This window comes from Lichenostomus cassidix, chromosome 14, assembly GCF_008360975.1.
Source record: "Lichenostomus cassidix isolate B80296 chromosome 14, HeHo_3.0, whole genome shotgun sequence".
Classification (NCBI taxonomy): domain Eukaryota; kingdom Metazoa; phylum Chordata; class Aves; order Passeriformes; family Meliphagidae; genus Lichenostomus; species Lichenostomus cassidix.
The window spans coordinates 5,710,755-5,854,933 of record NC_139495.1 but is presented as its reverse complement, the minus strand read 5'-3'; the positions used below and the strand labels follow the sequence as shown (position 1 = coordinate 5,854,933).

Below are 144,179 nucleotides of genomic sequence, written 5' to 3'. Positions count from 1 at the left end.
TTAGACAGCTCCAAGACTCCCAAGTTTTATGTGGAAACCTCAACTCTTTGGCATTTCCACACACTAAGCCCCAAAGCACAGAGTTTGGACTGGCACTGGTAGGCAGTCACTGGTTTGCTGCTAATTACAACCTCGAGGTGTCTGGGAAGATCACTCTAGCTTGTGGTATTCATGGGATGTGCAGAGTGAGAAATATGCAGGCTGAAGGGAACATTTTCTTCTGACCTTTACAAATTGAAATGGGGATGTGGTGGTCACAGCGACAGTCAATTTGTTTTGGGGATCCTTTCTTCATTTTTACTGCTTCCTGATGCTGTAAGGCTAACTGGTGTAGAAGTTAATGGCAAAAAACTCTCCTAAGCTGCAGTTAAGTATGACATAATGAGGACATCAATTAACTTAGGGCAAGCATTTATGATTAACTATGAAAATCAGTAGCATTCAGTGGTGCATAACAGCAGAGGGAAGACAGTCTTCCAGACCATTATTCCACTACAAGGTCATAATGTCACAGCAATTTCTTAAGTGTTCTGACTGAGAAAATATAAATTTTCAGTGGAGCTTTTATTTTGGGTGTTACTGCACTCATAATGTCAGAAAAGGCAATTAACTTTTCATATAACTCAATAGATGTGACTCTGCCTTCTCAGCCTTTATTGAAGCAGCAGATAAAGACCATGACTGCCAGCTGACATTATTACCTAGTCTGGAGGTAAATATGCACTTTATTCTGATATTTACCAAGAGGAGTGGAAAATTATCTACGGATTCATGTATCTATAAACCATCTCAGAGTCTCAGAAAGGGAGTCAGGGAGAAATCTTGATAGGAAGAAGAGATTTATGGATGTTTAACCCTGGCTAAGAATGTGCAAGGTGATGAGGTAGCAGAAAAGGGATGTTGAGGGATGTTTTCCTTCAGAGAGACTTTGTGGGCACAAAGCAGAGGAAGCCAGGCTGTTAGAGTGATCTGGGCTCACCTGGCCAGGTAGAGGCTGGCAGACCTTCAGTATCCAGCCCAGACTGTGTTCTGGGTGCCTAATGGTGACAAAGACAGTGACAAACTGAGGGGGGCTCAGCAGAGAGCAGCAAAAAGTATTGCAAGGTGAGAGGAATTGAATTATAGGGAGGGATTATAGCAAAAATGAAATATTGCTCCAGACCAGGTCTGTGCCTAGAGCAAAGCTTTGCAAATATAGAGTTGAATTGATTTATATTAGCAAATGTTTAACTTCTAATGTCCTCATTCACTTTGCAGGGAACATTTTGGTCCTTGGATGATCATAAGGAAATCAAAGGGAAGGTTTTGCCTCTTATCAGAACAGGTTCTTCATGGATTATCAGCAAGAGGAAGTCAGTTTGTTTCTCATAGTGCAAAAACTGTATCTAGAAGCAGAGATTTCTGCAGAAATTGAGAAGGGAAAAAAAACTGACATGCAAAGTGTCAGTTAAGGTCTCAAACACAGGGATTTAATTAAGGCCAAAAATCAAGGAATGTTGTTTGTCTACCAAAAGGTTCACTAAATGAGAGCTGGCCATGCCAAAGGCTGAGCAATGTCTCCCAGTTACACCTAATTAGTGCAATATAGGAGTCAACCCAGCAGCAGAAACACAGCTAAATACCTTGATAATGATAAAAGCAAGGAAAACCACAACAGAATAGAAAAGGATATCAAAGAGAGAGGGAAAATGAGGTCTGCAGCACTCACAGGTACAGATACTCCTAGCTCCCCCTCCAACCCTGAGCAGACAAGGTGTTGTGGGGCAAACAGGTCACTGGACATTGTATAAAAACAGCTTATCTCTGTCACCCACTGCTCAAAGACAGCTCACACAGTGCTAAGTAACCATCTCAGAGCTCATTTCTAAACCAGGCTGTTTCATAAATGGAGGTGTACCACAATACACCATTGCAGGTGTCTCAGCTGCTCTGAAAAAAAACTTCCACCATGAAGGAAACAAGTGTAGCTCAGCATCTAAATATCCCAGACAAGCAGTAACAGCCAGAAAAATGCATAAAATTCCACTTGCAGCAGCTGCCAAAAAAATAAAATAAATAAAAGCAGGCTTACTTCACCCATTAAATCCATCAACCCCTGGGAGACCCATTAAAAAACCTACTCTCAACACCCCAAGGGTCCCACTCCCCAGGATGCTATGCACTGTGGCCACAACTGCTCTACCCAGGGAGCATGCAGAGCTGCCTCCTCTTCCTCTTTCTGTGGGAACGGAGTCTCTTCACCCTGACCTTTTTCTTTTTCCCTCTCTGTACTCTGGCCAAACGTCCTGCAGGCTGCATCTTCTCCCCACACTTCATCAGAGGGGGAGGTGGCCGTGGCAGTGTCACCCCTCCCTGTGCACTCACATCCAGACCCTGCGAGCTGGGGGCTGCAGCTGGAGGTGTCAGACCTGGCGGGGAGCAGGGCTGGCAGCCTGCTCTGCTCCTCTTGGCTCGCAGGAGAGAAAAGCTCCGTGGGTTTGGAGCCCTTTTACAGGAATCCTGCAGGCTGCAGCCCCCAGGAGACAGGAGTGTTAGGAGTACCTGGGAAACGAGTCCCGTGCTGCCCGGTGGGAAGGGTGTAGATCTTGCTGTGAACATGATTTTCCACAGTTCTGGGACGTTTTGGGGTAGGATAACCTTTAATGAGCTGATGCTGACACACCAGGTGCCAGACACCCTTGCACCCAGGCGAAGTCACCATCCTTCACTATTCAAGGACTGTCATGTGTGACTTCTCCAGCCTGAGGTGACACCACTGCCAGCTGAGATTCCTCAAGCCTGGGCCATGGATTGGTCTCCAGTTCCTGGACAATATCTTCTCTTTGTGCACAAAAACTCCTGTGCTTATCCAAATAGGCACTGCAGGGCATGGGGAAGTGGTTATGAGCCTGACTCCTGATGTTTTCATTATGTTCTGTATAATAATGGTGGATTCCTGGTTGCTATGATATTTTCATTAGGTACCTAGAGATACACACATAAATCACAGCAATGTCTCCCATGGTACCGGCAAATCAAACCAGCAATTATTTTCCCGTTTCATTTTAAACCACTGAACTGCTGTTTTATCTCCAGATAATGATGAATGTGGTTCTGACACCAGAGGTCCACACGCTCCTGCTCTATTTCTGCACCACGCAGCACAAATAAGTTACTTGTTAATATATGAACTGTCATGTAAGAAGCCACAATTATGCATGATTCACCCCTACAAGCTATGTAAATCTGTGGTGTGTATATATGATAACAAATGAGTGTTACTTGATGGGAAAACACAGGTGCCAAGAGCTAGGACTCTCTGTACTGCAGATGTCAGATATGGCATCGGTGTTAACACCTCCACTAACCCTCACCTTCAGGTAGACTCTTTTCCAAAGGCTTATCAAGCATCCTCTATCACTCCAGTCTGTCAGAGCTCTGGCAGAGAGCCAGAGGAGATCCCAACCACGCAGCATCCAGTGGGGAGTGAGGAGAGCAGACACAGCCCGTGCCTCCTTCCAGAGTGCAAAAACTGCACCTCATCCAGCCCCACTGCTCTCTGTTTCATGTGGTCCAAATTTGTCCCCAAGCCTGTTCTTCCCATAGCATGAAATGGTGGTGATAAGCCATAAAGGACTGTCACTGCAAACCTGTGGGGGAGCAGGTCTGTGAGCCTTGCTGGAGACAGCCTGGGCAGGGAAGGTTGGAAACAGAGCCCAGAGATCTCCAACCCAGCACACTGCCCAGTGGAGCTCTGAGGAAAATTTTGGGATGCTGTTTCCCCTGTGGAGGGCATCTGCATGGATGTCAGGTGAAGGCACATGTTGGGGAATAATTATTTTTTCTTAACACTTCCACCAGCATACAAATAGGTCATTGCACCTTTCAGTGTTTTCCTCTCCCCTTGTTCATTTTCAGCAGAAATTATCATCCAAGTTGCCTCACTGATTCTGTCTTTGGCTAAGGAAACTGAGGGGTGGAAGTCTCCTCTATCCCCTTCCATTCCAACCAATCCTCACATTCCATGCCAGGCAAGTCCTCAAGCACATTTTCAGCATCACTCTGCAGCCCTGGGAGAAGTTAACAGGTTCATGCCTTGAGCATTTCCCTTCCCACAAGTGCCCAGCCTGCTTTTGGTCTCACCATGCCACTGAGAGGCCACATAGGTGAGTCTGAGTTATGGACAGGGCAAGAATACAAAATTACATGTTTCATTCCAGAGGATAAATATACAAACCCACCAGTTTCAGGACACATCCTGACCACTTCAAAGTGGAATTAAAGGTCACAGCGGTGGAGAGCTTCATATCAGCACAATTTTTCACATTTCAGATCCTGGATGAAGCAACTATTAAAAAGAGCGTTTTGTACTATTTGGCTCTGATTTATTAAAGTTATAAATTACAGTGTAGACTACCCTGTAATCAAGTGCTTGTGAACCTTGTGTGTAACACCTTGAAAATTAGCAAGTTGGTAGGTAACAGACAGTTTCCTTCTTTAGATAAAAAAGTAGACACTCAAAACACAAACCTGAGCAGTCCAAGGGTCGGAGTGAGAAACCCACTTGTGCTCACAGGTTTTGAATGCATTCTGTTAGTTATGCTATTGGATAACATCTTTGGTGTTTTCTTAGCCCCCAGTGGACAACAAACCCAAGCCCCAGACACAACTGGAATAATAAGTGTGACTGGGGAACAAAGGGCTCCATTGGGTCACTGTCCACAAGTGTCAGCAGGAAAGGGCAGAGTGCCACTCGAGCAGGGGAGATGTTCTGATTTGTGCCCTCAATTCTCACCCACACAAAATGAAAAAGAACATTTTTCCTGCTCCTTGCTACAATGCTTCATGCTGTGAAGGAATAAAAAAAAAAAATTAAAAATCACAGATTTCTTTCCTTTGAAAAAGGAATAAAATGATCCTAATTGGTGCTCCCTGCAGGGAAAGAAACTGGTGGGCAGTGGGAGTGAAGCACTGATTAGGATGACAGTGCAAAGACAGAGAGAGGAACTGGGGATAATTATGCCAGACACATCGTGTTCATTGTAAGGTACTTCTCACAGGAATCCTTATCTTCTGAAAACTTAGTCTGAAAATGATTTAGGAGTTGGAGTGCATGCAGGTGATACCTTGACAGGTCTGGTACCTCTCAGGTATTTCTGTATTGTCAACCACTGTGCTGTGCAGACACCATAACTTGCCATAACTCACCTTGATCACCTTTTTTTCCCTTTCTCCCTCTCACCCTGCATGACCAGCTGTGCTAAAGCAGCTCTCCTTCTGACTGCTCCTGGTGCACTTCCTTGGTACTTGATTTAGGGATGAAAGATGAATATATAAGGCCAGGTTCACCAAAAGGAAAGCAGATTTTTACTTTTTTTGTGCAGGGCAATCTCTTGTCAATCACACTCCATTCCTTTTCATGTCCCTGAGGTGCAGTTTTGATGCAGGGAAACACAATGTACTTTGCTCCATACCCTGGGGAACAGCATGTGCATCAACTATCTCTCCATCTCTGTACTCACAGTGCCTCCACTTACAGTTTCAGATTTGCTCACAAATTCTTTTAAGCTGCTTCTCCCAGCAGTACATGCTTAGTTATTAACAACATCTCAGATTTACAGATTTGCGACTAAGGCTCAAAAAATGGAGTTCCAAGGGTGTCCAGCTTTCTACACTGCATTATCTAAGTCACTTTTGAAAACACTGCAGACCCAGATCCCAGTGAGCTGCCTGAGGTCACACTAGGAGTCAGAGGTGGAGCTGAGACCTGAATTGGAAATTCTGAAAAATCTGGAGGGGAGGACAGTCAATCCTTCCACAATGTGTACATGAGATGTCCAACCAAATAGGCTGAGGAACCCCCAGCTCTCCAGACTGCAGAAAACAGAGCACCAAGGGCCAGGTAAACCCTTCCCAAAGTGGCTTTAGAGAGTCCCTCCACTGGTTGGCACACGTGTGCTGTATGTTTGCTCCTCTACAGCATGTTCCTTTAATAATGTCTGTCTTTTTCCAACAGTTTTGGATTATTTTAGAAGTCTTTTCCAGTCTTAATATTCTAGGATCTCCAGGGGGAAAAAAAAAAAAAAACAAAAAAACAAAAAAACTGGTAGAAACACAGAGACCTTCTAGAGATACAAAGTCCTGATCTCCTTTCTGAGATGAATACATCTGATGAAGATGTATTTCTATATATTTGTCATGGTGAGGTGGAAGCATGGTAGAAAATTTCCTGGGTTAATACTTCTTCCTTGCCTGTTTTTCCTCTCAAGGCTGGATTAATGTTTTTGTTTGTAGGCCTTGCTAAGAAGCTCAGGTTTTCATCTCAGTAGGTTTGCTAATAGTACAGGACATTCCCCTGGATTTGTGATTTCAATGCAGGGTTTTCTTTAGAGAGCGAGGAATTTTTTTTATTAGAACCAGCCAGTCTAGAGAACTGAACTGCACCTAAAAATAGAAGGGATTGCTTTTTTTAACAAGTTAAAAATAGAAATGTGTAGAAAGGGTCATGTATAGCCTGATTTTTACAAGAAGACAGAGGTGCTCTGAATGGAAATATTAGATATGAGCCATCTAGTGAAGAAATGTCACTTTTATAGTTCCATGAGCTGCTGCTTGTGAAGCATAAAGAATTACAGAGTGAGCCTGGATGGTCTGAAAATGGAATGATACCATGCTGAAATACACACATGTTTCCAGGGAAAAAATGAGACTCTTGGTCTTGTGAAGCATAAACACATAGAGCACTTCAAAGCTGGGGAGGTGCAGTGGGATGGATGAAGCTAAATCCTCCCATGTTGCCATTGAGCTTGTCTGATTCTCCTCCTGGGGGAACCTACCTCAGCCCTTGCTCCAAGCACTGTGGAAAGGTGGATTCCTTCCAGTCCTGCTGGAAAAAAAAAAAACCCAAATCCCCTTTTTAACCCTGCAAAATCCCTCAGTGTCCACCCATGAGACACAGGCCAAGCACTGAGCAGAAAACACAGGTTATAATGGGGAGAAAGACACCTAGGGTGCTTTCAAAGGCAATCAAATCTCACATTGATTTAGAAAGTCACATCCTCAGCTAGGGCCTATTTTTTGGGTGATATTGTGGGGTGGGAATCACATAAAAACAGGTGAATTTTGTTTTCTATGCTCTTCTTATTCTCACAGTTAAATCATGGCCATATTAATCTGCCTTATTATAGACAAGATAGTCAAAGCTGTTAAAGCAATTTGGATAGAAAGTTACCAATAACTGGAATTGGAATTTGGCATTTAAATCTGTTAAAAGGGAAAAAAATCTCAGCCTTTAGAACTATATTTAATTTGAAAACTGTGGCATTCCTGGTTCTGTTAGAGAGCAATACATTATTTCAGATTCAAATCAAAACCCCACCTTTGTTTTAAATGGGTATTTTCCCCAGTTAACTGCCCCATGAAGACTCAAGGTGGGTTTCACATGACATGGCTCAGACAGCACAAAACACTGTCATGTGCCACTCCAACTCATCTAAATGAGTGGCTGCTTGTTCTATTTTTTCCCCCTGAACATTCATTACAAATGGCTCACCAAGTTCTTGAGATGCACTGACCACCACCTCCCCACCAGCACAGAAATCCCACCCTGGAGAGCCAGCTGTGCCTCCACAATCTCAGGTCAAGCACTCATGGCATTTTACAAGACGCCAGCGCCATGTGTGTCAAATTCAGCCCTCGATTGCCTCCAGTTTAGAGACACTCAGATTTCCACCAAAGGATCTGATACTCCTTGATTTAATGGCTGGGGTGTAAAGTTTTTATTGCCGTGTAGAAGTCCTTTCAGCTACAGTTGTGTGAAGCATCCACGGCTCAGATCAGTCCTTTCTGACACCAGGAAAAGAAAGTGGCCAACAGCAGCTTGATGTCAGTGGTCTTGTGGAGCTCAGTGTGCTCCTTGACCTCCTGGTCCATGAGGAATAAGTTGCAGAATTAGTTCCCTTCCAAGAGAGAGCAGAAAAAGAGCTTACAAAAGCACCATGGGATTTAGAAAACAGGGAATTCCTTATATCTGGTTGGAGTCTTTTCCGTTGCAAGACTATTCCCTGTAGAGATAAAAGGAGGGATAGATGTACAAATGAAGAAAATAGACTTGGATTGAAGAAACAGCCAAATGTAGCAGTTATTCATGTGCTCATCAATTATTCAGAGGAAAGATTTTCACTAGGACCTCTGAGAAGTTAAGTCAGCACAGGTCCCAGGAGCTGGGCAGAGCAGCTTTGGGTGGATTTTCTGGAGCAGGAGGTCCCATCGCTTGGGTTACTACTCCCATAACTAAATTTTAGCTGTTTTAGCAGTCGTGCCAAAATGCACGTCTGAACAAGCGCTTGTTGTGTCTATGCTATGTGGAGCTAAAGTCCTCTTGCTATTTTGAAGTCAAATGTAAAACTGGAAATGTTGACTTCCAGGTGAAAAAATAGTTGGTTACACTGTTTATGCGTAGATGTGCCATGTTTTTATAGCCTCATATATGCTCCACAAGAAAAGCTGAGGTTTTAAAGAACCAGAGATAGATTTGGTAGTGAATCATTACATTGATGATGTTCTTTTTGAAATGTCAGTGGTGCTCTGAGCAGAGAAAACAAAACCATTCTAAACAACACTTTCATAGAGAAAAGTTGCCACTGAATGAGCAGAAGGTCATCAGTAGACAGAGAATGAAGCACTGCAAGAGGGGAGATGGGAGCTCTGAGTCTGAGCCCTCTGACAAAAAGTGCTTGCCTCTGAAAACTTAAAAGTGGAAGGAGAAGCTTCCCCTGTCCCCTAAAGAGTCCCTTTGTTTCTACCACTTGCATAATTGATTGTAAGCAAACCATCCATGCCAAACTCAAAGCTGCTTCATACACACAACCACATGAGAGGAGCTGCAGACCATGGGAAGACCAGAGCTGATTTAGTCATCAATTATGGATGAGAAACTTCTTCAGTATAAATAAACTTGCTGGTTCACCACTGTGCACAGAAACCTCTGAATAAAATAATTGATTATTCAGAGGCAGAATTCTTTCAGTTTGTCTCAAGGACGTATTTTCTGTTTGAGTAAATTCATGCACTCGTGTGACCATGAACACACTTGGTGAAACTCCCAAACCTCAACCCAACAGAAACCAGACCTTAATCTACTGATAGACTCCTCTTTCTTGGGCAGCTCTGGTGCAGGAAAGCACTTCCTCTGGGGTCCCTCCCTTCCCTGGCTTCACCCTCCTGCCATATTTACAACCCTGGATGTCCCACTTAATCCCTCCAGAGATTTTCATGGCAAAACTGGAGTTTTGCCTTGAATGTAGCTATTCCACTCTCTTGCTCGACTTGAGGGCATATCCACACACAGATGTGTGCATAAACACATAGCTTTGAAGGTGACCTATTTTCCAGCTGCAAAACACTGTCACTATCAGAGGGTTTTGCCAGCTAGGGAAGGATATGAACCAGAGAGGTGCAGAGGGAACTGCTGTGTCTGCATTATTTAGAGGCTCAGCATGCCAGGTTCACAGGTGTTCAAAATACCCAGGAAACATTTGGCCCACTGTTATGGAAAACATGATTTTAGAGATTGAAATCAGCCAGCAAGAAAAGGTGTTTGACCAACTGGCTACTGCAGGACAAAGCAAAACCTCAAGGTTTTCTTAAACTTTCTTTTTATTGGTTTTGTTATGTTTTTCTCCCCAGCACCTGCAATACTGCTTGCCTGACATCCTTGGGAACTGCTGGCGCTGGAGGAGTTTATTAGCTAGAAAATTCCCAAAGTATCCATAGGAATTATTCACAGTTGCACCATTGCAGACGGAAAAGAACTTGCAGGAGAGGAAGGGATGAAAAATCAAGTTCTGAGTCTCCATTCTGTATGGAGACACATGTAAATAACACAGCACAGAACGTTTTATCTGTGCAGCTTTGCCAAGGCAGCCCCAGCCCAGGATTGCTGGGGCAGGAGAAAACAGGCAGAAGGTCTTGTTCCTTTCCAATCCCCTGCTTGAAAACTGTGCATCAGATTGCTGGAGTGGCAGCATCTGCTCAAAACATGTTTTCCAGCATTTTTCCAGGCTGGACTGGGTGTAGGGGGAGAGAAGAACAATCCTTCAGCAGAGACTGAAGGACACAGAGCATCAGATCACAGCAAGATCACACCTGGGTGACCAGAGAATCTGCAAGGACCAAGCAGAATTTCTTGCCCAAAGCCATGGGACCTGTCTGACCTGCCTGGGAGGCACCAGGACTGTTCAAACCCAACACTCTCTGCCTCCATCACTGCTTCCCAGCAGCTAAAAATAAAGAGGTGGCTCTCCTGAGTTAGATGTCAGAGCCACCGTGCAAAACTGCACTCAGCTACCTCTTTCTGCCCTTACAAGTCTATTATTATCAAGCAGAAAGAGAAATATTATTGTAAATATCTTTCTGATTATGCAGAGGCATCTAAAAAAATCTCTCCTCGCTCTCTGTTCCTTCAGTTCCGACTCACTGCTAAATATACACCAGAAGTATAGGACAAAAGTGCATAAAATTGCCTCACTGGCTGAACTCAAAATCCAATTTCTAAAGGATTTTAGGACCTGGATGACAATGAAATTTAGGTACCTGAAGCTGCAGTTAAGAAAATTCCCAAATATTCAGACATTTTCAAGTCAGAATCCACTGATTTAAAAAGACTTCAGGCTCCTCAATCACCTTTGAGAATTGCAAGTCTGTTTCTGCATTACTTAGACATTGGAAAATACAACCATATATTTTTGCCCACAGGTCCTGCTTCGCAGAAACCAAGTTATTTTCTTTCCTCTAAATATATATTTATAAATACATATGCGCGCACTGTAGTTCTGCACTAATTGGTATTTGCAATGTAAGCATTGGCCTTTCCTTCCTTTTCCTCAATGAAAGTAAACATGATCAAAGTCTGGCAGGATTTAATGATGAAAATGTACCGTGTCTCTACAGTCTTAATGTCATTGAAATGAACTTGGAGATAGGTTTACAACAAAAATAAATTAAAAAGGTTTTCATAACAAATTCAGAGAGGAGGAAAAAAAAGCACTGTATTTAGCTTTTCTTTCCTTAGCATTTTTATTTTGTCTGAGGGGAAGAAGGAATAAACAAAGATGTTTTCAAACGACCTGTGAGGGGCAAAATAAATGCATGGAGATTTAATGCAGCACTTCTAAGGATCTTGGAAGTGCTACAACTACACTGTAGTTCCTTTGTTACAGCTCTGTACACATTTATACAAAAGAAAGATGAAAGGGGGGAGAGAGTGGTTGATATGGGTTGTGAGAAGTTGGTGGAATTAGATGGCAAGGGGTCAGGTTACAGACAATGTAAGCTAAAATGCATCAAAGGATATGAAGCAAAGGACTAGATCAAAGTCTAAGAAGTCAAGTACAAGAATAAAAGAGTGATAATTGTAGGCAGCGAGAGAAAGCACTGGAATAGAAATGTGATAATGGTATGACCTCATGACTCAGTCTCCTTTTTTTTTTCCCCAAGTCACCAGTTCCCCTGCACAAGGCACATGGGCTGGAGAGGGCAGGAGTGTGTGTGGCAGGAGGGAGCAGCAAGGGGATACAAGGGAGAGGAATTCTGGGGCTGATAACCTTCCTGGGCTGAAAGGAAAAATTCAATTTGTTTTTTGTGATGTGTTTCATTGATAGGTTTTCCACAGGACCACAGGTCTGTGCTCACAGGCACTGGTGTGAAACAGGGAGCCTGGAAGGCTGAAAAGCTGGAGAGCACATCCTGCTTTCCTGCAGCCCAGCAGAACACAGCAGACACTTGTGGGAGTTGGTCTATTTTTAAATCCCAAAAATTAGGGGAAAAAAATCTCAAAATCCCAAAAATTGGGCCCTATTTTAGAGAAATTATTGGCTACTGATGCCTCTCTGCTCTGTGGCTGAGACATCATGGCTGGGACAGCTGCCACCATCCAGAGAGGTCCCAAATTATACTCATCTTCAGCTGCAGGTTTGTTCTGAGGAAGACTTTGCATTAGATACCCACTTTTTCAGGAACCAAACGCATTTTATTGCCAAGGAGAAGTTTCCCTTTCACATCTAACAAGGTCCCTCAGTCCTCACTGTTGTGTGGCACAGAGTACAAATCCCTGTACATCTGAAGGAGTCCAGCAGATCAGGGAATTTCTCACCCTGGCTTCCTGGAGTGATGCTGCAGAATCTCCTCAGCCTCCCCATGCCCCAGTGAGAATCACTGACATCACCTCAGGTGATCACTGCATCAGTCCATGGGATTTGCTCCATGATCCCTGACACAGGTTTTAATTTGGGACAGGGCAATGGCCTTCATCATCCCTCCTGACCAGCCCAGTGTTTCCTGGTGTCTTTGAAGGTTGGGGCCAAGGCTGCACAGGGTGAAAGCTCTTCTTGTGAACATCTCTGCACTTTGCTCCATGGCTGATCTTTGGGAGGTGATGGCAAACGGGGACAGACATCACAGGTAAATCTCCTTCTGCAGTCCAAAGGACTGAATTGGTGCCAAAGCCCTCCCCTGCTCCAGCAGCTTTGGAAAATCAAACACTTGATGCCAGAGAATAGCAGCTTCTCTGCTGCCTCCTCAGCAATGCAGACACCTATTTCTGTTTTATCTGGAATGCAAAGGAATGCAACACCACTGTCTTGCCTCCCTCCAGCCTTTTTTCCTTGCAGGCTGCCTGCCCTTCTCCAGTGAAGCCTCAAGACATCCATTCTCTCTTAAGTGGGTGAACAAATCAAAGGAAACCACTTACTGGTCTCTCAGACATCCATTTGTTGCTTGAGAGGTGTGCACCATTTATCTCTTCACCTCCTTCCCTGCTCAGAGTCGCTGGGTGATGTGTTTATTTTTCAGATTTAGTGGTTCAGCTCCATCTCTGGACAATGTTATGGGGTGGAGGAATCTATCAGAGAGCCCTGGAATAGATTCTGAAGAAGCAGAAAATCCTCAGGAAATTCAGTGTATGTGAAAGTCTTTCCTTGCTGGGCCACAGGTTCATGTTCAAGCCTTTCTTCCTTGAAAAATAAACTATTGAGAAATAAGAGGCAAAAAGGCAGACAACTCTTTCTCTGCCTCACTGCACTGTCTCTGTGCCAGTGTGGACTCTTTATCCCATTTTTGTGTACAATTGCTGTGCTGATGAGTGCTCAGGTAAAACCACCAGCTATTCATTGAATTGTCTGCATCAGTCATATGGACATGCTTGACCAGAATCATTCCGGACCTGCTGAGCTGTGCTTTAGTTTATACCTGAGTGAAAGAGTTTGCCAGACCTTCCAAACACCTCTACACAAAAATCTTTGTCTGCCCTGGGCTGGACTCTTGAGACACTGATGGCCATTAGTGTGTTGACTGACCTGAACCAGAAATGCCCTCACTGTCCAGAGTAATTTTGCTTCTCTCTGTGTTCCATTTCTTGCATTTTCAGCTTACATCGAATACAAACATCGAGAGACACTTCTGTGAGCTGTTGCTTTAGAGCTCAGATGCCCACCAGTATTTCCAGTGTTTAAAGGCCCTGGCACACTATCCCCAGGAGCTGGGCTGGCAGAATTACTGGAGGGAAAACTCAGGAGTTTTAAGGACAAGGGAGGGGGTGGGAGAACAGATAGGAGTGTGACAGTCTCAGATGGGATGTGTTTGTCACAAAGCATATGAGAAATTTCCAGGAGAGTGGGAATTCTCAGTGTTGCATCTTCTCTGGCTCCCTGCAGGCTTTGCTGCTCAGGTGGGCAGCTGATGCTCCCGGACAGCAGGTCCTGTTTGGAGCTGGTTTGGCCATTTCTTGGCCCCAGCACACCTGTGGAGCAGCAGCAGCAGGTTTTCAGGCAGAGCTGCAGTGGCTGGAGCTGCTGAGTGGCGCTGTGGCTGCATGCCAAGCTGCCTTGCAGATCTGCTGACGCTGACAAGGACCAGAGGGAGCTGTGAAGTGTGGTTATGTGCTGCTCTCTGCCCTCACTAAACCCTCCTGCCCTGAGCTGATAAAACAGCTCAGAGAACGTTGCCAGGTCTGATCATGGTTCAGCTGTGCCAGGCCTGGTACAACTCCTGTGAGTCATGGAAGATAAAGAGAGTAAACATGTAGGAACTTTTGCCTTGAAACTTGCTTAATGCCATCAACTGCTCAGAAATGACTGCAGAGGAGCTGCAATGACAAGGTCTAAAATGTCTTCTAAAGCTCGGAAGGGACACTGGCCACTGCTCTACCCACTCTTGGGTAGCCACATTGGCATCATCAATATCCAGATCTGCCAAAAAATCATCCCATGGTGAGTGAACCACTTATGGTCCCACTCAGAAGCCTCAGGGCCATGCAAGAGTCTGGAGGAAGCCACAGAGAGGTTAGAAGGAAGCGTGGCCTGTATGGTGATATGGAAATTGTCTTTCACATCAAGACAACCAGCCAGCAGGAAGAACAGAGTAAAACCCATTTTTATTGTTTTTAATTTAGGTCAATTCATGCTGTGAATTCTGACCCTTCCAGATATATTAGAAACACAGAACTTCTTTCCCAATGATCATCATAAGCCATTATTTTGACACCATGTATGTGACCCAAAGGGTGTAGAGGGATTAAGGAATGTTTGAAGAACTCTGAAGGTATGCACCAGAAGGTTGTCTGAAAGGTTCCATTTTATTGGGCAACAATTTGTTTTTAGACACCTGTAGAGTTCCTGAACCCAAAGTTGATGTCATACAGTGTCTTGTGGTTGTCTGCTCCGGAAATGTGAGTAAAAGAAACTTCCCCAGAACCAGTTCCTGTTTTTCTTCTCCATTTCCATTCTTCTTAGAGTTCTGCAAAACATGTGACTTTCATTGACTCACATCATGATGAAACAGCAAATATAGACATGCATTTCCCAGAGTGCTGCTAATTTCACTCACTTGGCTGGGTTTGGCCATATCAATTACATTCCAAAATATCAATAGTTATCAATCCCTGACCCTAGGGGACAATAGGGGAGCACAGGATGACCCAGCAGCCACTGTGCAACCACCACCCTACACGTGGCCAAGGAACATGACACACAAAAACTGTGACACTCCTTATTACTCAGAAAGAGAAGACAACAAACTCATAGCTCTAAGAGTGAGGTCAAGAGGACAAGGAAGCCTTATGGTCTTTGTGGTCTTTGACACAAGAGCCATGGGCTTTCCAAAGAAGAGGAAGGGGAAGGTTCCTCTGACCCAAACCAGCCTGGACAGTTTCCTCAACCAGGAAGTCCCTATGTGTTGTTGCATCCCACAGTTTTGATGTAAATCTGGAAATTCTGTACTTCTTTTTGCCCAGTTGTTTCCCATTGACACATTTGGGCACATATGAGAAACCTCAAAGGGAGGAGGGCAGTCAGGAATGGGTGTTGGGTGTGCACAGGGGTGTGAAGCATTTTTAAGGTCTTCCAAAGTCAGCCAAAGTCTTCAATAAAATCTCTGCTGTGAGAAAACTGCCAGGTAGTTATGATCAATCCAAAAAGACAAATCAGACAGTGATGGGGAAAGTTTCCTCGACTGAATAAAGCTGGAAGGTCAAACTGCTCCTTAAATTCCTGCTTGTCAAAGCTGATTTCTTTTCTTTATATTTTCAGTTCGTTTAGTAATTTTATGGTTTGATTATTGCTTCAGTGTTTTTGTTAATTTGAATTTTTCGACCCTAGTTAGAAAGCAGAACCATATTTACCTGGTTTTGACATCACTGTATCCCTCTCAGCACCAAGACTGTCAAGGTCAGGTCTGCAGAGTTTCCTCCCAGGCATTTTGTGAGTCCCACACAGATTTTGGGAGCCCAGCAATAAATGATTTATCTCACAATATATCCTCGAAATACTCTAAGCCCTCTTAAAACAAGGCATTTTCTTCAATTGACAAAAATCAGCAGAAATGGTCGTCTCTCCTGCAATTCCATTGAGTTAAAGATAATTCAGAGTGATGGGGAAAATTGATAAAATCAGGAAAGACTCAGATGTTTTAATCCCATTGACCTCTGTTAAAGGACGTTACTGCTCCCTTTAAAACTGCAAAGTTTTGTTGGTGATTTTTGGAGACTTATACAACAGTTTTAGCCCAGAATAAAAATCTGCAGCCCACAGCTGGTTCAGATTTTTTACTGCAAGAGGAAAGGCAAGCCAGGGAGGGCACCTGCTGTGGGGACAATCCTAGAAAGGAGCTGGCAGGTGGTGAGAGATGAGATAAAAATATTTCCTGGGAAGCCTTTGGAGGGGGATGTGAGCAAACTCCTGACAGCCCCAGACAGCCACCAGCAACGCCTTGGGGTCTGTGACCCAGAGTTTTGTATCCTTCTTTTTCACACATTCTTCCTTTCTGTTGCATCTGCCATGGGGACACATCCCCTGTGCTCAGAGACATCCTCTCTTCCCCACCAGCAGCTGTGCTTCCCTCACACACCCTGGACAGCTTTCCAGTTGTCACTCTCATTTTAGGGTTTCCTCCCTCCCCACTCACTCCCCTTTGCACCTGAGCATCCCCTTCAGCTCAGAATCCCCTCCCAGGAGAGAGACCCCAACTGGGAATCAGCAATCACTAACTTTGCTGATTGATTCAAGGTGTTCTTAACCTCACCCTCCTCCTTTCTCCCTTTCTCTTTCAGAATCTCTGGGGAGATTCATTCCCCTGCAAGCTGGTTTGCTGTCACACCCTCCTCTCCCACTCCAGCAGCAATATTGGCTCACCCTGGTGACACTGAGTTTCAGACTTGAGCTTAGTCCAAGGTCACAATTCCTACCATTTTGCAAAATGGTAGGAAGCACAAATTCCATCATGGCTTGTGACTCTGAGTTAAGTTCAACACAGCTGGCAGCTTCTCTCAGGCAGATCTGCAGCAGAACTGACCTCAGTGACTGAATGAATCACTTGTCCCCCAGGGGCAGGAATGCTTCTTCCAGGACAGGATTGAAGCTGCTTTCTTACAAAGGCACTATCAGTCCCAAGCAGGGAGTTGGAAGCTGCCTGAGCCACACACCTGTCTTGTAGATAGTTCCTAGGCCTGCCAGGCATTTACCATTCAAAAAATACACATTCTTCATCAACTTGAGCTGAACTTTGGTGAAGGGTGTAGGGGGGAGAAAGGAGAGGAAAGGAGGAGGGGAGGGACTCAAGGGGTTCAACTGGAAGTTTTTGTTCAATCCTTGGCAGAAATAAATAGCCAAAACTGTCTGGTTTGGCTCTAGTGCATTTGTTAAATGTGCCAAATTGTTATCCCATACCAGTTTTCCAATAATTGGATTAAAAAATAATAATTGGGTTTTTATTAATCAGAGCATAACAGCAGCTTCACATGGAAGAAGTACCTTGAAGGGAGAAAAAAGTGACATGAACCAGCATGGTCCCAAAAGCAGGTAGTCACCATCCTGTCCCAAATTGTCCTGTGGGTGCCACAGAGGAGAACCTGTATTTGCAGTGGGGCACAAGCCACCATCATCCCAGAATGATTTGCCCACTACATCCTGTCAGGAGTACTCAGGGAGTGAGCTGAGCATTCAGAACAAGCAGCAAAGCAAACATGCATGGGACACAGTATATTCAATATATTGACCTGTTAATGGCCAAGGCTACCCTCCAAAGTGAGGGTAAAACTGGAAACTCCCAGCCTGGCACTGGACACATCAGAGCAGACACATGGTGGGGCCCTTGGTCTGTGCTGATCACCACAACATCCCTGGGCTTGGGCTGGAGGAGAACATGGAGAGGTGAGAGCTGGGAGAGCTCGGTGCATCCCAGCACTGCAGCATGTTTGTGCTGCAGACATTTAAAGGAACTCTTCATGGATTTCTAGATGGGAATGGGTTTCATTTAGATATTTATGCCTTAATTATGCTGAATAAAAACATAAAGAAGAGCCACCTCTTTCTGTGGCTATGGCTAAGAGATGCTGCATCCAAGACTAAAATATTTTTGCATGCCTGATCCATACCTCCCGTGTGCTAAGAAGCCTTTAAGCTCTTTTTAGCTGATGAGACATGAGCAGGTGGTCCAATTGTGAACAAAATGTCAGAATCCCTTCCCAGGTACAAAACCCCACTTAGAGAGACAGTCAAGCTATGCTGATAAACGTCAACTAGCCTCAGGCACCACCAACCCCCAAATCTCTGCTTTCAGTGCTAACATTAACTCTAATTATGTTCATCCTAAATCTGCTTCCAGTCTGTTTTCATTACCTTCATTCACGTTACTTTGCTATCACTTGTCCCTGCTTGCTGGCCTGATCTGTGATCAGATCTATTAGCAGATCTGGTGCAGTGGGTTTTGTGCTCCTCACCAGCCTGCAAGTGGCATTTCTTGCTTTCCTCGACCTGCAGTGTGGCTGGTGAACTGTGGGTGCAAATTTCTCACACTGGACAACAGCTCCATGACAGCTTTTTGGGGTGTCACCAAGAGCCTCTTCCTCTTTCACTGAGGTCAGCAATCAGAATCAACACAAACCCTGATGTGGCACAGTGGGAAGCTGTTCTTTACACAAGGGGCACATGTGTTAGACTAGGCATGAAAATAAAGTATTCTGTTGGACTTCCAGCAGCCCTGATGGCTTGGCTGCAAAACAAACAGCCAAACAAACTGTTTTTTCCCAGGATGCTCTCCCTCCAACAAACTGACCTGGCAGCCAGAGAAAGCACTGATGTGAACATGCTGTGGAGGGTAACTTTCTGTACTGTGGTCACATACAAAGGGGTGGGATAGCCTGGAGAAGAGAACATTCCAGGAAGACCTTCTAGCACCTTCCAGAGCTTAAAGGGGCTCCAGACCAGAGTCTGGAGTGCCAGGACAAGGGGGAATGGCTTAAAACTGACAGAGGGCAGGGTTAGATTGGATATTAGGAAGAAATTCTTCCCTGTGAGGGTGAGGAGATCCTGGTACCGATTGCCCAGAGAAGTTGTGGCTGCCCCTGGATCCCTGAAAGTGTCCAAGGCCAGTTGGATGGAGCTTGGAGCAGCCTGGGATAGTGGAAGGTGTCCCTGCCCACAGCAGGGCTTTTAGAATGAGATGATCTCCAAGGCCATTTCCAGCTCAAACCATGCTGTGATTCCATGCTAACAAAGCTCTTTTCCAATTTCCCTGTTTCAGCTGTTGTATTCTGGAAGGTAGTGCTGTCTGCAGGTTACCTCAGGGAATATTGCATCCCAAGGGCCTGGATTTTCAGATGTGCTGAGCATCCAAGGCTCCAGCTGTTCACCGTGGGATGTGTAGGTGCTCCGTGTTTCTGAAAACCGCATTTACAATTTATATCAACATTTTATAGCTGCATGAATAAAATCCCAGGAGATTATCTCAGTGTTTCTGGAAGGGGTCCAGGCACTTACAGCTTCCTTTGTGCCCACTGAGTGTGGCAGGCTCAGCCCTGAAAGGAGACAAAAGTCCAATGGCATCCTTAGGATGTTCCCAGTGTAGCTGCCAAAAGGACATCTCTAGATCAGGAAAATGTTCTTTCTTCTCTGGGGAGTTGTTAGGATTCTGCAAATTATTGTAATGAATTGTGAGACCTTGAATGGAAGGTGGTACTGAACAGTAGATCATTGTGTCTGGCTGGATTTTATAGGCATTTCTATAGTGCTCATGAAAAAGATGAGGAAAATTGTATTTTGAGCACATTCTCAAATGTGTGTGTGATTTCTGTGTGCTTTCACCCATCTGGCAAAAGAGATTTTTAAAGGATACTCAGCAAGGTGTTACTATCACAACATAACATACAAGTTTGTTCACTGAACTTTTAAGTAGAATATTTACTGATCCCCAATAATTCTCAAGCATTTTTATATTTAATAAGTTAATTTCTAGTATTTCATTCTCATTTCTATTCATTCTCATCATTTTAATGCTTTCAGTCAATAAACCCATGGATTAGCCACCCTTCACAAGGGTTCCTTTTCTTCCACTATCAACTTTGATACTGTCATTTGAGTATGATATTACTCTACCCATTCAGAAAAAAGGCTACTACCCACAGTGATGGGTAATGAGACAGGCTTTCACCACATTCTTTTCTTTATAACATCAGTAGGATTACCAGCATCACTGGAAAAAGAATATTTCAACTGACAAAGCAGAAAAGTGGAAAGTTCTTGAAAAACTAAAGAAGACTCAGTGAGTCCCTTCCTCTGGATGAGAACAGGCATTAATTAAATCAAGGCCCTCCTTGATCTGTGCAGCTGAAAGAAATGGGAAAAGCATTGCACTTTGGGTTCCTTCCCAATAGTAATTCCTAACATTTCTAGTGAGGGATGGAATAATTGCAAAACACCCTTTTAGAGCATGACATAGTAAGATGTTCCTCATGGAAGTGTTTCCTGGGACTAACTGCCTCCTTTACAGCCAAGGACATGTGAGGAGCAGTAATTTGGAGAGGTGCATAATAGAAGCAGTAGTTTTAATGACCTACTGGCATGCCAAGGTTTCTTCTTCCATGTCTGAACCCTCTGCAGAGATTAATAACCTTTGGATGTTTGAGCAGCAGGTCAAATAACTGTTGTATTTTAACTCTTTTTCTGTGTGGGTTTTTTCCTAGTATGTATTGCCTATCCGTCTAAATGATGGGGTTTGGGGTATTTTTTAAGCTTTTCTATAGGAATAGGAACATGTCGTTCATTAATGCTAAGTCAAGTCAATGCTTGTTGGGATAAGGGAGGCAGCCTTTTAGGAGAAAGAAGTATTTTAAATTCCTCCCTCCTTCAGTCACTTTCTGAGCTTCACACAAGCATTCTGCTCCTGCTGGCTTACTGTTTCACACTTGGGCAAGAAGTGAGTGCAAGAAATAAGTCTCATGCCCGGCCCTGAATGGCTGCACATTGCCACTGCTGTGTGGATTCCCCTGTTCTGTAAAGCTCAGCACTTCTCTGGGCTGGACCCTCAGAAAGCCAGCAAAGAGGAGTGTCATTCGGGCTTACTTTTGTGAGAGGATTAATGCCTTAATCAAATGACTTGCTTGGAAGAAAAATTAGCAGATGCTGCAGCGTTTCAAGCGTTCCTTCAAAACACTGGTAAAAAAATTTCCTCATGCTCCCTAAGATCAGATCCGTGTGTGACAATCCCTATTCAGCCTGTGTTTGCAGGTTGCATATTTCTGTGTAAATGTGTGTCTTACAATTAGCTTGAGGATGTGCTTACAGTTGCTTTTACAAGTCCTCATTCTTGACAGTTTTACGGATGTTTGCACTAAGTAGCTTTTAGTGGCATACTGGTGAAACTAGGCACCTTGTTTTCCTTTCTGAAAGGCCCTTGGTTCTAATACCTACAAAGACTAATCCATTTGCCTCAGCTAATCCAGTCTAAAAGTCCTCCAGTGCACTTGAAAGGATGTCCTGTGAGCAAAACATCTCACCTTGAGAATGGGGAAAAACTTGTTTTGGAGGTTGCTTCCCTCTGAAGCAGCAACTCCAATTGGCTAATCTATTTAGCAAAATTAATGAGAGGGCCATGGATTGAGTTTCATGGCAGACTAAAGCCCAGCTTTCTCAAAGAAAGGAATTCATTGTTGAACCTTTGATGGTCTAAAGGAGGAGAGATGCATTCATATGTTTTGGGTAACTCCCTCATCATTACTAAGATAAAATAAAAAGGCTTTAGGGTTTCTTTCACCAATCACCCCACAAGTTGGCAATTATATAGGATTACTAGTATCCCAAAGACCTGAGCTACCAACAGCTATTTTATTCACTTGTGTAATGCATTTTATGGTAATAACAAAAGAGCCCTTCAGGCTATTTTGTGGTCCATACAGATTTTGAAGGAGGGAGAACTCTTATTTTTGTTTGTGTTTTGAGTGGGGGAGATGGGCAAAAAGGGGTTTTTTTCTGCCAAGAGATTAGTGTGAAAGAATGAAATGAAATGTTTCGGTCTTGTTCAGTTCTAGTCTAATCAAGCCTACTCTCAAATTAATGAGCTCTTACCAGGGGGAACATCCCTCGATGCTGGAAGGCAGCAGTAAAGCTATGCACTTCTATTTCGAAAAAATGTAAAGCAATATCCTTTTTGGCTTCAGATAAAACAGTGAAAGAAGCATTTTTCATCTTTTAAGGTTTGATTTAATGCTACACTGACTCGCAGGGTTTGTGTTTATTGGAGGCATTTTTCTAGAGAGCTGAACAAATTGCCAATAATTTGAGGGTTAGTATTTTGGTCTCTTTTGGCTCAGGGTGAATGAAAAGTGTGGGACAAGGATGTCTAGGAAGGGAAAGTAAATGGCATTTATTTTGCGAAAAGCTGTTCCTAAACCCTGTTCAGGTCATACCAACCCATCTTTAGCCCTTTTTAAAAGCCCTTCCTTGTCCTTTCCTGGATTTGTTCTGCACTGCCCTGGGCAGCCACAGAGGAGTCCCTCAGCTTTGCAGGGATGTTTCTTCCACAAAAGGAGGAAACTTTTTTAAAATATATCATGCCTCAATGGCTCACAAGACCACAGTTGACAGGCTCTTCTGGGGCTGGAATAAAGCACAGGCCTGTAGTGCCTGAGGGCTGTAGATCCTGGAGTTGTGGAGCAGCATCACATGGGACTTGTCTGTGTGCCAACAGATTCAGGTCACCTTGAGGCACTCCACAGTGCTTGGAGCAAAAATCCCTACATTTTCTGCACTAAACTCCCCCCACAGTTTTATACTACCAAAATCCAAGGCTGGCAGGTCTCAGGCTTGCACAGGAGGAAATGCCCATTGGAGTTTCATGTGCAATTGTTGTTTGCCCTTTCGTGTGACCTTTATAGAACTTCAATGAATTATCCCCACACGTGCTATTTTTCTCACTTTATTTATCACAGAGTGGCTGTGGCTCACTGAATCCATGTGTGGTTTGTATTCTCTTGTAATCTTGTAATTTCAACCATGTTTTCAGGTCTTATCTACTGTTCTCTAGATCCAAGGATTGTGCTGAACCAAGGTGTGCTCTCATACTCTGTGAGTTTCCTATTATATTGCTGCCATAGTTTGACAATATCCCACAACCACCACTTAATTTTTACAACAACCCTGAGAGATAAGGCCTAGAAGGATTAAGCCCAAACTTGTCATATTTTCTAATGTGAATCACGTAAGGGCTGATTAAATATCCTGTACTTCGATAGGAAAAATGTAGAAAATTACAAATACAAACCTCAAAGTTCCAGGTCTAGGTGAGGTCACAGGGGATTTTTTCTTTCTTTCTTTTTGGTTGGTTTTGTTGTGGTTTTGGTTTTTTGAGGTTTTTTGGGGGGTTTTTGGGGTTTTTTTTTTGGTGTTTGGGGTTTTTTTTGGTTGGTTGGTTGGTTTTTTTTTGTTTTTTTTTTTTTTGACTGGATCCCAAAGGCTGGATCCTTCTGCATATCAGGGTTGTTTAGTAAAGGAGTGAAGTAATACGGAAAGGTTTCTCTAAATCATTTTTCTAGCATGACGTTAGAGGTCCCTGCTACACTCCAGGACAAAGTCAATGATTCTGCTTATTCAGGGATTAAGGTCCTTCAGCCTCACCATCCTCTGTGTTCATCACCAAGGTCCCTGCCTCGTTTACTGTCTGTATTCCTTCTCCTAGGACCTGTGAGGCAATGGCCTGGCTAACAGCAGCCTCCTTCAGCACAAACCATGATTCATTTCCTCAATATCATTCTCAAATAGTGCTGGAGGCCAAAATGCCAGACACTACAATTCAGCTCTTCAAATGTCTGCTAACAAAATACCCTTGGTTTTGTTTTGTTTTGTTTTGTTTGAGAAGAAAAATGTAAAAAACAGGGCTTCCCACTGGTGGAAACCTTCTGAGTTCCACCAGTGAGAATGTGCAGGCAGCAATGCTCAAGGATTTGAAAAGTTCTCTTTTGAGAAGCCATAACCTGGTCCCCAGGTGACACACCCAGCTCATTTTCAAGCTCTCACTCCAAAGGAAAACAGCACTGTGAGCTTATGGATGAAATAGCTGCGAAAAACTGTTTTAAAGTTGTTCATATTGTTTTTTCGTCGTGTTTCAGGCCTTCAAAATAAAGCAGCTATTTTTGCTAGAACATTCCTCAAAATATTCAGGCAAAGGAGTACACACAGCATGGAAAATTCCAGTAGGGACCATTACAAGGCTTGGTTAGCAACTCCTTGTAATTTTGCCAACCACTAAGAGGAAGACACAGGCTGTGGCAGTGATAGCTGCTGGTGTCAGCTCCACGTGGAATGACACCAGGAGCCGATACTGTGGAGTGGTGCCACACTCATGTAAGCACACACTGCTGGTGCTCAGAAAAATGAACTTTTTCTTGGTAAAAGGCAGTGCAACAGGCCACAGTTGTGTTTTAAATAAGTGGTTTTGCACTTGTAATGAGCTGTGGAGATGGAGCTAAACAAGGAAATCTGTGTGACAAAGTCTTTATTTCCCAGAAAGGATTGCTATGCTCCAGCAATCCTTGCTTCCTGCAGACCAAGGTCAACAAATAGAGCCTGAAAGCTAAAGGAGAGCAATCTCCATCATGGGCTACAATGCAGGGGCTGATCACATGTTGGGGAGAAGCCGAATTTAAGTTTGTAAAGCATAAATAGGGGTGCAGCAAGACAGATCCCATGTCAGAAATGGTTGGGAACAGGAATCAGTGCAGCCTCTCTGTGAGCCAGCATGGAGGTACAGACATCTGTGGAATGTGGCAAATCAAAATGTCTTTCAGCTAAAAGCCTCGCCAAAATGCAGCAAGTGTTCTTTTCAAATAAAACCTCCCCTTGTCTATCTACCTCAGCCACGTAAGCTTTTAATTAGACCATATGCATGGCTTCATGGGAAGCTCCCTGAACGTGGAAATCTCCAAGAAAGCTTTTCCAAAGTGAAAGCCATATCAAGTTGCCCTTGTTCACAGCATGCCCTTCTCTAGAGAAAGAAGCAAAATTGAGAGTTCAAAGCAGACGACAAATACCAACACACCTGAAATGGCTTAAGGGATTATTATTATTATTTATTATTATTATTACTATGTCATACAGCAGTCAAATGCATTTCAGCTTAGATACTCCAAAGCCCAGGAAAGAAAATCCAGGTGGAAGTACTGTCACATCTCTCTCCTTATCTACCTTCTCTTCACGTGTAGAGCTTGCTTTCCTGACAGATGTGAATCATTCCTACAGAGCAGTGTCACTCAGACCAGCAAACATCTCTGGCTCAGCTCGCCCTGTGGCCTTTTTACGAGGCTGTCTGTCACTCCACAGAGTTGGCAGTGACATGTGGACTGCCACCACAGATCTGGTTCTGATCATATCTTCCAGTGATTCTGCAAATGAGAACTCCTAATATGGGGCTATCAGCAGACAAATTGCTTAAGCCTAACAATGCCACAAGAAGAAGTGTAAACAAGGGGGATCTGCTCCATTTAAGCAATGCACAATGCTTGCATTGTCTGCCCAAAAACAACAACTGGAAGGATCGGTTCTCGATTTTTAAGCCGGTCTGCTGCCAAAGCAGAATGGGAAAGCACACAAAAAAGGGAATGTTTTAATGCATCCACTGACACCACTTCAAACTGGAGCAGGATCACAGAAAACTCCAATACTTGGAAAAATCAAATGCTTTGCCCTTGAAATTCTGCCTGTGAAGTAGTTTTGGGAAGACTGGGAGGATGGAGAACAAACAGTAAACAGAAAAACAAGTGACCCTTCAGAGTCTGGGATTTTTGGCACAACCTAAAGGAGGTGCAGTGTCCTCCTGGGAAGGTTACCTTTCCTGCAGCTGCCACAGCTCCGAGGAGCAGAGAGGGCAGCAGTGCAGGCTGGCAGTCCCAGCTTCAGCCTCTTTGCTCTTGGCTCTCTCCCACAGCACTGACGCTTCCCTGGCCGGAGTATTTTTCCCAGATTAAATGTGTAGATGTCTCCATTTCTTTTTCTTCTGTCTCTGTTCATCTCAATGCACAGGCAAAGAAAATTGGCTCACTCTCAGGTGACAAGCTGTGAAGTTCCACCCTCTCTCCTTGAGTTATTCAGGTAAGATCTGGAGGCAGAAGAAGGGGACATGCATGGGAGGAACCTGTTGGAAGCTGCTGATATCCAGATCCAGGGACTGAGAAAGGCATACTAACCTTGGCTCACTTAGATGGCACTACCAGAACCTTCATTTGATGCAAGCTGGCCGTGATATCTGGACTTGTCTTTCCCCACTGAGCCCTAATTTTTGTGCTGTCTTTCCCTGCAGTGTTGTGCTTTTCTCTGCAAGAAATGAGGGGAAAACTGAAGGTTTGGAGGGAACTATTCCACACCTGCCTACAGGGGAGAATTGGAGGCTGAGATACTTCCAAACAAGCTCCTTTTTTGGCTGCCTATATTTCTTTAATTTTGAGGAAGGCTGATACCATTCAGTAAGAACAGCACTCTAAAACAGAGAGACATCCACAGTCACAGGACATGGAGCTTGAAGAACTTGTCAGGAGGCACAAGAAAAGCACATCAAGACTTTTTAGGATCTTTTTTATTTGGGTTTGGTTTTTCATTTGTTTTGGGTTTTTTCTTTATGACAGGATGACATTCTTGTTGCATCAATTAGACACTGACCTACACCTCCTGTTTACAAACCCCTCCTGTTACCATGAAGTTCTTAGCAATCTCGGCTGTGGAACCAAGCACTGCACCTTTCTCCCAAAAGTCATTTGCCATTCTTGGATGAACTTGTCACACTTTTATTCCCTCCAGGAGATCAGTCCCCCACAAAAGACAGAAAGCTGTTACCTCATGCACTGGCTGATGTTCATTCCTTCTTCCTAGTGGAGGAACCAGTGATGACCACTGAAAACTTGTGTGGTCACAGCAGTTTTCTGTAGGTGGAAGAAACTTACTGGCTTGGAGCAAGATCTCAGAGGAATCATCAGTTATTTATTTCCCACATCCACCCCAAACTAGCACAAGAGTCTCCTCAGGAAACCAGAACTGGTAGTTTCATGAAGATGACGATCAACCAGGTGACACCTGGTCTGCTGTCCTCCAGATCTTCTCCTTCTGTGTCTCTCCATAAGCACATTGCTTTTGACAGGATTTACTTGGGGATATTTCACTTGTGACCCACCATTCCTTACTTGCTACATGGCACAGAGCAAATTCCTGCAAAGTGAACAAAAACAGTCTTAATTGTGGTTGAGAACCACAGGCTGTGACCGCGGGAGGAAATGTCACACCTGCACTGGGCATTTTTGCTTTTGTAAAATTTAGAAACTCTTGTGGATTTATCTATCACCAGGGCAGTTTCTTGCTGATTAACTACACACACAATTTTCATGCAGCAAGCCTCAAGAGGAAACATGTTGAGGTCAAGAGAAGGAAATGGACTGGTGCATTCTCTGAAATTTCAACCACCAGACCTTGAAGCTGGAAGAGGAAAGCTTTTCAAAAAATACAAACTGAGCCATTTGAAATGAAACAAAGTAGGTGAAGTTAGAACTCAAAAGACTGCAGGACTCATGGGGAAAAATAATTTGCTCAATGAATCAATAAATTGTTTTCTTTTTGGGGATCTTTTTCACACTGATAATTTTGCTCCTGAACAAAATGAAACAGGGAATTTCATTGCATAGAGATTCAGGGATTCCAGGAATTATATTATTCCTTTTCAGAGCAAAATCTATTTCCTTTCACATGGAAAATTTTCGATTTGGTAGAAATTTAAAGTTGCATTTCCCTCATGGATGTTTTATACTTTACTATATAATATAGTATCAATTTTTAAGAATAAATGTCACAAGTTCAAAAGAAAATAATATATCTGACTTTTTTTCAAGTATGGAGCTAATTTAGGATGTTTCAACATTATTGGAACTTTTTCATCACTGTTTTTGAAACGAAATTTCCCCAAAAGCAACATGAGCTCACAAACTTCTCTTTTATTATTATTTTAGCACTACCACATTTTACTGATGGGGAAAAAAACCCTTTCCATCAAAGTTTTTTTCCAATAAACACTACTCCTGAGTCAAGTAGGAGCGTGTCTGAAAAGCCTTCAGATGGAAGATTTATTATGTATCATTGGGGAAAAAAAAGCTTTTCAGGGCCAAATTCTGATACAAGCTGGTTTGTGCAAATATACACTGAGCTCCAGCCAGTGAAAATTAGGCCTTTTCAATGTACTTTGTGCTCCTAAAAGAGAAGGGTACCCAGTAAAAAGGGTCTGAAACATTAGTGTGCACATATGTGTACAAACACAGGCACTGCTGCTGCTCTTGGCACTCCAGAACAGCTTTCTAGATCATTTTAAAAATATGTATCTTCAACGTGAAGACCCATAGCCGTATGATTTTCAGGTATTTTTATTGGCTTCCACTTCTTTAATTTGTTTTTTATAAACAACTTCTTTATTTTTTAATCTTATGAGAAATAACTTCATAATCTATGACCAGATAGAGCAACAAAATTTTTATACTAATTAGCAAGACCCCATTTCCCAAAAAAATCAACATATGCAGCTTGTCTGTCACTTGGAGCTTCCCCACAGATCTGTTTTCAAAAACTACTCACTTTCTAGAAGCACAACAATTTGTGGGTTACAGAAGTGCCCAAACCAGCAAAAGGGTTAAGGAAGTTGTGGTAAAACCAAAGTATTTCTTGAGTACTATCAATTATCCTCACTACAACAACTTGTATTTTTAGGAAGATGGTAAATAGAAAGATGCCTGTGTCGCCAAGCTCCAGGAACCCACTCAGCCCAAAGGTTTTCTGAGAACATCAGTCTGATAATATGGCTTTGCAGACAAAAACATTGTGATGTGTATCAAAATATTGCAAAGGGGTGACTACTCTGCCAAAATAAAAGCCAGCCCGGAGAGATGGGAAGCACAACAAGCAGGGGTGATTCAGTCCATTCCTATAAACAAGATGCAATGGAAAGAGGTTGCATAATTAACCCACTGCCCTAAGAAACAGCATTTAATACGCCATCTATTTAAAATTAAGCTGCTGTCAAAAGCAGCGTTTTTATTCCTCATTTTAATTCCGTTCAAAGCAAATAAAGCCGTGTCTGCGGTGTTGCCCCAGGCAATGACATTAACTGTTCCAAATGTGGGGGTTTGCAGGCTGATTTACAACGTTGTGGAATGGCCAAGGTTTATATTGCAGTTTGAGTGACCTGGCGAGAAACGCTCGGCGCTCATCTGGAGCGACCGCGACTCCGCGAGCTCCTTGGGCCACCTGGATCCTGTTAAGTGCAGGCATAAATCAAAGCAACCTCCACGTGACAGAGGCTTGTCCAGGCTGGGACTGGGTCAGACCCACTCCTTCCAGCAAAGTAAAGCTGAACTGTAAAAATTGTGGGGTTGTTATTTGCTCCGTAGTAGCACCCGGAGTCATTTCGCGGCAAAAGGGGAGGAAGTCACAGTCCAGAAGGGTCAAAGTTGTCTTGTTTCCTGTGCTTTGGGGTGATACCTGCACCCAAATCTCATGGACAAGTTTGGCCTTGAGCAAAGGCACTTCAGATGTAATGCTGGCACTACCACAGAGGACAAAAAATTCCCCCATTTTCACTCCAGACTGGTGGCAAAGGCAAGGACAGGAGTTAGGGCTCATCAATTATCAGGGCATGGCCTGGATCCCTGTGCCTGCAGGGAGAGCACTGTCACCAGCTGGACAATTCTGAGCTTTTCAGGTGTGATTGAGACTGAGAGGAAGAATTCTGCAGGTGATAGAACTTTAAAATAGTTTAAAACCTCTCTAAATGGAGGAAAGCTTCTAGTTCATGGACCACATGACAATAACACAATTTTTGGTCTTCCCTAACCCATCCAAGACAGACTGCAACAAACATTCATATGACATATATATTTCATCCAGAGCAGTAAATATTTATCCTTCTAGAGGTCCAGACTCAGCAGCATTGGATAATTGAAGTTTTTCCTGTGTATACTGGCAGTCTTCACCTACCCTGATGCTACCACAGGTTTATTTCAGCTCTGACATTCAAGACCACCCTTCCATATTTACCCTCCATTGTGGCCAGCATGTGAGTGATGAATGCCAATCCATATGGAGCTTGTGGCAGGACTTGTGTTGTGGTGGCAGATGTCCTAAAAGGTAGATTTTTGTGGTAGGTGGAAGTATGCTTGGCATTTTTTCTATTCAAATGGACAGAAGTGGGGTTGAATTTGTGTCTAAAAATGGCAAAGTGAAAAGGGGGAGCACCAGGTAAAACTACTGAAAATCAAGATGTGTAAGTGCCCATTAACACATTATGTATCTTCACTGTTGGTGGGAAAGGCTAAGAATTATCTGTAAAAATCCATTAAAAAATCCATCATGTCCTGCTGTGGAATTCTGCTTTATGTTTTACTGGCTCCTATAAGTCCTTATCTCCAGAGTATAAACCATTTCACTTCTGAAATATCGTAAAATTGCTGCTATTGAAGCCCTGGTAATTAAAGCCTGTTTGAGACCACAGAGTTTGTAAGCTGCATGAGAAAATTCCTAAAGCCGTTTTTTACAGAGTTCTGATTAGAAACTCTTTCCAGATATGGGCAGATGAAATGTTCTAGAGACAATCTCAAGGCAATCTTAATTCATGTGACATTGATTTACTGAGGAGCTCACAGCTCAGAATAGGCTTTGATGGCAATATCTTATCTCCTCGAATCTGATAAACTCTGAGGACAGATGTATTGCTCCAATTAACATAAATATACACTGCAGATAGCAAGGAGGAAAATAACAAGTCTAAGAAAACAAGCTCTCCTTAATGCCACCTCCTAGCAGGGCCAGGCTCCATGCTAATTGCAGGACCAACAAGTGAGTTCCAAGGAAATAAATATATACTGGGAGGCTCCAAAACATGTCTGAGCTCTTTCCAGAGGTGATTTTTACACTCTAATTAACATCTGTCACCAGCCTCTTCACTCATGTCTTCCTGGGGAAGAAAGCTCTGCTGTGGTCTTGTGCTTGGTGAGGCCAGGGGCAAACTGGAATCATCAGATTGGATTTTGGAGCTGCTGGATCAGAGTGGTTTTGCTGAGTGTTTATAAGTTAAAGGTCCAGGAATTTAGAGAAGAAAATGAAGATATCTGTGAACTTCTTTGCTGTGCAGGCGGCTGAGCACAGCAACAGTGCTCAGGGAGGTTGTGGAGGATCCAGGGAGGTCTGGATATCCCTGAGATATCCAAAAGGTGTCTGGACACAGTCCTGGGCAGTGTGCTCTGGAGAACCTTTTTCAAACAGGGAGGTTGGACTAGATGACCCTCAGTGGTCCTTCCACCCCGACCCACTCTGATGAGGCTGCATTCCTGCAGAGGGTCATGCCATCCTTCCAGAGCATCCTGAAAAATCTGCTTCCCTGCAGAGGCAGCTCTGGCAGAGCTGGTGTGGGAGCTGTCACTCTTGATTTTCATATATTGAGTATCCCAAGCACAGGCTGTTGATCTAGGACTTGGATCTGGGGGGAAGGTGAGGGAAAAGGGAGGCTGGGAACTGCACTGAGAGCACAACAACATGACCAAGGCAAATTAATAAAAGCAAAGCCATCCAGTCTCTGAGCCTCTGATAAAATAGCTGAAACACCACCTGAAAAGCAATTGCTAATGTCTTCTCTAACACCAAAACTCTTTAAAAAGTCTATTTAGAGCTGTGAGCAATGGTCAGAAATTGCTTCTTGGAGCTATCCCTCAAAACCACCCAAACACTGTCAAACCAGAAGTTGCTCTGTCCAGCTTGCTTGACGAAAATAACATGAGGGTGAAAAGCAAAGCATTTCCAGGTGGCTGGGCAAAGGTTGTTTGTGCCATGCTGTGTCATGGGGCAGGACACGGAGAAAAAGTGCTGCTTCTCACGTGGATTTCTGTCAGCTCACAAAATGGGTGTTCTTTGTGAGGAAATGTGGGAAAAGGATGATGAAAAAACATGGTAATTCCATAAAATTTCTCAGGTGCCTAGCTTGGCATTGGCCCAGTGCCTGTCAAGAGTAGAGGGATGTTCACAAATCTGGTTGAAACCTGGAATTTCCCTTTGAAGAAAGGGATATTACAATCTTCTGATTATTTTTTTCATACCTTACCAGAGAAAGAACAAGAAAGGTTGAAATTTCCTATGAAATCGAAATCCTGAGTGATTTTGCCCTGATAGCATCAGAACATCCTATTTGCAAAGATTTGTTTCAACGTGCCCACAGTCTTCACAAAGTGACAATGCTTTATGTCTGTGGAATTGTTTAGAGTTTAATAAAAAAGAAAATTCGACAGGAATCTTTTGTTTTCATCAAAATGGGGGTTCTCTGTAACTTCCCCCTGAAAAAAACTGATCTGTTTCCTTTCCAAACATAGCTCTCCTTCATTGAGGGAGCACACTCTGGAAAATGTCCACAATCCCAAACCCATTTCCAGTTAAGCCTGGGCAGAGAAGCCTTGCAAGAGCTCACATGTTTGCAGGAGCCTCGCCATGGACATATCATTACAGTTCCAAGTTGTTTAATCTCTTCTCTAAATATAAATAGATGAGTGAATATCAGTAATTTCCTCTGTCCCCCTCGCTGTAGGGGGTTTATCTGCTGGAGGGAAGGCTTTAGGATTAGGGCCAGTCATTGGGGCTGTTTCCAGGCTATCTGCTCAGGAAGGCTCATGAGCTGTTCAGAGATAACACCCTGTTCATTCTTGGCCTGATCAGCTGCGCTCAAAAGGGCACCCCACACCAAACCAAACTGATTTAGAGAAACAACAGCTCAGCTGTTCTCTGCCTGCTGCTTCTGGGGCAAAATGGGACTTTTCCCACGAGGCTGAACTGATTGCAAGGGACTTTTTCTTCCATTTGGCTGTTTGAGCCAGCTGTCCATTTCTTTCACTCCCTGGTGGTTTGGGACCTGCAGGTGAACAGAAAGCACCTTTTCCCCAGAGACCTGGCAAGCCCAGTAAAACTGGAAGTTGTAGGTGGTTTCTTCAAGAGAGATCTCATGGAGTTTTTTGCCAGTTTACAGAAGTTTTTGCTCTTCTTGGCCATGGTCACTGCCCTTATCTTTCCCCAGAAGTGTTATCAATGTTTTTCTTTTCATCAGAAGTGACATCTTTTTCTCCCTCTTGATCAATGGTGGGTCACTCGCCTACCAAATATTCAGCAAAAAGGGTGAGCATTCACCCTGGTGAACTCAGATCCACATTTCTTCCCAGTCCCAGCACTCTCCTCACATGACCCCAGTTTCTTCTTTCCCTGTCCAAGTCCTATAGCTAAAAAAAACAACCCCATCAGAGGGGCTGGCTGACACCACCAGATAAAGACGACACAGCTCGTAAGGGAAACTTGGAAGGGAAGCCCTAAAGTTTCATTGCACCACACAGGGAACTAAACTTTATCAAAGTAAAATGCACCCTCCAAAAAAAAAAAGGTTCTTATGGGATCCTGTTACCCTATAAGGATTAAAACCTGTGCTTAAGCTGGGCAGTTCTCTGGCTTGGTAATGTCATAATTTAGAAGTTTGCTGAGCTACAGCTATTTGCAGTTGTTAGACTGAAATGTCCTTTCATCTCTGCAATCTCATTCAGTCCCTTAGCATTGTGGGGTTGCAGGCAAACCACTATAAATAACTGAGCCTTTTCATGTCAGCTGGTACAAATACCAGCCACTTCGAACAATCTGACCTTTCTTGGGGATTCTGACCAATCTGCAGTGGAAGACAGCTAATATCTTCCAGGATTTTCCATGGTTAAGGTATATATAAAAATTGCTGGCTGTTTGTGTGCGCTCCAAATGCTTTCTGGCTTGTTTAATCTGGCTGTGACACTTTGTTCTGCGGTTAAAAAATGAAAGTAACGTCCCAGTTAATGATTTTTGATGAAGCCCATTATTCTCACAGCTATTTTTAAACACCATGGAAGGCAAATCAATCTAACACACCTACAAGACTAATATTTTAATAAACTAATAGAGACAGTGGGCTAAAGCCATGGTATTTTTGCTCTGAACTCTTGTTTTTAAATGAAACCCTGTGAGGTTACCTTGGCATTCCTTTGCATGAAGAAAGCAAAACCTAGAAAATAAATTGCTGTTGCTGCCTTCTGAATTTCGTCTTAGGCTTTAAATAGAAAAGAAAATAGAAAATGGCTTCAGCTTCATAATTAGCAAAAGCTGATGAAGGATGTTCCTGCAGAAGGTATTAAATGAGTATGAGATTTTCCCTTCTTCCACACACCTGTTAAATGGAATCTGATAATGCCTCTCTCTTATTAATATCTTATGAGAAAAGTCAGAGGGGATGCATCTTTGATCAAGAGATACCCATTTTATGCTTACTGCTGTGGTTTGTTCTGGAACACAGAGTGAATCATGCCTCTGTGAGAAACTGAAGATATTGACCCCAGGTTCAGTCAGTGTAACCAGAAAAATAATCAGAAAAGGTAATAAAATATGGAAAATTATCTAGGCTGTGGCTTGCTTCCTAGCTTTGCTGGAAGCTGCAGTGAAATTTCAGGAGGATTTTTCATATCTGGCATCCCCCATTCATTCACACTGTATCTGACAGCTTTACCCCAGCTGCCCCATTTAAGGAATCAGAGCAAAAAGGATCACAGTTTTCACCCACTGAGAGAAACTGGGAAAAAAAATTAAACAGTTCCTAGAGTGAGGCCCTATCCAACAGGAACAAGAATGGCTGTTTCTAGCTCACCAGATTTGTCAGCTTTCTTAAGCCACATTGCAATCCCTCATGAGCATAGTGCATCTCAACTAGAGATGTGCATTGGTTTCAAGATAAAAAAATTCTAAAATATATTCAGAGAGCAGAAATTTATCTTGGTCTAAAATACATTTTAGACTTTCGCCATGCCCTGTCATAGGGTTTGCTCTCTTCTTTATTTTGCCATTTTGCAGCTATACACAATTTTCCTGTTGCTGTAGTTAGTGGAGAGATACTCAAGAGCACCAATCTTCATTCTGTGGGATCAATATGTCTGCTGTCAGCCTGAAAGATGGATTTCCTATCATGTCCTTATATCAATGTTTAAAGTGCCCACAAGTAAGCAAAGCAGTGGGATGGTGAAAGGGTATTTGGTGATTTGCTGTTGCAGAGTAAAGCTGGAGTACGTGAAATTATTGCCACATTATCAAGCATCTCCAAAAGTGTGTTGTCCTCAAACAAAGAGATGCTGATGTGAAATTTGAGAAGCCTTTCACCAGTTTTAAAATGCAATAGATTTGAAGGACATCAGTGAGGAAAGGTGAGGAAGCACTCAAGGGAAAGGGGATCAGTTGGAATATCTCCCCACCTCCCTGCATTGCTTTCCCTTCTCCCCAGAACAAGCAGAAAAACTCTTCCACCTCTTCCAGGGAAAACCCACCAAAAGTCTCAACTCACCCATGAGCTGAGCAGTCCACAGCCAACGTGGACACTTATTTCTGATTTCTTAACCTGACTCTCCCCACAACATGTGCTGTGTTGAGCGAGTGTCTGTGTCCTTACATTTGCCCTTTGCAGTGAATAAATGATATTTTCAGGTGCATTTCTCAGGGACTGAGCTGTCCCTGCAGCCCAAGCAGGAGCTGTGGCAGGGAGCACAGAGCAGCCCCATGACTGGCATGAGCAGTGCTCATTCTGTTAAAGGCAGCTGTTAGAAAAGGAGAGTTACTGAATGTCAATTAAAATGCTTCGGTGATTTAAGTGGGCGACTTCCATGCACTGCTCTGTAATGCTACACCCCTCCGTGTCCAGTGAGCAGCACTGCTCTCACAGAAGCCCCTAGTAGGTCAATTTATGCAACAGCATTGACAGTGACCTTAAGGAGGGATCATTAAACTATTCTCCTCTCCTGGGATCTGTAACTCTATCGGCTCGCTCTGCAGGAGAGGAGACAAGGCAGGGAGGGAAGGAGCAGCTCATTGACCACCCAGATATTACTATCATTCTTCTTGGTGGCATCCTAAGGAGAAAAAAAAGTTAGATAAAGCAGGCACTGTGGCACCTGCAGGGGGTAGGAGTTTCCCAGTGTCCAACAGCAGAGCCAGAGGGATCTCATTCCTGGTGGAGCAGAGCAGACTGGAGTGGCGTTGGGTGCAAGAGATGCTCCTCCACTGTCACTGCCAGGGGACAGCAGGGCTCTTGCTGCCCCAGGGCTCTGTGGCCACTGCTCCCCTGGCCCCAGCAGCCAAAATCAGCCCCAGCACCAGCAGGGAAACACGGCAAGGCTGGGAGGGAATGTACCCTGAGCCAGCACCGCGCCAGCTGTGCCTGGGAACTTACGGGAAAGGATGACTTTTGTCACTTGTCTCATCTCAGGCACTCTGCAAAGCTGAGCTGAAAGCTTTTAATGGTCCCTTGACTCTGAGCCTGCAGATACAGAGAGATAGAGAGCATAATAAACTTTCAAAATATGATCTAACTGCGTAACACATCAAATGTGTATCTTAACTGTATCCAGTGGAGCTGAATGGGAACAAACACACCATTTCAAACCAGACCACACACAGCAAGATAGTGCACATGACTAATTTTGATGACTGATTTCTTATAAATAATGTACCAAGATTAGTAGATGCACTGTAATATCTCTTCATTCCACTCCTTTAATTAAGTTTTCATTGAGAATCCAATTCAAAGTGGCTAATAAAATGTTTGCTTTTTGCTTTTAATAGAAATACATCCTGTCCTTACCAAAACCAGGGAGAAATTGCATGAAACTTGGGGAAATGGCCTGCTTGATGCCATTCAAAATAGTGCCAGTGTTATAGCTCTTAGCTGTGTGGCAAAGGAAGACATAACAGGTGTAGATAAGGAGTGGGAAGAGTACAGTATTATGGTCGCTGCACGTTGTAAATTGCTATGGGAACCAAACAGTTTTGTTCTAGATCAGTTTTGCCACCTACACAAAAGGGGAATAAGACACAGATAACCCTACAGCTGAGTTCTGTTCTTCTGATGCCTGGCAATGTTTAAATGAACTCATGAAGGAAGTGTTGAGTAGTGAAAGACAAATGACCTTTTCCATCTGGGAAAGGTCTCAAAATCTTAAAGCTGCAATGCCTGTGTTTATCAAAAGAGAAAGAAGGGAAAATGCAGGTGAGGGAGAGAGAAGCCAAATCCCTGCTGTCTGAATTCAAAGAGGATGGCAGGATTTAAAAGAGCCAGTGACCTTCAGGAAATTGATCCTGGTGTTGAAGGATCACTATATGTAGGATGCAAACTAATAGGTCAGCAGCTGCCTCTTCACTGTATAAAAGGTGAGGTTTCCCACCCCTCCAAAGACTCTCTAAATGGCTTAGAGTGAAGTCATTTTAACACTTATTACACCATCTCCAGGGGTTTTCAGACTATTTTGCAAATAAGGCAGGTAGGTAGGGCAGATAAATCCTCCCAACCTGTCATCACTGGTAATAAACCTGATACAGAAGGATGTGACATGACTCGTCCCAAAAAACCCCTCTAACAGGGACCCTCATTGCTTGAGCCTCAGGTATGTGATTAACCACCAACCAGCTTTCCCTTTTAACAAATTTCATCAGCTTTCACATTGGAACTCCGCAGAACCACAGATTTCACATATTTCTTTAATACTAAGCCATCAGTTAGTCCTGGTTTACTCAAAACACTGCCCAGGGTCTCTTTATAGGTCTATAAACCTGGGGAGGACCTATTTGTGACCTTGGGCTGAGATTCAAGTTTTAAAGGAACAGTGAAACTGAGGCAATTTTTTCAGTACTTTAAATTTTCATACTTAGTTCTCATATTCTGCATTTGAATGTCCCTGAAGGGCTTGTGTGGAAGGCAACTTGCAGATGTCCAAAGCCTTTTTCTGTTTCAGCCTTGATCCCAAATTCTGACTCTCCTAAGTCTGGCAGCCTCTCCATGCAGCATTTGCAATATTCACATCTTGGATATTATCTGGATTGGACCTCCCAAGACACAGTAGCACCCAAAATCACATTTACAAGCTCCATCTGTAATGGGTATTGTCCCTCTGTCACACCATGCACAGCAAAATACTACAACAAGAGTCAAAGGTGGGTAGAGGAAGTTAATAACAGTGAACAGGAAAAGAAAAAATAAATAATAAAAGGATTACCCTCTTCAGGGAAAGCTTTCCAAGGTTCAGTATGACGTGGGAAAGAATTCATAATCCCAGGTTTCATTCAGACCATTTCTGGGAACAAAGGCACCTGTATTAAAATCCATGGTGTTGATTTTGGCAAACCACAATCAAACAGAACAGAAAAGAATAAAACCAGATGGTACAAATCTGATTGTCCCTGGGCATCTAATTCTTGGTGCTTCACACATTCTCTCTACCCTTCCCACATGCATCTTGGCATGACCTGGCACCTTTTGTTTTGCACCACATCTTTTTTGATTGAGTGAAATGTCTTTAAGATGGCAACAGGGTGAGCATTAAAGTGGGAAAGAGCACTCTAGCTGGAGCAAGCAGGCTTCACAGGGGCAGCCCTCCCACCTGCCAAGTCTCACCACAGTCTCCTGCCCCCTGGATCCTCTTGGAACCTGCTCTGAGGAAAAAATTAGTCACATGCTTAGTTAATTTTAAACTAAAAACCAACCAGAAGACAACCAGAGTTAACAGCACTCATTTAAATTAGAAATTCTCCCGTATATGGGAAAAGCCCTTGGCTGGGTTTGTGTCAGCTGGAAATGCACAGAGCTCTGAGCTCTCTGTCCATGGGCTGTTTCACAGCAGCTGAGCAGCTTCCCCAGCACCTCTTTCATAGGGCAGAGAGAAAAGAAAGATGGGAAACAGTATAAATACTGGAATCATTCCATAAAATGCTATCAAGATAAGAATAGCTAGAGATGATAATAGCTGGTGAGGAGAAATGGGGGATTGGCACAGGATCCTCCCAGAACAAGGCATGGAACAACTGAGGACCATTCCTGGAAATCAAACTGTAGCACCTCCACATGCCCCCAGGGCCCAGAGCATTTCACATGCAGAAAAACGTGCTACCAGCCTGAAGTGCCATTTACTGCTGAGCTGTAGCATGGAGTGAAAAACAGCATCTATTCAATGGCTGTTTGGGACAGAAAGTGAAAAACAACATGACCATTGAGAGGGCAGGAAGAGTTTCTGGTAGGCAGAGCATAAATAGCCAGGTTGGCCCATGGCCAGGATGTGGAGGTTAGTCATCTCCTTCTGTGAGAAGTGCCACCAGATCTTCAATGACTACAAGCATTCAGGGCCTTGGGTTTGTGTCAAAGCCAGAAGATGGATAGCAATGCTAAAAAGGAAACATCAGAGGCGATATGATCATAAACAGGGAGGATATGCAAGATATCTTCCAGATAGAGTGGGGGAAATGGGGCTCTAGGCACTGTCCAAAACAAACAGGAGTCACCACGAGTGGCTGGGGGTCATTCCAGGCTGCTTTGTGAATTACAGCACAGCCAGCTTTGCCCTCAACATGGCTTCACAAAATTTGGCTTTAACACTTGAATGTCGCTGGCAGAACAGCACAAAAGTGCTGCACCCACAAAGAAAGCCAAGGAGGAAGCTCAAGGAGATGGAAGTTAGGAGTCCAATTTCACCTGAGGGAACAATTAAGAATTATTTATTGAGGATGAACTAATGGATCTTTATTTTTAGAGGAGAGCGTTGGGGAATTTTAAGAGTTTCCCGCTCTCAGCTTGTATTTAAATAATAAATAACTATCTGAGTTCTGGGGAATATTCAAGACAGCAGTTCATGCAGTTGCAGCCAGGCCACAAGAAATTGTTTTCAAAATCAAAATAATAACCAACATTCCTGCAGCCAATTCAGATGTTTTAACATCTCTTCAGAAAACACTCAAAGAAGTTATTTCAACTATTGTTGCTAATGGGGTCTGTCCTGTGAAGTTAGGAGACATTTATGAAACTACAGGATTGATCTGGAATGCATCATTCAGCAAGAAAGTCTGCAACTGTGAAAAATAAATCCTGCAAAAATAACCCTGATGGATTTTGAGCCATCGACAGACTGAACAAGCCTGGATATAAATGCACCTGTATTGAAGTTTCTCTGTGGCTGAAAGAAGGGTTGAAAATCAAATCTCATGCCTCCCATCTGCTTGAAACTCTAAATAAAATGCAGACCCACAAAGCCAGCCCTAATTATTTACTTTAAGAACAACATGCACTTTGTATTGAGCACAGCCTTTAGCTCTGTCTGTGAGCTATTTCTGGGGACTGTGCCTTTGGCTCTGCACTCCACACACAGAGCAGCAAAAGGTCAGTCAGGAGTTAATATCAGAGCTGGAAGACAGTGAAGAGCCCTGCTAATCAGACCTGCTCCTGACCACTTACTGTTCAAAGGGCAGAGTGGGGCTGGACACTAATGCATTTGGCTCTGCAAAAGCTCAGTAGCCAATTAGCTCCTGAAGGCTGTGATGAGCTGGAATCATTTATTCTGCATCCCCACACTCCTCTGTGGTGTTGGAGGAGCAGCAGGACCACTGACAGCTGCCCAACAGGGCTCTCTGCACACTCAGCACTGAGGCCACATATGTGGTCACTGGAGGGGAAAAGAGGTGTAAAAAGCACAGCTTGGGGAGATTTCCATGAACAAAGCAGTGTCATTCACAGTGCTGTGTGATTCCAGTCAGCTCCATGATTTTCCCAAGTTTTCCTTGAGTTCTCAGGAATGGCTCCAGAACACCAGTTTGCTTTGCTGGATGAAAGGCATGTTCTCTTCCAGAGCATCAAAGTCATAAACACCCAGAAAACTTACCTGGATCCTTGTTGTCATCATTATCTTCATTGGAAAGGTGCTTACAGAAATGCCAGACCTCGTCTGGAGATGTTCCCACCTCTGTTTGACACATCCAGCTCATGTTTCTCTCTGCCTCACCACAGCATTCTTGGCCAGTACTGGAGCCCAACATGACAGAACACTCCATTCCCACCCATAACTCACAAACTGGCAGAGCTGCTGCTTTTCTTTTTGGATATCAAAGCAAGTTTGCCAGGGCTCACAAAAAGAAACCTAGCTGGATAAATAAATGCAGAGAGACACCATCAGAGACTTCTTTATCCCTCAGTGTCCTTCAGCCATTGCAAGCCTTGGAGATCAGCAGGGCTGACAGCACAGCAACCAAGTCATGCAGCTGTGAGCACTTTTTATCTGAGAAATAACTGCACACACTTAGGCAGCTACTTGTGAAGGGCATTTATTGCTCTGGTACCAAATCACTGGAACACTTAACATATTCTTAAGTCACATATGTCCCACAAGTGAAGCGTGTCCTTGGCAGGAAGCTGAGTCTGAGCAGACTTAAACACTTGCTTAAGTATGAGCAATACGTAAGTGTCTCACTGAATTGTGGCTGTGTTGACATTTGTATTACTAGCCCAGGTGTCAAGGAGAATCATTTTTTAGTTTCTTCTCTCTCCCCATTTACCTTTTCTTTTGCACTGGTGCCTTCATAAAGAGAGGTCATGCTTCTTACAGAGTAGGCACAGCTAATCAGTCTATTTTAATATTTGGTGAGAAGGACAATGGTGAGTGTAAAACTGGAGAGAGATGTCAATTTGTTATTTTCCAAGTCCCTAATTTTTTTTTTAAGTGCTGTATTTTAGCACTTGGCACCAGTGATTATGCAAAAATAAGACATTGAGTTCAGCAGCTTTGAGTTAGAATTTTCTTTCAAAATTTCCAGTAAGTTAAACCTAATGGAAAGTCAGGGACATTTATTTCATGAATCAAAAGGAAAGTTTCCCCTTTTCAGTAGCAAAGCCAGACATGGGGAATGTTACTTTTTTTTCTCAACATATACCAGTGATGCTGTTGTACTCTCAAAATGTCAAAGGCTTTTTATTTCTCTTGGTTGAGCTGCCACAATCCACCAAGTGACACCTCAGCCCTGTGTCAGTTTGAGGGCTCCAGCTCCAGCTCAGGCTCAGCCACAATTCATCAGGATCAGATGGCAGCCAGTGCTGAGTGCACCTCCTGAGACTGGACACTGCTCACCCCTCCTGGAGCAAAAACAATCATCTGAAGCTCCCCACCTGCTCCAGGGCCACTCTGTCAAATGTGATACTTCAAGGGGTGGCACCTCCCTGTCATACTGATTTTTTGGATGTTGACATAGTGGTTTGAGTGAACATCTGTTGCTGCTACTCCACTGTGGTCTCATTCAGGCTCTCCAGAAGCAAAGATGAAAACATGTTTTGGTGCCTCCCTCCTGGCTGCTCCACCTGAGAAGCCCTCTGCATTTCCTCTGGGCTGCTGAACAGCTGTGACCAAAGGAAACCTTATCCCCTTCTCTCTTTGAAACATCACTTTAATTCCCCATCCTCCCTCACTGAATCCCCACCACTAGTGGCATTCCTCTGGGTATCTAGCTGTGCAAATGGCCATTTCCCCATCCTTCCATAGAAATATCTCAGAACCCAAATGCAGGGGTAATTACACTATTTGCTTTGCAGCCAGAGGAAATGGTGAAGGAAAAACATACAAGCAAAAAAATTAATCTGGCTGTAGATCACAGAGAGAAGCTCCAAGGCTGGGTGTTCCACTGCACAGGAGTGTGCTTGAGATACCAGACTGAATAAGGGTCCTGGTCAGTTAGGGCAACATACTGGGAGCAGTGGCTTGCAGCATCCTGTGCTCCCTGTTATGAAGGCTGTTTCATATCTCAAGCATTTGCTCATTATTCCAGTTTTGGGGCTTTTGGGTGGGTTTTGTGCTTTTCCTATCTTGTTCCAGTTCTGCAAGCAAAAAATATTTCGCTTCCTAAATAGCTTGAGTGTACCTGGGTGAGTTAAAATGACACAGAAGGCTCCTCCACCTTGTGATGGTACTGTGAAAGAGAAATGGGCAGGGTCAGGAAGGAGAGTTAGTCTGGGTAACCTAGAAAGGACAGTTTATTTGTGTTCCTGCTCACACTTAACCTGTGGGAAGTTACCAGGGTCAGTTCTCAAACTGGATCTCAGCCTTTTGGGGCTGCAGAAGTGAAAACTCAACCCAAAACTGCAGTCCTCTTGGGTTTCAGGCTTAGAGATGGTTTCATCCCCTCTTTCCAAAGATGACAGCAGTCAGAGGACAGTGGCTGATGCTTTGTCCCAGCAGCCTCTTGCTTTAATGAGCACCTTGTTCCATCTGAGCTGCAGCTGCCCCTCTAGACTGGTGACACTCAGGCTCATGCACAAAGCTTGCAGACAGTGTCACTAAATAATGACAGAATACAACCACAGCCACCTGCAGGATAGATATTTCCTCAGTACAACAGCTCCCAGAAGTTCAAAGCTTTGCTTGAGCAGAATACACAGAGGCTCTGTGTGTTAACTAATCAGTGCTTCCATCTCTATGTGATCATTTTCTAAATTGCCATGAAAGTGGCACCAACAGCACCGAAGATGACACTCTCCTGTCTGGGTGCTGTAATCATCCTGGATGCCTCTGAGCAGACTGCATAGCAAATGGGCACTGGAGATTTTAAATATCTCAGTTTTCATCATCAAACATCAAGAGCTAGTTCCTGTTTCCTTCTCAGTCACCTCTCCTGACTCCATCAGGCTATTGATGCAATGCTGAGTGATATGTGGCAGCATGTTACTCTCAGTGGAGATTAATTATTTCTTTTTTAAGACTCCTACATCCCCCATCCCCTCTGGGTCTCTCAGTTGGTAAAGTAGCATGTCAAAAACTAATGGGAAGGTGTGAGACGTGACATGACTTTATGAGAAAATAAAATTTGGGACAAGGGAGGTGGAATCCGGATTTTGACAAATGGATTTTGTTTTTCTGTTTGTTTCTTCCCCTGAAGAATATGTTTCTATTTTTATATCTGAATTCATTGCTGTGATTCATACTGCAATTACTACAGGAAATCGGGAGGAACTGCACCTGTGTTGGTCCATGAGGGAGCCCAGAGTGTCTCTAGTTCCTCCCCACACTGACTAATCCTCTTTGTCTGCTGTGCACGAGCACCAGAACCTGCCTGAAACCCCTTCAGCCCTCAGATTTCCACTCACAGCTGTCTCCAGAGTGTCACAGGGAAAGATGATGGATGGGCAGAGTTTTATTTCCATTAGAATGGAGCCAACTGAATATTTCCAACAGCTTTATTAAAAATACTAGTTCTTGCTTTGCCTAATCTTGAAAAATGTGACATGTTCCTGCAGCTGAGTTTGCATTTTGTCTAGGAAACGAATGCCTGAGGTGGAATGATTTTCTGGGGGAGCATAGCAAGGTGGAATTCAGTGTCTTCCCTTCCACAGGCAGAGAGGGTCCAGCTTGGGAGAGAGAAGCTGATAGCCCAAAACTGCCACCTCCCCACAGGGCTGTGCTTCAGGTTTTTGGGAATGTGACCCCTGAAATCCAACAGCAACAGCAGTCAGGACGATCAAGTTAGAGACCTCCCTGTAACCTCAGCCTCTCTGCTCCACTCCCTGACTGCCCCAGGCCCTGGAGAGCATTGCCCTCCCTCCTCAGAGGGTTTCTGTCATCCCTGCTGCTGACATGCTGCTCATGGCCCAGAGTTGGCATCAGCTGGAGAAGCATTTTGGAAGAGAGCACTGAAGAGTTTGGGTTTGATGGGATGGGGTGGCAAGGAGGGAGACAAATTAGAATCCAGGAGGTTGTCAGGTTTGGGTGAGCAACTGCCTCATCATCACAGTGTCTGCATAACTAAAACTCTGTCCAAAGAGTAGAGTTTGTCCAAGGTTTTTCTTTTCTTGTATTGCTTTTCCTATTTCCCTCTTGTTTTCCCAGAAATAGAACATGACATTTATTTTTATGGACAGCAGGATCTTATGGCTATTCCCCTGTGACAGAGTAATCTGAACACAATTATGTTCTGTTGACAAAAAGTGATAAAAGTGTATTGTGTCAACACTCTGAACTAACAGATTTGTCATCTGTTCTACTCCCAAATAATAGAAGCAGAATTAGAAAATGCTCTGACAGACTCTACCTTTTTCTATGGCTAAATAAGTGCCAGCTCTGTGCTTGGTTACTGTACTCACAGCTCTCCCTCTTCCAGAAAAATCTGCCTGGCTGTGTTTGAAATTCAAGTGTAGATTTTGCTTTGATGGACTTCTTTTGGCAGCTTATGGTTTATATGCTCTGAAGTAATTTGACCTAAGTTCTCCATTTCATTTCAGTCCTACTACTCCCATTTCTTTCCATGGGTTTGAAAAATCCAAGCTTTTTTAGAGCATCTTTTTTTTTCCCATGCAAATTTCCCTCTATAAAATGTATTTGACAATAGTACCTGCATTTTATCCTTCCTCCAGCTGCATTCTTCTTGAGTTCATGGACAGAAATCTACCTGGACTGTGATTTCCTGAGACAGGGACCCACATCTTGCCCAACATGTAGGGCCAGCCCTAAACACATGCAAGTTTTCAGTGGAAAGAGCTGCACATCTCATAACATAAAACACCATCCCCTGATAGATTTGCAGACAAGTGTACACTTCCAACTCTTGTTAGTTGGATAACTATTACTCCTTAAGAGCTAAAGGAATGATGGTAGCATTCAAGATAAATAGAAAAAGCTTTTTCATGGCCAAAAAAAAAAGGGCAATTTCCAAAATTTCTGTAAAACATTTTGTTTTCCAGCTGTGACTCTTTCACTGTTAAAGCCATTAAACATCATTTCCATTCCAAAGAGGCATGTGCAATGTACATTAAGGCTTTCCAAAATTAGGAAGCAGTAGCCACCAGGTGCAAGTGTGGAATGAGTCAAGCAGGACAGCATTTGTGTGCCTGGATAATTCCTGCCTGAAACACCATGAGCATTGACCTCCTCATCAGAGCACAGAGCTGACAGTGCCATGAAGGTGCTCTTAGCTCACACCACTGCTCCCTCCTCAGCTCACCCCCCCCAGCTTCCAGGTTAACCACTCTGTCAGACTGCAACTCCCAAAAATCAGCTCCTTGAGGACCACAAACCCCAGAGCAATTAAAATCTCCTCTAATTTGAGGCACATTCTGGACTGTCCCTCCCTCCTGCCTGTCCACTCCTGCTCACTTTTCTCCCCATCTCCTGCAGTGCCCCAGCACACCCAGCCACAGGAAGATTGTCCCCATGCAAGCAGCATTTCTCACAGGCTCTTCCTCTGGTTTGATACATTTGTTGTTTGAACAGGAAAATGCAATCGGTTTTGACAGCAGAGTGAGATGAACTGAGTGTGTGCACATGAAGAGAGAGTGTTTATTCCCCTGATCCAGCTCCTGCCAGTGGGATTTTTAGTGTGGGGGTGGAATCGAGGCATTTACATCCTGAAATGAGAATAATTGTCTGGAATAGTGTTTTAGGGTATTTTGGCACCATATTCTGATACCCATAGCAACCTTTACAGAAAATTGAGCTGGACATTGCGATGGAAACATAACACCATCTACAACTTAATTCACAACCCAAATTTCCCAGAAGAAGGCACAGCTCATTACCACACCTACAGAACCACTCTTGAAAGAGAGCACAGATCTGACTCCTGTTCTTCCTCCTCCTCTCTGACTGACAGCCAGACTTGGTGCTCAACAAAAGGATGCTGCTGTGAGAAAACAGCTAAGAAAAAAAAAGGTGCTGAAGTTCTTTTCAGAATTGAATTAAAGCAGTAAATATATTGTGTAACGAGCAAGTTTGGATAAAATGAAGCACTATCACTGCAGACAGGATTTTTCCTTACCAACCAGATTAATGTTTTCTATGTCACTTAAGGTTATCAAGTCAATCTCATTTAATGAATGAATATTTACCTTGTTTTAGCAGTAACTGTCTTTTTATCCTAATGTTCTATCCTAATATCAAAACAAAACGCAGATCCTTAATGTGATTTATTTTACCAGGAACGCTTGGTCCTAACTATAATAATTTAGTGTGGTTACATTCCAGATTAATTTTTGGTACCATTTGGTCATGATTTTAACACTAATCCCAAGAATCTTAGAATCCAACATATTGGCTTGTAGCACTTGAGTTTTCCACTGGCGTTAGCAAAGACATTATTCACATGCTTAAAATTAAGCATATCCTCAAGTGCTTTGCCTTTGGGATAAAGAGCCCATTTGGGACTCTTCAGTACTTAGCTCTGATAAAATCCATCAGTCTTGCTTTAGATGATTAAAACAAAAGCATCTTTCTCAGAACTTCCAACAGATGTTTTCATAAATTTTAACATACTTCTTTTCCCTGTCTCATTCATTTCCAGTACAAGTATTCCCTTAAAAGCTGCATGAGGAAATCTGTAAACTTAATGGAGGAAATTTATTTGGATAGAAAGACATCTGAAGAAGTAGAACAGCACTTGCAATGATCTCTGGCCAAACTCTGCACCCGTTAACTTTCTCTGTGCCTTTCCCCACTGCCAGATGCATCTGTGCAAATGAGATTTTTCCAAAGTAGCCATTGTCTTATCTGAATCCCACAAAATTCTTCCTGATAGACTCTGAGCAGGGTTTTTAACAAACCAAGGGAGTGTGTAACTGCTCGCTCCATATGTCTGAAGTATATTCTTTCCTCCACCAGCCCCATTTCATTCTGTTGACAACATGCATTTTGTCAAACCTCTTACTGCAAATCATTCAGTCAATGAAACCGAAAGACATTTCAGCACATTTTTATCAACAGAATGTAATTTTGTGCAAATCATGCTGTCAACAGGAAGGAATGCCAAAAGAAAAGTGGAAGAACCCAAACTCATTTTGTCCACAAAAAAATAATTTACAGTTTGCTTTTATTTTGTAGGCAAAATGGAAATAACAAAATTCCCCCATCTGGGGACAAAATTGAGATTGATCTCTTAATTTAGGAGACCAAATTGTAATTGATAGAAAAATACCAACACTATGAAGGACAGCTGAGATGCTGAGTCAGAAGAATTTTTCCATCACTGGACACCTCTCACTGTTTTTGTTGCGTCAGAGAGATGCCACCTGAGACATTTAATCCATTGCAGCAAAATGCTCAGTGATGGGCTCAAATACAAGGAGGCAGCTGAATAAAAACACAGATTCTGTTCCATTTTGCAGCTAGGGCTGCCCTGCAGGTCCATGTCCAACACTGCTTGGTCACCCAGGCTCCTCACATCTTAGTGCCATAGCTGCAGCCACCTTCTCTTTTTCGCCGTTGTGATGCTTTCCTCCCTTCTGTTGCTTTGAGTTTTGCTGTTGTTATTACAAAACTTGCTCTTTCTACCCCTTGGGTGGCAGGCTGCCTGGCAGGCTGTGGTTGGCACTCTGTGGCACAGCCTGGTGAGCACTAAAGCTCCGCAGGACAAAGCAAAGTCTGGTTTTGCCGCCTTGCAATCGCTCTCCATCACAGGACTGGAACCAGTTTCTGCCTCCCAACAATTAAAGGGCCTTTTTTTGCTGGTACACTTTGGATTCCTGCCTGGACTTCTGTTAATGTCCAGCAAAACCCAACTAGGCAAAACGCCTGGCTTCTCTAAAGATGGAGTGAAAATTGGCGCCTGGGAGGAGGAGGTTACAGGAGGACATTAAAGTATTTGTTTTCCTACACCTACTCAGGTTTTAATTCAAGGTGTGTTCAGCTGATTATAAGGTTATTTTTTATAAGGATGGCTGTTCAATTCTCTTTTATGCTTTGATGCTATTTTTCTATGGACTGGAGTTATTGCTTAATATGGTAAAAAAAAAAAACCAGCCCAATAAACTTCCTGGGGTTTTTGGAGAATTTCACTGTGTTTTTAGATCACCTTATCCCTTCCAGTTCTTCAGTGAATTGTTCAAATAAGGCCTTGGAGAACTGACAGTCCCAAAGAGTTTGTATGGAGCTGGAGGAGCAGAGACACTGGCTGTCATCCAGCATTTTGGAAATCAGAATGAGACTTACCACATACCATTTTGGTACACACTGTGGGGGACCACAGATCATTTTCTCCATCAGCCCCCAGTCTTTGCTGGGGAAAATGATGATCCAGCCAAATTCCCCAAGTCCTGCTCATCCACCAGAGAGGGATGCACGGAGAGAAGGTACGCATTGTGCAGCATTAAAAATGTAACTGCTCTGAGCCATGGGCCAGCGCACTGACACCAAGAGCTGGCAGCAAAAATGTCAGAGGGATCACAACATTGGCATGAGAGGCTTTCAGCTAATACAAGAGATTATTTTCAGGGCCTCATTGCGTGCCAAGCACAACACAAAGCTGGCCTCAGAGAGAGCACTTCTGCTGGAGCCGTGGCGGGTGGCAGCGGAGCAGAGCAGGCGCTCGGGGAGAAACCTGGCTCAGGTTGTTATCTGGGACAGCACCAGGGCTCAGCAGGGACCAGCTACTTCTTGGCTGTGTGTCACTGCTGTGTGGGCAAGCCTGGGTCTGTTTGCAGAGGTCTGCCCAACGTGCCTCTGGGGTGGCTCACCTTTCTGAGAGGGACCTGGTGCATCCCTTTGGCTGCACCACTGCTCAAGTGGATTTCAGATCCTTTTTATCAACATCAAGGACCTCCTGCTGTTTAATCCTTACCTGCCTTTCCACCCAAAGTAGCCTCAAAGGCAAGAAAGCATTCATTAAAATCACAGTGTCACTTTAAAAGTGATAGAAAGCTTCAGTGGGAAGAAGTATCCCGAGGAATGAAAAAATAATTTCATACCGTTTTACTTCTCACGATATCTTCTTGACATTTTGGTTATGCTGACAGTGCTGCATGTTGAAGGAAGGGTTCTTATCTGTGAGGAAGAGACAGCAAGCACTGCAAAATATTTACTTGGTCTTGATGGGCAGAAATTTTCCTCCTTTTAATAGCTGTTATGCTGAACCTTTCTGCCATGAAATGGCCTCACCCTGATCAGTTCTGCTGGTGTGTGGCACAGGGTTTTTGCATAATCATGGAGAACAGAGAGAGACTGAAAATTGTGCATCGTCCTTCCTCCAGAACTTGGTGCTGTGGCACTCATAATCCAGGTCTTGCCAATTAACCTGTTTTTTTCTTTGTATGTTGGCTTCAGCTTGCATGAATCTGTGTTGGACACACTGTCCCAGCTGTGTCCAACCAACCCCACCTTTCCAGCAGAACTTTGAACAAAAGAGAGGAAATGAAGACCTGGGGATTTCCATGTTTTCATGGCTGGTTTCTTGTTTGCATGTTACACAATTAACTCCCAGGGAAAGATGGAAATCTTACATCAATGTGAAATGAGAGTACTCAGCTGCAGGACACCTGGGAATCAAATCAGTAATTACTAACACAGGGGTACATTGTAAGTTCCCTGCTGCAATTCACCCACATCTTCGTTCAACAGCAACAATAAAGTGATGGCAGTGGTGATCAGAATCAAATATTTAGATCACAACCTGTTGCTTGCCTATTATTCTGCCAAATGCAGCCCATCAGCATGTTTAATTTAGAGTGAAAAATTGGGCAGAGACCAGAAAAATAAAACAGAGGAGGGAGGGGATCTGAGTGGTTATTCCATGGCTCAGCAGCAACTGCTGCAAAAGCTTTGTGCACTGCTTCCCCTTCATTTCAGGGCAGTGGAGGCTGCAGATGGGAGGTTGAGAACAAGCTGCCTGCTCACTCCATCTCCTGACCTCTCCAAGCATCTTGCTGAGGTTCACCCTGGACCATCTGCTGTCCAGGATGTCAAGGAAAAGGCTGCAAGGCTACCCAGACTCCTGGGCTAAACCTGGGCATGGGATAAATGTGCACAGCTGACTTGCTCCAGGTTATCCTACTACATGTACCAAAAATGTTGAGCTCCAAATGGATGACAAAGCCTGTGCTGTTGCAGAGCTGTGGAGAGGTGTGTGGGGTGTGGGGTTTGGTGGTTGGTTTTTGTGGGGTTTGTTGGTGGGTTGTTAGGACCTGGAAACCTGTTAATTTGTTTTAAAATGGCAAAAGCCAGCTAATGGCAATTTCTCACAGAAGGGCAGAGCAGTTCAGACTGAAGGGACATCAGATTTCTGGTCCAGCCTCCTGCCCAGAGCAGGAAAAACAATGAATTTAGCCCAGGCTGCCCAAGGCTTTGTCTAGCCCAAAGTTCCAAATGCAGCTTCTCTGTGAAACTTCTGATATGGACAGGTCTTATGGTGAGTTATTATCTTTTTTTTTAACTCTTTTGTTCGTTAGAACCTTCCCTCTTTCATCCCTGTTATTCTTTTATCCCTGTTATCTCTCATGGTCTCCCATTAACCTCTCTCTAACTTAGGGCTGATTTTCTTGCATATATGTTCTGGGATAGAAGCTTTCAGTAAAGGGAATCACTCAACATGCCTCAGTAAGTCTAAGTGCATTTCGGGGAAGTAAAAATACAACTTTCAGGCAGAGGTATTGGTTGTGCAGCCAATTAATTTATCGTGGCATTATGGGGGAGTGTGGTCCCATGGATCCAAAGCAATTCACCGCGTTCTGCTCTATATCAAGAATCTGCAAACCCTTTAAATGTCTAACATTTAAAAATATATATAACTTCCAACATGCAAAAGTAGAAAATGTTCACAGGCTTCGATGCTGGCACTTTGCATTGCTGTTTTTTGGGGTTTTTTTGGCCATAATAAAATCAGTTCTCCTAATTACCGTTCACGATACAGAACTTTCTTCATTTAAACTGCAGTTCAGAGGAAAACAGTTCTTGGTTTAATTCCTGTCCCAAAATACCTGCCACCGAATTCAGAGATGAACTTCCTACCTCATCCTTTGCTAAAAGAGTTCAGTTCCTTCATGCTTGTTGGATCCAAACCCGATGTCACGTCAGTCTTGGCAATCTACAAAAAAAACCCAGTGGCTTTCAACCCAAAAACCACCTGTATGTCAAATTATTTCTTCAAAAAACGAACCTGGAGCAGGTATGTGCAAGGCCAGGGAAATCGACAGAGCCTGGCCTCTCTGGAACAGCTGGCATTCCAGGAAAGGCGCCAGAGAAGGACTCTGGGGTGATTTCTGCCAAGCTGAGTTTTTAATTTGTGTAGTTACATGACTGAATGCAATGTAAATCTTTACGGTTCAAAAAATGAGTAAAGAAAACTTAATTTTGCCAAAATCCCACGAGATTTAGACGGGGTGCTTTGGCTCCTACTTCCCCTTGCTCAAACACCTTCAAGCCAAGCTGGAGGGCAGTGGAAGTGAATTGGAAACCAAGGTGTTTTACCCTAAAAAGTATTAACAAGGACTGATAATGTTCCCGTATCATTTGTAGCTGGGATAAAATCCTGGGACTCTGCTCTTCCAGGTGAGAAGCCCTGAGAAACTGGAGGGAGGACCACAATGGGTTATTCCCTAGAATATTCCTTAGAACAGAGCCAGAGAAAGACATTTGGACAACAATGAGCTGCCCAATTTTCTCATCACCTCCATTTCATGCTTTCCCCATAATCCTTTTACTCCATGATGGTGATCACAAGGATGCCTTGTGCATATTTGGGGTGTGCCTTTGAGCATTATCTGCTTTCAGAGGATGGTGCCCACCTTTCCCTGCAGGAAGCACTGCCAGTTCTCCCCCAGAGCCAGCAATCTCCCAGGCACAGCTATTTTAATGAGCAGGAGTCAGGCTCTCCTCCAGTCCAGCCTGTTTCCTCCAGGACTCCTCAAAGGCTCTCACTTTGCATCTGAATTGCACTGGCTTTTAATGCATCCAGCAGATTTACACCTGTTTGTGCAGCCAGCCAAGAACATTCTGAAAGTACCTGGCCTGTAATTCTGGCCACTCTTTGCCCGCTGCGAATTTCCCTGGTACACAGAATGAACTCATTCACTTCAGCTGTTTGGATACACACCTCTCTTTTCCAAGACTTCTTGGTCTGTTTCAGCATAACTCTCAAGAACATCCCTCAGCACAGAGAGTCATTGAGAGCACAGCACCAGCAAAGCACCTGACAACCAGCTGCACTGCTCCAGAACTGATTTACTGCAGGGGATTTGTGGGAAAAGGGGTTTAACATGCCTACTCCTCCAGCATAAATGACAGTGCAAAGCTGATCTGCTTTCTGGTTTGTTTGACTTACACATTTTCTGTGGCATGTGTCCCTGCAGGAATTTATTAAAACACAACAATTACAGTGTGGAAAGAGAATGGCTTGGGTTGAACTCCAGGGATGACAGTGCCACCCTCTTGATGTGTGGCCTCTGGAAGCCATTTGGCTACCAAGAATGGAGGTGCAAGGTGGCCTCAGCCCCCTCTGCTGTCCCCAGCAGCCCAGGACTGCCAGCACACTCAGCTAGGTGGGGAACAGCCCTTGTCCCAGGGGTCCAGGATTAATTAATTCTCACAAATAATGGCGATTCAGAGATGCTGCACTCTGATTGCCAGGGACTGTAATAGTTCCCAAGTGCATCTCATTCTCTACAAGAGCAATGCTGCACAGGCAAAACCATCTCTGGGCTCTCAGACTGCTGCATTATTTCTGTGGCAAGGCTTGTGTGACAGTGAGAGCCCTTTGAAGACAGCAGTTGAATCAGCCCTCAGACATCCAAGGTTTGCTGTGGTTGCTGCAACGTGCAAAGCTTTCTGCTGCAGCATCTCTGGGTTAACCTCAGCCTCCCACTAAAGGTGGCAGCAGAAACCTCAAGGCTGTAATGGGGAAAGGGAATTTTTGAGGAACTCATCACTGTGTGTCCAGAAATATTCCAGGCAGGATCCTGATCCTGAGGAAAATCTGAGGATGGAGATGTGAGGCTGATTCTTTCTGGAGCTGTTCCTCCAGCTCAACCTGCATTATGGCTAATAAACCATATGACAGAGACTGGGGAACAGACACCTCAGAGCAACACTGAAGTTCAGAAGTGAAGGAAGAGGGGGTGGAGGTCAGTGTTTCTTTGAGGATCAGGCAGAAAGGAGCAGGCAGCCCCTGCTGCAGCTGTTTGGAGACACAGGTTTGTCTCCCCCACACTGTGTGACAGTGAATCTCAAATGGAGGTGAAAAAATCCACTTTTCAAATCTCTGGGAGCATCATCTTCACCTTTTCAGTGCTGCAGCCACCCAGCTGGCATCCTCTGTGTGCATCTCTGCAGGAGTCCAAGGGTGCAAAACAACATAACCCCCAAACCAGAACCACAGGGGAAACTGCCAGGGACTTGCTGAAACCAGCAGGGAATGTCTGGAAAGGAAGGAGGAAAACATGGGGAAAAGGGAATTGCAGGAGCATATGGAGAGCTGTGACAGTGTGGGAAACAGGGCTTAGGAAAGGCTGCTGAAGCAGCAGGGTGGTGGAAGGGTGTGCAGAGGGAGGTGTTAGGGGACAGGCTGTTGGGAAGCAGAGCTGTGGGGGTCTCTAAAGAAGGGACATCACTGGAGCCACAGCAATGAAAATGTCACCTGAGCCCTTCTGCAGGACACAAGGAGCAGAGCAGAGCCCAGAGCAGCACCTGAGCTTGCCTGGAGGTGGTGACATCCCCTCCACAGGTGTGCAAATGTCCCCTTGAAGGTCTGACATCCCCACTCCCCACACCACTGTCCCCATCCTCCAGGCTCATCCCACTGCTCCCATGGTGAACAAGCCATGGGGCTTTGCACAAATATATTTATGGCACAAAGGAAGTCCCTGGAGAAATACAGGTGTGGGATTGGAGCCTTGGATGCAACATGGAAATACAAAATTTAAAATAAACAAATAAATAAATAAAGTCTGCAGTGCTTTCTCCATTCCTTCTGTCGTTCTCGTTTCCTGTTGCTATGCCATTTCCCAGGCAAGCACAAAAGGAACAGCTTCCTCAGCCACAAAAACGAGATAATTCAAAGAGCCCCTCTATCTTCTCATATTTATTGTGATAGGCAGTGTTAGAAGTGTTTGACAACAACTCAATTATTCGCAATGAATAGAGGAAGGATAGGCAGGCAATTATCCACTTTACCCATGTGAGAGACACCCATATTCAAAATCCACATGCAGAGAGATTCACATGATTTCCAAACCCTTTTGCATATTTTTAATTACCAGCTTCCATTTAGGCTGGATGGTTATGACTCCAATCAGTGTGCTTTGGAAGGGCTGAGCACTTGGGCTGAAGCCAGGCTTGCTTTTGTCTCATTCACATCAGCACTCTAATGTGAGCATTTTGGGTTAGATTTTCAGAAGCAGTCTCCAGAATGGTGCACATCAGTAGAAAAAACCCGATTAAAAATGTTAATCAAAGCACAAGGAATGAGAAGTGTTTCCTTAAATGTAGATTTCTTCAAGGTGAAAAGATTGTAGCAAAAAAAAATTAAATTACATGGAAAATTTCTGTCATATGAGATTTTCTTGGACATTTGGATTTTTTTAGAGCTTGCTTTCAAATGAAAAATTATTGGGTTTTTATGTAAATGGTCTTACTTAATATTTGAAATATTTCTACTAATATTTTGAGAAACTTGACCTGTTCTTTCTGAGGAAAATATTTCTATGGGTATGATTTTATTTACAGAGTGGGAGCATTTCACAGCTGCTGAAAATCTAGTTTCTACCCTTTTGAAGTACATACATGTCCTTCTGTATTGTTTGTTCCCAAACATGATGGGAGAAAAAAAAATGGGGAAATGCATCTTAGGTCATGGGACTGTTCACTTTGAAAATTTGAAATTGGACTTTTACCAGAGTATTCTACCTATAGGAAACCATATTTCCCTGTGTTTAAGTTTCCAAGTTTCACAGTATCAGGATTATTCTTAACTCTTCAGCTGCTGGAAACAAGGGATTAGATAGGATTCACATAATTTTTAAAGAAAACCATAAATCATCAAATTAAACATCATTTAAACTATTATTTGAGTGCTCCTGTACCTTCACTCATCATTTTTAATGCACAACTTTGCAATGCCAGTGCCATCATTTTAATAAAGTTATTCCTGAGGAATTAAAAGGATTCAGGGTATTTTTTACACCTTCTCTAGTTTTTATCAGATCCAGTTCAAACTCAAATCACATCCCAGAGCAGTCCAGCCTCCAACACAGATTGCTCCTCAAACCTAACTGCAGCTTCTGCCAGCTGGGAGGATTGGGACGAAGGAGAAGAAGGATCAAGAGCAAGGGGTCCCCATGGCTGCCTCTCCAGAGTATTGTTTGAGGCTGTAAAACTGATCAATTCAGTGAACTCTCAGTTTCCATCCTTGCTAGGTACTTCTCATTTTCAGTTTTATCGCATGCTCCTCATCAACATTCCTCAAAATGCTGGCCATGAGCTGGACAAAGAGTTCATCTTGCCTGGACCTCAGCAAGGCCCCAGAACAAGAACATCTCCCCTATTCTTGTAGAATGCCCCACATTTCCCATCACCACCAGTTGTTCAAGGTGCAAACCCCAACCTCCTGGCTCCAAACCCTGCCTGGCTGGGCTGAGCTGCAGCCAGGATTGCTGCAGAAACTGGGAGCCTGCAGTAAAATTATGCAGGAGAATGCCAGTAAAAAAAAAAAAAAAAAAAAAAGAGCAGAACAGCTCCAAATTTTTCTTTTCCATTCCTATAGCAATGTGTCCTTAAGGACACATCTGCTGTCAAATGTGACATTGCCTTGTCTGTGTGGCACCACGCTGTGATTTCCCTGCGAGTGCTTCAGGTTCTGCAGCTCTTTAAGGTGGTGGAGGCAAAGCTCCCTTGAGCCAACGAGCCTTGGATCAGCTCTTAAAAGTTTCAGGGCTGTGACTATTATTTAATTTTTATATTTTCCTTCTCGTTCTCCCAGAACGTCAATAAGAAAACTTGTTCAGGGAAATCGAGGTCTGTATTTGCATATTTATGCAGCAACATTAAGGGTAACGTTGGCTCATGTTTTACAGTGTGTTTGTTTTCATTGTGCAGATTTCATCTGCTCAGGGGGATCAGTTATTTGACCTATATTAATATTTAATGGTACAAATACTTAAAATAAAAGTCCAGGCACAGCCAAGGCTTTTGGCAACTCTGCTTTAAACAGCCACCCTTCGTTAAAATCTGGCTCTGCTTGAAAGGTTTTGATTTCTTGCAGGGATTGAAACAAGGAGCAGTACTTTTGATGACTGTTTCATGACTGTTGGAATATTTTCTTGCTTAATATTGTTGTACATCAAGTCTGCATTGTAAAGGACTTTTGTACAGTTCCTTATTTACTGAGCAGAGGAGAGCTGCAGAAAAATGAAAGAGAAAAATCTCAGCTGGAATAATAAAATCGATCATTGTATCAAAGCAATGTCTGTTTTTGCTTTGCAGTCAGGCTAGACCAGTTTTCAGCATGGGCAGTTACTGACAATGTAATAAAATGTTGCCTGTTTCTCCTCTTTTCCCCAAACCAGTATCTTCTTAAGTTTTTCAGTAAAGACTCTAAAAAAAATATTATTCCACTAACTCTGTCCTCTTGCAAAACAAGGTTCTCCTGGGTTACCCTAATCTCAATTTCAAACAAAAAGCAATCTTTCCTGGCATGCCTGTAAAAGAAAATTTACCCTATGAAATGGGTAGGAGGCTTCTTGTCATTAGGATAAATTATCTGTACAGTACAGTCCAGTCTATAATTTTTTTTTTTTTGCTATGAAGCAGCATGAAAGCAAGTGAATGGCTCACTATGGATCCAGCAGCTGTTTCTCAGTACCTTTTTCAGTAATTCAGTATATCTCAGCTTGCCTTTAACTCCATGCACAGGGAAGAATATCCCTGTGTCTACCTTCCCTGAACAAAATGCACACTTTTGCCTCAGGCTAGGGATGTGTTGAGAAGTGGAGTCAAAAAAACATAAACCAAGCCTCCCAAGAAAGAAAAACAATCTTTAGAAACACACTCAGAATAACTATATAAGAATCCTGAGAGCTGACGACATAAAGAAAGATAAAAACCCCAAACTCAGAGCAAATGTGCAATCAGCTCGGATATGATGCAGTTAAAAAGCAGACAAAGGCTTTATACAAACTAATGAATTGATTTAAGGCTCCACTGGGTGATATACAATGACATATTATTTATGTAACCTGTAGTTTACTGTTCACATAGCAATTTCCACCTCCCACCCTGTCAAATAGAAGGAACTTTTTCACCTTAAATCTTAGATGATGATGAGACCAAATAGCAGGAGAGGATGTATAAATGAAAGTAATTTAGTGAAGAAGGCTTGACTGACATGAAAACACAATAAAAGTTATGATAATGTTAGGGATATCAAAGTGAAAGCCAGGTGGGCAGACGAGAATAGGCAAGTTCCCAAGTCAATCTGAAAGGAGTTCTTCAACACTGGGGAAAATCCAGCCATTTATTTTCCAGCTTATCACTCCATGGGTCAAAAACTATGTATTAAATTTGGAGCACAAAGACCTGCCTTGTCTAACAATTGTACTTATTGTAGAGATGGGCAGGGAGGAGGGGGAAAGAGAAGATTTTCAAAAGCTCAACACATACTTTAGAGAAGATGATTTGGGGTTTTCTCTCTACAAAGCAGACCAGTCGAGTCTCACCTCTCCTACTTTTCAGGAAGTCATATATTAAAATGCTTTTTTCTCATGTTTGTGATTATTTCTTGTTGGAGCAAGGCTTCCACTGTTTCTCAGTAGTCAGCACCTCCACTGAGGAAACAGCCTGGCTCCTTGAAAGTGTTCACACATGGGATTGCTAGACCTGGATTTTCAGAACAACTGAAGACATGAAGATCTGAAAATTATGTGAAGCTGTGAAAACTATCTGTGAAGTTATCAGGCTGCCTCCCCAACACTTGGAGAGTTCATGGCTTAGCCCAGCAGTGCAGTCTGTCCTCAGCTGCAGAGATGCAGTTTGGCTCAGACCTTTGCAGGCAGTAAGGGACTCAAATCCAGCAGATCAGTTCCCAAAATCAGGCTGCTGGCAGCTTGTAGAGGAGCCAGTCTGCACAGGTTGGGTGCCAGGTTGGGGTCTCACTGCCAGTGCTGTTTCCTGAGGATTCCCTTGGATCCCAGCAGGAACTGAGCTGCACAGGGAGCACCAGCAGCTTCCACCCCACAGAGGTTTGGCTACTGGTTTTGTAAAGCACTGACACACAGTTATACATAGAAGGGCTTTGCTCTTTCTCTGATGGGCTTGGCAGATGTTTAGCCATTTTATAAATAATAACAGAAAATAAGCAAACACTCCAAAAACCCTTGGGCACTTCAGTTGTTTGAAGGATCCTACACTTCATTAATATTCCTTTTCCTTTCCTGTTGGATTCATTGATGGTTCTGTCTGGTTTCTGCCCTGCAGAAAGATAAAAAACCCAAGCTGTGAAGAGAGGTCTTTGCTTGAATCTCTTTCCATTTTAAGTTTCCATCTCCCCAGACAAAAACCAGAAAGCCTTGATGAGAATGAAATAAATAATGTCCCTGCTGAGAATTAAGTAAATAACAGTCCCAGTGATTAACTCCTCTCCTTGAGAGCACAGTCAGGTGCTCTGAGCACTGGACCGAGCCCTTCCAGCTTAACCCTGCCAAGCTGGAAGCACAAAGGGGATTTATTTCATACTTAGGGAGAAAAAAAATGTGCAAGACATTGTTCTCCAGGACAGAAAGGGCACAAAGGTTTCTATTCTGAACCTGCTATTTTTGGGAGCAGTCCAGTGAGTCAGCGGAGAGCCCCTCTGTGTGCTGACAGGGAGGAAATCCTGGCTCTGAGTGGTGCTTCCGAGCTGCTCTGACCTCAGCTGAGAACATCACAACAAACCAGGGGTGTGGGTTGGTGCCTGGAGGGATGGAGGGATGGATGGAGGAATGGATGGATGGATGGATGGATGGATGGATGGACAGACAGGTGGACGGATGGAGGGATGGATGGATGGATGGATGGAGGGATGGATGGATGGATGGATGGATGGATGGATGGATGGACAGACAGCAGTGCAGCTGATGGAGCAGCAAGGCACATGGCAGAGCCAGAGGGGACATCACCCTGTGAATCATCTGACACTGCAGCCAATGTGTTAATCCACCAGGTTTCCTTCCGGGTAGCTGTAAGAAGGGGAAATATCACAGTGACAGGCAGAAGGGTTTCACTTTCCAGCATCCACTTCCTCAAGAGGTACAGGGTAACTGAAGACAAGGCCAAGTTTGCCAACAGGTTGGCAGCATTCGGAGTCTCTAGCTTTGGACATCTAATTTTGTCACTCAGACTGAGCTCCTTAAGAAACCACCTCTGAGGATGTCCATTTAGCTGTTCTGAATTGCCCCCCAAAAATGCTATTACCTGATGAACTGACCTTTAGCTCTATTCACATGTATTTGTATTCGTTTCTTTGGTCCTATTTTGAATATTTTTAATGCCCTCTGGCTTTTGGGCAATATTGTTTCTCATCTGCAGTTTAACAAGTCTGAGATCCATAACTAATTCACAAACCACTTTATGGGCAAGTGCTTGGACTGAGAAAAAGAGCCATGGCATGTAAACACCAGCAATTCCCCATTCCCATGAAAGGAGGCACAAACACAACACCTTCTGATGTTTGTGTTCTGCAAACTCTTGTGTCAATTCAAGTTATCAGACCAATGTCCATGGAAAGCAAGGGCAAGGGAAGTGCAAAAATAGAAGTGATTCATTTTCAGATAAAAATACATATATGGGGGGAAAAAAATCCCAACAGTATTTATCCATCCAGCTCATCTTGAACCCCTAAAATCAAAATAAGGCTGTGGGAATGTTGAGGGGAAATAGGAAAAGGTAAAAAAGAGATACCTTGTTGAGGCTATTTAACTGAAAAGCAGATTCCACCTGCATCCTTATAGCTAAAATGAGTTTATTCCAGTTTTTTCACCAACTGATGGAGCTCTTTACTGAGCGGTGTTAGCAGGGATCAAGGTGATACTTTATCTCTTTAGAGAGGCAGCCCTCTCCAAAGATCTGTTAGTGTCATGACTTGCCAGTGATGTATTGCTCTAAAAATGGTGTCTTCTACAAAAGAACAGGTCCTGGAGCAGATTTACCCCTAATTACAGGAAGGAAGGAACAGGAGAGGTATGCAGATACCAGAAGATTCATCTTGCCAAAATAGAAAGTGTGTTGCTGCAAGCTGGGGAATTTAAATGGTGATGCTTTGGGAAGAGTCCCATGCTAAACAAATACCTCTTCTGCAATAATCAAGAGTTAGGCTGGAAAAATGCAGATATCCGAAACCATAATGTATGTGGCTTTTTAGATAAGACATTTAGTTCTAGCCAGAGAGACTCAAAATACCTTTTTACTTCATCTTCTAATATAGCACTGTGTCTCACATCGAATCCATGACTCAGTATCATACAATCACATCCTGGCTTTATTAAGTAATTAGTCCTAAGGAGCAACTGGAAAAGTCCCACTACCCTCTAGTACTTCTCAGGTTTCCTGCATTTATCACCTGAAGATGATCATTTGCCATCCTGTGCCACTGCTAATTATCATTATTTTTTATATCAGACATTTGTATTAGGTTTTTATGTCAGCCCCATAACCCCAGTGCCCCCAAACAGTGATTCACAAGGGTGCACAACTGAGAGGGGTTTATGCATTTTCTCTATTTCACAGCATAGGACTTATAAAATGGTCAAAATTATTCTACAGCCTTAGATAAGTCATTTAAATTAGTAGCAAGCCCAGGGGGGAAAAAAAACCCAAACAAGAAGTCTAAATCTCAGCTCCCGCTCCAACCAGAGAACAACACAAATGCACCTCTGTACTGGTTCATTATTGTGTATCACATTGTCTTTGAGAGCTGAGCATAGGAGGGATTAAGTTACTAAATGCTCTTATCATAAAACAGACATTGCAGTCCTCAGGTTTCCTCTGGTAATCTGTTTGTTTTGCTGTATCTGGAGGATAAAAAATGTGGGAGTATGAAACATTTATCTGTTAATTAGCAATTACAAAACAGTAATGGAGCCTGTGTGTGTTAAAGTCTGTAAGACAATGTTTGATTTTATGCTTTGTTTGGAAATATCGTGAGGATTGAGGTATATTCTATAAATAATTTAAAACACTCTATGAAGAGATAGGTGTGATCAAATGAAAGAGACAAAAGTCTATGCTGAAAGTGATGCCCTTTTTAGCAAAGGTGGGTGTGTTTGCATAAGGACAAATATCTGGGTGCCAGCTTCAGCATCAGGACTTGCCTAATTCATTTAAACATATGCAAATGAATGCAAAGTGTCAGGCTATGCCAGTTAATTGCACAATGAGTTGCATTTGTCAGCAAAATTTCCTTGCACTACCCTTTCCCTGCTCCACTGATAACAGAAATTTTTGGTCTTTCTGTACATCCAGGGCTGGAGCATTTGGGATATTTCAGTGCTTACTTGATGGGGTGCAACCATCATCATGATGGGGAAAAAGCAGAATAAATCAGCCTTCAGAGTGATTTTGAGTGACACGTGGTGGGATCATACATCTGAAGTTGAACCTGGCAGAGTTTCTGTCCCTTCTGAGCCATAAAGCCCTGTCAGCTTCAGGCTGCAAAGCAACACCAGACAGAAATCCCCAAGCTGAAAAATTTGCACTGAGCCAGCAGGAAACTGAGCCATTTGCAAGTGTGCTCACCAGGGAGAAGCTGAAAGGAGAGGTCATGTTTGGAGGAGGATTTCTGTGTCCTGATTTCATTGAGAGCAGGATTGCACTGCTAGGGGAAAGGAGAGTCCTGAGAGGCTTCCATCTGTGGAGTGAGGAGATGGGGAAGAGACAGAGATCAAACAGCAACAGAAAACCCCTTTCTTGTAAAAGGGATACCCCCTGGCCTTTATCATCAAGGTGTATCCATGGTTTCATTTATTCCTGTCAGGTGATAGACCATGTTGGAAAAGCAACCTTTAAGATTCTCTTCCCAAACCCTCAGAAAGGATGAGTAAATATGGAATAGAACCATAACAGTACATTTTCTGAGTACAGGAGTGCCCAGGTGGATCTGGGCTTTTCAGCCTGGAAAAGAAAAACTGAGGGCACAAAAAGGATTCAAGAAAGCCATGGGTGGCCAGGTCCTCAAAAATGACCACAAGCTCTCTTGATCTCACTCAAGTTGGCTTAGCAAGATATGGAGCAACTCTGCTGTGAGGTTCCTGTTGTCTCTGTAATCTCATCATTATTTATTGTGAGATAGGACTTCTGCAATGCTTTTTTTGGCATTACTATACATTTGGGGGCTTTGTGAAGCACCAAGCCCTTATGTCTTAGAAGGGCTGCAGGGAATTGCTTTGAATTGCAGAAAAACTCCCTCATGGAAGGCTGGGAAAGAAGTGAGTGATCTCTGAGAGGATGAGCTTACTCAAGAGCTTACAGGGTATATGGTGAAGATGTTGAGCTGGCACAAGCAGTGACCTTGGGAGGGAGCAGAAAGACACTGAGGAAGTGAGGTGTCAACCTCCATTATTTCTGAAACTTCCTTCTTTGCTGTTTCCTTCATTCCCAGACCCAGCTATCAGTGTGCAGGGTAGCTTTGATGAATTTTCCAAGCCCATGGCCATATCCTTTTCTACAGAGGAACAGCACACTTTAATGGCAAGCCAGAAGGAGCTGCCTTCCTTGCCATTAATGCCACCTGAGGATTGAAAACCCTCCGAGTGAGTCCAGTAGGATGCCAGCCAAAGCATCCCATTGTTTCAGAAAAAATGTGTCTGTCATCAGAGCATGGCAGGGCAGAGCTTCCATTATCTCCTGGAGATATTCCTCCCTTCCCATCACCACCCTGCCAAGTTCCTGCAGGAGCAGACACTCCTTAGAACACCCACTGCTCTCTCAGGCTTGGTGCTCTTTGTATTAATCCCAATATTAATGGTCACTATTAACCCATGGGGAGTTGGGAGGGCAGATATGGAGCCAAAGCAATGCCAGTGACATCTCTCTTTTGCAGGGAATTTCATGTGCACCCATCAAAGGCAACACAAAGAGAGAGGCTTCAGGAGGTCAGATGTTGAAAAACCATGAAAAGGTTATATTTCCCTGGAGTACTCTGAATTCTATTCACCTCCTTGCTTTGTACCTTCTCTCAACTGCCCTGTATCATGGCAACCAGCTAATGGGACTGTGCATCAATAAAAATAAGCTCTGCAACCAGAAATAAGTGAATATTAGATATTTTCCCTCATTTGTGACTTTCAACCTTGAGGGGTTTTATAGTGGGGTTTTTTTTCCTGTTCCTGATGCCTTTCTCCTGAGGCTCTACTAGAGGTTCAGACCCAAACAGGCTGGACACAATTTTCAAATAAAAATAGTCATGTTATTTCTCAAACATATTCAAACATAATTTTTTTTCTACATTGGAGGTTTGGGGGATTTCTTTGTATGTTGGATCTGAAGTCCAGGTTTCCCATTTCATGAACCATGAGTCACAATGACATCCCAAGTGTCCTGGGCATTTCACCTTGGAGGAGTTTATGAGGGGAACCTCTCTGCTTACTCATTTGAGAGACCTACCAGGGCACGTGGGACATCACTTGTACTTCACTGCAACACACAAGGCTCTGCTGTCAACAAAACTGTGTTGCTAGAAACAAAACAAAAAGAGAGACTAAGAAAATAAAGTTAGCTTGGTGGAAGGAAGTTGCTAGTTAAGAACTGTGGTTGTTGGAAACAGGTGTTAATCTTTACTGGCTTGGTCCCTGCAGGAGTCACACGGGGTGCCAAAATGTCCCCGAGCTTCTTGTAATGTCATTGCCAGCTGCACAGAGAGTGAAGTGACTTCTCCTCCCTTCCCTGCCCTGAGAGACACAGAAGAAATAAAGGGGGAATATATTTGGCATGGAAGTCCTGCCCTGGGAATTGCTGGCTCTGTCTGCCATTGCCCATTGCAAACAGTAACAGCAGGGGTTGCAGCTCAGCTGCCAGATTAACCCAACAACAAACTGCTAACTCCAGTTCTAACCAAAGCAGGATTTTTCTGAGATCTGACCACGTTGCTCATCTCAAAGAAATGCCTTCTCCTTCCTCTGTTCTGGCACACCTGGTCAGTGCAGCCCCACAGTCCTGCAGTGCCATGGGAGGTTCCTGCTGGTGGAGAAGCTCCAGGGAGCTGAAATGCACCCCAGGCTGGGTGCAGAGCCCCAGCCTGCAGGGAGATCAACCCAAGACATGTGGAGCAATGGTGGGATTGCAGAGAGGCTTCAAAAAACTGCTCTGCTTCATGCACTGGGGTCACTGCATTGTTCTGTGCAGAGGGAACCTCTGGCATCCTACCAGACTAACTCCCACCATTTCTATGCAGGTATTAGTTAAAATGGCAAGAATTGCATTCCCTTCCCTGTTCCCCCAGTGCAGCAGGCAGTCTGATTTTCAGACAATATGCCAGGGCTCACAGTTACCTTGTGAACAGAGCCAGCCTGCAGCTGCAGCTGTGACACAGCAGCTTGAGCATGCAGCACCCGCAGCTGTGACACACACAGGTACAGCAGCCATGTGTTACCCTGCTCCTGGTCTTGGGCAATTAAATATCTGCTTTCCACGGGGAAATAATCTCTTTTGTATAAGCCTAAGGGAAAAGAAGCTGGTTTGTTTCATTTTTCACACTGCGCGTTTACTCTTCATTAAGACAGATTACAATGAAGGCAGCCCAGAGTCACTCAAATTACTCCTTTTCACCAATAATGAGAGGGGGCAACTTTTGATCACTGGCCACTTCGATTGCCAAGCCATCAACCTTTTTGCTTGTTTATTCAAAGAGCCTTTGGGGAGCTAACAGCTCGTGAGCAAGCTCCAAACACTCCCTCTGCACAATTCACATCCCAGCTTCTTTGACCCACTTCTAATCACTGCATTCAAGTCATTATTTTTACATTATGTACTTTTGAAAAATAACCCCTTTGTAAGGTAGAAAAGCCAAACTGAACACAAGTTGCAAATTCAAACCATCTCACACTGCTGCAATGTCCAAGAGGAGGGTTGTAGAATCAGAGAATAGCTGAGGTTGGATGGCACCCCTGGGTATCAGCCAGTCCAATTTGAATGCCTATGGACACCTTGGCTAATGGACACCATAAATATAAATCTGCAAGGACAGAGCAGAGACATGTTGCCCAGAATCTCAGCAGCTGCAGTGGGATTTTATAACTGAAATGTTTCCAGTGATGTGCAATTGGCTACAAACTTCCAGAAAAAAAAAAAAAAAGCCAAGGGGGTATTTTTGTAATAGTTTGTCCACAAAATTTATTTTGGGTATCCACATATGATCCCCAGTCAGTCAGGACATAGGAGCCAAGTGCACACAGATATTTATGCCCTGTTCTAACACCTATGCTCTGTTTACCGCTGCAGCAAACCAAATGCTATTCCTCATGTGTTTGCCCAACATGAATACAAATCTGACCCCTAAACTTGCTTTGTCCACTTTGACACTTCTCAAAACCACAGTGGCTCCCTCAGACAGGCTCCCCACTCTCCCCACGATTCCCACTTTTTGCCCATTTAGCACATTTAGCACTTTTCCCAGTGCATCCAAGTGTGGTTTTGAGCAGCTGGGGGTTCACCGCTACACACGTGCATTTTACACATTTTGAGAGTTCTAAGCCAAGCGAGGAGCAGCAGCAGTTTGGCTCCCCCTGAGCCATCACGAGGGTCTGGAGCAGACCCAAGAGGGTGTGTGTGCATGTGTGAAAGGAAGGCAGAGCACTAACGAGCTCAGGTTGCATCCAAGACAAAACAGTTACTCATTGCCAGAAGCCAGTGGCTTTGCCGACTTGAGGAATTCCCATCTCTAACCTTTGCAGATTAAAAAGAGAAAAAAACCTGTGCATTTAGCCAGCCCCTCATCATCCTCTCGTTTACCAACCACAAACAACTATCTCTAACAAGTCAACTAAAGCATTCAGGGAAATGCAGCATTCCCAGCTCTCAAACCTATCGGTTACAAGCAAAGAGCCACTGGCTAAACAAATAGAGGAGTAATCTTTCAGAGGAATTGGCTTCCTATCTATTCTGAGAGAGCCTGCAAATCCAACGGTGATTTATTAACCTCTACTGAAGGACAGAGCTGTTAATAAAAGTTCACTTACAAATGCCTCAGAAAATGTCAATATCTGCAAATGACAAGTTCCTGAGATTCCCATTTAGCCCAAATCAGCACAGCACAGTGTGTAAGAAAATTGCATCCATTCAAATAGTGTGCTTAAGTCCCAATGATTCCTTTCATTTGAAATAAATATATAGATACAGAAAAAACCAACAGCACTTTTCATTACCTTAGTTCTTACAGCTGGCAACTTCATACAATTAAAGTCATGTTCAATGTTACTGAATTAGGAACAAAGTCAAAAAGAAGAGGTCAAGAAGTAGAACTCACACTTGCAATGATCACTCAAGTATTATTACTTATTTGCATTTGCATGAAAACCAAGGTTTGGGGTATTTTCCATGTCCACTGGCTTAAATTTGATGTAGTTCAAAGGAGAGCAGAATTTGGCTTTGTTTCAGTGAAAGTGTTACATGTATGATCTCTTAGGACTCAATATTCTGTGTGATTATGCTTTTGTGGAGAGCAGGATGTTGCATGAAGGGCCCTCTTCATTAGTTTACAGACTTATTATTTTAATGCTTGAAACATTTTAATAGTGCTGAGGACCATTAAGCTGTTGCGGCAATTAAAAGAAAATAGATTACATTTTTAAGTAAGGTACCAAAAATCATGCTGTTCATGCCTGCCAAAAATAGCAGCTTTGGATTTCTCATAAGAATTTCAGTACTGAAAGGAGGGGAAAAATGTCAGAGCAATCATTCCTCACTCTGGGAATCAGTGAAAAAGCTCAGTGGTCCAGACTGTGCAAGATCCTCAGTCCAGATTCCCACCACTGTGTCCCTCCTGTGCTCATTTAGACATGTGCAAAGTAGATATAAATTTCTATTGCAGCAGAGAAATATTCCTGCTTTCCCACTTTCCAAAAGTTTAAATGACAAAACCTGTTACAGGCCAGGAGGGAATCAGCCCCATAAAAGTACTTGTTTAACTGAAACTCCTCAGATCTTTTGCTTTTTCCCAGGAAGAAAAGATCACTGAGATTAGGTTTTCTTGTATTGTTTCTAATAAATTCTGGTCTCAACACAATGAAAATATGCTGAAAAAAAGGTTTTGTCACACTTGTCCATGAGATTCAGAAAAAGGATCCAACTAGGAAAATCAAAGGAAATTTTAAGAACTTGGTATCAAAAATTATTTACTTGGTATTATTGTACCAAGGTAAATTAGGGTAAAGCTTTGGTAGAGATTTATATAGTTAAATTTTCTGGTTGTGACATACAGATCTACAAGTATTTTCATTGTATTTGTCCCATGTGAGAGTTCATTAGACTGTTAAATCTATTTTCAATAAAACACATGAGGCTTTAACTGTGCATTGACTAACGAATGTGCAATAATGATATGAACTCTATCCAATATATGTGCTGTTTGCAGCTTATTAGTAAATATCAGGCAGAATATAAGTCATTTGTCCTAAAGAAGCCCATAATTTAAGACACCTAAGGAATTCCAGTGCTTTGCAAGGCAGTACATGAAGTAACATGCAACTCATGCTGTCATTATGGCTTATTTGAGGGGTTTAGATAAAGGGGAAAAATGCCAAAAGCAAACTAACACTTCAGAGGCACAGTTAAGAAATGACATGCTTTATGGGGGGGGAGCAGGGGGGTAACTTTTCCCTTGCTGATTCTATTTTTTTTCCCCCCCAAATCTGAGTAATTACAGCATTCCATCTCTTGCACAGCTTAATGCCTTGATGTATTGCCCAGACTGTGCTGCTCAAACACACTGTCAGGACACAAACTTTTCTTTCCTAGGGCACAGACTGAGTGATCCCATCCTCCACTGCCGAATTACCCTGCCTGTGTCTGGGGCAGGTCCCAGTGGAGAGCACACAGGAATCCTGCAGATCAGCCAGGAAGCACTCCAGCCCAGGAGAGACTTTCCTAATTCCCTTCTGAGGCGCCAGTGCCAACATAATGTTCTTGGCTTGGAGAAGTGAGAGTTTCTGATTCATTTTTATTTTTAAACGAACCATCGCATGGTGGAAACCCCAAGCCTCTCCACGCCAAGGATTGCCATTATGATTAGTGACATTTAGTTGGGGAACACTGAGTATCACATAAGAGCAACAGTTGCTGGAGGTCAAAATGCCATTTCAGATCCAAGTTGAGAGTGCTGTTCTGTTCTGTGGGGATAACCAGCTAGAGATGTGGGGAGCTCTGTGGCTAGCACAGGTCTTTCCCATGAGAATTTTTTCCTGTGTTTATAAACAAAGATAAAGTTTGGATGTTATTAAAAACAGTGTCTCGAGATTTGGACAGCTCAGGCCTGGCCAATCAGGCCTAGGGGGAGGTTTCTGACTGACCAATCTGAGTGACCTCTGAAAAATCTATATAGGTTGGAATTAAATAATAAAAGCTCTCTTTTTTATGCCACACTGAGAATCCAGGTTTTTCTCTGCTAGCGGCTCAACAGTGACAGAGCTCCTTCTGCCCAGGCCAAACAGGGTGAAGAGCATCCTCTCTGGATTAGTGATGCCACTGTTGCTCACAGAGAAAAGGTTTGGAGCCTGCTTTGTTTGGAGACTCCTGGTTTGGAGGACAAATGTGGGAAGTGAATACAATGAACAGAGGCACAAAAATGGGAGGGAATGAATAAAGGAGAGGGGAAGACAGACTAAAAAATTTGGTGAACTCCCAAGGATACAGCCTTTGCACACTAGACATGCCTAGGGCAGGGGCTGCCATGCAGCAAGGGCTCCTCCTCTATCCCCATGTCCCTTGGAATTGGCTCTTCTCAGGTTTGGATTTGGCCCTTCCCAGCACGACTGAAAAGCCCTGGCTGTGGCTGTGTGCCTGGTGATAGCCCAGGGATTCATATCCTGCCTAAAGGTGAGCTGGTGAGCAGCCCCAGGTGAAGGAACTGACCTAAAGCTGTGACACAGCACTGGAAGCTTAATAAGATATGTCATCTCTCAGAGAGTAACTCAGCAGAAGAATGGGAATATCTTCAGAAATTTCTATTTCTTTACACCAGAATTAGTCTCTTGTGCTTGTGGTCAAGCAGTCCATGCTAGGCAAAATTAGGACTTGGTAATCAAGACTTTGGCTACAATAAATCTCCCAAGAAAAGTGATATCAAAGTGAAAGAAGCCAGGTGGGGAGTCACACGCTGTAACTTGGTTTGGGTTTGTTTTTTTATTTCCTTTGAGTTCATGTCAGGGGAAACAAAATAGAGAAGCAGACACCAATTCAGCAGCATCATCCTATAGCCAGAGAAGGCAGATCTGGACACATCCCTTTCCTCAGCTACTCCAGACCCTCAGTCTGGGCTTTGAGGTGCACATCTGGCTCCCAGTGAAGCCCTGCTGTTCCACACTGAGACATTTTAGTATGCAGCTGACAGCTCCCACTTGCATTTTCCATGATGTTCATGGCAACTGTGCAGGCACAGGAGCATTTCCAGCGCTCCTGGGTTACTCTGTATGTAAAAGCTCATGTGTTCGTGCCACTGGCAGGCCTGGCAGAAACCCAATATCACTCCTGACTAGGTGGCAACCCCGAGTTTAATGATCAAAACTGAAACAAAAAGCCCAGATAGCTTTAAAGTCACGTTTCAGCTCAATCTCCGTAACTTTGAACCGCCAGGTCAAGGCTGAAGGTTTTCTGGGAGATTTTTCAGCAGGACAGCCACGTAGCTCACTTCAAAGAGCACAGGCTTCAAAACCTCATCTCTGACAAGGCATCATTTAAAACCTGCCCAGTCGTTGTTGCAGGGCAGAATCCAGGTCTGAGGATGAAATGAACCATTAACTTTCCAACCTGCTGCACTTGGGTGCTGCTCTGCTGGAGGCAGGGACCCAGGAATTCCCTCCCATCATCTTTGGGGTCCATCCATCCCAAATTTGGGTTCCCATTAATTGCCTCTCAGTAGAACAGAGAGCCCCCAACAGAGATCAATGCCTGACACCACAGAGAGGTACAGAGGGTGGGATTCCTCTCACCTCATTCTGGCTGTCTAAAGATTAGCTATCTAGTTTAAACTAGTCATCTAGTCTCCCTTTATAGTCAGTGGGGTGAGATAGGCACCTTTGTGGCACAATTTGCTGAGGGTCCTAGCTGATGAATTTAATGTGTGTGTTTAGGCCTGAATTCAGCAAAGCACTTAAGCAAATGCTTATCTTTAAGCACATGAATGATCTGATCTCTGTTAAGTGGAGCACTTCAGTATGTTCTGAGTTTAAAGATTACCATGGCCTGAGAGCTTTGCTGAACAGCTGAGCGTGGAGTTGGGCTTGACACATGAATCAGGGCAGAGCAGAAACCCAGAGCCTGGAAGAAAGAGGGATTTGGGGAAGGGTGATGGGAGGGAAGACAGTGTTCAAATGAAAGCAATGTTTGAGGGATGGCTGAAAATCCCAGGTGAATAAAAGAGGATTAGAAGCAGCCCTGGGTGGGTGTCTCTGCTGTCTGTGAAATTCCCCGTGGTCAGAGCAGGTGCTCTGCCCTCTGTGCTGCTGCCACAGGACAAGGTGACATTCAGGACAGTGGAAATGCAACAAATCCAAAACCAGCAGAAGGGAACATGGATTAAATGCAGGTGCAATGAATTGATGGACATCACCACCACAGGGAGTCACAGAGGGCTTAACAGTATCAAACAAGAGGCTGAATATTTCTGAGGATATACAGAGAGTGACAAAAATAATACCAAGAGGGAAAATTATGGTGTGATTACTCAGCATCCTTCTTTAGGGCTTGAGGCAGTTTCTAATGGCTAGAAATTAAGATGCAACCCACAAGGAAATGATGAGGGAGTGCAGATAACCTCTCAGCAGCTTCTGTTTGGGTTCCTCACATCACTCTCAAGCTTTTTGTACCAAACTCAGTGTCAGATTCACACTGAACTGATGTGTGTATCCATCCTTGTGGTTCTTCTTTTGAACCTTTGTATGTCAAAAATCCTATCATTTCAGCACTTAAATAATTGCCCTGGATTTAAATTTAAAACTCCAGCTTCTCCTGCAATTAATGGGTGCTGGTTGGAGGACAGTGCTGCATGAGAAAAGGTTGGTTTGATATGGCAAAATTAGACCAATGAGACAACATCCATGTCTATAAAATATTCTGATATAAATATATAAAATATAAAATATTATATCCTGTGCTTTCTAAATACCCTGTTCCTCTTCATGCTGATTAAAGTGAGATCTTAACTCTGTCCTGAATTACAGGGCAAGAACATCAGCTCAGGGGGGGTCTGTATATTTATGTGTGGTCCAGGTTTTCACACATCTCTGTCTGTACCCAAGCCTCTCCTGGATCTGTTAAGATGAGATGTCTTTCAGGTATTTTTTTAATCTTGGCATCATCCTGCCGACAATTTGCTGACAGACAGATGTCATTCTGGTCCCATGGAAGAGGCCAGGAGAGAGGAGGCTGCAGATACCAAACTCACTGTGGGGAGAAAAATACCCAATAGGCAACAAGACAAGCAGGAAAACCAAAGTAAATACAGAAATCCAAATCCCACAGAAAAAAAAAAAATTCAATTGCACTGCACAGCCTTAGAATCTTTGTACAAGAATGGATGTTTTACCAGTCTGAGTTTGGTGGTTTATAACCATGTTCTTAGCACAGAGCCTGCTCTGAGGGACATCTCCCTGTCCCTTCCAGGAAGGAAGGAAGGACAAGTGATGCAAACATCTGACAAGTGACCCTGCCTACAGCCCATGTCACAAAACGTCACAACAGAAGTACAAAAAATTACTGCTGCACTTCAAATCAGGTGTTTCCATGCCAATGGTTGGGACAGCACAAAGGCTGGAGAAATCTGAACTCTGAGGAATAAATTCCCCTATTTTCTTACAGGAAATCTTTGTATGACAGAGTAATTTGCCCATGAGGCTCCATGTGGGAAACAAGCCTAAAAACCATCAGCATCTGGGGATTTTAGCTGCCTTGGTCTAAGAGGGAAAGCAGACAGGGAAACAAAGATGATTTAATTTTTTTTGTGGAAAAAAAGGACACTCAAGCAGAAAGTCAGAGGAACCACCTACCCAAATTTTTTTTCCTCTTCTTATGCTATATTCCTTCTCTTTTCTTATGTGTGTGATAGTTACAGGAAGCTGATTGAAGATGTTTTATAGTGCATGTCAGGAAATATTAATATCACCTTTTAATTACCATATAACACCCTGAGTGCTTTTACAGGATGTGTTGAGGGGGAGAGCTTTATAGATAAAATGAGTAATAGAGCACCTTTCAGTACCTGAGGCCTTTGGAGTGCTGAGCAGAAAATTAAATTCAAAAAAACCCCAACCAAAATTTCTAACACAGATACATTGCTTCCAACTATTCTGAATTGTCCCTTGTCTCTTAGTATTTTGTTTTTTCTTAAATGGTCTCCCTGGAGACAGGAGGTTCAGGGCTTTTCCTTAAAATAGAAGAAATTATAAGTTTTTAACTCCTGGTGCCTATGAAGAAAAACCTGGACAAGGTTTCTCACAACCCAGAAGCTGATTATAAGCAGCCCCATATTTTGCACCCTGTATTTATTGTCTCCATTTTCTAAGCTCACCTCATGTATTTGGACACCTGCCAGGTGAGATACGAATATTCACTGTAAATTACTGAAATGCAGAGTAAAATAAATGCTTGGGCATTAGGCTGGCAGAATTTGGATGAGTATTCCTGGGTTTTGTGGAAAAACCCTGCAGGGAGCAGCCACACACACCCAGGTCAACCCGTGGTCACTGATTTCCAAGGACTCTGTCAGCCACAGCTACCAAAACCCCTTGGTGCTGACTGTGCCTTTAAACTTTATTCCTCCTGCAGAAGGTATTTCCATTGATTGATTAAAATCTTGGCTCACTGGCCCAGGCTCACTGCACTGCCCCACGGCAGTGGCTGTGATAATGACTGCTTCAGCTCCCTGCAAAGAAAGGCGTATTTTGCTCTGTGGGGAAGGGGGAAAAATAATGTATATTCCCCAGTGAGCAGCAATCCACACGGATTTCTAATAATCAGAGGGTTTCCTCTGGTCCAGCAGCATGTTGTAAAGCAAAGTTTATAATGTTGAAACAGCGATTGCTGGCGGCTTTCTTCCTAATTTCTTGCCTAAGTGAAGTGCAGAGACCAATTTCCCATTTCACTGTTACCTTCAATAAAAATTAGCATTTAACTTGTCAGAAGGAGCTATCTCTCATGCCAAGCAGTGTCACAATGTCGAAAACTCTGCGCTAGTATTTTTCTGTTAGCTTTTTTCCAGCAGCAGGGCAGTTCCCAGAATAAAAGAGCCAAAATTCAATTCCTTGTAATTATTGACAGACGAAACGCATGTGCTTAACCAAAAGGCAGGAGCAGAAGTACAGCCCAGGGCCAAGTTTAATGGTCTACTGGTGATAGTCTGCAGCAAATGGACATTTGAGAGATCTGTGCACTGCCTGTGAAATGAATGAAAATGGCTTTTTAATTATGCATCAGCTGTAGAAGTTGTTTGCAGCCAAGCCACTTTGAAGCCTGATGTTGGGAAGATTAAGACTAAAGTTTCAGCCCTGGGAGCTCTTGGGTTTGGTTGCAGCTCTTTTGCCATTTGGGCAAAGCCAAAGCCTTTTCTGGTGGTTAGAGCTGAGGGGTTTGGATCTGCTGCCACTGTCACTCCACGTGGATGAGCTTTTTGCTGCTCTCCTCCCCCCTGGCTGTCCCTGTCCCCCCTGGCTGTGAGGAATGGACTCTCCAAGTGACTCCCCACAGCTCCACGAGCTGCACAGCTCCTGCTCAGGTGGTTGTGCTGACCTTGAGAAAGGTCAGCTGGACATTCCCACCATGGCCACAACCACTGGGTTCAGGCCAGGTGCCCAAATCTCCCCCCACACCACGTTCCCCACCCTGCAGTGCCTGAGCTGGCTATTTAAATATTCATCATTTTAAACACACACCAGATCTTTTGACACTGCAATTAGCGGTGTGTGAGCGACGTGGGTGGGATCATCTCATCCAATTTCAGCTTCTCAACACAGAGGTGTCACCCATCCTGGCTTTCCCTGTCATCAGCAGAGGGAGGGAAGGAGAGCCAGAGGGTGATTCATCACATGGTTGGGCATGGTGAGTTGGCTCCTGGAAGCAGGGATGACTCCACAGGTTGTTGTGGAAGTCTAGACACTCACCTGCAGCCAGACAGCCAATTCTGAGAGCAAAGCCACCCCCTGTCCCTGTGCAGTGGCAGGCACTGATCTCATGAGAGGCCTTCAATTAGAAGGATTCATAAATACTGACAGGCACAGGGAATTTTTGTATAAGGGAATTTTTGTCTAAGGGAATTTTTTTGGCTCCTTGACATCTCAGAATTGCACCCCCTTGCACCCCATCCTACCCCTGACTCCACAGCACTGGAACCAAACAGCACTTGAACCAAAGAAACATCTGAATTGGTAGGTGCTGTGTTTCTGGACATTGCCTGACCACATCAGAAGGCTGGGCTTGCTAAAATATGGAATTTGACAACACTGATGTTGGGTTGATGGATAAAGAGTTTCCTCCTTCATTTTTCAACCCTTTCCTTTTTTACAATCCTTAACATTAAACAGTTCTGAAAGTATGATTACATTTATCTTCAACAGGAAGATCAGGAAGCAGAAATAGATCATATCCTGGGACCATTACTCAGGAAAAAGTTTTATTTGACCTGACCAAACTCTGAGTTAAAGATCTCAAGATTTGGTCCTTGTGAATAAACTGCAATGGAAACAACTGTGGTTGAACTAATGAGATAAAGATCACCCTCTCAGAGGGCTTTAAATCAAAAAGATTGTCTTAGTTTCTGTACAAGTGGGGCTTCTTGGTATAAGCCCACTGACTTTTTGAGTCGTTTTGAGAGATTCTGTAGGTTTCTGAAGGATTTTCTCATGCAAAAAATCCCCAAGTCTCTGACAGCAGACTATTTAATCACTTTTCATTCTAAATGCTTGGTAAACCTCTATTTTGGGAGGGGGAAGAAATGCAGGGAAAAGACCCAAATCAAACAGGGAAACTACAGCTTATTCTAAATGCAATTACACCTTCTTTTTCTCTTTCTTTTTCTCTTAGGTTGTTTGAAAAATTTGTCAAAACTGTAAGCGCTCAGGTTTGACTGAAATTCACACCACTGACAGAAAGGTAAAACTCCAGTTGAGTTTAAGAGGAACAGAATTAGGCCAAAACTGTGTACTTCTGAAAATCCCACACCACTCTTCTTATCAGTAATGTCTGAAGGGAATGTGGCAGATACTCACAATTCAGATTCACTTCAGATGTAGATCCCAAACTTAACATAATGAACTTGATTAATTCCAGGAAAATATAATTAGGACATGTTTATAGGCATGAAGCCATTCTGATGAAAGAAATATTTTTCAGCCTTATGAAGAACAAGTCATAACAGACTAGCACAGGTTTAAAAATCCCAATATGATTAATGAACTGGGTTGTACTTCTATCCGTAAGCAGAACAGTAAATTAATTCACTGATGAATAGCAAGAGGACAAAAATTACCCAAACATCTAGTTGCTTCAAGTGCAGTAAAACTTAGCAGCCCTACAGCACTTGAAGCAGTTCTCCATTTAAACCAAGTTTAAATGCATATACCTCAAAACCAGAAGACATCCCTTTAAGCTGAATTAATTACATTGATAGAAATATATTTATAGCCTTCAAACCTCAGGGATGAAAATACTATTTCTCTATTAGACAATGATCTGGGCTTTCCAGATGTCATTTTGCAAGTTTTAGCCTTACCTCTGATAGTCTTAAGAAGCAGACAGGCTGCTTAAGGCATTCTTCCTTGAAATCAGAGACAGCACAGCAGCCCATCCAACACGGCGAGTGAAAAGCCCTGTAAAGTCATCCCTGGGTTTAAAGCATTGCTTTGCATCTGCCCATTCAAAGGAAGCAATGGGACTTAGGGATTTTAAAGCTGGTGACTACAAAACCCAGGGAACGTAGCTTTCTGCAGTTGGCAGTGGGGAACAAAAGAGGAGCTACACTCCAGCTGGTTTCAGGAATTCAACCCAGTCTTTGACAGACTTTCAAGGACTTGAAAGAGAGGGATGGGAAGGGAGAGCAGTTGGATGTGAGACATCCAAAGGACTTTCTGACCCGGAAGGATTTCTTTAAGCTGGAATGACCATTCTGCGGTAGGCTTTGACAAATGTGCTTAAATAAACAAGATGGGTAAAAGAAGTTACACTTTATACCATTTTTCAGGAGACAAAAGGACAGCCCAGCTGGAAGAAAGACTATCTGTTAGTTTGTCATGGCTGATTCTCTTCAACTCACAAAGTCTTTGGTAATTGGGAGGGATTAAGAGAAATTCAGTACATTCCTGATTTTTGTATACCAGTGAGAAAAATGTTCAGGATATACTTGGAAACTCTCACCGTTCCTCATATTCAAAGCATTGTATAAACATCACTTAATTAATAGCTGCTAAGCAGGGCTTTATTCAGGTGCTTCTGATATGCCTTTGAAGGGTACATAAGTACTTAGACTGTATATTGTGAAACAATTTATACATTTGTTCATATTAATTAAGTTTTTCCATGTTTACATCCACAATACAAGGTCACAAAACGTGATTGCACAGGTGCTGGAAAGGAGAGGAATCACAGAGGCCCAAGGGGATACAGAGAGCTGGAATGGGATGAAGCTAGAGGGGAAAATCAGACAGGCTATCAGACAGATTTTGCTACTGACTGAAAACTGGAGAACTCTTGAGCGTGCTCAGGGCTGTATTTATGGCAGGAGATGTGTTGGCCAGAACGATGCATGAGAAAGAGAGAGGGAAGCAAGTGAATTTCAGACACACGTCCCAGAAATGCCATGGAAATATGAGTTCTAGTCCAAAGGACATCAAAGTCAATGGAAAGATTCCTACTGAATGCAGAGAGCTCTGGATCCCAGGTTTCCCAGGGGAAAGTGTGAAGGTGTCACTTCTGGCTCATTTTAAAGTTTCAAAAAAAAAACCCCAAAACTGTAGAGGAGTAGTCTGCACTTAGAGGGGTCACAACCAGAATTCTGCTCTTGCACAGCCCAGTGATCAACTAGCTGGTCCATCTCAGCCTTCCTCCTTTATTTTTTATATTTTCATTAAAACTGAGTTAAATGCACTGAAGCCTAACCAGAGCCACTAAACTAGCAACAACCTAGTAACAGCTGATAAAATCAGTTCTTTCCAAAAACTGGTCATAAAAGGCTATTACAGCAGACAGAGCAAATGGCCTGAGAACAATGAGTATTGCCTGTAAGTGTCGTCCTTAAATAATGATACCAAGGTCACATCTGCCACAAAAAGGACAATTCTACTGCTGTCTTTTGTCCACTATTGTCTTCTGCATTTAATTCACCGAGCAAGAGAAGGACGTTTACACGGTCGTTAGGAATGACTGGAAATGCCCAGGGACTGTGGTCTTTACTCCAGATTTTAATTCTTCCCATAACATATTTTTCAGAGATAATGTGATTTAGGGAGGAGACATAGTTTTGTCTCCAGCGTTTCCCAGAGATTTTGACCTCTTCAGCTCCTGGATTCCACCCCTCTGACCACCATAAATATGAAGACTATCCACTGACTGTAGCGGTGTATTTAGCCACACTCATTTACACAGCTTTTTTCCACCCTGTTCCCAGTTTCCAGCCTTCCCTCTGATCTTTTTCCTACACTGAAATATCTTCCCGAGTTATTTTTTTTCCTCCTGTCTGTCCAGCAATCCCCCAAAGTCTACCCTCACACACTTACCATGGGAGTTTCTGCAGGACACTCAACTTACTAAAATGCGTGGAATTTCTTGGTCCTACTAGTTAGAACATGATTTGGTCTTCATTCAAAGCGAAAGGCAAATATTTGTCTGGCAAGGTGACTCTGAGCATTTACTACGTGTTACTTATCCAGTTGAGTCTTGGCAGTCCTCCCTACCTCCACAGACTGACTCTCCTCTTCTCCCCTCTCATTTTTATGCTCAGATACACTCAAGCAGAGCTCCTCCTGACTCTCTGTGCTGCTGAGACAAGCAGTGCTAATTTCCATTCTCTCAGTGTGGGGTGGAACACATATTTATACATGTGTACTGCATTCCCATTCATGCCTTCCCCAGCTGAAGCACAACTCCCAGCCCTTCCTCTACCCACAGAAATAAACGTGTTAAAGACCTTGGGACAGCATGGAGCCCAAATAAGTACTGCACTGGGTAGACAAAACCAAGCCCTAAAATGGGATAAACTTTCATCTCACTCTTCATGAGGACAGTGCAGCCATTTCGCTCTGCGGGATCTCACATGAAGAAATTCATTCTTGTGAACGTTTCTCTCCCTCCACCCTGGTGAAGGACACTTGCTGGCATGTTTCCAACCATGCTAGAAGATTACTGAAGCCTCCTGGAGGTGAGCCAAGCCATGTCACATCCATGGGGCCCACTTTGCATTTTTGGCTTGTATGTGATTTTTGTTTTCGGCTATGGTGGATGAAATTTTCAAGTGTATGATTCATTGGTGCTCTGTGTCAAGCCTACAAATCTTTGTTTCTGAAAGTTTTCCCTTGCTCCTAAATTCTATGCCAGCCAAGGCTAGAAAGGCAGAATTGTCATTTAGAGGCTTGCATATGGCTCAAGTGAAAATTGCTTAGTAGGGGGTGATGTGACTTTATGATACCTATGCTGTCAGCTGAGGAGGGCTTTTTATAGTTAAATGTGATGACAACTGCACCCTATTTATACCAATGAACTTAGGGGGATCAAAATAGTAACATCAAGAGGAATATCCTGGGCAAAGAAATTCACACTGCTCAGTTTACGCTTCAAAATAAATATTTCTTTAGCTTACAATTGATCACTGGCTACAAACGTCTCAGAAGTATTTTGTGGCTTTGACTCCACCCTGAAAACAAGAGGAGGTTTGGGGCTTGGCTCATTCAGGACTGGTCAGGCACTCATGGATATCTATTGCCATCCCTACAACCAAACATCCACAGCACCACTAGGCAGTTCACTCTGTCTCCAGGGCAGTTTGAGCAGCAAACAACCAGTAAGGGAAGAAAAACTTGTAATTTTGTGGTTTGTATTGCTCTCAACATCATGATCATGATGATGATGGTGGTGGTGATGAAGGGGGTGCAGTGCCTCTGTCCTCCAAAATTTTGGAGTGCCCTTTCCAAGCCAGGATCAGCACATTTCCACCAGCTGAGTGCAGGGTGGAAGGCAGAGTGCATCTTGAAGCCACATCCCTTTGTACTGTGGAATTTTTGGGGGTGTCTTTAGGCCACGCTGAAAGGAGAAGCAGCATTCCCCAGCTCTCAGCTTTCAGCCTCCTCCTGAGAGGCTCCCGAGCAGCTGAGCACAGTGGAGCAGAGCAGGGTTTTTAGACATAATCCATTTAATGGAGTGGGCAGGCTGGCAGGACCAGCACACTGCTGCCCATGGTCCCAGAAGGGTTACCCCCTGCTCAGCCCACTTAGCTCCATGCTGTGGGAAGTTTCACTTTCAGAGGGTAGGCAAGGCTTGCCTGCATTGCTGAAACAAAATTCAGCTTTTAATAGCCACATTTTCTCTTTTGCACCCTGTGGTACGATTACCAGAATCCAGTCTGCTCCCAAATCCCCCTTCCCACCAGTTCCCACAACTTTGGAACGGTTTAGAGGTCACTCTGCATTTTGCTGTATAGCCCTAATTACTACTCAGCACTATAATTGATACGTTAAAGCCTATTAAAGTATGGAGCCGAGCCACTGCTTTACAGTCACTGCACTTGTAATGCCAAAAATCACTTACAGTTTGTTTCTGTGCTTCATTTCAGCTACTTTTAAATAAATGTCTCTCCCCAGGACCTGGACGATGCGAAAGGGATTTGGTCTCAGAGTGTGAAAGTTGCAGCCTGCAGCACCAGAAAAATAAAGCGTTCTTACAAAGCTATTCAAATGGATTTCCCTCACTCATTGCTTCAGCCAAAAGTAAATTATAAGCCAGACATTATCAAAGAAAATCAGTGTAGCACATTCCAGTTCATTTCACTGTACAGCGAGGATTTGAATGCAGAGGTGCAGGGCCTGGGTCACATTTTCATATTTGCTAGGCAAACTCACACACCAGAGCAAGCTTTATTTATACATGTGTACTTAAACTATCACTTCTGTTATTTATTATGGCAGAGGATGCCTTCAGGACATTCTTGAGGGGATGAGCTGTCTGGCATGCATATAAAAACGAAGCAGCAAAATCAAGTACAATTAAACTTAGCAGAACTATTAAAAGCCTTAGACACCCAGCAGTCAGGCAGGGCTACTGCAGGACATTTCTAAAAGCTCATGAATAGAAGATAAGAGGGAAAGGGGCTGCCAAATGCCAAGGTGGAATGTGTGCTCTTGCATATAATTTCAAAAGAAACACTGGGAAACAGAGGGAAAGCAAGAGAGCTCAAACTGTGCCTTGTGTCAGGACAACTTGTGTCAGAGCAAAGAATAACAAGGAGAAAATACAAATGCTGAGACAAATATAGCTGCAGTTTATTAGAGAACAGCATTCTCAAAATCTAGGAAATAGAGGGGTTTCTCCAGGAAAATTCCAGAAATACAGAAAGACTAAACAAACTCTACCTGTTTCAAGAGAATTAAATTCTCTGCAGCTAAGACCATGCTGGGAAAAGCAAGTCAAACTGAATTCTTTGTAAAGCCTTTTAAGAAATAGTTTGGCCAAAGTTTCAAAGGCATCTCAAAAGTCAGTGAACACTTCTATTCAAGCATAGAAATAGGCACACACAGGCTCACAGGGTTTGTTCTGCCATTAGGTTTGTTTCTTCCATCTGAGTCCTTTGAGGAGGCATTACAGACATGGAAATCATCTACCTGGCTTGCAGAGAGAGACAGAGACAGAGGGGACAGAGAGAAATTAATGTCTAAAATCAGTGGGGCACTAAGGGGTCTGATACCTGAGACAGCAGGAGGCTGGACTTCCCAGCACTGCATATTTCAGTTCCTGTAGCTCTGCAGCTCCCACAGGGTTCAGCACATGGCAATCTGCTTCATCTTTCAACCATGACCTGGATTTGGCCATCGTGGAGGAGAACCTGGGACATGCAACAGCTCTGCATCAGCTGCACCTTCTACAGCACAGGGAACTGTCCCACTCAGAGCCAGCAGTGACACCAACGTGGCAGCCACAGAGGAAAGACCACTTTTCAAAAGAGAAGCCCCTTGGAGGAGGGCATGTGAGGGATCTGTGGAGCCAGGGTGGTGATGTCCTGTTTAGGGGGACATTTGTGGGAGGACACAGCAGCTGACACCATCCTCCTCCTTGCCCAGCCCTCAGCAGATTTGCCCCTCTTTCCCACTTCTCTCCTTGGTGTTTGCAGGTGCAGTGTGAGACCACAGCCCTGCATTTAACCTGACAGGACAGGACAGTGACAAAATGATGCTAGTGGGATGCAGCTCAGCTTTCTGAGGATAAAGCTTAATAGTGTTTGGATACCCAACTCTCAGCTCACTGGGAGATACCACCACAGCTCTGGGAGGGCACTGGGCTGACAAACTGCAGAGTGTGCCTCATCCATCACCCTGCTACACAGGAGCACAGAGCCAGCCTCAGCCAAAGTCAATAAAGTGCCACGAAGAGTCAGGATAAATCTCAGCTGGAGCAGCAGTAATTGTGTCTGTCACCCTCTGGAGATGTAGAGAAAGCAAAACCCTCTGACACTGATCAAGGACCTGTAAGCTGCAGGGCAGACTGGCCATGGAAAATCCTCGAGCTGGATGAGGTTGTCCCAGGGAGCTACTGCAGAGCCAGTGGGCAGGAGCTGCAAACAATTTGTTCCATTTGAGATATACTAAGAGACTTTTCCATGATTACTTCCAAACCGGACAAGAACAAGTCTTTTCCTGCCATCAGAAATACGTCCTACTAGTGTAATACTGGTTTAAGGGAAGAAAGGGAAAAAAGAAACCTATTTAAAAATTATTGCAGTTAAGCCATGCCCAGGAAACATTGTGGAAAACAAATTCTGTCATGTGAGCACTGGAGCCTAGATGGGTGCTTTTAACCAACAAGATGATTGTTGTGCTAAGCTGACTCTCTTTTGTGCTCTTCAAATGGGCTACGGGTTGCAAAATTAGTAGTCAATAATAAAATGTCAAAGGGTGAAGGAAGTGCAGGTTCCCCCACATAGCTAGGTCCCTGTTTGGGAGTTTCCGAGCAGTTTTCCACATCCATTTGCTATTCAGCCATGCTGCCAAAACATCCAATAAATGGAGCAGTCATAGCCGTGCTTTTTGTGCTATTCATCCCCAGCCCCTCCACGTCGGGCAGACGCAGCTCATTCATTTCAGAAGGCCACCAAACACAAGCCTGGTGCTGGAGGCATCCGGTCCCCGCCGAGTTGGCTCAGGTCTTCCTCTCCATGAGGGTCTCCACACGCCCTTGGAGCTGCTCAGAGGATGAAATTCGTGCTCCTTTCTTCCGAATAGCGGAACAGAACCGCGATTGTCGAGGAAACGCTCGCAGTGATCTAATAGGTCATTCCTATCTTTAACTTCTGTCATTCAAAATAGAAGGAAATAATTTTCCAACCGTTTGAAAGTTCGCATTGTGAGCGAAATAAAGCAAAGTTCACCAACCTTTCATTTGCTTTGTGAGGTTTTTTTTCCTCTTATGGGTATTTAAAGAAATCAGATGTGACAATTCTGGATAATTAAATTCTTTATGAAAGGTCAAAAAGCTCCCCAAAACAGAGAAAATATAATGTTTCAGAAAGGCTGCTAAATCCTTTCCAGTAGATTTTGAAATAATAATAATTTAACTTTTTTTTAAAGCCCTCTGTTTCTCTGCCAAGTGCCACCAAACAAATCCGTATTAAAGCCAGAATCCTCTCACACAGGCTAGCGCTGCACACTAGAAAGATAAGTTTCCTGATCTGAAAATTAATCTGAGTCATGTCTGCATTTTAGCATTTGTGAGGAGCACTTTTGTAATACTGCTAATTCCCTGATTAGTCTGACAGGACTTTTTTTCCCCCAGATAAAGGGATTCTGTAACACAGCAGACATTACCACATTGTCTTTGTGCTGTTGTAACTGCAGTGGGGAGGAATTGCAGGCTGGGATTTTCAAGGGCACATCAGCCATTCGGTTCCAGCTGAAACTCCACAGAACTGGGCACCTACCCTGGCCTGAAACCATCAGGCTCCAGCTCTCCAGAACGTACAGCAGGGATTTCAGCCTCTTCTGGCACAGATTCCTGAGCTAACCTCACCTCTTACGTTAATAATATCAAGATTTTCCTTCTCCAGCAGAGAGTGGGACTGGACGGAATTCAGCTCTGGCTTGCTAAATCCTATTTTGAGAGCTCACATGAGACTCTCCTCCTAGAAGAACGAAGAGAGTCTTTTCAGCCTCTGGCTATTGTGCACATCACAGCAGGTGAAAGCACTGTCTACAATGCTTTCCTTCCTCGTTTTCCATGCAAACTTTCACTGCACCATTTCTCTGGAGGCTGAAGGGATGGTGAGGGGTGGGAGAAGGGAGGAGGACAAAAGGACAGTCTATCTACAGATGCTTTGGAAAAGTTTCAGCGTTGGCACCTCAAAACTTAATGTCCTTGTGCGTGTGAGCAACTCCAGGAGGAATAGACAAAGCCTGCTTGAAGGACTAACTGGGACTGCAGTGAGCCAGTGGCATGACTTTGCTTCATGCTAACTTCCTAGAAGATCACTGCTAGAAAAATAAAATGAAATGAAAGCAGGAATGCTCAGCCCTGGGTCAGAAGCAGCTCTGTCCTGTTGTGTCCTGGCCATCCAAACGTGGCTGACGTTACTGGAGAAAAATTGAAAATTAGAACAAAAGACACAGGCAGATCTCTCCCCACACATGGGAAGGGTAAATCAGTGCTCAGCCCAGCTGCCTCCAAACCCTGACTATTGCTACAACCCTCTGAAAGCTGATTCTCACTCAGGACATTGAGCAACGTGGTGTCTCCTTTGCAACACAGCAGCTCTGATGCAAGGCTTGTGTTTTGGGCTGCAACCATTTGAATTCTCCTCCCTGCTCTCACCATTACCCACTCACTGCTCTCCTACTCTGTCAGAGCAGCTCATGTCACAAAAGCAAGGGACCCACTGAGCCCTGGAGGTGACAGCTCTTCACCCCAACAACAGGCCTGAATGAGAAGTGGGAGAGAGAGAACTTGTCACAGAGTCCTAATTAATCACTATACGACGGAAAATCAATATTTATTCCCCATCTAGGCATTTCCCAAGGTTTTTTTCCCTCTAATCCCACTCTGGTTATCAGTAGCAAAGCATCCAGGCTGCACCTACAGCCTCACTGCCTGATGCAGTCACTGAAGCCAAAGTTTGTCTCTGATCTCCTCCCACAAGGACTTCAGCTCTGGCAATCTGCTTCATGGCAAACTGGTTCAAACCAACACCTGCATGGCTGAGATCAGCTCCTGTTTGCTCTGATGAGGCCAAAGGGGAGGCACTTGAACAGTGACTCAGCAATAATTCCATCACAGATCTTTATGAGCTGCGTGGTTGGGAGCGACGGGTGATGTCAGAGGTGCTCACAGCGATTGTCACTATCGGCACAGCACAGCTCTGCTGCTCTTTGATTCCCTGCTCCTCCACCTGCCTCTCCCAGGAGGTTTCTGTGTGTGATTTGTGCTCTCTGCCCCAGATATTGCAGGAGAACAGTTGCATAGGTTTCAGCACCTTCTTTCTTAATTTTTTTTTTCAAATGATGTGAACTTTCCTGCTGTGACTGGATCATAAAAATACAGACAAGCTACCACTCAGTAGGACACCTATGAACTCAGCCTCTACCCAAGTATTTTTGGAAATATTATTGGCTCAGCAGGGAATTAGAAATGAATAGAGGAAATGTATTGGATCATTCACAATACCTGATAGATAAATAGGCCACACAAACCCAGTTCAATTGGTTAATCATGTCTTTCCATTACACACAAAAAGCTTATGCAATAATCCATTCTTTTCATAATCCTATAAATATATATTTTCTTGATATAACTTATTTTTATTGGGTCAACAGGAATTTAGCCATGGATTTTAAGTAAAGAACAATTAGACCTAAATACAATAAAGTCCTAGGAAATGTACCAATATCTTGCTTTAAAAAATGACAGTTATATATAAAACAAAATTTAAAAGTTTACTTCCAGTCAGATGATCTCACTGCAAAAATGCAAAGAAGAAAAAAACCCAAGAAAATATTTTAAAGGAAGTACACCCCTGGGAAGCAAAGAGTGGAGTATATTAGGAGAACGATAACAGAATTGGCACAAAATACAAAATTTTAAATATAGACCAGTGGTTCTCAGCCTCTTCCATACCAAGATCCCATGCTTCAAGGGAGAAAAATTTGGGACTTTATCCATATAACCATCAAGAAAACATGGTTGGTTGCCTGTTCCCTAGGGGTGGAGAACCCCAGATCCCACACAGAGGAAAAGGAACCAAAACCCCTTGGAAATGCAGAAGTTTCAAACAGCCTTTTGGAGAATTTACCTAGGTAATTTCTTAATCATTAACAACAAACTATCATCCAAGCTACAACTATTGTTGCTAAGATATGTTAATACCAGAAAATAGGCCCCTAAGTCATTTAGGTATCTTGGGAAATGTTAATCTCAGATCTCAAGACCTATTTTCAAAAGAGGGCTGGAAATCAGGACTTTTCAGCCCTGCTGAAAAGATGATCAGCAGCTGAGCACTGCCCAAGCCTTTGTGCCTTGGCTGAGGTTTCAAAGTCCATGAGAACCTGGCTGATGGCTCCCTGTGCCACTCCAAGTCACGTCACCTGCAGTAAGGACCCTACATGCCAGTTTGTCCCCAAAGCAACCTCATCAACCAAGTTTTATCTCAGCAGCATCTCTGACTTCCTTCCCTTGTAAGCAAGAGGTCTTCTGCAAAGCCTTTCCCCGTTCCTAGCCATGCAGCAGGAAGTGAATGTGACTTTGTCCATATGAAGCTTCTCAAAAGTGTCTCAGCTTATCAACAGGGCATGGCACAGAAATGAGAACTTCAGCAAGAAAACAGACAAGATCATGGAAATGTCGGGAAGGCTCCCCACACACACACAAGACAAAAAGGACTTTCATGAGCACAATGATTTTTTTCTTGTCTCTGACTCAGATGGCCAAACACAGAGCAAATTTTCACTGTCTGGCCAGACTTGGGTGGGCTCTGTCTCCTCCCAAAGAGGGAAATGTTTATTGAGCAGCAGACCTCAATGGTGTGTCTAAGTGGTTTTTGAATGGATGTGACTTAGGGCAGCTGGAGAGAGACTCAACAACTTACCAGGGTTGGTGAGACTCAGAGCTGCTTCTTTCTCCATAAACTGTTTCAGGAAAATGGCTTAAAACCAGATGTTTCTGCCACTTGGCTCATCACTGCACTGAGGAACATTCCTGGCATTTCTGCCTCCTCCTGCAGGTTGGGTGTGCAAGGAGCACCAGCTGTACTCTGCCCAAACACCTGCCTGGGATGAGGCTTCCCTCCACCTCTGCTTCTGAAAGTCTCTCCAGGCTGCCCTGTGCTGCCAGGAGATGATGGAGATCTGGACCCTGACCTTCAAGCAGTCCAGAACATCCCATGTGAAGGTCTTCCCCTCGAGGTCTTTTCTTCCTCACTCCACTGTTCCACTGTGTCCAAGCCACACCAGGATGAACAAGGTGATGAAGGAGGCCACTGGAGGTTTGGGGACACATTGACCTTGGGTGTTACCTTCTGCCCCCACAGAGGTGGTGACATCTCACACCACTTGGTTAGGATTCACCAAAAGATGCCTGTGACCCTCCCTCAAGGATTGATGAAAAGAAGGCACTTCTGACATCAGTTTTTAAGCTGCACTTCTCCCTGAGATCATTATATGGCTAAATAGGTTTTCTAATTTATGCCTAGTCAGAATCAGAAGAGAAATATAAGCAAATACGAATAAATTATGGTCAGCACACTTAGCTGGCCTGTGAACTGTTAATGATTTTCTGTTGTTCTGTTATATCCATTCATCCATGAGGTGCTTTTGTGGTGTTACAATAGAGCCTCCCTGTTCTGCAGAACAGCCTCTCCAGTGCATTTATATAATTCATATCAGTAAAATTTTCATGTGTGCTAATACATGAGACAGCCAGAGATAAGAAAGTTTGCTCAGGGGGGAGGAAAAATACCATCAGCACCAGACTTAGCTGTTTCACTTAATAGCTTTCCTGGAATATCCCCATCTTGCCAATAGGAGATAGTAGCTCCAGCAAAGCCATCTCCTTCACACAACATATGGGACCACAGAGTGTGGGGAAGATGAATTCTTAGAGCTACCTTTTGAAATGTAATAGGATCGCCTGGCTGGCTCAGCCGCCCTGCCTGTTACCCATTTCATAGCAGAAGAATGAAATGTATCTGTGTGTATCCATTTCCACTGGGCTAAATGCTTTTTCTGCAGCTACCAGTTTAATTACACTGTGCACTGGGCTCTGCTCCCCACTGAGAGCTCCCAACCTCCCCACCCCTGATCTGTCACTGGGGCAAAAGCCCTGGCATCAACGCTGTCCCAGCAGCAGATGGGAAGGGGGAAAAGCCATGGAATCACAGAATGGAAGGGACCTTGATTCTCATCTCATTGCACCTCCCTGCCATGGGCAGGGACACCTTGCACTATCCCAGATTGCTCACAGCCCTGTCCAGCCTGGCCTTGGACACCTCCAAGGATGGGAAAACCTCTTTGGGCAACCTGTGCCAGGGTCTCACCACCTTCACAGAGAAAAATTTCTATGTAACATCTAATCTAAATCTGCCCTGTGTCAGTTTAAAGCCATTACTACTTGTACAGCCTTCCAGTTCCTACCTTCCCTTGTTTCCTGGAGAAATCTGGCCAGGACACAGAACTGGGTGACTCCCCCACAGAAAAGCAGCAGCCATGGAGGACACACATGGCTCTGGGGCTCTGCCCCCTCCTCAGCTCTGAAACTCCAGGCTTTGCTCTCCTCACATGCAGTGACCCTGGGTACCCTCTGTCCTGCCCCTCTGTTCATGCCCCCACCAAGCATCACTCTCCTCTCCTGTGGGTTTTTTGTTCCCTTTTCTGACCTCTTCCCTCTCTGTATCAGTTTCCTCCCCCTCCACAGGCTTCCTTCTCTCCTTTCCACTACTTTTTTTCCGTCATTTTTCCCTCCTGCCTCACCCATCACATCCCCTTCCAAACCTCACCCCAAGGCATTCTGTCTCACTGGAACTCTCGTGCAGGAAAGAATGACTGGGCTCATAAAACCCAGCTAAATCTCTGCTTAGGCACATCTTTCCGCTTTCCTCTCCTTCTCTTCCCTGCACACTGCGAGCTGTGGGGGCAGAAACATGATTTTCCTGCCTCTCTGCTGTCACACACTGCACGCTGTTGTTCTGCTGAGCTGTGAACCTCCCCAGCGCTGTAGTAAAATCAAGTGGCTTAGGCAAGGGACACGGTGGATATATTTGCCTTGTTCCTTGGAAACCTGAAAGCCAAAAACCTGTTTAGTAGAAAATGGCTGGACGTTTTTGCACTGGGAGCCGGAGGAGGGAAGAACTTTCAGCCAAAAAAATATCAGTTTTCTACTTGAAAATGGAAATGTAACTGAAGCAAATACTAATAAAAATGTTCAACTCGCAATACAGTTTTCCATCTTCATGGATGAATTTCCAGCAGCCTTAGCACAGTATTTTCTATAACTTATCATGTGTCATGCTTATGCTGTGTGGATTATTTACGTACAAAATGCAAATCTTGGTGGCTTGCTCTTGGTATAAAAGATTTTTTCAAGATTATTCACCACAGTTAGCCTTCCCGATTGAAAATATTTATCAGAAATCAGTATAACATCCAAATATTAAATAGGAGGTCCTAATAGTTCATTAGATTTCTAGTAATGAATTCTTCCAGGATGTATGATTTTCACTAAGTAATAAAGCTTCATGTAGTTGTTTTAAATTCTTTAAGTCCCACACTCAACCCCCCAAAAATCTTGAGAAAATCTCATTTCACAGTTTCCCATAAAACCAGGTGCAAAACAGCTGCTTTGGGCATGGAAGGATTCCTGAAGCACTTCATTGGTATCAGTAGCCAGTGAAAAACCATGAAATTGAAGGGATTTTGATAGGTACAGTCCCAATCCTTCAAGAAGGTGCCATGGAGGATAGTATGGCTGAGCGTTTCCCACATTTGCAGGAAGGACATTCACACAGCCTAATGTTCCAAACTCTGTGCAATTCTGCAGGAAAGGCTTCATTTTCTTCTGTTTGATTGCTGCAAGCACCCTCAGTTTGCTCTGCAGTGCTGATATGGGTCACTGATATCCCAAAGCTCACTGACAGCATCCATGGAGAGAGGAGCTTTCCAGCCTTCTTTAACGACTGTCACTAAGATAATAAATGGCTTTGGCAATTTTGTGTGGCTTTCCTGGGTTGCTGCTGCCTTCCCCACCCACCTTTCCCTGGATGACTTGTTCATATATGTCAATTAAGGCCTTAGGTAAAAGGGAGATTTTACCTATAATTGTGTCCAAAGCCAATTAAAGCCAAAATCTCTCCATAATTCATCTTCTTCAGTGCTACTTTGATTGATCACCAGCTCTCCTTCCTGAGTACCTGTCTTACTGTAAGCCTTAATTTCAAATGGTTCTCTCCAGACAGGTTCTGTAGGAGCTGTAATTTAATTTAGGTGATTCAGCCCTAGAAACATTTACCACCTATGCCCCATTCTTCCTCCACCAAACTGAGTTCTGCAGCTTCACAGGAATATCATTTCAATGACCACGTTTTCATCCACCTGGAGAACGAAAAGGGTGAGATCATGTAATGTAATAAAGCCTGTAAAATTAAACTTAAATCACTGAGGAAGCAAAAGAAGCAGCTGCAGGTTCCAGGTTGCTAGATGCTGGGGGTTTTGTTTTGGTGGTTTGGTTTTTTATTAGAACTCCATTGAACTACTTACTGTTCAGCATTGATTTAAAAATATGCTGTTCTTAACTACAGGTTAGGCATTTCACTCACTCTGTATGGCATTTCAGGAAGACAAAATGATATGTGCTTAAAGGAGTCAAAACAGTGAATCAAACATTGATACTGGAAGAGTGACAGTTCTTTTTTCCACCTCTACTTTAAATGATTATTTTAAAGAAGAGCACTGTGCAAATTGCAACAGCTTTAGCAAGACAAGTCACCTACTGGGACAAACTCTGACTGCACTGTATTGTAAAGGATGTTTTCCAGGGCCAGGGGGTAGATGGTCAGTCTGGTTATAAGACTGATACCAGTGATATTCCTACTGTGAAGAAAGTATTCAATTTTCATCATTTGCTTAAAAAAGTACTGTTTTGTTTTAACAAATGGGAGCATAAATGAAAGATATTTCTGTGTGCTCCGCTTACATGAATATTTCCCAGTGTTTTTATATCTCAGTTCTCCAAGGAATAATGTTTTCAATTTCCTTCTGAAATGTAAAATAAGACCTCTGGGCTTAAGGACTCCATAAACGATAGTTCTTACTTGCTTTCTATTTAATTAGCATGAAACAGATCATGTAATCATTCAGGGATAAATCCTGACCTCTCTGGAGAGAAAGGAGAGAAAAGAATAAAGGAATTTTCCTCTTTTGTCAACAGTAAACAAACAAATGCACGAAATGTATGAGGATGAAGTGGCATTTACTGTTCTATTGAAAAGTCACCCTCTGATCATAGGTGCAGGCTGGCTGGTGACAGAATTGACCAGCAGTTGGAGAAGACATTTAAAGTCCTGCTCCACATGCTTTATGACATTGCAAATTGTAGAATCACCTAGTACAAGATCACCTAGTACAATCTCACTGAAAGTATACCAGTTTTCAAGTGCTAAACAAGAGGCATTTACTTTCCTCTGTCTGTGTTACCTGCATATTCCAGGTCAGCTTTTGGTTAAGGAAAATCCCCAGCTGATGAAGAACCATTATGTAACTGTGTCCATGGGCAAGACAAAACCTTGGCCCAGTGCTCTCCAAACTGTCACTATTCATTGACACTTCTCACATTTTTCCACTGAGAAACCTGCCTCTGGAAAAGCAAGCTGCAGTGCTAGCACAGCCCATAATTGGTTAGGGACGCCCAGCCTTCAAGCTCACAGACTCTGGAGACAGAGCACAGGGACTAAACCCAGGACCATTTTCCATCGGCAATTCTCACAGCCAAAGCCACAACCCTTTCTTTTCCAAGGAGACAACAAAATTGGTGGCACAATGGATGGCTTTCTTCACAGCCTGGGTTAGCCCTGAGCAGGTGAGGCTGGAAAGCAGCTTTGGGGTGCTGTAGTGAGTGGAAAGGAATACTTTAAATCCCATTATTACCCTGCCTGGGTATCTTTTGCTTTCACACTGGGCAGCCAGAGCTCTCCGGATACAGAACAGGTTTACCACTGACCACAAATAGGAGGCTGCTCCTCAGTCCCTGCCTTTGCAAGAGCTGCATACTGTTTTTGGCCCAGGGATTTTGGATGTTATAACCCTGACCTGCTGTTCTCCTGACTCCAAATAGCTGTTTGTGCCCATGAAGTGCAAGGCAGGTACAGAGCCAGCCCCGTCTGCTAGCAAGCTGCATTTATTTCTCCCTGGAAAGGCTTCCACAGACTATAGATGCAGCAATAAACATCTGAAATGCCAGGAGAGATGCTCTACTAAATGCATGAGGGTAAGGACATAAATGAGTGGAACAAGCAGGTACTGGAGAAGCAAATTAGACACTTGGCTTCCTGTAGCTAATTTAAATGGGAAATGGGAGTTGTTCCAGGTATTCAGTAAACAGGCTTGCAAATTAGCTTCCCACAGTTTCCTTATGCTGCTGTACATGTATAAAAAAACATGTACTGTGGTTCATTGCTTCAACTCACTTTGTTTCCCAAATCAGTGAATCTGCCCATTATTGTTGGTTTTTAGCATGAATGTTTTCATACCTGGTTGTGAGCAAACAGAGTGGGAGATAACTGTTAGTAAGCACTGGGCTGTTAATAACCAGGTAGCCAGATTCTGTATTTGTGAAATGTTCCTTGAGCCTGGTGTTACCAGGGGATACAAAACTGCTTTTCAGTAGCTGATATCTCCCTGTATGAGAGAGAGAGAAGCTCAGAACAGCTTCATATCTTCCTCCCTTTTTCAATTCCATATGAATTAACGGGAGGCCAGTTCAGGCTTCAGAGGAGAAGCACAGAGGGAAGGAATTTGCTTCCCAGAACCAAATCAGCTCCTGCTCATGGGGGAAAAGGGGTCTGGAAGGACACCTATGATTTAATAAGGCAAAAAATGGTGTAAACCAACCAGTTACTTCAGACTCCCATTTTAGCTCTAGATTAGCTTCAAACCTTACCCCAAGATTAATCTACATGACAACAGCTCTAACTGCCTGTACTTGCCCTCAGAATATCCATTCTCTGGCTAAAGGCAGCAGTGAAGATGGTGTTACTGAGCTCATGACAATCTCTGGCGAGTGCATACATGTCCCACAAGCTCTTGCAAACAGTCCCTTCCTGTGTGCTCCCTACCCTTACTCAGGGTGTAACACAAGAGTAGGGGAGCCCTGCATCCCTTCCTTTCAAACTGCTCAGAGACCATTATGTTTTAGGATTATAATGCCAAACTTCTGCTTCCTGGCTGTTGAATCATCAGCAAGTGGGCCAACCAAGCCTGGAGCAGGGCATAACACCAGAACTACCCAAAACCATTTTCACTGGGAATATTCAGTTTGCTGCATTGTCCATTTCGTCTGAATGCTAAAGGCAAAAAAGAAATCAGCATTTCCACTTCTGCTCATTCCTTATATGGTGAAATGTTAGATAACTTGGGTTATTTATAACTTGCACATTTGGTATTTTTTTCATAAAGGGGGGAGGAGGAGGACATAGTGGGCAAGAAGACTCTGGATCTTTTCCTGTCTGACTGAAGAGTTAAGAATTAAACTGTGTCATAAGAGCAATCAACTTTATGCCTATGCCTTGTAGAAGAGCAAATCTTGACCTGGACAATTAAAAATTGATGTAGTCTATGACTTTTAAAAAGGGATCTACACACACACACAAAACACAGCATGGTAAAAGGTGATGAACATCAATCCTAAAGCTTTGAGCTATAAGGTAGCCTTTAAATGTTTGTATTTCAAAACCTCCACAGTTCCCAGCTCAGTAGAACTTCTAACAATAAGACCCTAGAAATAAGGTTTGGGGCTTACAGAGATAGAAGATGTCTCATATAAGCTCCTGGCCTTCTCCCTGCCATGGCTGAGTTGCATTTTCAATCACAATGAGCTGCCTGACCCAGCTGTGCCACAGCTCATTCCCAGGTACAGTGCTCTCCATCCCTCTTGTCACTGCCATCCAGCTGTGTTGTCCCATCTGGTCCTTTTATTTTTCCTCAGTGTCATTGCTTTGAAGGTAAATCCTGCCATGCCTCACTGAAATTATTGTTCTCCCTCCATGGTGCTCATGCCATGAGTAGTGTGGAGCCTTCCCATCCCCAGCCCCGAGTTTCACAGACATCACTCACCAACCCCTCTTCCACACCCCAGGAGATTGATTTCAGATGTGAAGGGAAGGTCACACCACTATCCTGCCACTTACCCCAGCCCCCTGATCAGCATGTAGTGACATTTCTCTGCCATATTCACAGACCAGACCGCTTTTTAAAATTGGCAAACAGGCAATTTTATTTCATGGAAATCACTTTTGCACAAATGACCTTTACCTGAATGTGTGTGGCAGCTCTGCCAGGCATTCTGCAGGGCTACAGCACAGAACTCCGAAGCACATAATGCTGCCCTGTGTTATCTCCCCAAAATGTCAGTTATTTTCTGCCTAGTGGCATTTAACTTGAGGGAAACCTCTTTGCATGCAACAGTCTTTGTCCTAACTCTTCACTCAGCAATAGCAATGATATAAAGAAGATCACAGGTTAGGTCTAAACCAAGCCTAAAGCAAAGGTAAGAAGGGCATGACATATGTGAATTTAAAGGCAGCCTTTAGTGGTTAAAGATTGCTTGCAGATGCTGACTACTGATATTTTTATTTCTTTCTCTGCCTTGCCCTCCCTCTTAAAATATTGTTTTCAATGTCCTCATTGTCTTATCAGCCTTCCCTTCCCCCTGGATCCAGCGACATGCAAGAGGAATGACGGTAGATGTTACTTTTTACTGCTCCATGGCAGGGAGCAGTGTAGGGTTTCAGAGATTGTAAACTATTTCTCCTGCACTGAGAGATTGACTGCATGGGTAGAGCCCATTAAATATAGCCATGCTGACAGTATCGCTTCGGAGAGTTCTGTGGGAAAAAATCTGTCTGCACTATGTTGGTACCTCCAGCCAGGCAGAGAGCTGTCTTGATAACTCATTCAGATAATGAATAAAATGTGGAATGAATTCCATGCAGGATCAGCACTCTGCTGATGTGAGAACCGGTTGCAAAACGTACGACAGGATCCTCCTGTGGCTGTTGTTTTAAGCTTGGCAAAGACCGTGGATTGTATATGCTAAAGTCAGGATATTATTAAAATAAACCTCTCAAAGCTCCAGAGGGTTGAGATATGATGCGGCTTCCTTTGAGCTCAGGTCCCCTTATCGCCGAGATATGTCGTGTGTGACTACAATTTATATGAAGTTTTTTAAGACCAGAACAGCCTGTTATTTCTGCCATGTCCAGGAAAATCAGGAAAGGTATGTAGAAGTAATAAATCAATTATTTCTAGCAAATTAGACCAAGATAGCATTGCCTAACAGCAGTCTTCCAGATGGTGGGGATGAAAGGTGGACTGGGCTGGAGGGGAAGGGAGGATTTCCAGATAACCAGAATAAATGGGATACACTTAAGCAGTAGAACTGGAAAGATCCAGAGGAATGACACCTGTGCTTGAGGAAAGAGATCTCTGGCAGCTTGGCTTATGTCACTGGCTCAAACAAAGACTTTTTCTTGACATCATCGAGGAGGCAAAGCCTTTATGGTGTTGAATTAGGAGGAACCATGGGGAAAGGAAATGACAGATTTAAATAAATATGGCATGTTTGTACTCACCCAGTAACCTTCCTTCAAGTGACACTGGACACCTTCCAGTCCAGTACTCTTCAGACAGGGATGTTGAAAACTATAGTAATTACAATTTTAAAAAATTTAAAGTTTTGATCCTGCAACTCTATATCACACCTCACTTCCAGAAGCAGTACAGTGGTCAACTGAGCAAAGCCCATAACCAAAGAAACTTGGTGTTAATTAGCTAGAAATTACCCTTAACTTAATAATATGCATATCATGATGTAATAAAATATGCTATCTACTAATACATTAATATTAATTATTTTAATGTTTCTCTGTTACTAATCAGAGGTAAACCCCTGAATGTTACTGAAGAATGTCTGTCCATTGGTTCCCAAGAGGCAGCAGAGTTTGTTTAACAACCTTGATTGTCAGCAAAACAGGCAATGACATGAGTCCCTCAAGGAGGCAGAGGTTCAAAACCCAAAAAAGTCCCTGACTGCCCACCAGGGATGGCCAAGTGGGAGCCCAAGTTTTGAATCCACGTTGTGGGGCTATTCACTGTGGCCTCATGGCAATAAAACCAAACAGATTAGAAATAATTTTGCAGATATTTGTCAGTGAGAACCAGGAAGGTCTGGTGAAGCCTCGCCCAGATGTTGGGCCCACCTCTGAACATCTGGCTGGGAATAAGAGTGGCTCTGGAGTGTAGGAAAGCTGGTGGTGATAAAGCAAATAATCCCTGCTAAGTCTGCGTAACAGACCAATGTGTCTCTCCCTGCTAACTCCAAGAGGGAATTAGTCACTCAGAGGATTTGGGATGAACCTAAAGGAACAGCTTTGCACTTTGTGGGAAGCAAGAAACACTCAACATCATTTTGTGCCTACGCCTATAACTCTGGTGAAGAAGTACATGTTTTACCAGAGGCGTTTTTTCCAGTGCCTCTCAAATTGCTGCCACTTTCACAGCACTCCTAAGACAATTCTTCAGCATAATTCTTCCCTCCATTGCCAAGTTTGCTCAGTCTAATTGCACTTGAGCAGCTGATGAGGGCACTGAGAGCACAGGGGGAAGACAGACCTATGTCCCTCCTGCCCTGTGCAGATTCTGGGCTCAACTAGAGCCTGGGGCAACGTGGAATAGCCCCATGCTCTGCTCTAAATTAGTTACAGACTCCCCACATCTGCCCCCAGGACAGTGTGAAGATCAAAGTCAGCTGAGGGCTCTCACCAGGCACTGGGTCTCACTCTGCATTTCACATCAGCCCCACTGTCTTCATCAAAATGACTATTTTTCTCTTTTCAAAGACAGAAAACATCCACATCTGCTATATTTGGATGCTGGACATCTGAAAAAGGAATCACCCATGAAAACAGCCTGAATGAACCTGCTGAATGGCAAACCACTGCCAACGAGACTGAATGATTTTTCTAGCAGAGATGTTTTTCCCGTTTTTTTCCTCTGAAAAAGTAGAAAAAGGATGGGGAAAGAGCTGGTTTCTGTTCTCATGCATGCACCCATCATCAACAGTTTGTTAAGGAAGGAAAATTATTTCTGGGTTGTTTGTCTTGTTCTTAAAACTTGTAAATTCAACAGAAGTGTTTTGGCTGTTATTGCAAGGTAATAAATACAGAACCTCCCTACATCAGAGTCCAGAAATTCCAGGAACAGAAGTATTTAACCCAGACATAGTGAAAGAGAAACATTAATGTCTTTCAGAATGAGGCAAGGGAAAACCAAAAAGCAAGGGAAGAGGATGAGGGTTTGTTCTGAGGTCTCCTTTGTAAGAGAAGAGGGTGGGTGGTTTGAGATAAAATCAGGAATTTGACTTCTCAGGACAGATGGATTTGAAAAAGAAAAGAAAAGATACATCTACAGGCCGAACTAAAAATGGTTATCATGGTGAGGTTATGGGCTGTTTCAGGCTGCCAAGACAAATAGCTTGCATCCCAGAGCAGTAAAGGTTACAGACATGGAAAACAGACCTATCCCTGAGGACTAACTAATATACTACAATTATTATTATAATTTTATCAAAGAGTTTTGAGAAAACCAGGGCATGCTGAGCTACCTAGTCTGATGGCATCTACAAGGGGAGTCTTAAGAAGAGATGTCCCAGCCCAAAATGTTTTCATCTCCTAATCTTCATACTGTGGCTAAAATCAGATAATGCTGTTTGAGAGGTGAAGGCAGTGTCACTTCAGCAGTTAACCAGAACTGTTAGAGGTTGCTGATAAAATGAAAATCCTTTGAATTTCAGTAAGTTTGAAGTTATTTCCTAATATGTCTCACGCCACTGCTGGAGGAGATATACCCAAGTAAAATGAAATCACTTGTGGAATTTCAGCTAAGTGCAGGTATTACAGGGGAAGAAAATATCCACACTTCTGACAAGGTTGTATCAATCTCCACTTATCTGCTGTTTTAGTAAAACTGCCAAGGTATTCTGAAAGGCACTGTGTCCAGCCTGGCACTTACACTGATGCACTGATAATACACATTATTATGTAATTATTATAGATTTATGTTTGTTATTATATAACATTGCTTCTTTTTGGAGCAACCTTCGTGGTTGGAAGAGAGTATAAATTCCCCCATGTCCCATATTTCTCCAAGTGTAGCCTAACAGAGGGAAGGACAGGACCCTGGGATCATCCCAGGCTTCTTTCCCAGCTGTGCAAACGACGAGGGTCAGCTCCTGTTCCACACAAATCAATGAAACTGCACCAAACTTTGCTGGGAACATGATAAAATCCTTAATCTCCCGCTGCCTTCCCACCCTACCCTGCAAGATATCAAGCACACCAGCCCAGCAAAGCCCCTCAGCAAATGCCTGAACCTCTGCAGGCAAATCCAAGGCTTGTGGTGAGCAGGGCTGTGGGTGTGCTGCTGCTTCCAGAGCCAGGAATGAGTGGGGGGCAACTATATCCATCCATCCTCTGAAGGATGTTTCAAACATTAAGTAACAGGATTCCTGGAGAATGGGCACAGGATGCAGCAGAGGGAGATTATCATTTCTAGCCCTATTCTTAATAGCTATTAATGGAAATGGATGATAAAGTATCTCTGTCTACACGTATACAACATCTCTCTCATCCTGTTAAGGTAGAGCATTATCCTGTAGCAAAACAGGGGTTCAGGTTGGGGAAGGGGCAAAAGAAAAAGGCAAAGCTGTTTATAACATGTTGAGCACAGTTTGGAAGTTTGTACTCCAATTCTCCTCTGGGAAGCCAGAACCTACCTACAGGGTGTGTTGAGTTAGTTCCTCATTCCTTCTTTGTTTTTTTGGGGTTTTTTTAACTTCTTTTGAAATCGCGGTGTGTGGAGCATACCTTGCCCCGGGGGAACATATTGCTGAGCCATTACTCACACTATAAAAGGGTGCTACTTCTCACTCCTCCCTGTCTTTGAGGCCCTGTTTTGAGGTGAGGAAAGGGCTGACTGGTCACACTCCCAGAGCTCAGGGTTAACCAGCCCTGGGGCTCAGAGCAGGGTGGATTTGGGGTGCCCAGCCTGGTGCCTGGCTCTGGGAAGCTCCGGCCTGGGGTCAGCTGAGCTTCAAGAGCACAGCTGGAGGTTTGGTGTATCTCCTAAAGCTGCTCCAACCTGGAAGCTGGGTTGGCTTAAGAGCTTTCTTTGGGGGCATAGTTCCCTATGAAAGACTATTTCTGTCTCCTGAATGAGTGGGGATTACACAGAGTGAAAAAAGGGGGTGTGCTCTGACATTTAAAGGTAAAATCCCTCACTCCCAGTTTCAGTGGACTCTGCCCCTTCTCTGTTTGCTTTTCCCTCGGCATGTGCTGGCAGTTGGCCCTGGCTGAGGCTGATTTGGGGTCACGTTGATGCCCAAATCCCAGCAAGATCTGGAGCTTTCCCCTTCCCCTCAGCACAGCTCACAGCCAGGGCTCCTCACAGGGCTCAGGGCTGCAAGAAAAAAAAAGGAGAAATTCTTTATGGTTTATAAACTTTGCTGGCTTCATACATCCCTGTGAACCTGCAGCCTTCCTAACACACTGCAACCCAAGCTAGGTGAATGGGGAGAAAATCATCAATGTAGTTAGCAATGTACCATAAAATTCACTGATTAAATTACTGGATAAATATTTGAGTGGATCTAGCTGACAGGTATGTCATGCATGCAGTCTTAAAATAGGAAGGCAAAGGGAAATGAGGGAGAAATGAGCCAAGGAACAGGAACAGGAATGTGATTTCTGGTAAAACAGCTCCTGCTCATCAGTGCCTTTTTGGCAATATAGAGGATGTGTGTGGTGAGACTGAGAGCAAAGCACCACGTTAAAATAAACTGAGAGAAATTGCAGCTATGAAGAAACAGAGCATTAAGCAGCAGTTCTCTGTGAATAAGGCTGATGAACGAATTTATGGGGGTTTTCATCAGCTGAACCTGGCAGGTAGTTTTTAACATGCCTGCAAGAAGCAGAGGTAGCTATTTCCAGCAAAATCTTGGGAAGCTGGGGCGAATGTGGGCTCACTGGAGAGGCATGATGCTCTCAGCAGCCTTGAGGGTGTTGGGCTGTGCCTCCACACTGGCTGCTCCACCTGCCTCCTCCACGAGGGGCTGTTCCTTCTGCAGCCCAAGGATCCTGCTATTAATTTCACAAGATGAAAGGAAGGGTTTGTCCTGTTGCACCAACACATCAGGGCAGCCAGCAGGACTGAGCTGATGAGCTGTGGAGACATGCACAGAACAGCTCCAGGCAGCAGCAGCATCAGGGCAGGATTAGGCATCACCACATCCATCAGGTCAAGCCTGAGAAGGTCTCTAAGGACAGCCTGATCATATTCGTGTCATTCCAAGTAAACAGTCTGCACAGTAATTACTTTAAAACACATCTCATTCATTTCTGACCGGTTTTGCAAACGTTTCCCCTTCCTTCAATGCAGCATTGACTGGCCCTGCAAACCATTTGGCAGTGGCCCTGGTGGTGTGTGCAGTCGCTTTGCTCCTTGATGTTACCTCATCAAAGAGCAGCTGAAAATGATATTTCCAGCCAGACGGGTCTCGAGAGTGGCCGGTGAACTCACTCTGCCCTGTGCCCTCCAACTGGCGATCAGAGAGGTTTCCTGCATGCCAACTCAGTGATAAATTTGAGATTGCGACATGCCAGGGAAAAAAAAAGTAAAATCATGACAGGCTATTTTTGGTTTCAAGAGAAACTCCTCTTGCTGGGTCTTTCTGAGCCCTCACCTCCACGTACAGCTGCAGAGGAGAGGGAAAACAGGATGCAGGGTTATAGAGCTGGAGGAATGGAGCGTAAATCAAAGGAGACAAGCTGTCCCTGTGTGGTGCCTGGGTTAGACCCCAACCTTTGGGCAAGGTGAGCATTTGTTGCTTGCTGGGGACTCTGGCAGTCACAGCTCTGCCCAGCTGCCTGAACGTTTATCCTGGGCCACAGCCGCGTCTCACTTTTTCCTCCCACTGTGTCACCTCCTTCCCCTGTGCTGACAAGTGATTTAGACAGCCTGCCCTGCTGGCCCTGCATTTGAAATGTAAATCAAACATGGGACATAAAGCTGGGTTTCAAAGTTGACTATTAACTAGGGCGGAAGGGGCGGCGTAGCAAAAACAAACAGTTCCAAGTTCAAGTCTAAACCATGAGAGCAGGCTGAAAACCCTTCCTCCTCTCCCATCGCCAGCCAGCCTGAGGGTGAGAGCTCTCCCTGGGGCAGAACACACTTAGTGGTTGCCTGAGCTCCTATCCCAGGTGCCTGGGCTCCAAATCAAGTCTGACAACCAACCTGAAGGGAGGAGGGTGCTGGGATGCTGTGGCTGGCATTGCACATCAGCATGTAGTGGCTTTAGTCAGAGAATCACAGCATGGTTTGGGTCCAAAGGAACCTTTAAACGTCACCTAATCCAGAGTTTGTTGCAGCTCCTGATGTCCTGGAAGCTTTTGGCACTGAGCTCTGCAGCGTGCTTGGTCCAAGAGCTAACACCCCAGGACACTTTGCCAGGCCCTCCCATGGACAAGCTGGGGTTTAAAAGCAGCATCTCCTCAGCTTCCAGAGGGAGAGTTCATGGGCAGCTGTACCTCACAGGATATGGGGGTCCCCTGAGCCTGGAGACACCCCTGCTGTCCTAATGCTTTCAAAACCAGTGGAAGTTTTGCCCCAAAATTATTGGAAGCTCAAAGCAAATTGGTGTGAACATGGTTTTCATCTAGTAGAGTGAACTTTTACCATTACAGGATGTAGTTTAATATTTATTTACCTGTCACCCCAAGTAATTCTTGGGAGGGGGAGAAACCCAGCAGCAACACCTATTTTCTCTGAAATTATTTCTACCATGATTTAGAAATTTGTCTCTGATAATTTCATAGTGTCACCATTCAGGTCTAACTTGGAACTCAGAGACAGGAGTAACTGATAGCACAGAGAGGTGTGAAGCAGTGCTGCTAAGCCCACCTGGTTTGGTACACAGCAATTCCCTGGGCTTGGTGTGGTCAAATCCTCCCTGGATATGAAGTAAGATTTCTTTTCTCTCAAGGGCAATCTGACAGGAAAGAAAATCCTCACTTTTTTCTGAATTCCTTAAGGCAGCATTTTTAGCACAAATTTTCCGCCAGTGAGAGATGGTGAGAAGAGCAGCTGTAAAAAGTGCTGGTCCCAGTGGTGCTGGGCGCCAAGCTGGCTGAGCAGGGCACAGCTCCAGCCTTCAGACACCCTACTCTGATGGATGGCTGGTGGCCCCTGGCAGACAGGACTCCAAGAGCATCTCTGACTGTCAGCCAGGGCAACCTTGGGCACATCACTGCACCTTTCTGCCCCTCGCTGATCCTATTTGTGGAGTGACTGCACTTGACCACTGTTGAAGGTGTATTTTGTGTAGGGAAGCAAAGCTGTGGCACTGCTGGGTGATGTTCCCCATCTCAGCTCTGTGTTTCTGTCCCCAGGGCTGTGCTGGCACCTCTGTGAGCACAGCACACTCCTCCACCCCGCAGCTCTCTGAAGGCAGAGAGCACCAAGTGCAGTTTCACACGAGCCACTAACCAACATCCCTGTTAATAGCATTCCTTTGTTGATAGCTTGGACTGTTTTCAAACAGGCTTTGTCATCTCTTCCAATATGGGAAAGCATTGTCTGAAGCCATATAGGATTATAATTGTGTCCTGGTCTTCCTGTAAATACTGTGTCACTGCAGTGAAGGGAACTGCTCTGCTCCTCATTAGGCAGCATTGCAGAGCACGTTGAAGTCAATTTACCAGAGCAGCAATGAGGATATCATGGCATGATCTCCATTTCCATTAAACAACTGGATCTAACTCTCTTTTATTTTTAGGCTAACCATGCTGAGCTTTCAAATTGCCTTGATGATAATGTAGCTTTTAACTGATTTGTCGTGGCTGGTCGTTTTGCACATGAAAGTTGCTACTAGCTGATTAGGAAAAAAAAAATCCACCATTGCTTCTTCTATTGCTCAGGAAATTGCAATCCTCAATCTGCAGCTTGAAAAGCATGTTGCCATGGAAATGATGCTTATGCTGTCGTAAATAAAAGTATTCCAGGGTCACCAGGGTCTGCAGCATAAACAGGGGCACAAACACTGCCTGGAAAAGTGCCAGAGTGCTTTAAACATATAGGAAGATAATTTTAATGGTATTTCACTTTTCCCTGTTATCATCAGAAGGGCTGATGAAGGTTAACACGTAGCTGTAACCTTGGCACAAAAGCAAAGCAGGAAAAGTCTTGGCTCTTGGTATTAATAAGAGTAAAGAAAACCATATCACAGCCCTGCTGACCAGTGTTTCCCAGCTCAGCCACAGCAGTGTTCTTTTCCCACTGCATCTCTCACACATTCAGCAGCGAAATCTCATTGTATCATCACTCCAGGGCAGTTTTATTGGATTCATGAGCACAGCACAGCAGAACTCATGAAAACCAGTTGCTGCTGTGAAATGCTGTGTCATGAACTACCTCCTGATGCAGTGAAAATTCTCTGGTTCTCTGCCTACATCCCACCTACAGCCCAGGAAACCATGAGAAATCGGTCTTTCCCTTGGAGAGGAGACACTTTTGAACAAGATCCCAGCTGAGGGAAGGAGCCTGGGTGTCTTTCACTGCACCTGAGCAAGGGCAGTGGGAAACAGCAGCACCAAGAGCCAGCATGGACTCAGTTCCAAAGCAGAAATCTGTAGACCAGCAGCAGAGAGGGTTTGGGATGTGTTGGTTCATGTGAGTTTTCAGGAGGAAAGCAGGCAGTTACTGTTTCTGGTGGGTTCTTCACTGTTCAATGGACTGCTCAATGGCATTAAATGGGCCATACCCTGAAGCTGCCTTGGGCACTATCAGATCAAGGATACAGAGTTTTCTCTTTGTGTTTTTAATACCCACACAAGCATTTTGAGCACAGGCAGTCACTTTAAATAAAACTACAGAGATCGCAAATGCCACAGCTTGCTTATTTACTTACTGTCTCTTAGTCTGCCCAAAATGTGGAAATAATGTTTCCAGAGATGCTGGAATTCATGTGCCTGTTGAGAATCCTGGCTCCTGTCCTGGATGATATTGCATATTCAGGGGATGATTCACTCACTCCTGAGAGGGAGGAAGGACTGTACCAGCTGTACCACCTCTCCGTGGCTGACTGACAGCCTGGTGATGTTTCCACAAGGAAGCCTCATGCCTCCAGGTTAAGCCAGCAATTATGGAACAAACAAAAGAGAAGTGAAATGGAGAGATGAATCACTGAGAGACCAAACAAAAGAGAATTGGGAAGGTGATGCCCAAGCCAGACTGGCTGACAACAAAATTTTCATTTTGCTCAGCCCAAAATGTGTAGAGAGGATTCTGCATTTCTTTTTTTGTGTAAATTAACAATATACTTTGCCATCTGCAAGGGAGGATTTGGGAGGGACCATCTCAGCTTTTAGGGCTTTGTCACCTCACTCCTGTGAAAGGATGATAAAACCTACAGCCAGCAGCCCTCTGTTAAAGCCAAGACCCAACCCTAATCCTCTTGACAGCTCCATAAACTGACATCAAAATTTAAGAAATAGGTTTTCCCCTTTTGTACTCCGGTTTTTAAAAACACTTTCATCCCTGTTGGGGCAGGAACTGTGTGGGATAGAGGGCTGATAGCATGCACATTACACACCTCGCCATGGATTTATCTCAGAAGGGTTAGCCAGCCCTTTGAAGGCAGCTGACAGCTCCCAGCTGGCCAGCAACTCACTCGCATGGCCTCTGCAGCTTCCTAATGGGAACAGGGTGGAAAACCTGGGCTCAAAGGTTGCCCAGAATGACTAAGAGAGGAAAAATCCCTCCTGCCACTCCTGTGCTAATCAAAGGGGTGTGGAGAAGAAGTTTCGATTCCTCATTGCCAAAGAGGAAAATAAGATATAGATATATATATAGATATATATATATATATAAATTACACAGCCAATTCCTGTACTAAGGAAGAAGCTTCATGCCATCAAAATCAGTCTTGAAATTAATCTTTCTTGTTGTGGTACAGGGAAACTGAGCCAGATAGGCCAAGCTCCCTTGACATGTCTTTCAAACACATCTAATCTGTTTACTCCCGGTTTTTACTGCTGGTGGTACCTGGGACTCTGAGATTTCCTGCAGCTTGTGATCCCAGCAGGTCAAAGTTTCCAAAGGTGGGGAGAAGAGGCAATCCCTTCCCTGCCTGTATGAAAGGTATGTGCCTCGGGGCTACCAATTTAGAGCCAATGAATCAGGAATAAGTCCCATAAAAAAAACGTCCAATACTGGTGTTTACAGAGCACCTCCTCTGAGCAGACAAAGGCGTGTGTCAATAGGGAAAGTGCCGTGTAGTTAGCGTGGCTCAGTATTTAAACAGCTTTTGCAGAGATGTGAGCATGTTGCCAGGGAAGCAGGAGCTCGCATGGATGGAGGTGCCCTCCTGCTCCCAGGCCTGCCACCCCTACAGTGGGAAAATGGAGCTGCCTCTGCACTCCCTGCTTTTTGTTTTCATCTGTGCAGGTTTAAAAAAGGCAGAAAAGGCAGTTCTTCCAGCGGCTGATTAATGGTCCTTCTGCACAAACTGCATTTTGTACATATTTAAAAATCTTGAGCTAGATAACTCTTTGACCTAAAATATAATAGGTTCATTTTTTTTCTGATAGTGCCCAACATTTATAGATTTTAATTCCTTATTTTTAAAACCTTTCTAACTTGAAGAACAAAGTGGCCAGGCTGTGGCTGTGGATGTGTGTGCACACCCTGCTCGTATGTGGCTGGTGGCTTCTCTGAGACATCACTAGTCCAGCTCTGGGGCTCCCCAGCCCATCTCAGACCACCAGGAGAGACACCCCAGCCTGGCAGCAAGAGGCCCAGGAGATATGCCAGGCACAGCTGCCATTCCCATGGTGTAGTCCCTGGGGTGATCAATGCCATTCCCCAAATTTCCTCTTCCCCAGGGCTCTGTGTGGGATGTGAGACCAGGCTATGTTAAGCCCCTTTCTCAAAGGACCAGAGGTGTTGGCTCCCCTGGGCAAGCAGCAACTATGCTACAGAAAGAGAGAAAAATTCAGGGAACAAGTGGCACAGCAATCCATCTTACCTACCCGGAATAGATGTATCCATGTACTGATCTCTATAAACACACCCTTTTCTCCATATGGGTGGGTATATATTTATATGCACCAGCCTCAAAATACCAGTCAGTTTTTATTAGCCCCATTTGCAGATGGGGTGATGATGACAGACAGAGTGCTTTGATCCCTCTAGGCTGCTCCTCCTTGGGAGGGCAGAGCTGGAGTCTCCTCTCCCCAGGAGAGGTAAGAGAGGGAGGTGAGTTTTCCCAAACCCCAAGGAGCTCCTCGGTGCTGAGATCTTGCTCAGCTCTCCCCTGGAATCATGCTGGCAAATAAACATGAAAGTGAAATCGGCATTGTGAGATAGTTATGCAAGAGCGGGCGGATCCCAGGACTGAGCCATTGTTCCAAACGTTTAATTAACATTATGAAAGCTGATTAAAGGAAAATCTTTAACCTCCAGGGAAATCCCATTTTCCCTCACTTCCCATACCGCTGTAATTTTCACAATGTAAGAAGGAAAGTGTTATTTCAAGGCATGATTCATATCAGCTACAACCTGATCTTTGCCACAGTCATGTCCTGCATCTTAAATAATCACCAGCAGTGACACCAGGCGGGGACACTTCTGAGACAGCATTTTTCCCCCTCCATCCCATGACCTGAATTGCCATCATAATTTCTAGACTTTGTGTCATCCTGGCATGATGACAAGTGTTCACCCACGCTCCAGAACTAAAAGTTGGTTCACAAGGACAGTGATACCTACCCAGTCACAGCATCTCTGACACAAAGTGCGAATGACACGCCACAGTCCAGCCTGGAAGCAGCAGGGGCTGTTTGCTTTGGTCACTGCAGCAAATTCCTTTGGAGGCAGGAGAGTGCAGCAGCATCTCCAGTGACTCCCATCTAACCTTGAGCAAACCACTCACCCGTTCTCCTCTTTTGGCAATGGGGACAAAGGCAGTGTTGCCTCTCAGGGCACTGCGAGCTAATGGAGATAACCAGGCACTGGAGATGGTTAGGTGGAAATTGCTATTGTAAATTGTGTGACTGGAGAGATTTGCTTTCAGCTGCAGTGGGTCTGTGAGCAAGCACAGCCCCCCAGTTCTCAGCTGTGTATGGGTGGCACATTGCCTCTCTGCTCTTCCAGGACTATTTTAATTACATGGCATGGCCCATCAGAGACCTAATCCCAGGATCTAATCTTGGAGGCAACAGGCAGCTGACTGTCTGCCCTGTGTACTCACAGAAATGCCCCTGGGGCTGCAGGGAGGGCGATGCAGACCATGGGACAGGAGGACAAGGACTCGCCCCACACACAGATCAGTCCCCTGGTCACCCCCTAGCCAGGGCACCACAAGCTCCTTGACCTCTGTGACATGTGAGTGGCATCAGGCAGACCCCACAGCCCTGGGTCCTCCCCTGGTTAACAAGAATCTGGGTGGATGCTGCATCTACAGACCTCCAAATCTAATTAAGAACACACACGGCTCCAGCCCTTTCCGAGCATCAGGCTTATATAAATACATGCACATATAAATACATGGTGCAAATACAGCCTCTGGCAGCAGGAACAGTCTCGTACTCAGATCTTCAACAGTTCTTCCCATCTGTAGATCCTGCAGGTCAAAGACATTGCAGAGCTTCAGGAACCATTCTGAAAAGGGGAAAGATTATTTTTTCCCACTGTATCTACATGTACGTGATGCAAAATCCATTTTAATTATGAGACAACAGGGTCATCCTCACTACTCTGAAGAACAGGCACCACTTTTGTGCACACAGAGACATGCAGAAGCTTCAGTAAAGCAGAAGCAGAAGCTCTATTCATAGGATGAAATTCCTCCTTCAAAAAGCACTAGGGGTAAACCAAATTCACACCGTGAATACCAAATGTATGAAATTCTGACTCAATAAAAGGCAGACAGCTGAGCATTCTGATAAAAATGTGCCTTTATTTTTTTTTAATTTTCCTTTTCATTACCTGGATTCTGTGTTTGTCAGAGCAACAAAAACAAAACATACTTTCTTTGATATGCGGCAAATCCGAAAACAATCCCGCAAACAGCACAGAACACAAAAACTCCCACAAAAAGGGAAAGCTATAAAATTTGAGAGGCGACGAGGCTTTCAGAAGTGCCAGTTTCCCAGTGCAATGGCTGGAAGGGTGGCCTGGCCTGGCGGCAGTTCAATCATTTTGTAACGAAGGACAAATACTTTCAACATCCTGAGAAAGAGGGCGGGGGGACGGGGGCACGACTCCCTTGCTTTCCCTCCTCCTGCTATTCTTTCTCCTCCCTCCCCCCACCCCTTGGATTTTCAATAGCTCTTTAGTGTTTCCATCAAAGGCTTTTACCATTCATCCTCCCTTCTGGTGCCTGCCTTCCACCTGTCTATCCATCACAGCCCTAACCCAGGTCCCGTTTTTCCCCCCCTTTGCTATTTTTCACGCGGTGGGATTTGTTTATAAGCTTCTGTATTACCTAAACTGCAGGGGAAGAGGCTGCCGGGAGGAAAGTGAGAAAGCAGGATTAAGGGGGAATAATTCAGCTCCGTTGCATTTCCATCTGAACGGTCATAAAATGTGCAAATCCTGTTCCTGGGAATTTCGTGTCAGAAACCTTCCCTGCCACTGTGCTTCCCGTGCCCCTTCTCTCTTTCCCTCGTGGAAAAACAAGTGTTGGGAAGGATTCCTATAGCTCCATGGACCCCAAAAACCTGTGCCAGCAGGAGGAGGCTCTGAGCAGCACGTGTGCAGGAGACACTCCAGATGTGGCCACAAACTGCAGGCAAGGGGTGGGAGGCTGCAGGGATTGAATCCAGCAGGACAACAGGAGTGAGCAGGGAAAGGCCACTCAATATGACAGCTCCCAACACCCCCAGCTAATTAATGAGCCTGGGTAAAATACAAAAATAACCTTTCAGGCTTGTTGGTTCTGTAAGCAAATCATACAGAAATATATTATTCAGACCCCAGCAGCTTGAAGAGTTTCTACTCTCTCATTTTTAGCTCATCACCATCACAAGGCACCAAAATAAGCTCAGGCCAATTTTCCAGGCCCCAGAGATCCACCAACAATCCACCTGTCAGCAAACTGTGTGACAAGAGGAAGGGCCACTGTTCAATACAGGTCAACAGAGATTTGTCACCGATTCAGGCAGAAGTCACTGTGGCCCCTGGGCACATTTGCTACCTGACCAAACCCTCTCAGAACAGCAAGTAGTGCTAAAAAAGGAGGTGGCCCTGAACCTGTCCTCAGCCCACAAACCTTTTCCTGGTGGAACTTCATGTCAAATCTGCTGGACCTGGCAACAGGTAGCAGCTATCTTCCACTTACAGACACATCCTGGAGATACTGAGGATCACCCAGCATGTAGCACAAGTCAAAATAAGTTCATTTCATTGATAGTTATTTATTATTTTTAAATAAAATGAGAATAGATTGAATGGGTTGCTCAGCAGCAGCTCAGTTCTTTGGCAACTTCTTGGACAGTTTGACCATACGTATGACAACACAAAATAAATTTCACTTGCTTGCAGTAGCAGTTGGCTATAAATTCAGTCCATCGATGATTTATAGCTCTAGCAGCAGTGGGATATATGAAATGAGAAGCCCTTTCATCCTTAAACTGCTCTGCAGTCTGGTAGAGATGATGAAAGCCATTGTTCCTAAGGCCAGAGGAGAGCAGGAGTTCACTCAGCTGCGGTAGGAGGAGGTGTGCAAATTGGGTCCAAAGGTGAGAGGAGGCCTGGAGACACAGCAGCCCTTGGTTTCGCAGAGCAGCCGAAAAGAAATCCTTAATGATGCTCAGCCTTGCTTTGCAGGCTGGAGGGGAGCAGCATTTCCATCAACTAAATGATCTCAACTCTTTGGCTTCCCTGAGGGCACAGCGCAGGACAGACTGGGATCTCTCACCAGAGTCACTCAGATGTTTGTGCTCTTCCCACCCGCCAGCAGCCCCGAACCTGAGCATGTCTTTGGCACAGCAGGTGGGATCCTTAATCCTGCCGAGGGCCAGCCCCGAGCGAAGATTAGCAGAAGAATCTGTTTTCATTAAAATCCAACCTACCATTACCATCCTCTCTGGCGGTGCAGTTTACATCGCGCATGTCCAGCTCTTGTAGCAGCTCTGTTTCTGCAGGGAAAGGGCAGTTCAGCAACCTGCCTCTGCACTTTCTGATGTCTTTCTTTTTTTTAGTCAACAAGTAACTAAGACAGGCACAGTGAGGAATGTTAAATGCACCTCCTCCTGGAGAATTTCGCCAGCAAGATCAGTGGAATTGGGATTTTGCCTTTATTATGTTTCTTTTGACCGTGGAACTGGTCTGATTTTCCTCCCAGTGAATTTTTTTTTGGTGGAAAAAAAGTCCCCACAAAACAACAAAACAGGAAGAGACATACAAATAAACACTAATACGTACAGGAAAAATACAAAACTTAGCACCATGCACTCCCCTCATTATTAGACAAAGGTTGGGAAGGGTTCACAAGTGTAAAACGCTCATGTGAATTATGAGATTACTGCTCAGTTTTCTTTCAAGTCGTGGGCTGGAAACAGATGGTGGCTGTAGCATTTATGACGGCACAACATGTTACTGCAAGCCTAGCCATCTCTCTCTCTCTCCTCTCAAAAATGCAGCTGCAAGGAAAGTTGTGGAAAATCACATTAATAGTCTCTTCCACCACACAGTTTTCCAGCCCTTCATCCCTGGCCAGCACATGGACAGAGCCATCTTGTATGCCAGCAAGAATACTCTCCTAATCCCTGTCCTGAATAGTTACCACTGACTGGCTTATTTAACAGCTAGTTAAAATGTGAGGTTTGTTAGCATTGTAAAAAAGCCTCCAGAAAGCAGGTCCTTAAGGTCAGGGCAGATGCCATGTGATCCCGAGGGCTCCCTAGGGGAAATACTCAGAAAGAAGCCCTCAGACTGTCTTTCAGCTGTTTATTATTTAAACATTCAGTTCAGGCCAAGCAGGTTGATTTATAAAGAAGCAGAAAGACAGATATAACAACTGCAAAATCATCTTTGTGACTCAGGAGTCCAAACCTCACTTCCAAGCAAAAGGAGAATCTTTCACAAAGGCAAAGCCCTCTGGATTTTCAGTCAGACAGCCTTCCAAGGATCTGGGTCCCTGAAGATACAAAGAGCCACTAACCCCATATTTAAATATCTTGCCTGTACCCAAGAATAAAATGTACAATCTTCACTATCCATGTGCTTCAGTCCTGACAGAAATGCCCTGCTGCCTAAAATGTGTTCACACCTGCACTTGAACCCATGAGCCAAGCCTGGGGCACAACCCCTCCACTCTCGAGGCACCACAGAGGGCTCTGCTGACACCAGGGAACTCTTCAAACAGCACAAAACTGTCACCTGTTATCCCTAGGGCTTCTGTGTGTTTTACAAATGTGAAACAATCCTGTATCTCATCGTCTCTGAGACCATTAACTCTTTGGGATTCCAATATCAGCATTTTAGAATTAGTTCTTCACTCGAGTTAATTAAGACTCTGTCAAATAATAATTTTTCCAGACAAGTGTCACTGCTGTATCTGAGTATCCACGTTGCTATTTTCACTTTGCTGGCCTCACTCCCTGGTTGGGAACATCAGCACCAATTTATGTGCTCATCCTCAGCCAGCCCAGTGTGCTCCCATGCTCCCTGCAGCCAGCTCCACACAGGGCAGCATTTCTGCCCTCTGGGCTGTAGGACAGGGCAACTGAAAGCAAGATAGACTTTTACCATTCCCTTTATCACTTTTCACAGCTAGACCAGGAAGTTGCTACAGAAATTCAATAGTGTACACACTTGAAACCCTAAATAGCCTTTTGCCAGAGATAGACTCTCTCCAGGTGATACGACCATACATATCCACTGCATATCTGTCATAACTGCAAAAGCCCTCAGACCTTTTCTCTGAGATAGAGAAGGTGCCATTTCATTTTTCTTTTGGAAGCCTCCTCCTGCAGAATTCATTAGTATCCTATGCAACAATGTACTTCCTGTAAGTACTGAAATATAAAGTGTATTAGAAGTTTCCACTTCTGGTTTTATCTTTTCCTGATCTAGCCTGAAAACGCTTTTGAAGTTCCTCAAAGTGTTCTCCATATATGCTTGTTTTAGGAAATACCAGATCACTATTGGCAAACTCCTCCTTAATTAAATGAGATAAAGAAATCAAGATGATATGATCCACTTAATTTCCCACCTTTTCAAGGTGCCATTTTAAGATTTTTTTTTCCTCACTTGCCTTTGAAAAGAAACATCCTGAACAAACTAAGGAAGGAGGGCAAGCATAGCTCTGCACTCTCCAGTGTAGCTGAGCTTGCTGGTAGAAAACCATTGAATAGTTAAAGCTTTCCCTCATTCCTATGGAATGGTTTATTGAAAGATTTCAGACCCTTCTGAAACTCACATCACTCTGGACAATGAGTAAGAGGAAAAGACTAAACTACACTGTTAGCACAGTGGGCTCTTCAGGGTCTCAGCTCAGCAAGTCAACTCAGATCATGCACAAGTAACTTCAAAGAAACATCTCACATGCCTCAAGTTCAGCATTGCACTGTCTCCCTCGATGAATCACAGCTTGGGGTATGCAGGGAGCTAATGGGAAACATTTGCACTGCTAACCCCAGCTGCAAGGTCCCAAAACCCCTGTTAGCTGTGCAGGCATAGCCCAACCACTCTGATGGGCCAGCAGGCTCTGCACTACAAATGGATACAAGCTGCTAGGCAAGCTCTTCTGAAGCCCCTCTACAAGAAACACAGCCCAGAACAGTTAAAATTTGGTTTAACAGCAGTATTTGGGGCAATCAGTGAAGGACACAAGCCAAGCATTAACCTGCCTGACTCCTGCATGGCCTGTTGGAGAAACCACTCTATCTTCAAATCACTTCTGTCACTTTTGCTGAGGAAACCCCCTCCAGTCAAGGGAAATTCACCTCTTGAACAGGTTTTTTAGAGGCTTCCTGGGTCAAGGAGACCTCTGAGCAGAATACTTCACTGTGGGTGAGTTTGGGCCAAGAAATATCCTCACTTCTACGAGTGTAAGCACAGAGCCCTCAGCCCACACCAACCCACAATGGAGGTGCTGGAGCATCTCTTCCTCCTCTAGTGGCCCCAGCAGCAGCTGAGCAGGACCCGTAAATGAAATCTGGCCTCTTAAAACTTCCCTGGCCTTCAGGTTAAACCAGCATCACCTTTATACAAAAGCACTCAGAAATGGTGATAAGGAAAGGTGAAGCTTGGCAGCAGTGAAGGACTCCCAACTGAAATGTCAGGCTGTTCCAAACTCAGACCTAAGGTTTGAGTGCTGCTGCCGAGAGATGGAAGGCAGAAATCATGGTGACATCTTTGGGTCAAAATTAGTCTCTCTTCAGAAAAAAACAGAAACGTTCTGAAGCCAACAAGGGTTTCTTGAAAGTCACGTAAAAATGAATTGCAAGTGGATGCCCAAATCCCTTAGACTGCTCTAAGAAATTCCAGCTAGGGATGTCCAGTAAGTCTGGAGGGGCTCTTCATCCTTCACTGAGGTCTGAGTTCATCCCCAAGGGGAGCTGAGGCCACCCAGAACTTCACCCATAGCCCCTCTGTGAAGAGTCTTTCTAGTGGTCAAAGAGGGGCTATCTTGAATTTATGTCTTCTCCCCTTGTGAGCAAACAAAACAATTTCTATGAGTAATTCTACCCACTAATTGCCAAGGAAAAGTCTGGTAAGAAATGCTCTGCATTTTTGACAGGTCAGAGGCTTCCCTAAACAAAGTTGCTGTTTTATGTTTTCTATCAGTACATGTTCACATCCGGGGTCCTTGGTGAATTCCAGTGTGGATGAGTCTCTGTGGGAAATTGCTTTTCCCTATTTTCTTGTTCTAACTGCTCCAGGAAATGAGTCTATTTTTACAACAACACTAAACAGCAAAATATGAAGCCATTATCTACTTCGTGGCAGGAGTTTCGGGTCAGTTCTCAGGTAACTGTCACCCCCAGAGAAGTCAATGGAGTTGAATCTGCTAATGCAAGGGAGAGACCTGACAATTATGTAATTGGTTGATCAGTTACTAGAACACAGAGCTACCAGGGGCCTAAGGAGTGTCTCGTTTTCATGCGTCTCAAAGTTCATCCAAGCCCTGATGTATTGATAAGTGAAGTATTCCAGTATTATGGTCTGTAAGGATGATAATTAACTGCTGAAAGATTTAAGCATGAGCATTCTCTATGAACATCTACTTTGTCACTGAATGATCCTTATAAGTAGTATCTCTTCTGGATCCTTTCTTCACCTGCCAAATAAACCAGGGTGGGATTTTCAGAAGTGTTTAAAATGTTTTTCTCCTACTTATTTGTGATTGCTTTCAAGAATGAAATGTTTTCAAAATCCCCAGGGGATTTCAAGCAGTGTGGGCTCAACTGCATCTCTGTGGGCTTCTCCTTTTTGCACACCTATTTTCACAGCTATTCTGAATTTCAGAGCTGGACAGTAAATCCAGTGGCCTTCATTTATACAAGATCAAAGACAGTATAGAGGCCAAAACACCAGGTCTGATCTGAAGATGAGTGTGTAACACTTCTCACAAACTTGGCTCCCTATTTCCTGGCTTGAGGGACTACTCCAGCCTTCACTGTGAACTTCCTTTCTGTTGAAGCACTCAAGAAAGCCTTTCTTTGTGTATTTTATCCAAGAACTTGGGAGACATCTGGCATGAACAAATATCGGCCAAAACAGAAATTGTGAGTTGCTCAAAACTCACACCAAGTCAGATTTGGTGGCCTGCTAGTAAGTCAAACATAAAAATGATTGGATTCCCCTCTATGGAAGAAGTAACCCTGGCAAAATGTGACACTGAAACCTTCAAGTGATAGAAATTCTATCACCAGGATGCTCCCAGAATTTCATGCATTGATTAGGAACAAGACTAAGAGTTAGCACTTCCTTACTTTCAGGTTGGGAACGAGGTATTCATGACTTTCCACCTAATTGGAAAGCTTACCAAACATCACTCCAGAGCAGCACACAGAAAACAAACTTAGAGACAATATCTAAGGAAAACAGAACCTAACCTATGACTTGTTCTTTGATTTACAACTGTGATTGTGGGCCCCACCTCACAGTCATATGCCATGGTAATAGGCAGCAGTTCAATGAGACCCAGTCCTAGCTTTTCACATGTTGTAGTGATTCTGAGCTACTTCAGCACATACTTTAGCCTGATGCAGCAAGTCATTGGAATGACTAAAGGGGCAGGTGACAGGCCACAAGTGACAAAAAAAAAGAATGATCGAGCCTTTGGTCTTGTTTATTCTACCTTCCAATTCATTTTTTTCTTTAAACCAAGAGTTGCCAAATTTCACATTAAATTTTCTCTCATTAATTTCTCCCATCTCAAATTTGTCTGTTATCAGTACAACTGTGAGGTTTCAACTTACATTTTCTGGGGTACCCAAAGAGATGATCTGAAATGGGTTCACTGACATTAGCAACTGCAGTCCTGAACCCACCCATGCCAAAGGAAGTATTTTCCCCCAAAATGAACAGATATGTCGTTCAAAATGGTAACCTCCATGGGAGCAGGAGTGGAACTTTCCCAGCTGTTTTCCCAGATGTCTACACTAGTCTTGTTACTTCATCTTTGGGGTTGCTTACAAAATACTTCAACACTCTGAGAGCACAAAGACCCCCAGCCCACAACTGGGATCCTGTATCAGGAAGGCACACCCTAATTAAAAAATAAAGCATCAACTCTGCTCCATTTGCCTGAGGTCAATGGGATGTTTGTCCAAAGCTAGGGGCATGCTCAGGCACCAGTTTGAAGAAGAGCAAACACAGGCATCTCTTAAAGTATTTTTCCATGTTAGGGCCTGGGAAAAAAAAATTCAGATTGGGCCCATGATTAAAACAGTTCCCCTAGGAAATGTTACCCACACCATAAAAGGAAGGAATGACACTGAACTAGAGAATGAAAATTGTCTACTGAATTTTTGTAAATTCCCATAAAATCTGAGTCTTGTTCTATGTGCATAATTTTCACTGTAAGTCATGAAAGGCTGGCTCCTCAGAGAAGCAGGAAATGACTGGCTCATGATAGGATAAAAGGCTGCATAATTGCATGGGCAGAAAGATGGATTTTCATCAATCACTACGTTCTCTGACAATATGGCAGCAGCTTTTGATCACGTATCCGATGCACAGTAATTAGGCAAAATGACTTACCCTCAATCTTTTCAGTATTTAGCTCTAAGGGTGCAAGGATTCATCCTTGGAAGGGGAAGATGGTCGTGTGATTTAGGGCACTGGATGAGCACTCAGATCTGAGTCCTCTCCCTGGGTCTGCCACAGCCTTGCTGTATGACCTTGCACAGGCTTTTCTCCATGCCTCGGTCTCGCCTAAAATGGGATAACAATAGTTCTTTATTTCAGAGGAGATAGGAATACAAACCAGCTCAAGGCTGTGCTGCAGCAAAGAGCGGCACAGAAAAGCTCAGACACGGAATAATGCCTTGCTAATAAAATGTGGGAACACAGACAGTAATTAAATTGAGCAATAAACACAAAACATAGGCTGATTTTTGAGGAATGCAACACTGGTAGGCTTTGTTACCTGAAATTAAAGGAAGTTTAAGCAGGATTCTTATGAGTTGACCTGACTGACTCTGAGATCTACTAGTAATACAAACTGTGTGTTAGAAACACCAAGGAAATTACTTCATTCAAAACCTCCACATGGTGTCTGTTTTACAGCAACCACTAGTTCCAGCCCAAGTGAGGGTCAGGTAACTATGCAGAGAAACATTTTCAAAGCCATGGGAGGCACCTACAAACATGATTTCCTTTGATTTACAGTCAAATATGAGCATGCAAACCTGAGGTAGTTTTGAAACTTCAAAATAAAATCTGAAACTTTCCAATTAAAACATAAATGGGGCCACTGGTCCAAACTAAACTGTCAGATGTCTGGAACAGCTTCAATGCTACTATTCCAGAGTCACACTGGTGCTAGAATTGGACAGAGCTTTAGCAAAGAGTCTTCAGTAGTATTTTCTCAAATGCAAAAATGAATCTTTTTCTCTAAAGCATTTGCCTTTCATGTGGGGAGTCAGTTATGAGCCTGTGGGTCTGGGAGAGAGGATCTCAGGGCACATGGCTAGATAAACCAACTGACTTGGAGACCAACAGATCAAAGGCTGTCCTGTCAGGCAGGAGGAGAGCAAACAGATAGAAGACACATCTTAGGCAAGGAAAATAATTTCTAAGAGACAGAAACAGAGGGATGGGAAAGTCAGGCAGAGAATAGCTGGAAAACAGCCCACGGAAAGGCAACATGGATCTGAGGAGGACAGGCAAGAGAACCTCCTAACTGAATGCTGAAGCCCATTGGAGGGAGGAGACTCACAGATGCTGTTCCAAGCAAGAGTAAAAAGCCTAAACCCAAAGTGCTGGAGCTGCCTGGGAGCCTGGGAGAGGAGCAACTGCCTACAGTCACCATGCTCTGCCTAATAAAGCAGACACCAGGCAGGACAGAGGACAGGAGAAAAGGAAAGCAAACTGGCACAGAAGCCTTGGTTTCACTCAACAAAAGGAACTGAAAGACAGGTCTGGAAAGATGAAGCACGTAATTAAAAGTAATGAGCTGACTGAAGAGTCAGTGACCATGCACCATATTGTAATGCTGAGATTTGGGTTTGGGCAGTCCTCTCTGTATGTCTTTTCTGATCAGACAAGACCTCAGAAAAAGATATAATCAGACCACGAAGCTCTGGATCCCTGGACAGAGGAAATGAGCACAGAACGTAAAACAGAAAAACATTTCATCCCCAAATCGCTGCCTACAGTGTGGAAGTACAAAACCAACAAGGTGTTAAAGCATTGCATGGAAGAGCAGCTTTTGACAACCACCATCCTCGACTCCATGAAGTCCCCTAGTCACCCCCCACCCCACAAATAACAGAGCTGTCCATCAGGTATCTTGGCTGTCCATCAGGTATCAGACATGTGGCTCCAACTGCTCACACCCTTCCCTGTAACACTCCAAATGCAGCACTTTAGAAGTCCAGAGGGAGTCCACCTCCAGCAGACAGCAGAAGAAGATATGACACGGCATTCACAAATGCACAGAGAACTGTTTAATTTACAGCCACAATGGTGAAACAAACCATTTCAGAGCTTGGACATTCAAAGTTAAGTCTGACACCCATTCTCATATTCACTTATTGTGCTTAAGTATTAGAGAACACAGGATTACATTAACCATACACAACAATCTGAGATCCCTGTGGGACCGAGGAGTGGAAGGGATGAGCAAGAATGAGGGACCAGCCCCTCAAGTGGTGTAAGCTGGAACAGCTCCATTGCGGGCAACGGAGCGATGGTGATTTACACCAGCTGAGGATTTGGCCCTTGAAATGTCCAACTTAACTTTGAATTAACGACTCCTGTGTCACAACCTTTCGTGTCACTGTTCCTCCTGGTCGTATCTGCCACTTTGAAGGAGGACTAATCCCACAACCTGCCACGGTGCCAAGGCTGCCGGGTGAGAGCTCAGCTGGGCTACAGGAAGTGATGCTCATGTCGTGACACTACTCCTCGCAATTTAACAGCCATGGACTGCATCCTCATCTGATGTAAATTAGCTCGGGGGCAGCTGAAGTCAGAAACGTTTGCCAATTTCTAGTAGCTGAGAACATAGCCCTGAGATTTTTGTGTTTTCTGCCGCATGCCGTATGAACACTGTGCTTGACAACAAAGACTCGTGTGCGTTTCATTCCTCGTAACAAAATTAACTCGAGACTACAAGTCCCAAACAAACGGCTACTGGAAAAGTCCCCAGTCTTCACTCTCTCCTGGTGTGCTGGATTTGGCATAACACGTTTATTTGCTGGCACCAACAGAACCTCTCGGTTCGCTTTGTTTTCCAGACTTTGCTACAAGGCCAGACTCCCTGGTGATGTAAATGCAGGATTCCCAGGGGAGTCACTCCTGAGGAGTTGGCCACAAACCCAAACACAACCTCCTCATGCCAGTGCAACAACCACAGGACTCCTTCCAAGAGTTGTTTTGCAAACTATTCCACTTAAGTGACTTTGACATCCTTTCATACCTGCACAGTGTCTGAGTGGGTCACATAATGCTTTTCATCTACATGATTTTAATGGATATATGTTTGGTTGGTTTTTTTTTTCTTTCATTAGATATCTTTTAGACAAAAAAAAAAAAAAAAGGAACGGAGCAACATTATTGGCATCCCACTGAAACATAAATATATAAATTACATTTTATACACTTTTTTAAACGCAGACACATACATTCATGTGCATAACATTGTGAACAGTACACTTAGTGGAAAACAAGCACAGACAATCTTAGTTAAATGTATTTCCAGTTTTGGTGCTCAACAAATACACTGGGAAAATGATCACAAAATAGAACGATGACTAACTCTATCTCTGCATTAGCATCTGAAGCCAATAATGCCTGTTAGCTAACATTGCTTTGTTTGGTTGAATTTGGACATAGCTACAGGAACAGGAGGGGAATGTTTGAACTATATTTAGAGAAGTGGAAAGGTTAAAAATCTTGCTCTCTTTTGTTGTTTTAAGGTTCTGCAGTTCATTCACATTTGAAGATATTTTTATTTGAGTGGAAACACTGTCTTCAAGACAAACTTTTTTGTTGTTCCAAACTAAGAAAACTCTTTCATCTCCTTGTAGATGTTTCGCAAATAAAAGAATCCAGTAGTTCATTTTACATATCCAATGTAATAATCCAAATAAAACAAAGGGTACATAATCCAAACTACTGGGGTGGGGCAGTGATTTTGGCCAAGTGAGTAGCCATGTCATACCTGGCACAGCCCTAAATTTCCAAAGCAGTACAGAAGGATTTATCCATGTGGCTCCCACTGCAATCTGTGGGGAACTGAACATTTAATCCTTTGGCACTTTGAAAATACAGGAGCTGGTGCCAGAGTATTTTATCTGCCCTGCTATAGTTAAAATAGATTTTGATGTTATTTGGGCTATTCTACTACAAAAATATGACCACAAAATGCTTTTTTTTTCTTTTTTTTCTTTTTTTTTTTTTTTTTGGTTCAAGAAAACATAGCAGGCTTTCTCAGGTATATAAAACTGTTAATTTTTAGATAAAAATACAAACTTCACCTTTACAAAAACACATATTTCTGTTGAATACACATAAAGCATAACATTTTACCAAAAATAAAGAATTTTAGGTTTTGTTCAAATATTTGCAGCAAGGTAGTTCCCATGCCACCATGACATTATACAATGCAGATACAAGAATTTGTACATTTCACACAGCTCCAACATATGAAATAAAAGTATCTGTATACTGATAAGAATGACAATTGCTAACACAATATCACTAGTAGGCAACTGGCATAAGTCTTAAAGAAAAAAAAAAAAGGATTTTTGCATGGATATCCTATGATTTGTTTACGCACATCTCTCTTTTTTTTTTCTCTTTTTTTTTTCTTTTATGTAATGCTTTAAATTACGGGGGAGGTTGGGGAACATAAACCAAGAAACGTCTAGAAAATTATGCATAGGTATACCATTTTTATTTTAATACATCTCATTAGTTTGCATCCCACTAGGAGAAATACCATAATGTTTTGTGTTCTGCTTATTGTTATACCAGTCTTTTATATGTGTTATTGGCAAATGTAGTCCAAGAGATAATAAAAAGCTAGGCAAAGAGTAAAAAGAAAACTTAATAATCACTTTATGGTGTAAAAAAAAAAATCCACTTAAGGCTCCCCAGAAGGTTTTTTTGTATAGACTTTTAAAACACCACCAAGCAAGGATGTATTGTTCTATAGTGTTTGCGTGGCATTTGATCATTTCATACATTCCTGCTTTTTTTGTGCCTGAAGTCCACCAGTGTCCATCCATCTTCATCAAGAACGCAGGCACATTTCTTGACGTAAAGCACCGTTGACTGCTCTGACAGAAATCCACTATTCACTTAGATTTTTGTCATGTTTTTGAGTACTTTTGGTATCCTCCATTCATTCAACTGTCTTTTTTTCTTTTCTGTTTTTCTTTCTTTCGGTTTTTTTTTTCTTTTTTTGGACAGGGAAGCTTCCTATTGTTTCACAGAGTGCTACAATACTTGCTTTGATGTCACATTAAACAAATGTACATTGTCTCTTTGTTCTCATTAAGTGTTCTTTTGAGCCAGTTTTTTTTTCACACAGGAGAACAAATAAAGTATACAGTCAATAAGCACCATACATAGTAGGTTCAGGAATGTAACAAACCATGTACATCCATGTCCCAGAGAGAAGTTTTTTTTCTAGCTTATTTTCACCTTACATCTGCAGGAGAGAAAAAAGATACAATAACTCTATGATTAGAATCAAAGGTCCTTTCCTCAAAGTAGATGACTTAGAAAAAAAAAACTGTTCTGCATGAAGAGTCACTAACCTGGGACAAGAAGTTCTAAATGCTGTTTTGATTGAGTTTACATGCTGACTTTTAAAGTTGAATTTTAGAAAATCTTTGCTTCTATCATACTACTCCCAATAAATACCTGTTAATCTGAAACAGGATATCAAGTTTAGCATTTTTTAGAAATGACACATCAGTATAAATGAAAACTGCCATTGGGAGTTTATGTGCAAAAACAGGGGCTTGAAATTAAATTCACCATCATCCAGGCGTTAGGCACAGACACTGCAATATCCAAATCATTCCCACTCCAAATACCAGAATCAATTGCAAGTGCTGCAGTTTACATACTTTCAAGTCATTAAGAAATGGAAATTCCATATTTAATTTGGAATGTGTGTCGCCATCATCATACATTGCTAATATGTTGGCCAAAGGATTTCAGTCATTTTTGCACTGAGAGGGTGTTAGTTTTTCACTACACTGAAAACCTCATGAATTTTGATGACTGACTATCATCATCCTACTGAGACTGAGCAGACCAAAAAAAAAAAAAATCTTAATTTTCTGGTGTAAGTAACACAGGGCTCTGCAACACACATAAAAAATGATATTTCTAAGCATCTTTCTTGTCAAGTAGGCAGATCATCAGATTGTGTCAGGTTCATGTGCAATCAACCCCAGTTCATGGCAGAACGTGGGTTTGATGGTCACAAAATAATAGTATTTGCTGTATGTACACTCAATGCTTCACAGCCAAGGACTGGGAACACAACAATTTGTAACCTGGCAATTCATTCATGCTTTATCACCTGATGCTTTCACCTCAGAAATCAATAATAATGAAACACAAGCAGAGGCAATGGAACTTGAGATTTCAGAAGCTGAAGTATTAGCACCCTCCAATAAAAAGGAAATCAAAAAGGCAAGAAAAGGAAGTAGCTCAAGAATGTAAGATGCTGATGGTGATGTGGAGCTTAAAGGGAAAATACCAGCAGGTAGAATTATCAAAGCCAATCAAATCTAATCTCTTTGCAGCCTTGAGGTAGCAAGTGTCAAGATTTTGAACAGTGATTAAGTTGAAGTGATGATATTTGATTAAGTTTTCCAGTACTTGTGCTATTAGGGTGTTCAGCATATAGGTCCTACCTGAATATCAAATAGTTCCAGTAGGTTTTATGTTGGTTTTAACTTTTTTCGTTTCCGTTTTTTACCTGATTCCCTAGGCCTTCCTGTTAACATAAGGGCAGGGCTGGTGAAAAGCCCTAAGGTAATGCATTTCGTGTAACACTGAAGTCATAAATACTCAAAACCGTTTACATTTCAAAGAAATCTCATTACCCTTTGCATTAAAGTAATAACTTTATAACGGCTGATTTGACATTGAGTTTACAAAGTAATTACACAAAAGCAAAGAAATAATAAACGAAGTTGGCATTGCACATGTGATTCCCAAGATCCATCTATAATCACTGTTACCATGCACTACTCAACATTTGCCTTCAGCTCTGGAGTTAAGCTATTTTCAGCTCACCATCCACTTGCTGGGTGCAAGTTTTGTTCCTATCAGTAATTAAATCCTAGAAATATATATTTTTCCACGATAATTCTGCCCCATTTTTCACACGTATCAAAACCAAAAATTTTGAGTTTAAAATCGGAACTGCTTAGTCTTGGACAATTTGGGTAACTGAAACTGATCTAATGAAACTTTTTTTCCAAATGGAAGACACAGAAAACATATCAAACCATACACACTTTAAAAATAGCCACTTTACGTGTGGTTTTGTCTAATAACTCCACCTAGTTTCAGCTAAACACTCAAGTTCAGATTATAAATTGATGTCCAGTAAAATCACAGCAGAGGTCTAACTCTGCTTTTATAGAAATTCTAATTCCTCTGCTCTGTACATAGCAACTGAAGTTTACATTTGCTTGGAGCAGGTTTATGTCTCCATGCTGGATGGACCCACTACAGAAAACCCTTCTTACCCAGCCACCTGCAAAATCTATCACCTTTGGGCAGCTTTCCTCCTGTGTTTACCTCTCTTCACTGACTCTTTAGTAGCTGGGCTGGTTCTACTGCACCCTTAATTCCCTGCAGAGGTGCAAAACAAACTTTTAAGGCTGCTTTCAACCTGCATCAGGAGAAAGGGAAATGTCCTTTCTGCCATAGTGGGTTTCCTGAGTAAGCCTGTCGAGCTCTGTACTGATTGCACTCTAGTAAGTAGATCAGAGCTAATGATTTTAGATTAATTCAGAATGATTTTTTGAAAGCCAGATTGAAAGTAAGAATTTTCCCCCATAAATCTTTCCCCATTGTAACTTAAAGGTTGGCTTGGTGAGGCAAATTTAGGTTTAATGCGGCAACTGACAAATTCTTGAGTATACACATGTAAGAAAACAACAGGAATGAGCAATGCTGTTTCCAAACTAACTCCTTAGCCTTGAATCCTGAATTTATTCTGAGATGCTTTACATTGATTTCATTCATATTTTCCCCAAGGTCAAGTAAATCTCAGTGTTAGCCCTGTCTCCACAAAGTCTAAAGAAATTAGGCAACAGAGTTCAACCATGAGCTGCAGCATGACAACCTTTAACTTAGTGAAGCAAGACCTGAACACTACTGGGCATTTACATTTATTTAAAGGCCAGCCTAATGAGAAGTGATACACTTTAAATTCGAAATCCAAAATCCTTATACAGCACAAACTGGCCCTCATTTTGCATCTTCAACACAGAGAAGTAGCTGGGAGCTTCCCTCCTGAGTTCAGTGTAAGCAACATTTGCTTTACATTCTTTACTAATATAAAAATAAGGTCCATATGAAATCAGCATTAATGCAAAAATAAAAGGAAAACATACCAGTTTCTTCTTCTCTATAATCTGAATTAGTATTTGATGATGTACAGGTGCATTCCATATGCTCTTCTAATCTCACCAGAACTTCTTTTAATTTTGGCTTTTTTCTAACATATTCCACTTTTGCCACCTATAAAATACGATGAGGGATGTACTGAGACACATCAACATGGTTACAGTTCAGAACTGAAGACAGATAACTATATATCTCTATTTTTTAACGTAGCCAAACCCATATAAAATGTTAGCATACTAATCATCTTTTATCTTAATTGTGCATCGTATAACTATTTGTTGCACAGACTATTTGTTTATTCCAGTTCAGCAGTTTGAAACAACTTTCCCCCAAGAGATAAAACAATTCCCCATTCATTTTGGTTTGATGTTTTAAGCAACTCAGTTTCCACATGTATCACAATAAACTTCTATACAGATTCAAATCAGTGGTTGTTCTTGTAAACTGCCACCTTTAGCACAATCTCCTGTACATGCTGTTAAAGGCTGACAGTGAAGGCATTAGATTGGTTTGCAATATTTACAAATTGGTGTCTCCAGAGCCCTGTGAATGTAAAGTGCTCAACCCTACACAACCAGGATCTGAACATCACCTTAGAAAGCACAGTCTCACTCCTACTCCCTCCCTGCAATAACCTGGGGTTTGATCACAACAGCTCTCGAGCACAATTTTTAGATCCAAGGGAACTCTCACTCCTACACTGGGTGCAGCCTTTGGCTTTATTGTGGATATCTGGCAGACAGAATACTTCTCCCCAGTCCTTCCAACTGTTCACAGCTGCACTGCTCCACTTTTGGCATCCTTAAAACAAAAAAACTCTAGAGGGCAAGGTGAGATGGGAGGAAGGTTCATGTGGAGCAGCTCTGGCTACGTGCAGATCTCTCATCTGAAGGAAACCAAAACAGAACAGAAAGATGTTGGGGTAGAGGGATCCTGAACACATGGACATCCTGACCCACAGGCTGGCAGCCAGGAGAGGAGGAATGGCAGAGAAAGCAGGAGCACTGAGGTTCTGGGGTGCTGAAATCACCTGTGGGATGCTGGGCACTGACTTGTGCTAAGTGTAATGGGCATGATGGTCAGGGCCATGCAAGGGATTGTGGCATAATGTGGGCAAGGAGAGTGCTAGAGAGTTTGTAAGACCCACAGTGTTTAGTTCTCAACTGTGTTCAACACTGCAGAATAGGTGGTGATCACCTGCTTGAAATGGGAATCACTGAAATGGAATCATGGCTTGACAGACCTGCTCATGATCTGACAGAAGAGCACTGTGGTGTGGCTGTCCCACCAAACAAGACCACTACAAACCACAGGGATGCACTTGAAGTAGGAGACATGAGGGAGCAGGACAGCAGAGGCTGGTTGTCTACATAAGTTACATGACAAAGCCATAAAGGCTGCTCCAACCCAAAGCTCCAGTTACTGCCAAATAAAGCATCCACAATTACACTCCCAGCCATGGTTTCCCTGTGTGTTTGGTGGGGATGCAATGCTCCAAACCGATCTACACACTGCGAAAATCATTCCTTTGCGCTTTCAAAACTGGAACAAGACTGTCACAAAATGAGTGTGGTGGCTGGAAAAACCCATGACATTCCCACTTCCCAGAGCACTCTTCTGGCTTTGGGGTCACAACTATCAAAGGCCTCTGACTGCCAGTGAGAGAAGCTAGAGCAAAATCCTGGCCTTTTTAAACCAATGGGAGATCTGCTTTGCTTTCACAGAGCAAGGAGCTCAGATCCACGTTTCAGTCACCACCCCTTGTGTCAACAGGATCTGGAGATGATTTTCATTTACCCAGCAAACAAAAGCTACAGAGACAGATGCAATAACTGAAGTATCTGCATTAAAAGGTATCTTCTGAAACTGTCAGATCTCCATGTAAACAGATTAAGAGGTGGCCATGACATACCAGAACACTTTATCTGAAAGACTAACTATAGGTCAAAGCAATATGTTTCAAAATTTCCTATCAGAACCCAGCTCCATCAAGCCTTTGAACACAATGATTTGAAAATGTATGGTACAATTGAGTCATCTGGCATCAAACGATGACTAATCCTTAAAATTTATGAAAACAAACAGTAATTAAGACACCTCCATCATCAGAGACAAAGAAAGGGACCCAGCAATCATGAAACAGCTTTCAGATCTGCCATCCTTATTACAGCTGTTAGAATAAACCAGTCTTATTGAAAATTACATGCAACAAAAATAAACTGTAATCAAGCTTTTAAAAGCCTGTCCTTGTTACACTTGGTTTCACAAACTGGAAGACATATGCAATTCCTGTGGCTATTTGGTATTAAACAACAGTAAAAAAAAAAAAAAAAAAACAGAAACAATAATACTTTGTAGAGGCTCATAATGAATTTATGCAGCAATTTAAAGCTGGTTTTTAGTATTGTAGTTACAACACAATCCAGCACACGTTCCACTGCCCTACTTCAAGCTACACAAGCTAAAGGAATGTCATTTTGTAAGATGTTGCAAATCTTGGAGCTGAAGCAGCACAAACCAGATAAGCTGTTGTGTTTGTCACCTGTTCACACCTGCTGCCACACACAGTGCTGAGCTACAGCAATGAAGGCTGCAGGTCACATTTTCAGTGGGTATAAACAGGGATGGCTGTGCCAACAGCATGGGATTTGGCCTTGTGTACAAATCTTTTTTCCTTCTTTGTATTTTTCTCCCTGGTGTTTAGTTTATATTGTAGTTTCTCAAGTGTATTACCCAGTGCTTTGAGGTGGTCAGGCCTCAACAAAGCAACAAGCTCCTTTTACTTGTCTCTAATGCAACAAAAATAAATATCCTCAAACCCTCCAGACCCACAAAATACTACTATATAAAAACTCTTTGAGAGCAAGACAGTGAAATAACTGATTAGCTTAAATGGTGTATAATCAGTGGCACCATACTTGCATCAGTGTAGACATTCTACACTGGGCTCTACAGTCTGCAATACAGTGTGGTGGTTAAGTAAAAATGACAACAAAATCTGATAAAAATATCTGGCCTAATGGAAATGGGTTCTTAAACCTGCTAATACAACATACAGCCATTTCACCTACACATCCCATGTGTTCTACACGGCCTTTTCCACCTGCTCTGAGGCTGGGTGGCTCTGCTTAACAACTCATCCTGAACTCCAGCATTCTATTCCAACCTCTGAACCACTCCCCAGTGACAGCTGAGGAGCTGTTCCCACATTCCCTCGTGTCCAGCTCCTTTTCTCTGCACCTCACCTTCATATTAATGCACTGTAAGAATATACTAGGTTATAGTCTATTCCCCAGATCAGCTCAAGATTGAATATGCAGAAATGGCTGAAGCTGGCAGAGCTTCTGCTCAAGGCCAACCTGAGGCAAAGCTGAGGTAGATGGAGTCATTTAGCTCTTGTTTCCTAATTTATATACCAGCATGACTGCAAACAATCATAATGTTCAGCCTGGCTATTCAGAATTAGCAGTATAGGCAGGATTTGCTCCCTAATATTAATTGTTTTCTGCTTCTGTGACCAAACCCACCAAGAACAAACATCCTGCTCAAAAGGCCTCTTAGGAAGACTCTTGTTCAGAACCCCCAAATAAATGATGATCTGGTATTTGGTAAATACTTGAACTCACTGGACAGAGGCAACAGACTCTGCAGATGTTACTGAAATGCTATTGCACACAGAGGAGGAAATCTCTCTGTAACAGACACCAACACCCCTAACTCACCCATCCTTGTCACCATTCCTCTGTAAGGAGAGAAATACAATCCTTTCCTGCCCATCAAAAAGCAGCTCCTAGCCAGCCTCGTCACCTCAGTGTGAGTTCTGCAGGGCTGTGCAGGTGCAGTTTGCTGAACAGAGATGTGTGTAGGGCCAGGAGGCTGTGCTCTCATGAGCTCACTCTGTCCCCCTGCAGGGCAAACCCACCTTTCACTTATGAAACCCACCCCAAGAAAGGGAAAAAGAGAAACCACAGAAGATCCATTTCAGGGAAGCTGTTCCACCGAGCCAGAGCCTCCCCACAGCTTCAATTCCACAACCCCTTTAAAGGAATTTCACTGAGCTCAGTGAAGACAAAGTAAGGACATCCCCAAACCCTCCAACCTTTGAATCATGTCCCAGGAATTAAATGCCCCAACACAAGCTCCTCCACTGCTCCTCCCACACTGCCCCAGCCGTCTCTTAACCTTGACTACAGTGGCCCTCAGTGAGACAAAGAAAACACCCTTTGCTTTCGCCTGTTGGATGATGCAAACCCACTTGCTGACCTTTCTGGATGAACATTTTTCTAGTGTGAATGGGCCAGCTATGATCTCACTACCTTGTCAATGAGGAGGAAGCGGGGAAAGCCTTTTCAGTGTTCCATCAAAAGAGAGCTTTTATGCAGTCTGACATCAGGGGAAAACACAAGCCGGCTTTCCAACGGCGCTGCAGAGCAGCTGAGAAGGCTCTCCAAAACCGCTCCCACCTTTCCAGAGACCCTCACTCCGAGCCAGCTACTTAATGGCATGAGCAGACATTCAGCTCTAAACTTAGGATTGGCAAAAGGCTCAGAAAACCATCAATTACATCAAAGCTACAAGGGGATCTGACTCTGGAGGGCATAAATATGGATTCTGTTCTAAGAGTTCTGGTGTGACAGTGGGGTCAGCCTACAACCTTTACAATGAACATCCTGTTCCTGCTTGACCTCTTGTCCTTTTTTTCCCCTGCTACTTAATGACTGTTTGGAGCAGTCTTGGAGCTTGGAAAAAAAATGTCCTCCAAAGCTGGCTGACGTATATTGATATTGCTGGTGGCAATATATTTACACAGCCACGAAAAGCAGCTGCTCAGCTGAGCCTACTTTTAGCTTGTGCCCTACAAAAATGAATGCAAATCTAAAAGCACTACAACAGGCTGACTGAGAGACTTAAGATTCCTTCAACGTGGTGGTGTGCTGGGGAAGCAGCCCCAGCAGTGCCACCCTGCAAAGCTGCTGCCAGGAGTTTGCAGCTCTTAGGGAACTCTCAGTGTCCCTGCAGCAGGGGATTTGACAGCCAAGACCCTTTATCTCCTACCCAGCACTTCCCCCATCCCTGCAGGGCTAGGAGAGAAGCACAAGGTTGCAGTGTCACTCACAGGTACCAACAGCAAGCTCATAACACGTCTCAGCTCCTTGCTGAGCACACCCAGCTGCTCTATGTATTCACTGCTGCACAAAATTAACTGGAAGCTTCATCAAACCCAAACAGCACTGAGGATCACAACCCTGAGGCACTTTGCCTGTTTAGCTCCTAATTCAGAAAGGCTTACAGTTGCAGTCCTCCAACTTCCCCAGTTTGTTCTCAGCCCTCAAGTAATCATTAATCCAAATTTTTACCTCATTTTTAATTGTTTCTGCAAAGCATATCCCACAAAGGCAAGGCAGCAAGCAAGTGTAAAGTATGATTATTTTGGGGAACACTGACAGAATCTCAGATGTTTCTCCAGCTTATTTGGATGTGAAAATATTTTTCAGATGTTCAGGAACAGAAAAGAAAAAGAAATCCTGCCCAGACACATGTCTGCAGGTATGAAAAACAATGAAATCACTTAGGTGCCTTGTTTTTGTTCTACGACATACAGCACTAGGTGAACAGCACTTTTCTCAAGAAAACCATTGCAACTACAGAAATTAGAATTTTATGTTCAAGAATGTGGTGAGGTTCTTTTTAATTCTGCTCTTAAGAAATTCAGGGCAACAAGAACTCCGAGTCTTCACAATACGAATGCTAAGTGTAAGTCTAATCTCTTACACACAGATGTAGATCAACAGTACTTGTTTAAATACTGATAAAAATTAGAACACAGTGAAGCCAAGTGAACATAAATATTTCACATAATATTTACTGGAAAGTTGCAATAGGGATTTTGTCTAATGAGTAAATACAGCATGAAGCTGTTGAGTCTTCTATCCCTGGGGTAAGATAATTTGAAACACATTTTTTCAGATCAAAAAGTGTTATGTTGTCAAATATAAAAGCCCAATTTAGGCTGCATAATATTTAATTAAGAAAACAGCATTCCATACTGTGATTTATTTATTTTTTAAAGTCCAATGCCCCTTGAGTCATTTTATCTTCTTAACTTTAAGATCTGTACTGAGCAAGATCATGGGAAAGGCACAATCAACTTTATTTTCATTGCAAAAAAAAAAAAAGAAAAAAAGAGGGAAAACCTAAAGGGAATCCTGTGAAAATCAAATCCAAACCCAAGATTTTCTAATGACCACATAATTTGAAAAGGCCATCTGCTCACTCAAAATGGAGAGGGGCATTCTATCGGATCCTATGGGCAGGAGGATGGATCATCAAAATTTGGGTCACACAGCACAGGCACGGGGATGAACTGAGATTTTAGGCAGAGGAGAAGCCTTTCAGGCCCTGCAGCTCACCTTGACACTCCTGTGGTGTATCCGGGAGGGCTGGCACTTGACGCTGCTGGTGTTGCAGCAGCCGGTGCAGCGCTTCACCTCCACGCAGGGCGGCCATATCAGGAAGTTGGCCGAGGTGGGGTCGATCTGGCTCCGAGGTATCTCGTAGATCACCGTCCTGGTCTTGCACACGGCCGGGATGGCCTCCTCTGCGGGCACAGCAAAGCTCCAGTCAGAGCAGCTCCCAGCTCAGAGCGCCCACGTGCACCTGCTGGGCTGGCATGGTGCTCCCAGCTCCCACTGGCCACTGGCTGAGTGCTGAGAGCTGTTTGCTTACAGCTGAGTGTGGTGTTACCCTGGGGACGAGCTGGACTCGCTCCCAAAGCCCAGCCCCAAAATGAGGGCTTCCAGTGTGGCCTGGCTCCCGACACAGCACGGAGCACATACCATGAGATAAGGCAATCCTGGCTCTCTGCAAGTGACAGCAAGCCAGAGGCTCCTCCACATGCAGTGACCCTCTAGTACAGCCTCACAGTGACTGTGCAACAGCAGCTGTTGTTTTCCAGCACTGGGGTCACCACTGCACACAAATACTCCCCACAAAAATGCAACACCTGAAGTTAAACTCAGAAGGCAGACTCAGAAGTTAAAGTGAGGATTATCTGGATCATACCCAAATTGGCTCAGCTGGGAAACAACCTGCACCAGCTCAAAACTTTTGAGACTTCGGGTTTCCCCTTCCAGAACTTTAACATCCCCACATCAGGGAGACTGGTTCATCTACCACTCCAACGGGCAACTGCCATTTCTTCTGAAGTTATAAAAGCCTTGCACATGGTGGGTTTTATTTAATTTTTTATTTCTCAAATGAGGCAAAACCACCAGAGCAGCATGACTGAAAAACCTACAGCTAAACCAATATCCTGGCAGGCTCACGTAAGGTGAGCTTGTAGAGGATTATAAAGAGTAGCTCCGTGTTACTGTGTGATGCTGCCTTGATCCATGTATTGTCATCAACCTAGGGAATGTTTAAGAAGTCAAGCTGGTATTTCAAAACAGTCCAGAAAAAAATAGCAATTGCAGGGACAAGTTGTTTGCTGATAAGTTCTCCAAAGACAGCTGGGATTTTACTTTTTTTGCCTTAAGAGTGGAAGCTTGTGATAGCTTTGGGTTAGATGTGTCAGGGAACTGGAACACTGCCTGCACTTCTTCACTTAGCTCTTAAGTACAAGAAGCTCAGGCCTAGCCTGTGCCTGCAACATGAAAATCTAGGCTTAGTTTTGATAGAGACGCATTTCAACAGGCTAAATAGACTGTAAATTCCTATTCTCAGCCCCCAGTGCCATGAACCCAAGAAAATTAACAGATCCAATACTGCAAGATAGCTGGCAACTCCCCCAAGCTCTGAGCACACCCAGTTCCCAGTGACTGGTGGGGAGGCATTCAGCACCTTGCAGGGTGAGGTGCCAACGTCGCAGGCTGTTTCAGAACCGCTGCTCTCCCGAGGCAGCCAATGTGCTGGAGCGCCTGCCAATTCACACTGCAAATCCCTGCTGACAGCAAGCTGGGCTAGCTCTGTGTGCCACCACAGCTCTGAGTACAAACAGACTGAATTGCCCACCGTGGGTGAGATTGTGGATGTTTTGCATGGTCAGGTGGAATGGTGGAGCACTCACACCTAATCAGGTGAACCAGCATTGCATATAAATCCTATTCGAGCATTTCTTTGAATTTGTATCTGGGCTTTGTTGGATCACCATCGTTATTAATAAGAATAAAATCCCCTGTAAACATGCCTGGTGCCCTACACAGTGATGAAAATCAATGCCCCAGCATTTCCATCAATGGCTTTTAATTTTTGGGATAAACTGTATTTTTCTTGTGAATAAAGAGTCAAGCTGTTTCCTTTTGTGGAGCTTCTGTACTGAAAACTCTACCAACTGTTGATGTTTTTTAAAGCACACTGCTGTAGTTGTTCCCCACACTATGAATTATACATTGAATATCACAGCATTTTCTAACCGAGGTCTAGCTTTCCAACATGCTGCAACAAGAAAGTGAATGTAAAGAATTTGTGCATGTCTGTCTCCTATGGACATCCTCCAGAAGACAGCTTCTCAGGCAATGGCTCGTTTTGTGCAAAAAGAAAGGCAGAAGCTAGAAATGGCCCTTTTTTCCCTTTGTGCATGTCACATTTTTCCAGTGAAGTGTCCTGCTTGGCTGACCAGAAGCACCCCCTCTGCTTTCACTCCCAAAGTACAAATAGCTTGTTTCTTACCAATGCTTCTTTTTCTGCGAATGGGCACAGGACGGTTCTCTTGCACATGTTTAGCAGAATGAACACTGTAAGATCTCAAGTTTGTTTCTGAAACATCATCATATCCTAGAACAGGAAACAAAATATTAAACCTCAGGTATGTTATTTGGCATCAGTGTCACTACAGTGCTGTTCCATAGGGACAAATATGCACAAGAGCAAATCCTGCTGCAATTAGTCTAATGTAACCCCTGTTAAAGCAATTGCAAGGGCATAAGGAAGGGAAGAAAGGCACAGACATTGATGTCATGTATAACCATGCACAATTTAATTCCAATATCCATTTTACTGAAAGCCCCCAGAAACAGTGCACACACTGTGGCAGAGAACCATATCTAAAGTAAAACAGTTGCATTTTTATGTGAAAGGCATAATACGGCTTTTCTTACTGGAAAGGTGTAGAAATAGGAACAATAATCCCAAATGTGAAATGTTTCCTACAAGCATTTTGAAGTTCTGGTATGAGGCTACAGTAGAAAATATGGTATTAGACCAAACAGCAACAATGCTGCCTCTGTAAATTTTCTGTTGCTTGGTTTTCAGGGCAGTACTAGGACAGAATCAAAAGCAAAAAGTAACTAGCATGGGTTTCCTTTTAGCCTCTCTGTTGCAGAACAAATCCCCTGTGAAGTATCCTAACCTTTGGAGGGGCATCTGAAGCTACTGCAAACTCTGGGACTGGATCCAGGCTTGTCTTGTTCCCTAAATAAGCCTACCACATGGGTTAAAGGGCCATGAGAAAAAGCAAAGATGGAAAACTTGGCATTTCATTTATCATAAAAAACAACAAAATAACTGCTCCAACTATTTGGGTTTGTTAAGCGAAGCAGTTCAGGTCATATCCCATGCCGTGGGGTCTGAAAACCACAAACTCAATCTGCAAACGGGGGATCAGGAAGATGGAACCAAACAGAGAACTGCACACAGACCCCAGGACACCAAAACTAAGGGGCTTAGCACTCTGCTGCTTGCAGTGTCCTCTGCAACATCACTGAAGAGTTTCCAGGTTTCACTGCTGGCTCCTAAGAAAACTGTGACGTGCTCTAAAAAAAATGTACAAGGGAATTACACAGTACTCAATTACCCTCTCTGCAAGCCACCAACACCCTACACTCCCATCTTCTGCACTGTCACACTCCCTGCTCCCAGTTTGTTCTGTATACACAGACTGTAACTCTGGAATTTGTTTTATTCGCAGCTTTATTACTAACACACATCACAGGACTCTGCTCCGCAAAACAACCAACTCCTTTTCTCCTCCCTCCAAGAAATTGTGCCCTAAGGAACATGCAGCTTGTGAAATCACCTGCACAGCCAGGTGAGACATCAAGACAGCAGGATCTCCAGCACCTTAGGAAGAGTTCTGTATCTCAGGCTTTATCATCACTTCTTGGAAAATGCTATTGTAAGTAGCTAAGAGTAGATAAAATGGGAGGTCCAAGAGATAGTGCCAGGATCACCCACTGCTCCTGCCTATTCTCCTTATCAGCTGAACAGAGATCCTTGTATGAAATTAGTCATTGTGAAATTCACAGTCTCAATTTATCCAAATAAATTGGCTCCTAGTTCCTATGCACAGTGCTTGTTTCCCATAGATTTCGATGGGAAATTTTGGAACCTGACTAATTAGCTGGTATTGGGCCTTATTTGCAGTCCCAGTCCTGTCATGTAACACAGCAATGACTAAAGGGTTTTATTTCTGCTTTTATTGCACCCCATACTCCAGAAAACTCATCAGTGGTATAAATAAAATGGCTTGCCAGAGATCCCACAGGAAGTTTGCAACTGAGCTGGGGAGTGGAGCCAGGTCTCCCACATCCCATTCCAATGGCACCAGGCCATCCACCTGATCCCAAATGGTGTTATGCAAAATGAGGATCCGTTCTGATGTGCCTCCAGCCCTCTTCTGTTTCCTAGCACTCAGCCACCCAACACCTTAATACTGACCTCCTTTTTGGCAGCTTGGAGTTGTCACAGCCTCTCCCTCAATTTGAGGCAATGAAGTGATACTCAAAAGAAAGCAGCGTGAATTCTGCTCAGCCTAAGATCCACGCTAGGCTCGGAGCAAGAAGCATCTCCGTCCACAAGCAAACAGTGTTTAAAAGGAGATTAAACACAAAACTAATGCCTCTAATCCGAACTGCTTGGTGGGCAGAGGCATCAGGCTGGAAAGGGAAGCCGCCTGTGCTGCCAGCACTATGGCAGGGCTGGGCCACAGCTCCTAATCCCACACTCAGCACGCTGGCACAGCTCCCTCCTGGCATGCAGGATCTCTTGCTGCCTGGTTTAAAGGAACTGGTAAGAACCAAAGGACTGGTATGATCAGCTAACCAATATGTTAAGCCATGTGCTTTCACATATAACTGCTCGACTCAGCTGCAGTCAGCCATACCCCATCACCATGTTTGTAAGGCAAAATGACACCTCGAGGAGCATGTGTTGCTTATAATTTGATTTCTAAGGTGAAGAAGGCCTCTGGCTTATACAGTATCTCACTGTCTCACTACATATCTTAAGCACTTATGTATAATTTCCTAAGTTCATGTCTCTCTGTGAGGGTTACAAAAAGAGATCCACACAGCTAGCTCAGCAGACTGCAGAACAAGTTCCAGTCAAACCTCAATGCATTCTGCAGCACAAATTGTATTATTTCTATCAACACATCATCCACGTTGGGTTTAATAAATAGAATCATGGCTGGAGCCAGAAGACACTACAATGATAAAGGCACTTAGTGTCCCCCTGATCCCCCACAGGCATTTGGAAAGAATTCCATTTCCCAGGGAAGTCAATGGGAATATCACAGCACTTCAAGCAATGTTGAAGTTGACAGGAGTCTTGCCCAAGCAGGACTGAAAAATCACCAAGTTAGCTTTGAAACTCACACTTGGCTCTGGCCAGAAAACTTTCATTTCATTAAAACCATGATGGTACAAAAAGCACTGTCTAGTTTGACTTTAAGGAAGGCTGCTATTTAATTTGTATCAGTTTTCCCCCCAATGTACTGATTTAGTTGCAGGGTAAGGATAAGCTCTAAGCAAAGGAAATCGGAGTTTATGGGTGCTTAGCACCTCACAAAATGAGGCTTAGAGCAGAAAGCCTAGAAACGGGCGGTTCTTAGTTTAGAACTCAAACACTGCTCGTCACCAAGTGAAGATGGAGGATGCTGCACAGAGCCAGATCAGTGCAGCTCTCTTTTAACGTTTTAATAATAAAAAAATGTTTTCATGGCAGCCGATCAAGAAATTTCTCTGTAATCTTTTATGTACTGACAACATATCAATGATGGGCATAAAAACTCCTGCAATTAGCTTTGGTCAATCCATTAGTGTAGCTGAAATTGTTCTTTTTTGTCAGATTGGCAATTTTCCACTGGGTCATGGAATATAAATCACAGAGTTCCTGTGACATTCTGCCAATACATGATTACTCTTCTCACTCAAGAAGCATGTGGAAAGCATCCTAGGATTACTGCTATTTTACATTTATCAATTTATACTTCTGCATTTCCATCTTCTTCCCAAACTATTTTATGTGAGGTACAACCTCCAACACATGCAGCCTTAACGCAAACCCTTCTACATGTCACTTTGATGTGCATCCAGAAAGTACAGATCCAAGACCTCTAGTACCAACAGCAGCAGTTTAGGGAATTCTCATTTACCTCCATTTTTTCAGGAACTCAATGTAAGGTACAATAAACTGAAATGGTCTGTCTTACAAATCGGTCCTAGAGCCAGAAAGCCCACGGCAACATCAGTCTGTTTTTTTTGATCTTCATTTTGGCTGATGCAAAATATGCCCTTCTAACATCCAACTGCAGAGATAGATGTCATTAAGTTTTCAACTTTGATCTATTAAAGGAAATATAAGTAGAAGCCTGCAAGATCCTGTTTTGTTTAGGTTTTTTTTTTCCTTTAGCTAGGTGTGATCTACCAACTGTAAAGCAGGAGTATTCCCTCATCTCAGGAAAAACACAGGCCACACACGGAAGATGCCTCTCCTGATGTGTAAGAGGTGCAAGGGAGGCCAAAACATTGCACTGTAGCATCCTTTACTTGAGCACCACACCGATAGCTGCAGAGGCAACAGCACGTTTTCCAAAAGACTGAGCTCTGCAGCAGCCTAACACTTTTTTCCATGGAAGTATACAGTTAATTTAGAACATCTCTCCACTTAACAAAAGCTGCTCTGCTAGTTCTTAATCACAGGCCGTTAAATTCACATGGCCTAAGGTGACCCTGGTGGATGCCCTTAACCCATGCAAAGAGGCACACTCAGCCCTGCCTTTCCCCATGCAGGCAGACAACTTGGGGAAAATCTGTTCCCAGCGGGAGGCAAACATAATAGGTGATGAAATGAACCCTACCTCCCACAGGACAGATGGGAGAGGTGAAGCGCGAGGAGAAAAACCACGCTGCTGAGCCAAAGAGAACTTCACAGGCAGAACAGAGGAAATGCCCCCGTTTTGGGGATTGAGGCTGTTCGTAGTAAAACTCTACTCTGCATGCTAGAGCTGCCTACTTCCTGGGACTGTGCATGCTTTCTCCTTTAAACAGGGTCAGACTCTGCTCTCTGTCATGCCAAGGCAATTCTGTCACTGCCTCTGGATCCCAATCGCAGCAAATTAATACAAGACCCTATTTCCTGATAGAAAGAGGGAATTTTCATGCTGTCTTGGCCCTCTGAGTTGGACATGCAGCACTGGGCTCTGACAAACTGGCCTGGATTTTCTTTTTTGAATACAATGATAAGCTCCATGTTGGGTAGTGTTTTTCTTTAAGTAATATGCCAGATGGTCTGGGGGTGTGGTTTCTAATTTTATGAAGGGGGTTATCAGTCATCTCTGCGCTACAATATAGAGACCAAATCTGTCAGAATAGAAGAAAAACCTGCCCACTCTGACTTACAAAACTTACTTTTCCAATTAAAAATGTATGTTTTGCATTGCAGGAGAGAAAATGACTGTTCTTCCTTCATTTTCCACAGATTCCGCCTTGTTACTCAGGAATATCAGACATTTTCTTCATGCATGCCTGATCCTGCAAACTCTTAGCCTACAAGATCATTCTTAATTCTCAAGTCCACCCACTGAGTTTAAACAGGGCTACTCACATGCAGAAGGACTGGCAATACCATGCACTATAACGAGGGAGAGAATAGTCACTTGGAGTGATTTTGTTCTGAGCCTCAGTTTAAAATGAGTACGAGCTACAAAAGAGAAATATACCTACTGTAAAAGCCCTCACTGAACTGGCTGCTCCCTAAAGGCAATTGCAGCCCTAAGGAAACGCATTTCAGAAATATCATCCTACCAGGGACAACGAGAAAACATTTGATTTGCTAATTCAAGCTAACACTAAATATAGTAAACAGGCCTGATCCTGTTTACTGAGCAAAGCGTGGCAATTTCAATACTCGATTAGTCACTCTGATAAGGCTTTAGTAAGAATTACTCATGACAGTAAAGCCTGCAGGACTGTGCCCAGGAAAAGCAATTGTGGGTAGTAAAGACAGGCTACTCCATGAAAACCCAACCATGCCTGTGTAGCTCAGCTTAGCACTCACAAAAGGAGCACTCACACAAGCAAGAGTGGGTGAAAAGCTGAATATTTTGGTTTTATTTTTTAATACTGTTTGAGTTCATGTCTTAAGGAATTACTGTTTCATGGTGAAATAGTAAAATATTTATGTCTCTTGTTTCTCTAATGGTTTCTAAACTGACAAATTGCAAGAAAACAGCAAAATGAAATGGGTAAACTTGTGGCTGACCTTTTCCATTTTTGGTCTTGCATCCTCTGGTTAATATTCGCCACGAGGTAAATGATTATTTTCTGAAATAAATTTCTCTGCTACATCTACCCATTTATTCAGATCCTGTCGTTGCCCCACTTGTCTGCCCAATTCTCTTGCAATGGAGCCACGTGAACTTTTGCTCTCCTTCTAAGTGGTATTTAAAAATGAAGCATGTGCTTGTTACGCTGAGGTATTTGAAAAAATAATGTATTCTGGTAGCTACAGAACCCTGACTCAAAGGCAGGAGCAGCATGCACTATTTTAAAATGCTCAGATCCAGCCCTTCTGCAACAGCAGCCAACTCCACTGAGTTCACTGGAAAAAGATTTTAGCAGTAGTGCACTTGTCTGGTCCAAAACAGCCTTTGGTGGGGAAATATGAACTGCATACCCCTTCCCTGTTGTGAAAGTTTCTTTAATTGCGGTGATAAACAACAGTGATGAAGCACCGCTCTCCAAAAACACTAAACTGATGCCAATCTGGTAATTAGTAATTAGCCTCTATGGTAAAGTGTTGTGCAAGACAGAAATATTCCCATTTTCAGTGTAATGGGAAAACATTTGCTCCCTAATCACATGAAAATTGAAAGCTATGACTGTAAAATACGTTCCTAGTGCATTCCTGCTCATTAATAGAGCACTGTACAAAAAGCAGTGAGTTAAACTCTAGAAAGATCCTGCAACACTGAATGAAGGTGATTGAACCTGGCACAGCCTTTACAAAAATACACAGCATATGGTTTAAAAGGAGATGGCCCAGTACCAATGCAAGCAAGAACTCATTCATTTTTCTCCATGTTTGTGCTTCAGCAAGATGCAGGCTTCCCCTGGGCACATCAAAGGTGCCGGGTTTATTCTGTCTCAACTGAGGGAAGAAATCACCAGGAACAAAGTGCATCAAGTGAAACCAAACGATAAGGAACCCAGCAATACCGTGCTTCTAGACCTGATTTACTGCTGCAACGATCTGTTAAACTGCACGTTCTCACTACACCCATTTGCATGCCTAATGATGCAGAAAATAACCCTGCACTATTTTCTTTTTGGGGAAAAAAAGTGTATTTTTCAGAGTGAGCTTCATATGCAGGTTCCTGTTTAAAGTCAGCGTGGACGGTTTATTTTCCTTTTAATAAAGCCCAGCGCTTGAAGAGACATTACTTCATTCATAAATATTGTTTCAAATATTTTAAATACCTCTAGGACAGTAGTTCAAAGATAACAGAGCAATGCAAGACCAACAACAAACCTTACGGCAATTCTTCTCCGCCGCGAGACGGAGAGAGCTCTGAAAACACTGGGGGGTCACAAGGTCCCTCTCCACCCTGAACCCCACGAAGTTTTAATTCCCGCTCGGCCCCTTGGCCGCCGCCTCCCAGTGACACATTGCCAGGGCCGCCCGGCTCTCGGGCCGATCCGCACGGCGCGCCGGGCGAGGTGCGGAGCGGGGTGCGGGCAGCGCGGGGTGCGGAGCCTCCCCCCGGGGCGGCGGCGGCCGACGGCGCGGAAGGAAGGAGGACGGGACTAATTTACCTACGGAGTCAATCTCCAGGAGGCGCTGCAAGTCGCGGATGCTGTGGATCTCGCTGTGCGCCAGCCGCTCGATGAGCTCTTGCGGGATCTCGGCCTCCTTCAAAGACACACACACCGCGGGTCACCGCGCAGTCCCGCCAGGCGCGACCGCAGCGCCGGGCGTGCGGAGCGCCGCGGCTGGGGGATCGCCGGGGAGGGTGCGGGGCGTTTGCGGGACACGTGGGGATGAAGCGGGGGGAAAATCCACGCGCGCACCCCCCCAACACCGCTCCGCGGGGCGCCGGAGCGCTCCCGCCGCCCCCGCCTGCGCGCCCGCGGGGGCTGCGCGCCGCCCGCCCGACTGCGCCACGGCTCAGCGGGGCGGCAGCTCCGCACGGCCCCGCCTGGCAGCGTGTGCCCGGCAGCGCCGGCAGCCCGAGCCTGAGCCCCGCTCGGGGCTGCAGCCCACCCCGGACAGCGGCTGCCCAAGTTGGCCCGGGCGGGCGCCAAGTCCCCCGAGGGCGCGGGGCTCCCCCGACCCGGGCAGCAGCAGCAGGAGGAGGAGAAGCGTCCCACGGGGTCGCCGCCATCCTACCAGCGCCCACGTCGCGGCTCCCAGTGCCAAGCAGACCCGGTCCCGGGAAAAGTTACGGCCGCCGTGCAGCGCCGAGCACCGCGCTCGCCCCGACCGGGGCCACCTGTAGCAGCCCCGGGACGCGGCTCCGCGCTCCCTCCGTCCCCTGCGGGCGGGCGGGCGAGCTCCCGACTGCTCCGGGGGAGCTTCACAAACCGGGCAGGGGCGTTTTGGGGCGCGGGGGATTCACCCAAGTTCTGCCCGCGGCACTGGCGGTGCCCGCGGCCGCGGTGTGCAGCGCTGGGCGCCGCGGGGGCGGCCCGGCTCCGCGCACCCTCGGCTTCCGCACAGCCGCAGCCCGCTGGCACCCGCGGGGCGTGGATATTTTATCCTGTATTTATTATATATACAATATATGGTATATACATATTAATTTTTAAGGGCGGCCAGCAGCCCGGGCGCGGAATGCACGGTCATTCCCCTTCGTTTCTGCCATGCATGAAATGGCAACTTGCTCCCGGGCTCGGCCGCGCAGGGCCCGGGGCAGGGCAGCGCTCCCGGCGGGGCCGGAGCGCGGGGATGCCCGCGGAGCCCAGGTGGGCAGCCCGCTCCCTCCCCGCTGCCCTCCGCCGCGGCTCGCCCAGACCCCCGGCTGCGGCGTGCCCCGGGGACCGGCAGCGCAGGAAGCCGCTCTCACCTACCTCGGAGAAGGTAAAGGACAGGTAGCCAAAACCTATCAGCAAAACGCAAGCCCAGGTCCTCATCGCGGTCTAGTGCACTTTAGACACGGAGGGAAGGCAACGCTGATGGAGAGGGGCTGCAGGCCGGCTCCTGCCGCGCAGGAATTCAGTACCATCCCTCAGGGGAAAGGCAGCGGGGTGGCTCGGGGGTCCTCCGCATCCAGGGTGGGTCGGGGCTGCCCGGGGCGGCGGTGGCTTAATGACGGCGCGGCCGCTGTTTGTACGTTCCCCTCGCTACGGGAGCGTGGCTGCTCTCCCTTCTGCCGCTCTTGCTCGCTCCTCTTGGCTCTTAGGACTAGACCAGCCGGTACTTCTGCATATTTGCTTAGATCAGACCAAAGTGAAACCCAAGGAGTCGATCCGGAGCGCAGCCGAAACGCCCATCACCTGTCTGGGGCGGCTGCCCCCCTCGCGCGGGCGGCGCTGGGGCCGCCTCCCCCCGCCGCGGCCGCCGCTCCGCGCCGCGCCGGGACCGCGGGGCTGCGCTCTCCGCCGAGGGCCGGCCCCCCCCGCCGTGCCTGCCCTCCACCCGGCCCCTCCTCGGAGAGGGGAAAAATCAAAAATCTTTATTGATACGGAGCGAAATGTTTCTCTTGTCGAGAATGGTCCCGCTTCCCTCCCCGGCGGGGGCGAGGTCAAAAATAATAATTAATTAGGAATAATAGCAGGGATAAATCGGAGCAGTATTGCAGGATCTCGCGGGCTGCCTTGGTGCAGTTCCTGCTCCACTTTGCACGGGAGAAAAAGACGGGAGGAGGAGGAGGAAGAAGGGGGAGAAAAAAAAAAAAATATATATGCAAGAAGGTTTAAATCCCAAGGGGATCGGAGACGAACTGCAACTCCAGGCAGAGGGAGGCTCGGGGCTCGCTCCGGAGCGGTGGCCGGTCTGGAGCGTGGCCCCGGCGAGGAGCAGCATATACCGCTCCCGCCCCGCCGTGCGCCGCCCCCGCCCCTCCTCCCGGGTACTCCCGGCACCAGACCCACCAACAACAAGTCGTGGGGGTGCCGGCAGCTGCGGCGCCTGCTCCGGGGCCAGGGGCTCTGCCCACTGAGAGGGGAAAACAAGGAGCCGGCGGCGGGCAGGGGCCGGGGGGAGCGGGGCAGCCCCCGCCGCCGGCCCTCTGCGGCACCGGGCGGGGGGGCGGGCGCTGCTGCGCAGCAGCCGCCGTGTAACCTGGCGGGCTCGGCCGTGTGCTCTGCCTTTACATAAGGCAGAGCGGATCGCCATGGCCACGGAGCGATCGTGTGTGCGTGTGTGTGCGCTTTCTTATCGTCGTTATTCTATTTTAGCGGGGGGGGGCCTTGCCTTTTGCAGAAGGGGAGGGGCAGAGCGGCGGAGGGCTGTGGTGTGCGGGTTTTAACGTCGCCGTTGCAGCGCAGCCTTCATTGCGAAGGACAGCACGCACGCACAGCCTCGAGGAATACAAAAGCACCCCCAAACTGCACGGGAGGCAAGGGCGGGCGGTGCGGGCGGGGGGCAGCGGAGCCCTCCGCCCTGCGGCACCCGGCTGCGGCATGCGCGGGCGCGGGGCTCCCCGCCGCGGCCGCGGGGACGCCGCGCCCCGGGGCTCCGCCGCAGCCGGACCCAGCCCCTGCGACTGCCCCGGCCCCCCGCACCTTGCCCCCGCACCCCGCAACTGCGACGGCCCCCTGCAATTGCCCTGGACGCCGCACCCCGCTCTGGTCCCCGCAACTGCCCCGGCCCCGCGCACTCCGCACCGACCATCCGCAACCGCACCCGGAGTCCGCAGCTAGCCCCGAACCCTGCAGCCGGTCCCGAACCCCGCAGCTAGCCCCGAACCCCGCAGCCGGTCCCGATCGGCCCCGCCGCTCCGCGGGGACAAGCTCGCGTTCCCTTCGCATCCTCCCTCCTTGCCGCCCCAGCGAGAAATTGCCCCCGTTCCCCCGGCGCGGATTGGCACAAGGTGCCTGCTGCACCCTGACATCTCCCTGAACTCATTGTGATTTAAATAACAGCCCTTTCTCATCTAAACAAAGGTTCTTAATAGCAGATGCAAAGAATTCAGCTCATCTGAAAATCCAATAGCATTTAAGTGGATTAACTGCAATAACACAACTGAGGAGTGATACTATCCTTCATGGAAGACAATAGACTGTAAATGCACAGCCAGGGAGACTTATCCTTTCATCTCTGAATTTCCTTCAGCATTTCAAAAGCGAATGCTTTCTAGAAGCCCTGAAGGGGTTTGCACGCTACTGGCTTGGACATGCTTCTAGGAAACAACCTGTGCTTTAATGGGCACTTTGCAATTGCATAGAAGTTCCCACCAAAACAGAAGTGGCCTTTCAAGTACGTTTAATTCTCTCTCATGATGTCATGTAGGCTTACAGGGTGGTCTCCAGGACCACAAGGGGGGAAAAAGAAGGTGGGGGTTGAAAAGAGAGAAAAGGAAAAGAGATGTAAAAGATTTGGAAGCACTTTAAAAAGGAGAA

The 144,179-nt window shown here is 44.2% G+C and overlaps 1 protein-coding gene and 1 long non-coding RNA gene across 10 annotated transcripts; one reads left to right on the top strand and one right to left on the bottom strand.

The window, feature by feature from the left end:
- The first annotated feature begins 33,477 nt into the window (after positions 1-33,477).
- LOC146430720 (uncharacterized) lies at positions 33,478-50,060 on the top strand. The gene is made up of 2 exons (XR_014855084.1): positions 33,478-33,554; positions 44,038-50,060. It is a non-coding gene; the product is annotated as an uncharacterized LOC146430720 (long non-coding RNA).
- An 8,701-nt stretch (positions 50,061-58,761) lies between these two features.
- PDGFA (platelet derived growth factor subunit A) lies at positions 58,762-142,636 on the bottom strand. 9 transcript variants are annotated; one of them, XR_014855079.1, is made up of 8 exons: positions 141,687-142,633; positions 140,433-140,529; positions 133,069-133,173; positions 130,812-130,999; positions 124,389-124,515; positions 122,673-122,755; positions 121,560-121,673; positions 118,216-121,450 (listed from the first exon to the last, which is right to left on the bottom strand). XR_014855079.1 is itself a non-coding variant. In XM_085074628.1 (7 exons), exons 1-6 carry the CDS (start codon positions 141,747-141,749, stop codon positions 116,369-116,371), a joined length of 714 nt encoding a protein of 237 aa, XP_084930754.1. In that variant the 5' UTR covers positions 141,750-142,635; the 3' UTR covers positions 108,051-110,756; positions 116,329-116,368. The 9 variants fall into 9 exon arrangements, 4 of the variants coding, with proteins under 4 accessions (XP_084930754.1, XP_084930755.1, XP_084930757.1 ...); XM_085074628.1 differs by lacking the exons at positions 118,216-121,450; positions 121,560-121,673; positions 122,673-122,755 and adding exons at positions 108,051-110,756; positions 116,329-116,502 and having other exon boundaries at positions 141,687-142,635; XM_085074629.1 differs by lacking the exons at positions 118,216-121,450; positions 121,560-121,673; positions 122,673-122,755 and adding exons at positions 108,051-110,252; positions 116,329-116,502 and having other exon boundaries at positions 141,687-142,635.
- Between the last annotated feature and the right edge of the window lie 1,543 nt (positions 142,637-144,179).

Bases quoted from the DNA above. Each gene is read 5' to 3' on its own strand.
- PDGFA (XM_085074628.1), bottom strand. From the start codon at position 141,749: ATGAGGACCTGGGCTTGCGTTTTGCTGATAGGTTTTGGCTACCTGTCC. The intron at 140,530-141,686 runs GTAGGTGAGAGC...GTGTCTTTGAAG, and splicing joins TGTCCTTTACCTTCTCCGAG to GAGGCCGAGATCCCGCAAGA. The intron at 133,174-140,432 runs GTAAATTAGTCC...TTCCTGTTCTAG, and splicing joins CCTGGAGATTGACTCCGTAG to GATATGATGATGTTTCAGAA.